This window comes from Rhinoraja longicauda, chromosome 20 (genome assembly GCF_053455715.1).
Source record: "Rhinoraja longicauda isolate Sanriku21f chromosome 20, sRhiLon1.1, whole genome shotgun sequence".
Classification (NCBI taxonomy): domain Eukaryota; kingdom Metazoa; phylum Chordata; class Chondrichthyes; order Rajiformes; family Arhynchobatidae; genus Rhinoraja; species Rhinoraja longicauda.
Window position 1 is genome coordinate 27192272 of NC_135972.1, and position 144179 is coordinate 27336450.

Sequence of the window (144179 nt, forward strand, 5' to 3'; positions counted from 1 at the left end):
TAGGACATTGAGGGAAGTTAGTGCAGAAATAGCAGGGGCTATGACGGAAATAATTCAAACGTCATTAGAAATGGGGATGGTGCCGGAAGATTGGCGCATTGCGCATGTTGTGCCTTTGTTTAAAAAAGGTTCTAAAAGTAAACCTAGCAATTATAGACCTATTAGTTTGACGTCTGTGGTGGGAAAATTAATGGAAAAGATACTTAGGGACAATATATATAATTATTTGGACAAACAAGGCCTGATTAGAAACAGTCAACATGGATTTGTGCCTGGAAGGTCATGTTTGACTAATCTTCTTGCATTTTTTGAAGAGGTTACCAGGGAAATTGATAAGGGCAAGGCTGTGGATGTTGTCTATATGGACTTCAGTAAGGCATTTGACAAGGTTCCACATGGAAGGTTGATTAAGAAGGTTAAATCGTTGGGTATTAATAGTGAGGTTGCAAGATGGATTCAACAATGGCTGAATGGGAGATACCAGAGGGTAATGGTTGACAATTGTATGTCAGGTTGGAGGCCAGTGTCTAGTGGAGTGCCCCAGGGATCTGTGTTGGGTCCACTGTTGTTTGTCATTTACATTAATGATCTGGATGATGGTGTGGCAAATTGGATTAGTAAATATGCAGATGATACTAAGATAGGTGGTGTAGTTAGTAATGAAGTAGAGTTTCAAAGTCTACAGAGAGACTTGGGCCTTTTGGAAGGGTGGGCTGAAAGATGGCAGATGGAGTTTAATGCTGATAAGTGTGAGGTGCTGCATTTTGGTAGGACAAATCAAAATAGGACGTACAGGGTAAATGGTAGGGAATTGAGGAATGCAGTGGAACAGAGGGATCTGGGAATAACTGTGCATTGTTCCCTGAAGGTGGAATCTCATGTGGATAGGGTGGTGAAGAAAGCATTTGGTATGCTTGCCTTTATAAATCAGAGCATCGAGTATAGAAGTTGGGATGTAATGTTAAAATTGTACAGGACATTGGTGAGGCCAAATCTGGAGTATGGTGTGCAGTTCTGGTCGCCAAATTCTAGGAAAGATGTCGACAAAATGGAGAGGATACAGAGGAGATTTACTAGAATGTTGCCTGGGTTTCAGCACTTAAGCTACAGAGAGAGGTTGAACAGGTTGGGTCTTTATTCTTTGGAGCGTAGAAGGTTGAGGGGGGACTTGATAGAGGTTTTTAAAATTTTGAGAGGGACGGACAGAGTTGACGTGGGTAGGCTTTTCCCTTTGAGAGTGGGGAAGATTCCAACAAGGGGACATAGCTTCAGAATTGAGGGACAAAAGTTTAGGGGTAACATGAGGGGTAACTTCTTTACTCAGAGGGTGGTGGCTGTATGGAATGGGCTTCCGGTGGAAGTGGTGGAGGCTGGCTCGATTTTATTATTTAAGAGTAAATTGGATAGGTATATGGATAAGAGGGGATTAGAGGGTTATGGTCTGAGTGCAGGTAGATGAGACTAGGTCAGGGAGAGTGGTCGGCGTGGACTGGAAGGGCCGAACGGGCCTGTTTCCGTGCTGTAGTTGTTATATGGTTATATGGTACCATTGTAGAGTGAATCTAAATTCTGTTTCACAGGGGAAGTGCAACTGGCTGTGAGGCATGTCATTAAATTGTTTTAACTTGGTTAAAGAGGCTCTGTGAATTCTGAAGATAGACACAAAAAGCTGGAGTAACTCAGCAGATCAAAAGATCATAGGTGATAGAAGCAGAATTAAGCCATTCGGCCCATCAAGACAGCTCTGCCATTCAATCATGGTTGATCGATCTCTCCCTCCTAATCCCATTCTCCTGCCTTCACCCTATAACCCCTGACACCCATGCTAATCAAGAATCTATCTCTGCCTTCAAAATATCCAGGTAAGGCAGCATCTCTGGAGAAAAGGAATAGGTGCTGTTTCGGGTCGAGACCCTTCTTCACCCCGTCAATGAATTCTGATATGGGTTCAAACTTGAGCTTGGTAATTTTCTTCCAACATTCCAGCCATGCAGTTTCTGGCAAATCTCATGTTTTTTGAATAGCTACTAAACTGACCACAAAAGGTTGTTCATTTCACATTTGGTTTAACGGAAACTTCATGTTATAGTTTTAGTTCCAGTGACTGGTGAAACAAACACTACGCAAAAATAATTCCAATCCGTGGCAAGTCTAATAGATGTAACAAAGAAACAGATGTAACAGTAGGAAGGTAGTGGTTCAGCAGCTCAACAGTAGGAAGGTAGTGGTTCAGCTCAACAGTAGGAATAGTGGTTCAGTACTGAGATGTGCAGTTTTCAAACTAACATTCCAAAGTTACGTTTTTGACAATGTTGATTTTAGACTGATTGGAACGGAAGTTGGTTATACAGTAAACCCTTGCATTATAGACCTCTTTATAATGGATTTTGGTTATAGCAGACGGAGTGTAATAGACTGTAACGGTCTGACATAGTAATCAGACACCACTGTCTCTTTAAGTGCACAGGCTGCTAGTTACACTGCGAAGGTCATCGAAATTGACAAGCAATTGCTTCGATCTACACTTAACTCTATTAAACAATGTCACAAACAGCCTTTAGTACTTTTTTAGCTTGCATTAACAAAAATACATTATTAGCTTTAAAAAAGAACTTTGTACACTCTCTGAGGTATTTATTCACAAAAAGCTGGAGTAAGTCAGCAGGTCAGGCAGCATCTCAGGAGAGAAGGAATGGGTGACGTTTCGGGTCGAGACCCTTCTTCCGACTGATGTCAGGGGGGCGGGACAAAGGATGGACGGATGGATGAAAGGCATGGACGGATCATATCCTTCCTTTGTCCCGCCCCCCTGACATCAGTCTGAAGAAGGGTCTCGACCCGAAACGCCACCCATTCCTTCTCTCCTGAGATGCTGCCTGACCCGCTGAGTTACTCCAGCATTTTGTGAATAAATACCTTCGATTTGTACCAGCATCTGAAGTTATTTTCCTACACTCCTTGTACACTGTCTGCATGTCTGAGTAGACATGGTGACAAAAATCTGCCTCTCCTTGCAACCAGGGAGAAAGTTAAGAACTGCTTTTCCTGTGAATAGGGTTAGGATTTCCATTGCGTATGACCCTTTCCTGGTTTGTATCGTGGACGGATTGGAGCACTGAATAGGATTATTAGTAGCACGTTGCTGCTTTTTGGAGATCGCTGGGAGTAAAGGTCACCTCTTTTGCCCTGGGCGGGCAAGCAGAACACTGGCATCCTCAAGATTGAGTTTCTCGCCGTCTCCAGACTACTAGAAACTACAGCCATCAGGCTATTAAACACTACAGCCTCCAAATAAGCTCGGAACTACATCGATTTAGGGTACACATATATATACACACACACATAAAAACAAACAATAATAGTCCAAAAAATATATATATGCACACTAGACTTTGAACTTCTTTTTCTCATTTATTATATTGTTTACAGAGTACTGTGTTTATATATATTCTGTTGCGCTGGTGCAAGTATCAATTTCATTGTTCTGTCTGGGACATATGACAATAAAGCACTCTTGCCTCTTGACAGATTCAGAAGCTCTTCCCTGCGAGAAAGGAAAGGATCCAGACACCGCGCGCAAGTTGTAGAGGCCCACAATGTCCCCCCAGGGCACAAAGGTGGATGGGTAAGGAGAGGACATCGATTGCTCTTGACCAAGGAAGGCGATGGCTGGAGGCCCTAATGCAGCCTGGTGCTCGCCTGGAACAGGCACTGCTCATGACCTCTGGTGCGTGGACGGGGACTTGGAAAATGGCGCCAAAACATGGGGCCTCGTGCACGCCGGCTCAGTAGACTATTTCTGTACAATTGCTAGTCGGGATGGTACAGCAATACTCTACTGGACTGTTTGTAAGAAAATAAATTCACTGTGTGTTTGCATTTGACACATGTGACAATAAAAGACCATTGAACCATTGGTCTTTAGCAAGTCCAGCCTACAGGCAGATCCACCAGTTCCATTCTGCAAGGCCATCAGCCTTCATTTGTCACATAAGCTCACTGGATGGTTCTAGAGAGGAGGCAACTGGGCCAATCTTTCACTTTGCCCTGCCTACAGACCACTCATGCTCAATAATTTATTTGCTGCCCGCAGATCCCACCTCGAAGCTGACCTCTTGAGTACGCAAGGTATCCGTTTCTGGGCTGGTGGCAGTGAGCGTCAGATTTCAGTGACTCACTGCAGGCTGACCCCCATCTCCAAGTTGACCTCTAGTGGAGGCAAAGTATCAGGTTGTGAGTGGTGACTGCGAATGTTAGATTGAGTGATGCAATCCTTTTGCAGTTCCTCTCTCCCCGCTCAATCATCGTCACCTGGACAACAGGGAGCTGCTCTTGGTTCTCTGAAAGGTAAACAACAGAAAGCTGGGATCATGTTGAGAAGCAAGGGCTGGTGAAGCCCACACGCAGCCCAAACCAGAGAAGATAGAGAGAATCACTGATGATTCGGGCGGCACGGTAGCGCAGCGGTAGAGTTGCTGCTTTACAGCGAATGCAGCGCCGGAGACTCAGGTTCGATCCTGACTACGGGTGCTGCACTGTAAGGAGTTTGTACATTCTCCCCGTGACCTGCGTGGGTTTTCTCCGAGATCTTCGGTTTCCTCCCACACTCCAAAGACGTACAGGTTTGTAGGTTAATTGGCTGGGTAAATGTAAAAATTGTCCCTAGTGGGTGTAGGATAGTGTTAATGTACGGGGATCGCTGGGCGGCACGGATTTGGAAGGCCGAAAAGGCCTGTTTCCGGCTGTATATATATGATATGATGAGTCATCCTTTGGCCCAACTTCCCCACACTGACCAACATGTCTCATCTACACTCGTCCCACCTGCCTGCGTTTGGCTGATATCCCTCTAAACCTGCCCTATCCATGTACCTATCTAAATGTTTCTTAAACATTGCGATAATCCCTGCCTCAACTACCTCCCCCGACAGCTCGTCCCATCACCCTTTTGTGTGAAATAGTTGCCCCTCAGGTTCCTATTAAATCTTTCCTCCCTCACCATAAACTTTAGAGCTGTGGGAATGATGAGAAGGTTGGGTCTGAGAAAGACGAGTAGGCAAGAGGGAATTGATGTAAGGTGAGAGGAGAAAGGTTTTAGAGGGACTTCAAGAGCAATTGTTTCACTCAGGGGGTAGTCCATATATGCAACAAGATGCCGGAGGGAGCCATTGAAGCAGATACAATTACAACTTTCACAGGGCATTTGAACCAATGTGTGGCAAGGAAGGATTCGGAGAGATATGGGCCAAATGCAGGCAAACTGGGACCATTGGGATTTTAAAAGAACATGAGGAGCAACCTTTTCACACAGCGAATGGTGGGTATATGGACCATGCTGCCAGAGGAAGCTGTAGACGTGGGTACAATTATGATGTTTAAGGCACATTTACACAGACACATGTACAGGAATATTTTAAAGGTATCAAAGACCTTGTTTCAAGGCAGTATAACTTTATAACTCTAAAGGCAGTCCCTCTGCAGCCCCACAACAAGCATATTGTTCTGGAGGAGACAGGCTGTAGGTAAGTGGGAGGGCGATCACACAATCAAAACATCCCATGGGTCCTGACCTCCATCTTATTAACTGAGGCAATAAAGATTGCAGTTACCACTGAGTAGTTCACACGTTCAGAAGTTGAAGGAGCAGAATTAGGCCATTTGGCCCATCAAGTTCATCTGCCATTCAATCATGGCTGATCTATCTTTCCCTCTCAACCCCATTCTCCTGCCTTCTCCCCATAACCCGTGACACCTGTACTAATCACAAATCTGTCAATTTCTGCCTAAAAAATATCCATTGGCCTCTATATCCATACTTGGCCTCTATAGCCTTCTGTGGCAATGAATTCCATAAATTCACCACCCACTGATTAAATAAATTCCTCCTCATCTCCTTTCTATAGGTACATCCTTTTATTCTAAGGCTATGGCTTTTGGTCCTAGACTTTCCCACTAGTGGAAGCATCATCTCCACATCCACTCTATCCAGGCCTTTCACTATTCGGAAGTTGCAATGAGGTCTCCCCTCATCCTTCTAAACTCTAGGCATTGAAATCATACTAACAGGTTGCACCTGCATGTACTTTTCCATATAAAGCAGTATTGCTATTATAACCAGTCACCATGTAGGATGCATTGTCATCTTCCATTATCTGCATGAATTCATTGCTTAAGCATGATGTGATTTTATACACTTATGGCGGGCAATCTCTTCTGCTTTATTGGTATCTAAATCTGTTGCTTATCCATATTAATTACATGTAAAAAAGTGAGTTATTTGAACATTGAAATACAGCCATTTCACTTCGAGCAGCACACTACTGATCCATGCTGTTCACAATTCAGCGATGATCAGAGATTGCCCAGATACAGACAGAGCGAGCAACATTTGAAACACTTTTCATTAGAATATGTTTATATAGTCGCTATTCCTTATGTACTGAAAAATATGATACCATCGAAATATCATAGAGTACTGCATGGTTATGACATATTGCAACAAAATTAGAAACCACTTTTAGCGTGCACTCAGCTGTTCTCAGGCCTGTTAAGGTGGCAGTGTGTTCAAATCTTTTTATAGCAGGGTACATCCAGCCAAATTCAGACGGTCTCCTCAGCTTTCAATTCATATTTACATCAAGTCAGTGTGACAATATTTTCCCTTGTTCTAACTTCTTTGCAGTCAACAACCAGCCTAGTAACAACCCACTCCCCACAGCCTTCTGAGCCCAGCACCTCTCCATTCCCCAGCAACCCATTGCAATAGAATCCAACAGGGGAAGAGAATTCCAGCTTTTTGTGTCTATCTTCGGTTTAAACCAGCATCTGCAGTTCCTTCCAGAACACTTTAATTAGTTTAGTTTAGGCGTACAGCGCGGAAACAGGCCCTTCGTCCCACTGAGTCTGCACCGACCAGCAATTCCCGTACACTAGCACTGTCCTACACATTAGGGACAATTTACAATTTTTTTTTTAACAAAGCTAATTTTCCTATAAATCTGTACATCTTTGGAGTGTGGGGAAAACCCACGCAGTCACGGGGAGAACGCACAAACTCCCTACAGACAGCACCCATGGTCAGCATTGAACCCGGGTCTCTGGCACTGGAAGGCAGCAACTATACCAGCAACTTGCCTTTGGCCACTGGAATGGAAGCGTCCGGCGCGGCCTGAAATAGGTGCAGGATTTTTCTCTGCTCGGCGGGGGCTTCAATGTCGGGAGCCACGACCGCCCCGACGTGCAGCAGCAGCGACAGCGGCAGGGTCTTCACCCGCCCCGGACTGCGGGGCTGGGGTCGGCCCGCTGCGGACTTTTCACCGTCCGGCGCGGCCTGGAACGTGGCAACGACAACAGCCTGACCGCGGGAGAAGATGGCAGGGGAAGAGAAAAGACATTCTGGCCTTCCATCACAGTGAGGAGGTGACTGGAGGAGACTCACTGTGATGGATGTTTCTTTTTTTGTGTGTTTTGTATTGGTTGGGGTTGTGTAATTTGCTTATTTTATTGCTCTTATTGTTGGACTGTGGGTGACGAAATCTCATCCAAAAGACTTGTTTTTTGGCCCTATTCCCAAACTATCTCTGTTACATTGATGACTGCATTGGTGCTACCTCCTGCACCCACGCAGAACTCATGGACTTCATCAACTTCACCACCAATTTTCATCCTGCACTCAAATTTACTTGGACCATCTCCAACACCTCCCTCCCCTTTCTTGACCTCACATTCTCCATCACAATAAATAGACTATTGACTGACGTCTATTACAAACCCACTGACTCCCACAACTATCTCGACTATACTTCTTCCCATCCTGCTTCCTGCAAAGACTCTATCCCCCTACTCCGAATTCCTCCGTCTTCGCCGGATCTGCGCCCAAGATGAAGTGTTCCATACTATAACATCCGAGGTGACCTCATTCTTTAGGGAACGGGGGTTCCCCTCTAGCATCATAGATGAGGCCCTCATGTCTCCTCAGTACCCCGCAGCTCTGCCCTTGCTCCCCCTCCCCCTAGGCGCAACAGAGACAGAGCCCCCTAGTCCTTACCCTCCACCCCATCAGCTGTCGCATACAACACATAATCCTCCGATATTTCCGCCACCTCCAATGGGATCCCACCACTAGCCACATTTTCCTATCTCCACCCCTTTCCACCTTCCATAGAGACCGTTCCCTCCACAACTCCCTGGTTAACTCATCCCTTCCCACCAAAACCACCCCCTCCCCAGCTACCTTCCCCCGCAACACCTGTCGCGATACCTCCTCCTTCGACTCTGTCCAGGGACCCTGTCAGTCCTTTCGGTGAGGCAGAGGTTCATGTGCACCTCCAACCTCATCCACTGTCCCGTTCTTCAAAGTGTGGACTCTTGTACATCGGCGAGACCAAACACGGACTGGGCGATCATTTCGCGGAACACCTTCGCTCAGCCTACGTGAACCACCCTGATCTCCCGGTTGCTGGACACTTTAATTATCCTTCCCATTCCTACACAGACCTTTCTGTCCTCGGTCTCCTCCATTGTCAGAGTGAGGCTAAACACATATTGGAGGGACAGCATCTCATATTTCATGGTATGAATATTAATTTCTCTCAATTCAGGTAGCCCCGGCATTCCCTCTCTCTCTCTCTCTCTCTATCCCTCCCCCACCCAAGTCACACTAGCTTCTCATTTTCACCCCACAAACAGCTTACAATGGCCTGTTTTCTTTATCATTGTTACTTTTTTAAATATCTTTCATTCATTGTTCTTTATCTCTCCACATCATCATCTATATCTCTCGTTTCCCTTATCCTTAACCATTCTGTAGAAGGTTCTCAACCCGAAACGTCACCCATTCCTTCTCTCCAGAGATGCTGCCTGTCCCGCATAGTTACTCCAGCTTTTTGTGTCTATCTTTGGTTTAAACCACTATCTGCAGTTCCTTCTTTCACATTATCTCCAACTATTTTGACCATCTCTACCTTTATTTTTCCCACCGAGCTCATATGCCAACTACCCCCTCCTCTACTACACCTCACTTGTTAGCTCTTACCCCACCCCTTCTCCTCACCTCTTTCTATCAGCTATCTCCCCTCTACATCAGCCTACATTAAAGGTCCCGGTCCAAAAGGTTTTCTGTCCATTTCCCTCCACAGATACTTCCTGACTCACTGAGTTCCCCCAGCAGTTAGTTTTTTAGTTTTTTTTTTAATATCCACCACCCCATGGACTTGATTAAACTCAATTGGTGCCTATGGGACACCAAAATACCACATGAGCATCGGCAAAATGCCAATGTATGTATTTGGACCATACCCAAACAGTCAATAACTTCAAGGAAGTTAATTGGTGAAATTAAAGGCAGCATCTGGAAAGAAATAACATTAATGGCTAAAAGACTTTATAAAATGTATTGGTGAGGTATAAAACAACCCTGTAAGATATTGAATATTAACCTGTAAACTGTGAAGTATATAAATCCATGATCATGACTTATACAAAAGATGTTTTTGAAGTGCTGGTATATCCTTGAGGATGTTTGCATTTGACTAACTCTTGTTTTAAGGCAATTTATTGCAGATGGGCTGCCTTAAAGTACAATTAATTACTTTTTACCTCACGAATGGATGCAACTGATCCTAAAGAAAAACAGAATTAGGTCTCTGAGAAGAAAAAATATTGAGACTAACAATGTTTTGCAACTCTGCTCTCTTTTCATTTCTTTCTGTAAATCTTTTAAAAATTTATCCAGAATTGGTAATTAGCTGAATTTAAGTGTAATTGTACTGATTTTCCTTGTAGATTTTGGAATACTCACCAAAACCCTGCTCCAATTAAACACGCTGAGGTCCTGTTTCCCCTTACCTCAATAAGTACTCTGGGATCCCATTTTCAATGATTGCTTTAAACATACCAGCATTTCAATTGCCACACTTTCTTTAAACTCACCGGGGCCATATATCCTCATCTGTCTTTCAACACATTTGAGCCCTGTTTCCCATGCTACATTCAATCTCACCTTTAGACCTTAGAGATACAGCATGGAAACAGGCCCTTCAGTGCACTGAGTCCGCGACAACCAGTGACCAGCCCATACACGCGTACTATCCTTCACACTAGGGACAATTTACAAATTTTTACCAAACCCAATTAACCTACAAATTAACTCCATACCCACAGCACCTGTAGTCAGGATCGAACCTGGGTCTCTGGCGTTGTAAGGCAGCAACTCTACCACTGTGCCTATGTGCCCACCTGGTGCATTGGAAAATTTATTTTACTACTGTCTAACATCCAAAAAGATTGAATTGAAAGTGTGTTGAAGAATTAATAGGAATAACATTCATCAGGAATTTTGCCAGTCTGGCACCACCAAAGGCCTGAGGGAGCTGGATTATCACAAACCAGCCTCCCCAGTCCCCATCAACTCCATCTCTACGCTTCCTCGGGAAGGCAACCAACGTAATCAAGAGCTGTTTGCACCTCGGTCATTCTATCTTCTCCCTTTCCAGCCATTGTTATGCAGCAGAGAAACAGCCCCTTCAGCCTAACTTGCCCATACTAACCAAGATGCCCCATCTATACTAGTTCTACCTGCCCGTGTTTGTCCCATATTCCCTGAAACCTTTCCTATCCATGTACTGTTGCTTCCCCGCTGTTATTTTTTTATGATGGAATGTTTAATTGATTCCATTATAAAGAAATATAATTAGTGTTTATGTCACCTTGTCATGTTGGTGTAACCCTAGTTTTTGGTGTTGAATTACTCCAGTCACTCAGGGCTGTGGGTAATAATCGGGCTATGGTTGGGTTCTGTACTTTAATCATGGGCAATCACAGTAGCTGGCAACTCAACATACCGTCTCCACATGTTCTCTAGGGGACTTCCTGTGCTACACAAAATAAGTCCCCAAAACAATTTCCGGGTTGAATAAAAGTTAATTTGGAGTGAGACTAACTCACAAAATTCCTATACAACAACAATAATACAATTAGTTATAATATAACCGTGACTATAGCAAGAATAATACTATTAATGAATAATACGACACAATAGACAACAAAAATGCAAAACAATAAACTAAGCTTACATTAGTTTAAGGACGACCATACAGAAAATCCTGGATTCAATTCTTTGCCAAACCATGAGCGAACTGAATGGTTAAGAAACCTTGGTCTGAGTGAGACAGACACAAAGTGCTGGAGTAACTTAGCAAGTCAGGTAGCATCTCTGGACAAAATGAATGGGTGACATTTTGGGTCGGACCCTTCTTCAGGCTGCCCTTAGTTAGCAACAAGCTTTCTTGTTCATGAATGGTGTTCAGTGATATTTTGCTCATTAGTATTCAAGTCAAGAGAGTTTTATTGTCATATGTCCCAGATAGAACAATGAAATTCTTACTTGCTGCAGCACAACAGAATAGGTAAATATCGTGTAAACAATATAATAAACGAGAGAAAAAAAGTTTAGTGTGTGTGTGTGTATATATATATATACACACAAATACATATACGTATATGTATACATATACATATGCGTATACGTATACATATACATATACACATACGCATACGCATACGCATACGCATACGCATATACATATATGCATATACATATACATATACATATGCATATACATATACATGTGCATGTACATATACATATACATATACATACACTAATACATATACATATGCATATGCATATACACCACACATACACATATGCACATGCATATGTATATACGCATACGTATGCATTATAGACATATACATATACATATACATATGCATATGCATATGCATATACCTATACATATACACATACATATACGTATACGTATACATATACATATACATATACATATACATATACATATACATATACATATACATATACATATACATATACATATACATATACATATACATACACACACAAAACAGACAACAAACAATATTCTTTGGGTATTAAACTGAAACAGATTAGGGACTAGCTGCAACAAGCAACTAAACCACTTCCTACAAGTATGGGCTGACAATTGGAGGATGTCAACTTGAACTAAGTGCTGGATCTGCCAATGCCGAGGAATGTGCCCTAAATTCAGCACATTGGAGAGATAACAGGGGAATCAAATCATAGACTAATTATTATGCAGCAGAATAAAAAACAAGGCTTCCTCTGCCTGCTGAGATGGATGTTCAAAATCACCTGGCACCAATTTGAATAAAAGGTTATCAAACATTATTAAGCTCAGTTGTCTCCTCCTTGCTGATTGTCAGGCCTTGCTTGCTCTTTTTAAATTGGCTGCTGGTTTTTTGTACATAACAATAATGATTTATTGACAATGAAGTATTTTGACTCGCCTTTGGATGTGAAATCACACAAGAACAGTGCTCCTACAATTATTAATCATCACAAATAATTCATCAAAACACAGCTATTTATTATTATTTGACACAGAAAATAACTATTTCGAATTTTGATCTTCCCAACATCGTGATTCCAATACATTATCTTCATATGACCACACATATAGGACTAATAAGTGATAGGAGCAGAATTAGGCCATTCAGCCCATCAAGTCTACTCCACCATTCAACCATGGCTGATCTATCTCTCCCTCTCTAACCCCATTCTCCTGCCATCTCCTCATAACCCTTGACACGCATACTAATCAAGAATCTATCTATCTCTGCTTTAAAAATATCCATTGGCTTGGCCTCCACAGCCTTCTGTGGCAAAGAATTCCACAAAGAATTCTTAAATACATTTAAGTCTTCCCTGATAGACACAAAAAGCTGGAGTAACTCAGTGGGACATGCAGAATCTCTGGAGAGAAGGAATGGGTGACGTTTCAGGTCGAGACCCTCTTCAGACTTCCCTGAGTCCATTCCTTTGATGCTTATGTGTTATTTGAATAAGGAATAACGTAACAAATGTTTATGTCATGTACTTGGAAGCATTTTCCACTCATTTATCCTTGTAAATAAATGCTGAGTGAGGGATTATGAAAGGAGCAAAAGAGCTATTGATCTCAGTCATTTTTAACACATTACAGCCTATTTTTGCCAGCTGCTATATTCTTGGTTTAAGTACAAGTTCCAAAGCTGTACACACGAGGAGATTAATGGATCGTGCAGATAATTACAGATCATACATTTGACATACTCCATTTTAATATCTTTTATTTGAAATGTGCACAATCTAACTTTTGAAGCTTTGGCTTTGTCATATGTGTGCTGAATTACGTTCAATACACCAATTCTGCCTGATGGTTGAATGGTGGATGTTGATAGCAAAAGCAGAAACTGCCGCAACAGTTTAACACCAGCAGTTGTGCCCACAATGAATCTTCCATAATATTTTAGGGCAGCTTGATGTTTCCCACAGGTTCACCACAGATTTTCCGGCCACCGAAGGTCCGACCTCCTTTAATCCAGACAAAGTTGTGAGTGTGCACTGTGGCCACAGATGACATTGCATGTGGTGCTCGTTCTACCAGCGCATGTGCCTCCGTCCTGAAAGAGTTCATTGTTTCTATTATTATTTAGGTTTCTAGCATTCCATGGTGCTTTAGAGACACGGGAGGGGTCTAATTAGAGGGTCAGAGGTGTATTGTTGAATTATTATTGCATGACCTCTGTTGATCCGGCAAAACGGATAATCAGGCAAGGCTCTGGTACCAAGGATGCCAGAAAATCAGTGGTGGATCTGTATATGGAACATGTATCAATGAATGATTCCAATTCTAGTTTTCCCTGGGAAAATGCCTTGCAATTTTCAGAAACCTATCCTAGTTTAGTTTAGTTTATTGTCAAGTATTGTCACGAGACTTTACTGACCAAATCCAAACCCGTACCTGTTCTCTTTCATCCATAAACGCTGGACCGATTAATCTACAATGGCAATAACTGTACTTTCAATTTCATATCATTGTTTTCAGATCTCTCCATGGTCTCTTCACTTCCGCCTCTGAACCCCCTACCCTGCAAGTCTCAAATTCCACCCTTGTGCAGATCACAGATTATCATTAATGCAGTGTTGGTGATTTTGTAATCAGGCTTTCACCTCTGTTTAAAACCAACATCATGTTAACCTGCATGAAGGTTTGCAGGGCAGCACGGAGGCAAAGAGGCAGAGTTGCTGCCTTACAGAGCTTGCAGCGCCAGAGGCCGGGTTCGATCCTGACCACGGGTGCTGTCTGTACAGAGTTTGTACATTCTCCCCATGACTGCGTGGGTTTTCTCTGCAATCTTTGGTTTCCTCCCACACTCCAAAGACCTACAGGTTTGTAGGTTAATTGGCTTAGTATAAGTGTAAATTTGTCCTTGGTGTGTGTAGGGTAGGGTAGTGTTAATATGCGGGGATCGCTGGCAGTGCGGACTTGGTGAGCAGAAGGGCCTGCTTCCGCTCTGTATCTCTCAACTAAACTAAACATTCCCGTATGTGGTTTAGCATCAAATCTTGCTTGACATCATTTCTGTAAAGCTCAAAAAAAATGTATTGTGCCATTAAAAGAATTATTTGCTATTCCATGTTGATCTTCTTTCAGTTTTAGCAGGTGTTTCTGTTAATGAAGAAAGTTTTATTTTTGTTTGGTGGTCAAATATAATTTGTGAAAAAGGGTTCTTAATTTTAAAAAATACAAACAAACATGCTGAAGAGCACAGTAAGTGAAGCAGTATGTGTGGAGAGTAAATCAGTGTCAACTCTTCAGAATTCCAAATCTGATCTAAGGTTGTCAGACTGTGATTAGGAATGCATGAAAATGCTATTACATATAAAAATAAATTGATGGATTATTTTAAATGCTCGAGTTTCCTCCCACACTCCAAAGGTTTGTAGGCTAATTGGCTTAGTAAAATTGTAAATCGACCCTAGTGTGTGTAGGATAGTGTTAATGTGCGGAGATTGCTGGTCAGTGCAGACTCAGTGGGCTGAAGGGTGTTTTTCCATACTGTATCTCTGAACCAAAGTAAACTAAACTGAATCAATATCCAAATAACTGGGAACATCGTAATGTGAGGTTTCAATGCTAGAGATTACCGATTGCAGCTTCTGGTTCATGGTTCTTGGTCCTCCAAAATATTCCAAATGGAATTTAAACTGGGCGCTTTTTGATTAATTGAGTAATCAATTTATGAAATTGTTACTTTAAGTCAGGAGACTGAAAAATTCCAGAACTGATAAGATAGTAGAGTCATGGAGCATGGAAGCAGGCTCTTTGGCTCCACCTATACAATCTGAACATAATGCCCCATATGAACCAGTCCCATATTCCTCTAAACCTTAAATAGAAACTTCTTCAAAGTCAGGGGAAAGGGGAACAAGAGATATAGACGGTGATATAGAGATATGGAACAAATGAATGAAAGATATGCAAAAAAGTAACAATGATAAAGGAAACAGGCCATTATTAGCTGTGGATAGAGATAAAAAGCTGGAGTAACTCAGCAGGGCAGGCAGCATCTCTCGAGAGAAGGAATGGGTGATGTTTCGGGTCCCGAATCGTTACCCATTCCTCCCCTCCAGAGACGCTGCCTGTCCCGCTGAGTTACTCCAGCTTTTTGTGTCTATCTTCGTTTTAAAGTAGCATCTGCAGTTCCTTCTTACGCATTGTTAGCTGTGTGCAAGGTGAGAATGAATACAGACAATGGGACTCAACAAGACGACTTTGAAGCTGGTACGACTTTGGTGTGGGAGGGATGGAGAGAGAGAGGGCATGCTAGAGAAATCAATATTTATACGTACTAGTGGGCTGTAAGCTGCCCGAGCAAAACATGAGATGCTGCTCCTGCAATTTGTGTTTGGCCTCACTCTGACAATGGAGGAGGCCTAGGACAGAAAGGTCAGTGTGGGAATGGGAGGGGGAATTAAAATGTTTGGCATTCGGGAGATCAGGTAGGTCCAGGCGGACTGAGTGAAGATTTGGAATTGGCAGATATAATCTCCTGCCCTTTGTCTACTACAATTTAGAAATTAAAATCAGCCCGTGGAGTTTATAGCATTGCAACAGCCCGTTGCTCAAATACTTTGCCTTTTTCAAGCAGAAAATTAGTTAATTTCCCAAGAAACTGGGGAGCAGAATGGGAGATTTAAAAAAAAAGCATCTATTAAGATAAGGGCTTGTTAGCTTCAGACGAATGTGGGATCAGTAGGGTGGCCATTTTGGAGCAGCCATTGTGAGAGTGAGTGTGTTTGGGTAATACGTAGAGCAGCGCCACAGACCCAGGTTCTATTCTGACTGCCAGCCAAGTCCTGACTCGAAACCTCACCCATACAAACTCTTTAGAGATATTGCCTGAACTGCTGGGATACTGCCTGTCCCGCTGAGTTACTCCAGCACTTTGTGTCCATCTTTGGAGTTACTCCTTCGTGCCCTTTTGTGTAAACCAACTTCTGCAGTTCCTTGTTCCTGCAAGATAATTGGCAAACCGTCTTAATACGAGAGATAGCGGCGATACCAAAACCCTGGTGGGTGTGTAGGACCACTACCTAGTTTAATAGCTAAGTGTGTTAGTAAATAACAAAGCCACGGGGTGTTGGGAGTAACTCAACGCGGGTCTGGAGAACATGGATAGACGGCGTTTCGGGTCGGGACTCTCCTTCAATGTAGGAAGGGACAGGCAGATAGATGCCTGTTTGTAGTGAAGATAGACACAAAATGCTGGAGTCAACTCCGGTCTGAAGATGATGGGTTCCGACCTATTCATTCTCTCCAGAGATGCTGCCTGCCCTGACCCGCTGAGTTACTCCAGCACTTTGTGCCTATCTTCTTACATTGAAACTACTGAAGCCTGTCTATCGGACCACAGCGCTATCATTTTTGACGCATCTCTGCCTTTATCTCCCGCAAAATCTCATCTCCCTGTTCGCTACTCCCGCGACATAAATTCATTGACTGCCAGTAAATTCTCCGAGACTCTCACAGCTGCCCCCAACATCTGCACTATTGAGGCCTCTCCCCCCCATCTCAGCACTGAGGATCTCGCCTCTTTATTTAATATCACTTGCTCTTCCATCCTGGATTCTATCGCTCCCCTTAAAATGAAAAAGCCTAAGCCCAAAGGTCGGCCGTGGCTCAATGACTCCACCAAAGCCCTAAGAAGGGAGTGCAGAAAATCAGAAAGGAGGTGGAAATGTGACAAGCTTCAAATTTCCTTCGAAATTCTGAGAAACAATCTTCTCAAATACCAGGAAGCAGTAAAGTCTGCTAGAGCACAATACTTCTCCAACCTTATTTCCAAAAACTCTCATAACTCCAAGGTCCTATTTAGAACAATTACCTGTCATATGTCCCGCCCCCAGTACCAGCTTAGTTGGGTCCCCTGCTAAGTGCGAAGAATTCGCTAAATTGTTCACCAACAAAGTTGAGAACATTAGAATGAACATTTCCCCTCCCACCCGTGACCTAGCTGTCTCACTAGTCTGTTCATCTAAATTGGACTGCTTCCAACCCGTCACTCTATCCTCCCTTGCAAAGCTTGTCTCCGCTATGAAACCTGCAACCTGCCCCCTTGATCCTGCCCCCACTGCCCTTCTGAAGGATGTCATTGCAATAGCCGGTCCCAGCATCCTCTCTATTATCAACAGTTCTCTGGCCACTGGCACTGTCCCAACCAGTTTCAAGCACGCGGTGGTCCAGCCCCTACTGAAAAAACCTAACATAGACCCCACCTTGCCTAGCAACTACAGACCCATTTCCAAACTGCCATTCCTGTCAAAAGTCCTTGAAAAGGCAATTCTAAACCAATTAGTGCCCTACCTTCACCAAAACACCATCCTGGAAAGTTTCCAGTCAGGTTTCAGAGCCCACCACAGCAGAGTCTGCCTTGTTGAAGGTACACAACGACCTGCTTCTCGCCATCGACACCGGCGACTGTGCAATCCTGCTCCTTCTCGACCTCAGCACAGCGTTCGATACAGTGGACCACACCATCCTTATTGACCGTCTCCGGTACGCGGTTGGCATTGATGGCACTGCCCTGAGCTGGTTCGCTTCGTACCTCAAAGATAGGAGTTTCGCCATCAACATAGGCAGTTATTCCTCTGCTCCAGCTAGCCTCTCCTGCGGAGTTCCACAAGGCTCCATCCTAGGCCCCATTCTCTTCTCTCTATACATGCTCCCCCTTGGCCAAATCATTCAAAGGCACGGCATTTCTTTCCACTGCTATGCCGATGACACTCAGCTTTACCTCCCCCTGAAACCCAACAACCAGTCAAATTTAAACAGCCTCTTACACTGCCTTGAGGACATAAAATGTTGGATGGCACAGAACTTCCTCCAATTAAATGAGAGCAAGTCTGAGGTCATCCTATTCGGCCCCCCGACTCCATCAAATTGATAACAGGCAGTCAGGAAGTCTATCCTGCCTAGTCAAACCGCATGTCAAAAACCTCGGCATGATATTTGACTCTGCATTAAAATTTGATAAGCAAGTCAACGCTGTGGTAAAAGCCAGCTTCTTCCAACTTCGAACCATAGCTAAAATCAAACCTTTCCTCCAATTCGACGACACAGAAAAAATCATTCACGCTTTCATTTCCTCCCGCCTAGACTACTGCAACTCCCTATACACTGGGATCAGCCAATCTTCCCTGTCCCGCCTGCAACTGGTCCAAAACGCCGCAGCGAGACTCCTGACGGGTACCCGTAAAAGGGACCACATCACCCCGATTCTGGCCTCTCTCCACTGGCTCCCTGTACGGTACGGAATCAACTTCAAGCTCCTCCTATTCACGTATGAAGCCCTAAATGGACACTCCCCCCCCCCCCCTACATCAAAAATCTTCTAACCCCCCTCTCTAACTCCAGGTCCCTCAGGTCGGCCGACTTGGGGCTACTCACTATCCCGCGGTCTAGGCTTAAGCTCAGGGGTGACCGCGCTTTTGCGGTTGCAGCTCCTAGACTGTGGAACAGCATCCCTCTCCCCATCAGAACTGCCCCCTCCATCGACTCCTTTAAGTCCAGGCTCAAAACCTATTTCTACTCCCTAGCGTTTGAGGCTCATTGAGGAGGCGCTGTGAACTGTTTGCGTGCTACTGTATGTTTCATTTTTTTCCCATTGGAACCTAATCAGATGTACAGCACTTTGGTCAACGTGGGTTGTTTTTAAATGTGCTATACAAATAAAATTGACTTGACTTGACTTGACTTCTTCTGACTGCATTCCCCGTGTCCACATTTCTGTGCGCTGTTATTTATTTCCAAAGCCATGAGTTGCATCTTCGAGCAGAGCCGGGTTTGATTTGCTGGGACTCGGGGCACTGTCCTCCTTTCGGAATCTTACACTAACTAGTTCAGACCGTATTGGAAGTGTGCCTGGGTCTCTGCGAAGGGTCGGTCTGCCTTGAAAGAGTTTGCCCACGATTGGTGGATCCTCGAGTGCAGGGCGTTTTCCGTCATTCATGAAACCTGAAACTGTTTGCATGCTGAGCTCACATGGTGGAAATTTCCACGATCTGCTGTTAAATGCCGAGGGTATCCCCAGGCTCTGAGATTACAGCTCTCTGTTGCTGTCTCTCTTTCTTACTTGGTTCACGTTGCATTTTCAAGGTGGGTTTGATTTTTTTTAAACTGCTTATTAATTTTTTTTAAACATCCATGTTGTCTTATTCTCCAATGTATTATAACGCAGTTGATATGGGTTCAAACTGAGTTGTGTTTACGCGGGAAGATGTTCGGACTTGTTTTTATTTCTGGGTCTATTGCTGCTCTAAGAAAATAAGCAGTTTGGGGTTTTTTTTAAAGAGTGCAAGTGGATGTTTGTAAACGATTGCAAAATTAGGAGACCTAGCCGGTTAAAGTCATGCTGAACTTATGAATGTGTGTGAGTTGGCAAAGGGGGAATCATTGAGTCAATATTACATTGGCGTTGTGTTTAAAAGCCGGTGATAATGGGGAAATCATCTTGGGACAATCGAGGAGCTTCATTTCACTTCCTACACGTCCTACTCCGTGTGGGATTGTGTTACCTTCTTCCCCGGCATCTCTTGCATTCATTTCTGCCAGAACAGTTTAATCAGTGCGGGATGTTTCGGCACTGTGACTGTTATCGTTATTATTGCACATGATGACTGGGCGTTGCTTTTTTATTTAAACTAATTGCCCGGTGTCTTCTACACAAACGAGAACTGCTCATTGTATCGTGAGCGGCTCTATTGTGGAGGGTTTGAGACAAAGTGCAAGGGCTGTCTGCTGAAGGCGTGGTGGGCTATTAATGTGGCACATCGCACCAGCGTTAATCCACTGTATCCGGCTGTAGAAACACTGCAGACTGATTTTAGCCCCCCACGATTAATATATGTCCATGCCGCCCAGCATCCTGGTAGCACAACTGGTCGCTGGACCTGGCGCCGAGTTACTATGGTCATTCTAACTCTGGGCAGGGGAGAGAGACTGACCCCTTGCAGGAAACCTCCACGGATGTCTCAGCCCGGTTAAGGGCTTCTGCCTCATTCAAAACAAAGGGACTGCCTGGCAAAGCCCAGATGGAAAGGATTAAGCGATCAACATTTGTTAACTGAACCCCACTCGCACCCGGATAAGCAACACTCAAAGTCCTCATACAGGATTTAAATCCCCTCCCCTTCGCCACCAACCCCACGCCCTTCTCCAGTCTTATCTCTGGCTTCTGTAGTTCTGTTGTCTCCATCCTCTCGTGTAACCCGCAGCATTCTTAGCAAGTGTCAGAGGCTTAATGCCCGTCTGTTCCCAGCGGTATGAATATTGACTTCTCTAAATTCGTAACCCTTGCTTTACCTCTCTCTCCATCCCTCCCCCTTCCCAGTTCTACGACCAGTCTGACTGTCCTCGATTACATTTTATCTCTGTTGGCTTTGTTGTTACCTTCTCCTAACTAACAATGATCTGTTCTACATTGATCTCTATCTCCTTTTTCTTGTTTTCACACCTTACACTTCATTATCTCCCTCTCCCCTGACTCAATCTAGAGCAGGGTCTCGACCCGAAACGTCATCCATTCCTTCCATTCAGAGATGCTGCCTGTCCTGCTGAGTTACTCCAGCCTTTTGTGTCTGACCTCTCCTCTGCAGGGCTCTCCATCTTGCTTTCTTCCTTATGAGATGTTCCTTAAAAACAACCCCTTTTGATCCGACTGAAGAAGGGTCCTTGTCCATTTCCTCCATAGATGCTGCCTGACCCGCTGCGTTCCTCCAGCACTTCGTGTTCTGCTCACAATTCCAACGTTTGCAGTTCCTCCTGTCTCCTTGATCATACTACTTTCACCTGCCCTAATATATTATCAAAGAGAAAAAAAAAATACAAAAGAAAATTGCAATCGCTGGTAATGAGAAATAAACACTGAAAATGGTGGGAATACTCAAAATAAGAGAAATAGAACTAATATTTCAAGCCCAGGTCAAAATACAGGTCTCGGACCTGAGCCATTAGCTCTGTTTCTCTCTCCGTAGATGCTGCCTGACCTGCTGAGTGTTTCCAACTTTTTTCTGCTAATGCTTCTCCACGTCGCCTTCAGTCTGAAGATGGGTATTCCAGGTAACATCCTGGTAAATCTCTTCTGCTCTCTTGCTAACGCCACCACATCCTTCCTCTATAGCATGGCGACCTGAACTGTGCCTAATTCTCCAAGTGTGGCCGAAGCAAAGAGCACCGAACAGTACACCCCAAGGACAATCCCTTGGGCCCACAATATCTGTGCCAAACATGATGCCAAGACCAACTCTTGGCCATAATCCATATCCCTCCATTTCCTGCATGTCCATGTGACAGTCCAAAAGGCCACTATTGTATCTGTATCCACTGCCACATCTGGCAGTGCGTTCCAGACATTTAAGAACCGAGGGGGACCTGGCGCAGGGGGGAATTTGTAACTCTGTCAATGCCCTTTATGGGTGACTATTTACATACTTTGGGTATTCAATTCAATTTTTTTTAAACTTGCCCCTCTCCTTTAAACTTTGCCCCTCTCACCTTAAAGCTATGCCCTCTGGTATTTGATATTTCCATTCTGGGAAAAAAAGGTCTTGACTGTCTACCTTATCTATACCACTCATAATTTTATATACTTCTATTAGGTCTCCTCTCCAGCTCTGCATTCTGGGGGAAATGATCCATCTGTCCAATCTCTCCCTATAGTTGATACCCACTAATCTGGGCATCGTTCTGTTAAACCTCCTCTGCACCCTTTCCAAAGCCTTGACATCCTTCCTGTAATGGGGCGACCAGAACTGTACCCGATACACCAAATAAGGCCGAACTAAAGTCTTATGCTGCATCATGACTTCCTGACACTTGTACTCAATGTTTTGTTTTGTATAGATGCACCATGACATCCCAGCCCTTAAACTCAATGTCTTGTTCTATGTAGTCAAATGCCTTCTTTTCTACCCAATCCACCTGGATGCTAATTTCCAGGGAACTATGAACTTGCACCCCAAGAATTCTCTGTACACCAACACTCCTAAGATCCTTGCCATTTACTATGTGTGGCCTGTCTGTAAACTGCATTATTTCGCATGTCTGGATTAAATTCCACCTGACTGCTCTGTTCAACTTACCAGCTACTCAATACCCTTGTTTATCCTTGGGTAACCTCCTTCAATATCCCTGACCCCACCAACTTTCATGTCCTTGGCAAGTTGACTAATCAGATCAGTTGCATCCATGTCATAAACATATCACAATCAATAACGTTTCATATATTCAAAGAGATTTTCTGCACAGGAGTCCACTGAGTCCATCGTAATCAAAACACAAATGTACTAAGGCTGGCACGGTGGCACATCGGTAGATTTGCTGCTTTATAGCATCAGAGACCCGAGTTTGATCCTGACCATGGTTGCTATCTGTACACAGTTTGTACATTTGCCCTGTGACTCCATGGGTTTTCTCCAGGTGCTCTGGTTCCATCCCAAAGACGTGCAGGTTTGTAGATTAATTGGCTTCTGCAAACTGTCCCTAGTGGGTACGATATATGTAGTGCATGGGTCAGACTGGACTCGGTGTGCCTAAGGGTCTGTTTCCACACTCTATCACTAAACTAAACTGATCCCACTTTCCAGCACATGGCCAATCAGTTGTAGGGCTTTTGCACTTCTGACTTTTTAAAAATATAGTGAAAGTTTCTTCCTCTATCATCCTTTCAAGCAGTGAGTAACAAACTCTCACCGACCTTTCCACAATTCTTCTTGTTTTGTTCCATCGATTTCTATCCATGCCGATCGTTCAGAAATAGGGCGGCACGGTAGCGCAGCGGTAGAGTTGCTGCTTTACAGCGAATGCAGCGCCGGAGACTCAGGTTCGATCCTGACTACGGGTGCTGCACTGTAAGGAGTTTGTACGTTCTCCCCGTGACCTGCGTGGGTTTTCTCCGAGATCTTCGGTTTCCTCCCACACTCCAAAGACGTACAGGTATGTAGGTTAATTGGCTGGGTAAATGTAAAAAATTGTCCCTAGTGGGTGTAGGATAGTGTTAATGTGCGGGGATCGCTGGGCGGCACGGACTTGGAGGGCCGAAAAGGCCTGTTTCCGGCTGTATATATATGATATGATATGATAACCCCAAACATCATCTATCTATTCCCTCCACAGATGCTGCCTGACCTGCTGAGTTCTTCCAGCATTTTATTTCAGTTTTTTTTGCACAAGATTCTAGCATCTGCACTTTCTTGTATCTTCAATCCATGTCCTTCAGTTATTGACAACTCTGCTATAAGTCTCTGCTATAAGGGGATAAGTCTTTCCTGGTCATTCTGATGAGGCATTCATAATTATATATAACCTCAATTTTTTTGTATTCTTTGATCCAAAAACAAACATTCCAGCCCAATAAGTGTCTCCTCATAATTTGCTAGGCCTGACAACACCTACGCTCAGTCCATCAGGGCCTACGATCTCCTGGTTGCCAAACATTTTAACTCCCCTTCCCACTCCCATATTGGCCTTTTTGTCTTGGGCCGCCTCCACTGTCAGAGTGAGGCCAGTTGGAGGAACAGCACCACATATTTCACTTGGGCAGCTTACAACCCAGTGGCATGAATATTGATTTCTCTAACATCAAGTAACCCTTGCATTCCCTCTCCCTCCATCCCTCCCCCACCCTAGTCTTGATAATTTCCCCATTTGTATCCTTTCGTCATCACCTCGTCCCTAGCCAACAATGGACCATTGTGGGCTCCACCTTTCTTGGGACATCAATGCAGGCTCTGCTTCGCTCTGTACCTTCCCATATCTCTAGTTTCCCCTCCATGACTCTCAGTCTGATGAAGAGTCTCAACCCAAAACGTTACCTATTCCTCTTCTCCAGAGATGTTGCCTGACCTGCTGAGTTACTCCAGCATTTTGTGTCTATCCTCTGTGTAAACTAGCATCTGCAGTTCCTTCTTAAACACTTTTATAAATCTCTGCATACACTCTAATGCCATCACATCCTCAATAATGTGCTGATCAGATCATGCACACCATAACTGTCATTTTTATTCATCTCATCAAAACTCTTCCCACTCTTCTTGTTGACTCCTTGGTTATCAGCTCTGGGTTGATATTCACTGGGTGTTTACCAGAGTAAATTCAAATCTGTTACCAACAGTACAGTGTTCCCCTTCCTTTCCCTAATATATCTTTTGTCCTTGCTAGCAGATTCTAAATTGATCTAGATTGGAGGCCAATTCTCTGGATGCTTTCAAGAGAGAGCTAGATAGAGTTAAAGATAGCGGAGTCGGAGGGTATGGGGAGATGGCAGGACCGGGGTACTGATTGTGAATGATCAGTCATGATCACATTGAATGGCACTGCTGGCTCGAAGGGCCGAATGGCCTACTCCTGCGTCTATTGTCTATTGTCTGTCATAGTTTATTTTAACTCGAGATGTGAGAAATATAAGTAGCAATTGGTTTCCACTTCTGCCAGTACATTTCCCCCTACACTGGGATCTGATCACATAACTAGCACATCACTTGGTGGGAAAGTGCTGTCTTGTTGCCGTGGCCCTCATTAAGACGAGACACATCACATTCTGTAGACAGACACAAAATGCTGGAGTAACTCAGCGGGTCAGGCAGCATCTCTGGAGGAAAGGAATTAGTGACATTTGGGTCGGAACCCTTCCTCAGACTGAAAGATGGGGAATGCCAGAACAAAACGGGGCCGGCAGCAGATGACCTCAGGAAGGGTGGAGGAAATTCCGTCTGACTCTATGGGTGGATATAAAATGTCCCACAGCACAATGCGTACAAGACCAGGAATTGTCTTGGTCTTTCCTGGCTAATATTTTTATCCCGTCAAAAACAAATTCAATTGGTTATATAATGCTGTGGTCATATCTGACTGTTAAAATTATTTGTCATATTTGCTCATAATAATGGGAAGTAGTTCCACTTTCAAAATAGTTTGAGACATCCTTAGAATTTTGAATAGTGCCCTTGTTTCCTCATTCTGATATTTTGTGCAGTGTTGACACTGCTTGTTAACAATCCAGCACTCAATGGCTGCTATACCTTGATTGCCGATTATACTCCACTCTTGATACTCATCAAAGCAAATGACTAACAGGGAGCAATGCCCTGGGTGGTAGTTATCATGGTGTGTTGCAGTTCTTCCTGAAGGATGCTGGATCAGTTATCCCCACAAATATCCACCTGTCAAATGCATCAATGCCACAATACTCCCAGTTGATTTCCAAATCCCTTCAGAGTAATGAGAATTTTATGGTTAAAGTGTTTGAAATGTTGTGTGGTTTCTTGAATAATACATTAGAATGTCGCTGAAACTGTAGTTCAATATGATTCTGTCAGGTTGCAGAGGAATGGTTAAGTAAGATAGTTTAAAAATAACAGTGAGTAAAAAGAAGACCTCAGGGGGAAAAACCTCATCTCTGATACTAGTGCTAAAAACATGCATAAATATTGACAACTGGTTATATTCATCCGACCACATTTGGTTCCAATGATTTCAGTTGACCAGTGGGAACAAAGTGTACGTAAACAATACAACTATTAACCAAGTTCTCTCCTGCTCTCTTATTTGCACCAGCTACCCTGGAAGATTCTGTGTACCATCAAAACTGTTTTAGTACAAATACAGGATTTAAATGGAACTCTATAGAATGTTATTGAATCTTTAAGTATCTTCAGTGCACAGCTCCATATCATTATCTGCTCTTTCCTGATTCTCCTGCCACAAGGAGTAATTTAAAAGCAGCCAATTATCCTATCACCCAACATTTAGTCAGAATTGCACTGTGGAAACAGGCCATTCAGCCCACCAAGTCTGTGCCTACCAATGATCACCTGTAGACTAGTGCTATTCTTCACACCAGGGACAATTTACAGAAGCCAATTAATCTACAAACCTGCACGTCTTTGGAGTGTGGGAGGAAACCGGAGCACCCGGAGAAAACCCACAGGGAGAATGTACAAACTTCGTACAGACAGCACCCGTAGTCAGGATCAAACTGGATCTCTGGCATTGTAAAGCAGCATTCTTCTGCGAAGGAGGGGGAAGCCATGCCGTAATAGGGAGATGATACAAATTTCACACACATAGCATCGGCGGTCAGGATCTCGAACCCGGGTCTTTGGAGCTGCAAGGTAGCAACACTAACAGTTTAGTTTGAGAAGCAGCGCGGAAACAGGCCATTTGGCCGACCGGGTCCACGCCAACCAGCGATCACCGCACATTAACACTATCCTACACCCACTAGGTGACAATTTACAATTTTCACAGAAGCTAATTAACCTATAAACCTGCACGTGTTTGGAATGTGGGAAAAAATCAGAGCACCCGGAGAAAACCTACGCGGTCATAAGTAGAACATGCAAACTCGGTAGAAACATGCACCCTCTAGTCAGGATCTTCCGTAGTGCCACTTTAAGGAGATCTCCTGGCCTTGAAGCATTGGATTAGCCAATATCAAATTGCTTTGATTCAGATGGGATAAAATTGAACAATGATTCCAACAATTAATTTGTGAACACATTTATCAATCGTATCGCTCTTTCTAATTTTATTAGGCTCATTATAGTTTAGCATCTAAACATTAGGAAAGTGGTAATGCTTTTCCAACCAGTCAAGGATTTCAGTAAATCTACCCATCTAGTTCGATTATCAAGTTTTACGAAACAGTCCCCATTTTAACTGTGGTAATTATTTTGCAAAATGTGCTGTAATTATTCACAAATTTTGGTTACAACATGTAGTTTAGGAAATGGTTTTAGAAGCAGACCCCTCGGGAAGCGTTATTATTGTAAAGCCTATTCAGATGCCTTCATGTTGCCACTCGGGAGTTACCTTTGTTGTCTTTGCTCTTCCTTTCCAAAGCAGTCTAGTATGAATTGTGACCTTTTATGTGGAAACGAATTTCCTACTTTGCTCCTCGGTGCAAATTGTAAAGAAAAATTACTGATTGTTTTCCTGTTTAAGAGATAAGTTTCCTTCTCTGACGTCAATACCTGCCACGGTGCTGCAACAGCTAATGAGGTGCTATTGAACTATTAAAGCATAGTTATCATTTTAATAGGAAACTGGCTGGCCCCTCTTCCTTTATTAACAACAGTATAATAACGCGCACTTCATCTGGAATGTTGATTGAGGGATAAATATTTGCCGGGTTTGAAGGAAATGTTTCAAATACAAAGCATTTCCAGCTTTGATATTTTTTGGATAAAATATGATGATCTCAAGCAAATCCTGCGCTTATTGTTGGAAAGTCATTCCAATAGTTTTGTTGTGGACGCAAGGAACTGCATATGCATGCGGTGTATTAAAAAAAAAAAGACACAAAGTGCTGGAGTAGCTCAGCAGGCCAGGCAGCATTCACTCTCACTCAGTCTGAAGAAGGGTCTCGACCCGAAAAGTCACCTATTTTCCCAGAGATGCTGCCTGTCTCGCTGAGTTACTCCAGCATTTTGTGTCGTTGGTCAGGCAGCATCTCCTGATTCCTACTGCTCTCCGGGTATGAAGAAGGGTTCCAACCTGAAACGTCGCCCATCCTTTTCCTCCAGGGATGCTGCCTGACCCGCTGAGTTACTCCAGCACTTTGTGGAGTGCTATCTCTGGAGAATATGGACGTTTCGGAGCAGGATCTTTCTGCAGATAGTTTTTTTTTTGTTGTGTAGATTTCAAGGATTTAATCCCATTGATGATGAAGGAACAGCAATATAAAGATTGGACAGAGGGTGACTTGGAAGGGAACTTGCAGGTCATGGTGTTCTGATAATAACAACAATGCCCTTTTTAAATGGTATGCACTGTGGCCACAACATGCTATGGGTGAGGATATATTTGTGTTTTGCCCTTTATCCATCGAACAGCATTACAATGATATTAATGGAGGCAGGAAACCTGGGAGAGGCTGGCTTGCATTATGTCAAATGCAACTTAATGAATAAATATGGGGATCAAATGTATTTGTGTACTGCACAAATGAATAGTCGGTTTACCAGCAGAATGTTTGAACACAAGTGGAAGGTAATTGGAATGAATGGAATTTGTGGCAAACTGGTAAAGTGGTTTATTGCTGATTGATGCTTTGTTTCCTTGACTGTCTGTTCAAAGGATTGAGCCAGTTTAAAGTAGTGGCATAGTTGTGTTGCATGAAACAAAAAGCTAAGCCGAAATAATACTATCTGAAGATTGTCATTGAGTTTAAAAGTGTCTGTTACGATTTAATCTTGTTGTCAGACAAGTGACGGTGTCAAGAAAACTTGTGGAAGTTTAGAATTAAGTAGTAATATGGGATGAGTAATAACAGCAGTAGCATTAACTGAATAGATGCACCAAGTAGCAATGTCCCTAAGTGTCATGGAACCCTTGTAGTAGGCATGAGTATATGGGACAACGAACCGGATGATGGTCGGGGACTAAAGTCAAAAGTAAACGAAGAAGTTGCCCAGACTTGAGGGCCTGAGCAATAGGGAGAGGTTAAGCAGGCTGGGACTCTATTCCTTGGAGCGCAGAAGGATGAGGGGTGATCTTATAGAGGTGTATAAAAGGGAGGAATAGATCGGGTAGGTGCACAGAGTCTCTTGCCCAGAGTAGGGGAATCGAGAACCAGAGGGCAGAAGTTTAAGGTGAAGGGGGAAAGATTTAATAGGAATCTGAGGGGTAACCTTTTCCACACAATGGGTGGTGGGTGCATGGAATGAGCTGCCAGATGAGGTAGTTGAGGCAGGGACTATTGCAGCGTTCAAGAAACGATTTGATAGGTACATGGATAGAACGTTTAGAGGGGTTTGGGCCAAACACAGGCAGGTGGGACTAATGTAGATGGGACATGCTGGAAGGTTCGGGCAAGTTGGGCTGAAGGGCCTGTTTCCACACTGTAAGACCCCATGACTCTAAATGACTACAGGCCCCACAATAATCAAGAAGCTTGGGACCTTCCATTACAAATCAGCCCATCCTCTGGCATAAACATTTATTCCCTTCATTACAAGCACATAATGCCTGCAATGAATACCATCTACAAACTGAAGGCATCTGAAGAAGGGTCCCGACCTGAAATGCCACCTATCCATGTTCCCCAGACATGCTGCCTGAACCACAGACTTACTCCAGCACTTTATCTTTCACTGATCATCTACATAAAGGTCTGCAGTTACTCGCCTGGGTGTTCCTCCAGCACCCCCCAATGAGACCAAGCATAGACCGGTCTCGTTTTGCAGAGCACCTGCACTCTGTCCACGATGGTCATTATGAGTTTCCATTTGCAGGTCACTTCAACTCCCCATTCCCACACCTACCTTTCTGTACTCAGTCTTATCCACTGCATGGTGAGGCCAAGTGCAAACTTGAAGACAAGCACCTCATTTTCCATTTGGGTGGCTCAATGGTATGAAGATTAAATTTTACAATTTCAAGTAACCCACTCCTCTGATTTTCCGTTCCTATAGTTATACAGCATGGATACGGGCCCTTTGGCTCAACTTGCCCATGCCGACCAAGATGCCTCATCTACACTAGTCCCACCTGCCCGCATTTGGCCTATAACCCTCTGAACCTTTCCAATCCATGTAGCTGTCCATGTACCTTTCCCACTCCCATCAGTCCGTCCAGGGTCTATCTCCCTTTGTTCACCTTTTATTCCCCTGCCCCTCTCATTTCCAAGGCTCATTACGTTCTTCCAACTGGCTGATCTGCCTATTCACTATCTCTACCTAGGTTTTTTCTCCCTTGGTTCACCTTTCCTATCCCTTCCTCACCTGGTTCCATCTGCCCATCAACGCTCCCTTATCTGGTTCTATCACCTACTAGTCTATGCCTTTCCTCTTCCTTCTCCTCCACCTGATTCCATCCGCCCATCATAGCCCTTTTCTTCCCCCCCCCCCCTCATCAGGTTCCATCTGTCACCTGCCAACCCTTGTCTCACCCCTTCCTCATGCTTCTATATACTGGCTATTTTCCCTCTACACCCACGATCACACATCATAAATTCAGGTTCCACAGATGACACACTTTGCCTTGGTAGACATTCTACTGGATATTGACTGATGTTTTCCAAATAGTAGATTAGTCCGTGCAGCACTTGCAATGGTAAGCAGTATGACACCAGTGCTTTTTGGGTCACAAATTGTTTTTTTAATGGTTTTCTTCAGCACTAAATTCATTTTCGCCAACATTGAATACCCCACCGATAGTGTCCTGATGTTGTGCAAAGAACAAAATGCTGGAAGAACTCTATGGGTCAGGCAGCATCTGTGGAGAGAAATGGACAGACCACATTTTGGGTTTGGACCCTTCTTCAGTCTGATGGAGGAGAGGGGAGGAAGCTGAGAAGAGAGGAAGCTGAGAAGAGAGGAAGGGGTGAGGCAAAGCCCCTCAAGTGATAGGTGGATACAGGTGAGGAAGGATGATTAGCAGATGGGTTGAGAAAAGCTAGAGGTGAAAAATGAGACAAAAGGATGTCCGAAGAGGAAGAGTGACATGTAAAGCCAGAGGGAGTGATATGGGTGGAATGGGGTGGGGAAGAAGTGGGTGTTAAAAGAGAAATGAGGGACTCGTAGTAGGTGGTAGTGAGAGATGAATAGAAGGATTAGGCAAAGGAAATGGGTGGTTGGTGTGACAGGAAGAAAGTGTGTTCGGAGAACCTGTGGAATGAGGTGCAGTCCAGATCTCAGAAGCATGTGGGAGGACGGAGATCTGTGCTGCCTTGTAGTCCATCAGCTCCCTGACAGGTCTAAGGTCCTGATCTTGAAGTATCCTTTTCCTTATTTGATTAAAGGGTGTGTTCATGTATTCAAAGACAAGATTAATTTCATTGTTGGTATCAGCCATCACAAAGAATTCACCCCTGATTCTTGGGTAGTGGTCCACATTTCCAAGATCTTGCTATAAAACGTAATTGTTGGAAGACAGTTTTGTAACAGCAGGAGTAATTTAGTAGAGGACCTTTGTTTAGCAGCTGTTGAGTTTATGACCCATCCTCTCATACGCCTCAGTGAATGTGTTCATACTGTCTTAGCACTCAATCTTCAAGCTTGCATAACTGGAGCATGCCACAGGTCTACTACTGACACGTAAATGACCTTGGTTCCAGAGTGAAGTCATCGTGGATTGATCAATTTACCGATCGTTGTGAAGATCAGCTCCATTCCCGCAAGAAGTTTGTTGAACATGACATGCTACATTGTAGTGAGAATAAATAAGAAAATTGTTGGGACAATGACACAACTTTGTTGAGCACCAGTCTTCACTGAGATAGGTTCTGTAATGGAGCCATTGGCATTGCATCCCATCGTGGTGCAAATGCGTGAAGGAGAAGAATGAGGAGGGTCGTATATAGTGCCAAGAAGGTCCTATGTAGCAGCTGCCTCTGCCCCCCGTAACTGTTCTTGCTATTGCCGTTCAGTGAAGGTCGAGCCATTGTGCCTCTAGGTTAACACAAGTCCACAGCCCTGGTTCTGGGAACAACTCTTTGGCCAGTAGGAGGAGATAGCTGAGGAGTACTTGACGATAATGTCCCTGTGGCAGAGATCAGGGAGAACCTCTACGTGTTTGCCATAGTTATATTTGACTCCTTTCTTGAAGCTGGTCGTAATAATAGCATCCATGTGGTCTCCTATTACCCTCCTTTCCTGAGACGTGTCCAGTACATCGAGTGCGCGGGCCGACCGCACTTTGAACTTTGAGTAATGGTACCAAAATGGTGGCGCCAGCATGTGTAATATATGCAAAAATAATTTCACTGTGCAGTTGCATATGCGAGAAATAAAGCACTATTAAGCTGTTGAAATTGTGGATTTGTGGCCATAGCCTTTCTCGCTATGTTCTGCTCCAGGCCCCTTGTTATTTTGAGGATGCAGCCTTTTCAACCTTGTGTTGTTTAGGAGTGGCAAGAAATTAAGAGTTTCGGAATATTCCCGTTCATTCTGCTGCCAAATATTGGAACTAGCATTAAATGAAAATCCTCCTATTTATATCCAACACTAATCCAAGAACATTCTTAACACTGAGTTGGCATGGCAAGCGATATGCATAACTATCAGATCTCATGTTGCCCTTAGCATATTAGTAAACACGTGAGAGTATAGACAGCTGCCCTGGATATCTCCTGGCAATATACAAATACCTTCAGAAGAGAGAACCAAGGCAGCAGTATTGGTTCATCACTACAGACGGAGAGAGAGAATTCTTCAAGGCTTGTGTAAAGTTTATCAGCAATGATCCTGGCATTTCTTGGAGAACTGAACATGTGAGATTGGATCTAATAGATGCACAGGTGAGTCCCTCATTTTGGAGATACAGATTTAGTTTTGGAGAAAGAGCCCCTTTGGCTCACTGACTCCGTGCCGACCAGCGATCCCTGCACACTAACACTATCCCACGCACCAGAGACAATTTACAATTTTACCAAGCCAATTAGCCTAGAAACCTGTACATCTTTGGCGTGTGGGAGGAAACCGGAGCACCCGGAGAAAACCCACGCGGTCACAGGAAGAACGTACACCACTGCGACACCGTGCCGCACATGAAGATCTTAGAAAAGACTGGTCAAATTTAGACTTGCTTCCTTTCATGTATAAGTTACCCCTTTATCCTTTGCAGCTTCTTTTAAGGGACTTAAAGGATCTTTGTAATAGGATATTTTATTGTTACCAGAAGATCGGGGCCTCCTGTTACTCTGCTCTTTCCTGCTATTTGTTGTCGGCTGCTTCTTGCCACCCAGCTAGTGGTTCTGTTTGATCTCTTTTAGTGGTGGTGGGGGGGAAGGAGAAGCAACAGGATCAAATTGCTGTGTGAGCACAAAGAGGTGAATGCCAAGGATTTTCATTTGTCTCAACACTCATTAACCAGTTAAGTTTTGAGACCCGAAAACTCATCTTTTCACTCTTTTTGTCAAAGTTCAGCTATGAACCAAACAGAGTAAAACAGAGAAACTAATCAGGCTGATCTGCCATTAAGACAATAGACAATAGACAATAGACAATAGACAATAGGTGCAGGAGTAGGCCATTCAGCCCTTCGAGCCAGCACCGCCATTCAATGCGATCATGGCTGATCACTCTCAATCAGTACCCCGTTCCTGCCTTCTCCCCATACCCCCTCACTCCGCTATCCTTAAGAGCTCTATCCAGCTCTCTCTTGAAAGCATCCAACGAACTGGCCTCCACTGCCTTCTGAGGCAGAGAATTCCACACATTCAATGCGATCATGGCTGATCACTCTCAATCAGTACCCCGTAAGTTTAGTAAGTTTACAGATGATACCAAGATTCTATTACTTTTGTCAACTATTACTACTGTTCAATGTCTTACTAACTTCAACAAGGTTTTTTTTGAGAAGAAGATGAAGGTGATCGTTGCGGGTAGGGCAATGGATGTCGTCTACATGGATTTTAGAAAAGCATTTGATAAAGTCGCCCATGGTAGGCAGATCCAGAAGATTAAAGATGCAAGGAATTAACAATGACTTGGTCATATGGATTCCAAACTGACTTACTGATAGAAGACAGAGGGTTGTGGTGGAAGGGTAATATTCAGGCTAGAGGTCTGTGACCAATGGAGTTCCATAGGAATCGGTGCTGGGACCTCTGCAGTTTGAAAGATGTGTGTGCTCGTGTGTGCGTATGTATAAATGTGGGAAAAAATATCTATGCGTATATATAAATATGAATATCTCGACCCCACACGTCACCCATTCCTTCTATCCAGAGATGCTGCCTGTCCCGTTGAGTTACTTCAGCATTTTGTGTCTCTCTTTAGACATAGATATGTTGGCTAGTAAGTTTACAGATGATACCAAGATTGTTGGGGTTGTGGACTGTGAAGAACGCTGCCAAACTACGCCGTAAGATATAGATCAACTACTGAAATTGGCAGAGAAATGGCACATGGATTATAATCTGAGCAAGTGTGAGGTGTTGAGCTTTGAGAGGTCAAAGGTAAGGGGAAGGTATACAATTAATGGCATGACCCCTAACAGTATTGATGCACAGAGGGATCTTGGGGTGCAAGTCCATGACTTCCTGATTGTGGCAAGTAGATAGAATGGTAAGAAGGTATATGGTCTATTTGCTTTCATAAATGAGGGCATTGAGTATAAGAGTCAGGAAGTCGTGATACAGCCTTGTAGGACTTTGATTAGGCCACATTTGGAGTATTGTGCGCAGTTCTGGTTGCCCCATTCCAGGAAGGATGTGGAGATTTTCAAAAGAGTGCAGTGGAGGTTTAGCAGAATAATACCTGGATTAGGGGGTGTAAACTACAGAAAGATATTGGACAGACTTGGATTGTTTTCTCTGGAATGCTGGAGGATACGGGGAAACCTGTTGGAAGTACATATAATTATGAGAGGCATAAATAGGGCAGCAACCAGAACCTTTCCCCCAGGAGAGACGAATCAAATACTAGAGGGTGTAGCTTTAAAATGAGAGGGATAAAGTTTAAAAGAGATATATGGGGCAAATCTTCAATGCAGAGGGAAGTGGATGCCTGGAACGCACTGCTAGAGTTATGGTGGAGGCCGATACAATAGTGGCATTTGAGAGACTTTTGGATAGGCATGTAGCTATTGCAAGAAATGGAGTGATATGAATTGTGTGCAGGTAGATAAGAGATGATCTTGGCATTATGTTGAAAGGCTGGAGCGATTGGGCTTGTATACACTGGAATTTAGAAGGATGAGGGGGATCTTATTGAAACATATAAGATAATTAGGGGATTGGACACATTAGAGGCAGATAACATGTTCCCAATGTTGGGGGAGTCCAGAACAAGGGGCCACAGTTTAAGAATAAGGGGTAGGCCATTTAGAACGGAGATGAGGAAGAACTTTTTCAGTCAGAGGGTGGTGAAGGTGTGGAATTCTCTGCCTCAGAAGGCAGTGGGGGCCAGTTCGTTGGATGCTTTCAAGAGAGAGCTGGATAGAGCTCTTAAGGATAACGGAGTGAGGGGGTATGGGGAGAAGGCAGGAACGGGGTACTGATTGAGAGTGATCAGCCATGATCGCATTGAATGGCGGTGCTGGCTCGAAGGGCTGAATGGCCTACTCCTGCACCTATTGTCTATTGTCTATTGTCTATGTTTGCAGGCACCATGTGGGCCAAAAGCTCTATTCTTGTGCAGCACTGTTCTATGTTCTGATACAGTGGTTCATTCAATGCACTATTATTGGTAGTAGCATTGATTCAGGAACATGCCTGACATTATAACTACGCAACAGTTTGATGTTCAGATTGTAAAAGTTTATGGCACTGAAAAGTTTATGGCACTGGAAATTCCCGGAATGGCGGGACTTTCATATGTTGAAAGACTGGAGCGATTAGGCTTGTATACACTGCAATTTAGAAGGATGAGAGGAGATCTTATCGAAACATATAAGATTATTAAGGGGTTGGACACGTTAGAGGCAGGAAACATGTTCCCAATGTTGGGGGAGTCCAGAACAAGGGGCCACATTTTAAGAATAAGGGGTAGGCCATTTAGAACTGAGATGAGGAAAAACTTTTTCAGTCAGAGAGTTGTGAATCTGTGGAACTCTCTGCCTCAGAAGGCAGTGGAGGCCAATTCTCTGAATGCATTCAAGAGAGAGCTGGATAGAGCTCTTAAGGATTGCGGAGTCACGGGGTATGGGGAGAAGGCAGGAACGGGATACTGATTAAGAATGATCAGCCATGATCACATTTTATAGATATGTCAAGAGAAAAAGATTGGTTAAGACAAATGTAGGTCCCTTGCAGTCGGAAACAGGTGAATTGATCATAGGGAACAAGGAGATGGCAGACCAATTGAACAAATACTTTGGTTCTGTCTTCACTAAGGAAGGCATAAACCGTCTGCCGGAAATAGCGGGGGACCGGGAGTCTAATGAGATGGAGGAACTGAGGGAAATGCAGGTTAGTCAGGAAGTGGTGTTAGGTAAATTAAATGGATTAAAGGCAGATAAATCCCCAGGGCCAGATAGGCTGCATCCCAGAGTGCTTAAGGAAGTAGCCTCAGAAATAGTGGATGCATTAGTGATAATTTTTCAAAACTCTTTAGATTCTGGAATAGTTCCTGAGGACTGGAGGGTAGCTAATGTAACCCCACTTTTTAAAAAGGGAGGGAGAGAGAAAACGGGGAATTATAGACCAGTTAGCCTAACATCGGTAGTGGGGAAAATGCTAGAGTCAGTTATTAAAGATGTGATAGCATCACATTTGGAAAGTGGTGAAATCATCGGACAAAGTCAGCATGGATTTACCAAAGGCAAATCATGTCTGACGAATCTTATAGAATTTTTCGAGGATGTAACTAGTAGAGTGGATAAGGGAGAACCAGTCGATGTGTTATATCTGGACTTTCAGAAGGCCTTCGACAAGGTCCCACATTGGAGATTGGTGTACAAACTTAAAGCACACGGTATTGAGAGTTCAGTGTTGATGTGGATAGAAAATTGGTTGGCGGACAGGAAGCAAAGAGTAGGAATAAACGGGTCCTTTTCGGAATGGCAGTGACTAGTGAGGTACCGCAAGGCTCAGTGCTGGGACCCCAGTTATTTACAGTGTATATTAATGATTTGGACGAGGGAATTGAATGCAACATCTCTAAGTTTGCGGATGACACGAAGCTGGGTGGCAGTGTTAGCTGCGAGGAGGATGCTAGGAAGCTGCAGAGTGCCTTGGATAGATTAGGCGAGTGGGCAAATGCATGGCAGATGCAATATAATGTGGATAAATGTGAGGTTATCCACTTTGGCGGCAAGAACAGGAAAGCAGAGTATTACCTGAATGGTGACCGATGCAATGTGACCTGGGTGTCATGGTGCACCAGTCATTGAAAGCAAGCATGCAGGTGCAGCAGGCAGTGAAGAAAGCGAATGGTATGTTGGCATTCATAGCAAGAGGATTTGAGTTTAGGAGCAGGGAGGTTCTGCTGCAGTTGTACAGGGCCTTGGTGAGACCGCACCTGGAGTATTGTGTGCAGTTTTGGTCTCCTAACCTGAGGAAAGACGTTCTTGCCTTAGAGGGAGTACAGAGAAGGTTCACCAGATTAATCCCTGGGATGGCGGGACTTGCATATGAGGAAAGACTGGATAGACTGGGCTTGTACTCGCTGGAATTTAGAAGACTGAGGGGGGATCTTATAGAAACATATAAAATTCTTAAGGGGTTGGAGAGGCTAGATGCGGGAAGATTGTTCCCGATGTTGGGGGAGTCCAGAACCAGGGGTCACAGCTTAAGGATAAGGGGGAAGTCTTTTAGGACCGAGATGAGAAAACATTTCTTCACACAGAGAGTGGTGAGTCTGTGGAATTCTCTGCCACAGAAGGTAGTTGAGGCCAGTTCATTGGCTATATTTAAGAGGGAGTTAGATGTGGCCCTTTTTGCTAAAGGGATCAGGGGGTATGGAGAGAAGGCAGGTACAGGCTACTGAGCTGGATGATCAGCCATGATCATATTGAATGGCGGTGCAGGCTTGAAGGGCCGAATGGCCTACTCCTGCACCTATTTTCTATGTTTCTATGAATGGCGGTGCTGGCTCGAAGGGCCGAATGGCCTCCTCCTGCACCTATTGTCTATGTTCATCAGAAACCAAAAGGTGGCAAATACGCTTTGCTGCTTGCTAATGGCAATCCAATAGTATAATATGAAGAAGGGTCGTGACCTGAAACGTCACCCATCGTTCTCTCCTGAGATGCTGCCTGTCCTGCTGAGTTACTCCAGCTACTATTCATTACACAGAACAGGGGAAATGAATGCATCTTAACATGGGGGGAGCTGCCTGTAATAAGATGACCAGAAGTGTTTAAATTCATTATGTGACCTTTCGAGGTTGAAACATGGAAAGAGGGTTAACATCTTTCCAATTTTTCTCTCTAATGGGCATTAACATATTTTAATTTTCTAGTCTAGGTCTACAAAGCCTTAGTAAGAATGATATTGCATTTTTAAACTATTGTATTATCTGTGGTTTGGCTGGCACCAGGGAATTCCCATATTGTAAGGGGACATATTTCTTTTTTGTTTGATAAATATTTTTATTAAACATAAATACATATTAATAAAATTTACTTATTACATACATTCGTGATATTATTAATATTAACAATTATGTCCTACATATTTCTATACTTTTTTTTTAGAGAGGGAAAGATAGAGAAAAATAAAATAAAAATAAGAGATCCAAATTGGAGAAATGAATGGAGTATTAAAAAAGTTATCTATCATTGGAGATATATCCATGATTTATTATTCATAATTCTTCCTCCATTCCATTATTCAGGCCACGGTCAGGTCCTCGCACCAAGCCATTTTGACCCTTTAAATATACAATAAATGGAGACCATATTCCTCTGAAAAGATTCAACCTGTCCATTAGTACAAGTCTCAATCTTTCCAGATGAAGTGTCTCCGACATTCCTGTAATCCACATTTTAATTGTGGGGGATGTAGGACCTTTCCAGAATTTCAGTATTAATTTTTTCCCAATTATTAAACTATAATCAATAAAAATTCTTTGATTCGTTGTTATTAATTGATCTGTTTCTAATATTCCCAGTATTATTAAGTTTGAGTCAGGGATCAGCTTCATATTAACAACATTCGAAATTATTTTAAATATTTCTGTCCAGAATTTAGTGATTTTTTCACAGTTTGTGAATATGTGCGTTAAGTTAGCTTCCAATTGCTGACATTTGTCACAAATGGCAGATATATTTGGAAAAATACTATGTAATTTAGCTTTTGAATAATGTAGTCTATGTAATATTTTAAATTGTATAAGAGAGTGTCTAGCATTTAGCGAACAGTGATGTATGTGTTGTAAACTTTCATCCCATATATCAGGTCTAATAATTTGACCTAATTCATTTTCCCATGATTGTCTATATATTTCTGTACTTGGAGCGTCGTTTTCCAGTAGAATATTATAAATATATGATATCAATTTTTCTGTATTTGGGTGTTTATTTAAACATTCATCTAAAATCTCTGTCTTTCTATTTCTAATTTCATGTGTATTTGCTTTTACATAATCTCTAATTTGTAAATATCTAAAGTAATCTTTTGAATGTAATCCATAAATTTGTTGTAATTCTTGAAATGAAAGGAAAAATTTTTCCCTATAGAGATCTCCCATCTTATTAATTCCACAGTTTTTCCATTGTAAAAAACCTTTATCTATCATTGAAGGTTTAAATGTGATGTTATTTACAATAGTAAGAGCTAGTGGTATACATTCCAATTTTAATGTTTTCTTTATTTGTTTCCAAATACGTATTCCACTATCTATTATAAGGTTTTCACTATAGGTTTTCTTACTTATTTTATTATTGGCGAATAAAATCGAACTAATTTCAAAGGGCGAACAATCTTCTTTTTCCATTTTTAACCAGGTTGGTTGTTTATCTGTCTCTACTAACCAAAAGTTAATATTTTTAATATTGACTGCCCAATAATAAAACGTAAAGTTTGGTAGAGCTAGACCTCCATTTATTTTTGGTTTACATAAGTGTTCTTTTTTTATTCTATGGCTCTTATAATCCCAGATAAAGTTAGTGACTATGGAATCAATCTTTTTAAAAAAAATTTTAGGAAGATATATCGGAATCATTTGGAAAAGATATAATAATTGTGGAAGAAAAATCATTTTTATTGCATTAATTCTACCTATCATTGAGATTGGTAATGTTTTCCAATATAAAATATTTTTATTTAATTTATTCAATAAGAGCGGAAAATTAGATTTAAATAAAGAATCAAATCTTTTTGTTACATAAATTCCAAGATATTTTATTTTTTCGTTTGCTATCTTAAAAGGAAATTGTTGTAATATATGTAGATTATTTACCCTTATCGGCATAAGTTCACTTTTGTTCCAATTAATACTATATCCTGAATATGATCCAAATTCAGTTATTAATTTTAGTAAATTTGGAATACTAATTTCCGGGTTTGTGATATAAAGTAATACAGGGGACATATTTCTAATTTAGTTTATTATTGTCCCGTGCACCGAAGTACAGTGAAAAGCTTTTGTTGCGTGCTATACGCTACTCAATGAAGGTGGTGCAGCAAGCTGCTGTGTTTTATATGGTGGGTGGGAGGGTATGTCACACAAGATTGAAACAGTTTTGCTGATTATGTTTTGGTGAGAAGCCCTGGATGTGGGCCACAGTAACCAGCTTGGGCATGCATCTAAATGCACAAAACAAAAGCTGAGGTTTTTAAAAAAATGTTTATCTATATTATCAATCATAGCTCTCTCACACATTCACCCCACCTTTCAAACTGATTTTTTTACTGGTTAAATGATGGCCTGTCATTTTCAAGCTTGCTTTTGCCTAAAATAGTGGTTCCCAGTTCATGTGCAAGATATTCTTTCTCTTTCTCTTTCCTCTCCCCCACGCCCCCAAAGCAATAAATGGCACTGGGAGTGCCAGGGGCTCTAAAGGCTGCAGAGGACACATGGGGTCTTTGTAATGTTGTGGTTCTTTAGCTAGTATGTTCCACACAAAGGTAATGATATTGACTCATCACACCGACTTTAGAGTTACTGGTGGTCTTTTGAAGAGTCCCAACTCATTAAAGGGGCTGGCGTCCGGCATCAGGAAGTGGATGTGAGGGGTGACATTTCACCAAGTGTGTGGGGGGAAAATAGGACTTTCATTCGGAAAATTTGGGATTCACCGACTTGCGGTATTTTTTTAAAAAACCCCACTTTTAAGAAAAATAAAAGTATCTCGGAATGAGAAATGGAGAACGCAGTCTGTGCAGATACTATCAGTCTGTCGGCTGGTTTTTGGTTTATTTGGTACTCTGCATGGCAGTTGTTCTGTTTATCACTGGACGTTAGTGTGTCAACACCACTAGTTGGAAATTAATTGACATTATTTTTCAAAAAAATTGCTTTCCTTATATAGTTTGCAAATATCAAATACAGCACCATCTTGCACTGCTGTTGCCAGTACTAGTAGCTGTACCGACTGTTTACTTCACAGCAGTATGGCACACATTTGCATACATTTCACAAGCATACAATCAGGAACTTTTATAGAGTTTCCAGCCTATTTTTTAATAGAAATAAATGTAATCAATTATTACAATAATATATACAATGCCAAACAAACCCACCACCATAATGCAAAATCACTCGATTATCTCAAGCAAGTATTCTTAAATGTGACACTCCGAAACAACTATATTACAATCTTTGTCAAGGATACATTCCACCCCCGTCGGTGCCCAGCTGCCCTGGAAATCTCCCAGGGTGCCCATGGACAGCGCGCAGTCCCTTTCTAGTACCACCTGGGTGCGGATGTAACCTCGAAGGGGCAGCAGCTGGCTCGGGCAGAGCCCTCCTTAGTGCCTGGCACCATGACTCACAGGTAGCCTGTTTGGCCAAAGGTTCCAGGTGCATGGTGGGAGGCTCATAAGCTATGGGTTTTCTCCATGATGCTTTTGTAGAGGCTGCACTAAGATTCAGTGGTCCTGTACTGCAGCACTCCAACAAACAGCAGATGATCACCAAGCCCTCGGCAACACGGAGGCTGCTTTTCACCAAGTTGTTAATCCTTGAGCTGCGTGCGGGTGTTTGCCTCTATTTGTGTCCCTGGAAATAGCACAGAAGATAGACACAAAGTGCTGGAGGAACTCAATGGGTCAGGCAGCATCTCTGGAGAAAAGGGATGGGTGACGTTTTGCATTGGGACCCTTCTTCAGACTCTGACCTGACCTGAAACCTTACCCATCCTCTTTCTCTTGAGATGCTGCTGCCTGATGCGCTGAGTTACTCCGGCACTTTGTGTCTATCTTCAGTATATACCAGCATCTGCGGTTTCTTTCTGCACAGAGTCATGTGTTGCACAGTTGTTCAGGAATCTCAATGACCAGTGTTTCTCTGTCCCGATCTTCATGGCAAACATGCATGCAGAAGGAGATGGGCAATGTTGCCTTCCCACCTTGGGGGACAATCTGCAGTAGTGTTGAGAGTCTAGTTATGTAGGAAAGATCTGACCAGAAGAACCTTCCTCAACATCAGTCGAGCAACATAGTACCTTGTGTTACTTTATGTTCAAATCAGTGATAAGATAATTGATCTACTTGCATGTTGTTATCTAGTTATGACTGATGAATGCTGCTGCTGGAGATGTTCATTGTTCATGGTTTTGATAGTAACTATCCAGAAAGAATGTATATTTTGATCTTGATTCGTGCCATCGTACCATTGTCACTGCCTTGTGGATAGCAAAATGCTGTACTCCTTATGCAATCTCAGCAAGGTTCTAGGTTGTGAGCTGTGTCTCTATTCCAAAGTCTGTTGATTCGATCTCCAGGATGTTTTCTACTCCATCCATTCCACCTGTCATCTGCCACTGAAACCTTTGTATTTGTCCATCTGAGATCCAATTAATTTAATATTCCTTTACTAAGCCTGCCATCCGCATTCAAAAACATTCAACTCGATTAAAACTTCATTGTCCTCAGCCAATCCATTGGCAACTCCCACTTGCCCTTTATTCAGCCCTTAATTGAATTGAAAGGCACAGCATGGAAACAGGCCCTTCAGCCCACCGAGTCCATGCTGACCATCGACCACCCATTCACATTTGTTCTTTATTATCCCACTTTCTCATCCACTCATACGAAGGGCAATTTACAGAGGCCAGTTAACCGACAAACCTGCACGTCTTTGAGATGTGGGAGGAAGCAGCAGCTCCTGGAGGAATCCCACACGGCCTCGGAGAGAACGTGCAAACTCCACACAGACCTCGCCCAAGGTCGGGATCTAACCCGTGTCTCTGGCTCTGTGGGACAGCAGTTCTACCATCTGCGCCACTGTGATACCCCTTTGCCAAGACAACATAGAAGCTGAGAAACCACCAACACCTGACATTTATGTTTAATGTTTTAAAACTGCTTTTGCTTAATTTATTTTCTATATTTAACATATTAATGACTATATGTTTCATTTTTGTAAATATTATTTTTTTTAAGTTGCTGGATGTCAGCGATATTCAGAATTCTTAAAACAACTGACAGCTGGCAAAGATGGACACAGAATGCTGCAGTAACAGCGGGTCAGGCAGCATCTCTGGGAAATGAACGTGTCGGGACTCTTCTTCAGACAGTTGGCAAAGCTGGGGGCAAGACCTTTCTGCTTGTCAAAGTTGTCTAGAATTATAGACCAGCTCTATTCCATAGCTTTGATCAAGGATCTGCAGCTGTTTAGACCCTTATTGCTAGGCCTGGGATGTTGGGCTTGGTGGTTCTCTTTACCCTGTCTTGGCTCAGTTTGGGTACCAGGCAGACAACAATTGTGGGTACAGGGTCTTTGGCTGCAAAATCCAGGCCAGAATAAAAACTGAAACATGATGGCACCATGATACTGCAATTATATTGCCAAATATATGGCAAATTTAACTTCAGTATGAAATTTGAGTGAACTGACTTCTGTTTCTTTAACGCAGGTCCAGCAACCAAAAATAAATGTCCATCCATTTGGTTATTTGATCTACTTCACTTGCACTCTGCATGTCACTGACTTCAGATGAATAATGAGGTGTCATATCATTTATCAACCAATAATTCATCACACAAGCTTGGTCAGTTTCCAGTTCTCCTGACATCTGCAATTCGCATCAGTCAAGGAATTGAAATGCCAAGATGTCTAAACAGGATGAAGTCCCGATTAGCCATAGGAAATATCTTAACACTTCAAACTCTCGTGTATTCACGACTACCATAAGTTGTTGAAAACAGTTGACCAAAGGGATCCACAGTGATGCAGCGGTAGAGTTGCTGCCTTACAGTGCCAGAGACCTGGGTTTGATCACGACCAGTGGTGTCTGCACAGTGTTTGTACGTTCTCCCTGTGTCCGTGTGGGTTTTCTCCAGGCGTTCTGGTTTCCACACACACTCCAAAGATGAGCAGGTTTGTAGGCTAATTGGCCTCTGTAAATTGTAGATTAACCCTAGTGTATTGGAGAGTGCTGGTGTACGGGGTGATCACTGATCGCCACGGACTTGGTGGTCCAAAGGGCCCTGTATCTGCAAAGTCCCACACATTCACCCACCCTTCTTTGACTTTCATTGCATCCTGGTTCACCAACAGCCTGATATTGAACATCCCATTTTTGTGTTCCAATCCAGCTAAAGCAGTGTTTGTAACTTCCCCGTGCCCTTCAAAGCTCTGATATGCATTTACATTTAGGTCACTTCCTTCACGCTATTATTGACAAACGTACCTATTCCAGATTGATTCTCGATGTTATAATTTCTTCCCTTCAGTCTCTCCAACTCTTCCTCATCCTTTATAAGGCTGCTCCTTCAATGACTTGCTCATTTTCTAATTGGATTATGCAACTTTTAAAATGCCTCGTCTCTCAGTATCTTTACTCTTACACTCCACAAAATGTCAGAGGACTGCCCAGCAAAGATACTAGAGGAACAAGATGGACCACTCTGTTGAAATCGCCTATATTGAAGTGTAGTACGCAAAGGAGCGTAACATCCGCCATTTTAGTAGGCAAAACCCGCCTCTCGCAGTGTAATCAGTGTTTTGCGGAACAGTATGTGTGATGATACCATTAAAATGCAAAATATATCTCAACTATCAATTCACAGATTTTTGTTATTTTTCTTTTAAAACGTTTCTGCCTACTAAAATGGTGCCATGACGTACTACGGTTTTAAGGGTCGAGTGGTCTATCTTGTTCCTCTAGTATCTTTGCTGCCCAGTAAATTGAATCTAACACATTACTTTGTTCAAAAACATTTTTATATTGATTTCTTTGCTGAAACTGGAGATACAAGAGACTGCAGACACTGGAATCTTGAACAAAAGAAACAAAGTGGTGGAGGAATTTGGGGGGTCAGGCAGCATCTGAATGGAAGAAGGGTCCAGACCCGAATCATCATTTGTCTCTCCCCTCTACAGATGCTGTCTGACCCACTGAGTTCCTCCAGCACTTTGGTTTTTGTTCTTTGCTGAACCTTGGAGCTTTGGAAAACCACTATATTGGAACATTTATAACAATATATATAGCAAGTGGTTGGTCACAAATTACAATCCTTAAAAGAATATACAGCAAATAACGCATAAGCCACATTTGGTTGATTTAGAATGTACCGATGAAATTAGAAATTTAGTTTAGTTTCGAGATACAGCGTAGAAATAAGCCCTTCGGCCAACCGAGTCATCATCGACTAGCGATCCCTGTCAGCTAACATTATCCAACACACTCGGGACGATTTACAATTTTACCAAGCCAATTAGCCTACAAACCTGTATGTCTTTGGAGAGGGAGGAAACCAGAGCTCCCAGAGAAACCCCACGTGGGTCACGGGGAGAACTTACAAGCTCCGTGCAGACAGCACCCATAGCCAAGATCGAACCCAGGTCTCTGGCACTGCAAGGCAGCAACCCTACCACCGTGCCACCCTTATTATGTAATATTAACATTAATGAGCTTAAGACTGAATATTGCTTATGAACCCAATTATTCCCGTTCAGAGAGAGGTTGAACAGGTTGGGTCTTTATTCTTTGGAGCGTAGAAGGTTGAGGAGGGACTTGATAGAGGTTTTTTAAATTTTGAGAGGGACGGACAGAGTTGACGTGGGTAGGCTTTTCCCTTTGAGAGTGGGGAAGATTCCAACAAGGGGACATAGCTTCAGAATTGAGGGACAAAAGTTTAGGGGTAACATGAGGGGTAACTTCTTTACTCAGAGGGTGGTGGCTGTATGGAATGGGCTTCCGGTGGAAGTGGTGGAGGCTGGCTCGATTTTATTATTTAAGAGTAAATTGGATAGGTATATGGATAAGAGGGGATTAGAGGGTTATGGTCTGAGTGCAGGTAGGAGACTAGGTCAGGGAGAGTGGTCGGCGTGGACTGGAAGGGCCGGATGGGCCTGTTTCCGTGCTGTAGCTGTTATATGGTTATATGGTTTATTCTTACGATACTGCATTGTAATAGTAATATTATGTTCAGATAAATTCATGTGAGAAGATTTTGTAAAAATCCTTCTTCATAATAAGTAGGTGTCCCAATAGTGCAGTACGTACATGCAGCACTAATAATGGAGTCATAACTTAAATCACCATTACAGTTAAAGTCCCATCCCCCTTTTGTAAACTGAGATTTGTCAGGTAGCCAGAACCAAAAAAAAAAGAAGGCTTTGGGGTGAACTTGGTGGATACAAAATCATGAGAAGCATTGACAAGGGTCAAAGACTATTTTACCCGGGGTTGGAGTGTCTAAAACTTGAGTGCATTGATTGGAGGTGAATGGGGAAAGAGTTAAAGTGGATCTGAGGGGCAACATTTTCACATAAAGGGTGGTGAATGTGTGGAACCAGTTGCCAGAGGACTTGGTGGAGGCAGGTACAATAACAATGTTTAAAACAAATTTGGACAAGTGCATGGATTTTAAAGGTTTAGAGAGATATGAGTAAATGCAGGCAAAAGGGTCTAGTGCTTATAAGCAACTTGGTGGGCATTGACAAATTGTTCCCAAGGGCCTGTTTCCTTCTCTATGACCCACGTTGCTGAGGCAGGTTGGTTGTGAGATGGTCTCTCCATCCAGAGAGAGGTGTTTGTGCAACTCTTTCTCTTTCCAACCAGTAGATGTGAGAAATTATCTTTTGTTAGGCATGCTGAATTTAATCAGATTATGTTTTTTTTTACCCCTTTGCTGCATTTCCTTTACATTATGCTGATGCATATCTATATACTAAAACTCTCTTCTCTCCCGAGATGCTGCCTGACCTGCTGAGTTACTCCAGCATTTTGTGAATAAATCAATTTGTACCAGCATCTGCAGTTATTTTCTTATACTAAAACTCTCATTTGTTTGTTTGTTCCTGAACTAGAGCCAAAACGGTACATGATAACGCCACAATTTTAGGCCCACTTTACTCACCGTCATCCCTTTGGTGCTAATGGAAGAAGTTTCATTGAAATCGGTGTTATATTTTTAAAGTTATTCACATTTTAAAGTTTAAATCTACCTCCTAGGGAGGGAGGGGTTGGAGGGAGGATGAGGGGGATGGAGGGGAGGGGAGAGGGGGAGGGGGAGGAGGGGGTGCTGCACTAATACAAGAGGTTTGGGCCCTAGGGGTCCACTTGGTCAAGTTATATAAAACACTGTCAATAAGCATGATGTCCCAAGTTGTTATGATTTTGATTTAAATGAAATATGCCAAAACATTGTGCTTCATTCACCCTGTTTGTTTCAACATGTGAGGGTGTTCTTGCATTGTTAATTTAATCTACTTTGAAATATGTATGTGCAAATAGTGGTTCTATTGATTGCATCAGCTGAAAAGTGTTGCCATTCTGCTTTAAATGTTGCATTTGCTTCAATTGAAGGGAAGTCTGTGGGAGGCGAGCTGTGAATTGTACTGAAAAGTAAGTTGGCATCTGTCAAGATAATATGGTGTTGCATTATGGCAAGATATAAATTGGGGAAAGTCATCAAAATATTGCTGGTGTAAACATCCCCATTTACAAAATGCCACATCTGTAAGGATTGCAATGGTTATTAATTAACCTGCAGATTAATATTAGCCCCTTATCTACACAACCGTTGTTAACCCGTTGCCAGAAATCTTAAAAGTAATGAGGCACAATGACACTGCCATTAACGATGGGATTGTATTGGGCCCAATCGGGCTGATTCAAAAGCAGCAATACTGGTACATTTGTCATAGTCATACAGCGTGGTAACAGGCCCTTCAGTGATAAAGTGAGCACACACAGGTAGGGGATCCCAAACCTAGAGGGCAAACGTGAGAGGTAAGAGGAATTTCAAAGCAACCTTTCACTTGGGGATAGTCCACATATGAAATGAGCTGCCAGGTGGATATAATTATTGTAGGTACAAAGAATTGCAGATTCTGGAATCTTGCGTAGAACACAATGTGCTGGAGTAACTCAATGGATCAGATAGCATCTCTGGACAAAATGGATGGGTGATGTTTTAAGTCTGGACCTTTCAGATTGTAGTGGGGGCGAGAAAGCTGGAAAGGTGGTGGAAGGAAGGACAAAACCTGGAAAGTGACAGTTGGATACTATTGATGGTGGGTGGGTTGATTGGCAGATAGTGGGATAAAGGCCAGAGATGAGGCCAAGGTGGTGCTGTGGGAGGGTTGCTGCCTTACAGTGGGTCTGGCAACATCTCTGGAGAGAAGGAATAGGTGACGTTTTGGGTTGAGACCCTTCTTCGGATTGATATTCAGGGAGAAGGAAACTAGGGGTACGAAAAGGTGCAGAACAAATCAGCACAGAGAGAGAGCAGTGACAGAGGGTTGGAGAGAGGAGGAGAACTTATTCAATGTTGGCAACTGCGCAAGATTCCAGCAATTGGAGGTGGCCGTCAGAAGTAAGGGAAGGTGCATTCATGCGCCAATGTTGAGGAGGCATCGGAGCGATCGAGTGCCAGAGTGGGCCGCTGGCAGCCCTAACGCAGCCTGGGGCTCAAGTAGATCGGATACCTCTCCTAGTGGCTGAGAACATATAATGGATGCAGCCCACAGTGGCATAGAGCGTCGGAGGTTATCAACACACCCACTGGCCAGGCTGTCACTTTCAGCTCCAACCCAGTGCCACTGCCAGGACAACAGGGCCTAATGGCCAAGCTAAGACTCAAACATTTTTTAAAAACTGAAGGGTACAAGATGGCATCCGAAACTTTGCTTCTCTTGTGTACTGGCTCAGTGTGGTGTTCCATCTTCCACTCTTGTACTTAGAATGATTGTGCCGAATGTGAGGCAGGATTGTCTCGGAACTGTATGAAAAATAATAATTTCACTGTACATGTGACAATGAAGTACCATTGAAAAGATCAAAAGTGCCATTTGGACTGTGATTTAATTTCTAACCCAGAGAGTTAAAGGAACTATGTTGATCACTGTAGCACCTTTTTATTTTTGTCAGACTACTTGTAAACAGATCTGGGTCTTCCTAACAACCCATCCTTTAATTTTGACAACATCAAAGATAAAATTGCCACTCACTGTATTAGTTCATCATAGTACTGTATAAAATGGCCTATTGTCAAATCCTCTGTCCATGTTTTGAAATTCTGAGCATCTACAAAAACTGTTTTATAACAGAATCTCAGCTCACCGAGCTGCCTCTTGACCAGACTGCGCCTTCAAAATGGTGTACAAAATGTTGTATTCTTTGTTACTGCTACACTGAAAATGTTCAATGTAATTTGGTTCCTTTGATACCCAATCCTGTCTCCATTACATTTAGGGTTGCCAACTGTCCCGTATTAGCCGGGACATCCCGTATATTGGGCTAAATTGGTTTGTCCTGTATGTACCGCCCTTGTCCCGTATTAGGCCTGGGGGGGGCGCTGTAGGCCCGGACAGTGTAGGGGCAGAGGCCTGGGCACAGCCTAACGGAGGTTGTGTAGCAACCCGCCTCCCGGCCCGGGCGACTGCCATTGGTGGAGCGGGAGCACGTGGCCACTGGCTGGGTGAGGTCTCGTGGGGCGCGGGGCGGTGATGTTACCTATTGTCCCTTATTTGGAAGTTAGAAAGTTGCTAACCCTAATTACATTCACTCTCTGTCCCTGTGACATTTTACAGTGTGTACCACCTACAAAATGAACAACATCCCATCAAGTCATCTTTTAACAACATCCATCAAACTTGTAACTTCTACCACTTAGAAAGACAAGGGCATGGAAACAATACCAACTGCAATTTGCTCTCTTGGTCATGCATCATTCTAACCTGGAAATACATTGTTGTTTCTTCAGCATGTATTATTTCTTCATCGCAACTGTCTACTTGAGGTTTAGGTATTATTGATGAATATACTGAGGTACAGTGAAAAGCTTTGCTTTGACACTATCCACACAAATCAGATAATACTATGCATAAATACAATCAAGCCAAACGGTACAATCGGTATAGCGAAGGGAAAGATACAGAGTGAGGAGTATACTTATCATATCAGCTTTGCAACACACGTTCCAGAGACGAAGTGCAATGTCTGCAATGAGGCAGAAGATGATCAGATTGTACCCTAGCTTATGGAAGAACTGTTCAGAAGCTTGATAATGGGGGAGAAGAAGCTGTTCATAAGTCTGGTGGTGCATACTTTCAAGCTTCTGTATCCTCTGACTGACAGAAGTGGGGAGTTGCTGCTTTACAGCGAATGCAGCGCCGGAGACTCAGGTTCGATCCTGACTACGGGTGCTGCACTGTAAGGAGTTTGTACGTTCTCCCCGTGACCTGCGTGGGTTTTCTCCGAGATCTTCGGTTTCCTCCCACACTCCAAAGACGTACAGGTATGTAGGTTAATTGGCTGGGTAAATGTAAAAATTGTCCCTAGTGGGTGTAGGATAGTGTTAATGTGCGGGGATCGCTGGGCGGCACGGACTTGGAGGGCCGAAAAGGCCTGTTTCCGGCTGTATATATATGATATGATATGATAAGAAGGTATGGCTTGAATAAGAAAGCTCTTTGATTATGTTTCCTGAGGCAGCGTGAAGTGTAGGTGGAGTCAATGGTGAGCTGTCTGCTGTGTGTGTGATAGACTGGGCTGCATCCACAACACACTGCAACTCCCTTTAGTATTTGACACATTATTTCTGGAGCACCCTACGCTACCACATTGTGTGAATAAGTTCACCAGAAATGCTCCTTACCCATCCACTTTGTGGGAGTATCACCAGCAGAAATACTCCCTATCTTTCCACACAGTGGAAGTATCTTCACCTGTTCAAGGACACAACTGGGCATCTTCTACTTGGGATGCTTTGAGCTAATACAGAAACAGGGAAGTTGTGAAATCATTCAATCAGTAGAGCTCAACTGAACATCTCCCTGAAGTACGCATCTTTTTAATTTACGAGGGCCATCTTTGAGCTGTGGTGGAATAGCAAGATGTGACATTGGTTTGTATTTTTTTTACCTTTTTGACAAGAGGTAGCCTTTATTCCTTGTTATTTTGATGGAAAGTGCTTACTGAGTATGCGTCTGAATCCTTAGATTTCTCTCACTATTTTGGATCCTTTCCCCACACCCCCTTCCCAACTTAGAGTCGTAGAGTCATGCAACATGGAAACAGGGCCTTCGGCCCACCCTGACCAAGGTGCCCCATTTATACTAATCCTACCTGCCTGTATTTGGTCCATATCCTTGTAAACCTTTCCTATCCATGTACCTGTCCAAATGTTATTTGAATGTTGTTATAGTACCTGCAACAAATATCTTCTCTGGGAGATAGACACAAAAAGCTGGAATAATTCAGCAGGTCAGGCAGCATTCCTGGAGAGAAGGAATGGGTGACGTTTCGGGTCGAGACCCTTCTTCAGAGCTTCTCTGGCAGCTCGTTCCATGTATCCACCATCCTCTGTGTGGCGAAAAAATTGCCCCTCAGATTCCTACTAAATCTTTCCCCTCCAAATGTATGTTTAAAACTTTGTCCTTGGATGCCCAATACCACTGATAACCTGTCTCATTTCCTACATCCGCTGGCCTTAACATCATTCCTGCTGGATTTTTTGCTCTTGGACACCGTATATATTGAAACAAGCTGGGGCTTGCTTCATTTCCATTCTCAGGGTTTAGAGTCATTGAGTGATACCGCGTGGAAACAGGCCCTTCGGACCAACTTGCCCACACCGGCCAACATGTCACAGCTACACTAGTCCCACCTGATATTTTAATATGACAAGCAAATTGATTATTGCCAAATAATCTAAATTATTTAAATTAATAATTTAAATTAATACTGACTAGCTAATTAAATTATTGCATCGTATAGGAGGCGCATTCCCAATCTCGTTGTACCCCTGTACAATGACAATAAAGATATATTGAATTGTATTGTATATTGATCAGAAAAATAATACAAAACGCAGGCACCTCTGCATCTTCCCAACAAAAACTGACAAACTATAACATGAGATGCAAAGTGATTTTCACTTTCTGTTGAAAGAGTTTTCATTCAGATTTGCAAATTTTACACTGATGGTTTGAGGGCATGAGATTTAGCTATGGAGGTCTTGTACCTGCGGTTAATGCCATATGAAGGTTACAATCTGACAGTTTGCAAAGATAATAAACATTGTGTTGAAGGACTCAGCGTTGGTAACAGGACAGCTTTCCGCTGACAGTATAGAGCCACGTTTGGCATGTGCCTGTGAAGCTTTGCTGTCCTTCACTAGAACATGTTGCGGTGCTTGCTAAGCAATCAGCTGACCTCCATATTGATTTCCAATCTATTCCCAGTTGTGAAAGTTTTTTCTACTCAAGAGCCAGCAGGTCCAAACTCAAACCTGTTATTATCAAAGATGTTTTCTTTGTCAGAGTACAAACAATGTACAGGAAGAGACACGTTTGTCAGTTCAGATTGCTCCATGCAAGTGTTTGGTTGATTTGAGAGATACAGAATGGCAACAGGCCCTTCAGCCCACAGAGTCTACACAGACCATCGATCACCCATTCACACTACTTCTGTTATCATCCCATTTTCTCATCTTCTCCCTGCCCCCCAAACGCCATTTACAGAGGTCAATTAAACTGCAAACCCACGTGTCTTTGGGATGTTGGAGGAAACCAGAGGACCAGGAGGAAACCCAAACCCTACCACATAGGGCCGATGTGCAAACTCCACACAGAAAGCACCCAAGATCATGATCGATCCCTGGTCTCTGGCAGTGTGAGGCAGCAGCTCTAACAGCTGTGCCTTAAATGTTGTCATTGGTAAGCTGGTTAAATCTTAACATTAATCAATTCATCAGACATTTTCGGAGGGAGATCGGTCTCAGATTTTAAACAAAAGGAAAATTTGGGGAAAATAAAAAATTTCCACCATCAATTCAACTTGCAGTTACACACGTTATCAAGGTTGCTCTCATCTCTTTCCTCCTTGTGCTTCTTGCATTGTGGATGTAAGGAGTGAAGAGCTATGTAAAGGAAAACTTAAAATCTAAAAATGCGATGTCTTGTGCAAAGCATCCTAAAGCTGAGCTACCTACCAGGCACTATTAAATCACCGGGGATGTGAAAAAACATGTAGAAGTTAGTGGAGAAAAATGTCTGGAACATGGAGCAGTACAATTTATCTGCTGAACTCGCGTGGCACGGTGGCACAGCAGCAAAGTTGCTGCCTTACAGCACCAAACACCCGGGTTCGATTCTGATTACAGGTGCTGTCTGTAAGGAGTTTGTACGCTCTCCCCGTGGCAGCGTGTGTTTTCCCTGGGTGCTCCGGTTTCTTCCCACACTTCAAAGACGTACAGATTTGTAGGTTAATTGGCTTTGGTAAAGATTGTAAATTGTCCCTAGTGTGTAGGATACTGCTATTATACGGGGAGCGCTGGTCGGCATGGACTCAGTGGCTGAAGGGCCTGATACTCTAAACTAAACTAAAATCGATGCCAAGGTAAAGTAATATCCTCTGCCTGTACATCGTCCTTATCTCTCCATTCTCTGCATAATCCAGGTGCCTATCTAAAAAACTCTTAAAAAGCAATATCATATCTGCCTCCACCATCATCCCTGGCAGCACATTCCAGGCACCCACCACTCTATGTAAAATACTTGACCCTCCCATCTCTGTTAAAATTTGCCCATCTCACCTTAAAACTATACCCCTAGCCATTGACATTTCCACCCTGGGGAAAAAGCTGCTGATTGTCTACCCTATCTATGCCTCTCATCTATATACTAAAACTCTCGTTTGTTATCTTGTTTGTGACTGAACTTCAGCCAAAATGGTACACGATAGCGTGACAATTTTAGGCCCACCTTACTCACCGTCATCACTTTAATGGTAAAAATGGTAGTTTTATTGAAATTGGTCTTATATTTTTTAAGTTATTCACATTTTAAAGTTTAAATCTATCCTAGGGAAGGAGGTGGGAGGAGGATAAGGGTGATGGTGTGGGGGGAGGGGAGGGGCAGAGGAAAGGGGGAGGGAGGGGGGGAGGGGGAGGGGGGGAGGGGGAGGGAGGGGGAGGGAGAGGGGGAGGGGGAGGGAGGGGGGGTGGAGGGAGGGGAGAGGGGAGGGAGGGGAGAGGGAGGGGTTGGGGGTATGGAGAAGGGGAAGTGGGGAGTTGGAGGGGAGGGAAGTGGGGTAGGAGTGGGTGCTGCACTAATGCAGGAGAGGTTTGGGCCCAACGGGTCCACTTGGTCTTAACATTATATATTTCCATCAGGACTCCCCTTAAACTCTGGCATTCCAAAGAAAACAATCCAAGTTTGTTTCACCTCTCCTTGCAGCTAATACGCTCTAAGCCAGGCAACATTCATCCAGGCAGCATGGGAATATGGGAAACTCTCTTTAGATATTGAGACCACACTGACCCTGATGAATATGAGAAATGATGTGGATTTTATAAATGACTCTTTGGCATTGATCTCCTCCTGTCCCATGACAATTCAATGATTCCATCAGATGATCTCTGGTCCATTCCTCATTTGAAGGAACTTGCTAAATCTGTATTCACTACTGGAACCAGCAGCCTGTTGTACAGGTCCACTATTTGGAGGAAAAAGATGATTTCCTAATAATTAACTTTGTTATAATAACGTAAGAAAATAAGAGTAGGAAATAAGTTAGTCCCTCCAGCCTCCCCTGCCACGACTGTAACAGATGCACCCCTCATCTCCTCTTTTGCCCCTCAATACCATGACCTTTACAAAATACATCTACTTCCTCATTAAAAGCCTCCAATGATTTAACTCTACAATCCTCCAGCGTAGAACATTCCAAAGATTCACCACCCCATGTGATAAAACATTCCTATGCCCCTTGGGTTTAAATGACTGCCTCTTAATCGCAGTGCTATGTCCCCCCTTTGAGATTCTGCCTTCTTTCGGAATGATCTCAGTATCTAACCCTTTCATGTCCCTTCAGAATCTCGTATATTTCAACATGATCGTTCCTCATTCTTCCAAACTCCAAAGGATGGAGTTCAAATTTCTTGAGAATGATGTGATTGATTGGACATTCTCTCATGCTAGGAATTGTATTGGTGAATCTTTCTTGTGCTGCCTCCAGTGGCCATATGATCTCTGCTAACTTTGTGGCTATTTCTTCTTTTCAACCTATTTAATCAGAGCAAATTAGCTGCACATCAAATTATCTTCTGAATATATTGGTCCATAGTTTCCTCAGAATTGCCAGGAATTTTGTGTTTAGCTGCAGCAATCCCAGGTAATTGTCAGACTGCTTAAACTTCCAAGTGAACATGACAATAGACAATAGACAATAGGTGCAGGAGTAGGCCATTCAGCCCTTCGAGCCAGCACCGCCATTCAATGCGATCATGGCTGATCACTCTCAATCAGTACCCCGTTCCTGCCTTCTCCCCATACCCCCTCACTCCGCTATCCTTAAGAGCTCTATCCAGCTCTCTCTTGAAAGCATCCAACGAACTGGCCTCCACTGCCTTCTGAGGCAGAGAATTCCACACCTTCACCACTCTCTGACTGAAAAAGTTCTTCCTCATCTCCGTTCTAAATGGCCTACCCCTTATTCTTAAACTGTGGCCCCTTGTTCTGGACTCCCCCAACATTGGGAACATGTTTCCTGCCTCTAATGTGTCCAATCCCCTAATTATCTTATATGTTTCAATAAGATCCCCCCTCATCCTTCTAAATTCCAGTGTATACAAGCCTAATTGCTCCAGCCTTTCAACATACGACAGTCCCGCCATTCCGGGAATCAACCTAGTGAACCTATGCTGCACGCCCTCAATAGCAAGAATATCCTTCTTCAAATTTGGAGACCAAAACTGCACACAGTATTCCAGGTGCGGTCTTACCAGGGCCCGGTACAACTGTAGAAGGACCTCTTTGCTCCTATACTCAACTCCTCTTGTTACGAAGGCCAACATTCCATTGGCTTTCTTCACTGCCTGCTGTACCTGCATGCTTCCTTTCAGTGACTGATGCACTATGACACCCAGATCTCGTTGAACATCCCCTCTTCCTAACTTGACACCATTCAGATAATAATCTGCCTTTCTATTCTTACTTCCAAAATGAATAACCTCACACTTATCTACATTAAACTGCATCTGCCATGTATCCGCCCACTCACACAACCTGTCCAAGTCACCCTGCAGCCTTATTGCATCTTCCTCACAATTCACACTACCCCCCAGCTCAGTATCATCTGCAAATTTGCTAATGGTACTTTTAATCCCTTCATCTAAGTCATTAATGTATATCGTAAATAGCTGGGGTCCCAGCACCGAACCTTGCGGTACCCCACTGGTCACTGCCTGCCATTCCGAAAGGGACCCATTTATCCCCACTCTTTGCTTTCTGTCTGTCAACCAATTTTCTATCCATGTCAGTACCCTACCCCCAATACCATGTGCTCTAATTTTGCCCACTAATCTCCTATGTGGGACCTTGTCGAAGGCTTTCTGAAAGTCGAGGTACACCACATCCACTGACTCTCCCCTGTCAATTTTCCTAGTTACATCCTCAAAAAAATCCAGTAGATTTGCCAAGCATGATTTCCCCTTCGTAAATCCATGCTGACTCGGAATGATCCTGTTACTGCTATCCAAATGCTCAGCAATTTCGTCTTTTATAATTGACTCCAGCATCTTCCCCACCACTGATGTCAGACTAACTGGTCTATAACTACCCGTTTTCTCTCTCCCTCCTTTCTTAAAAAGTGGGATAACATTTGCTATCCTCCAATCCATAGAACATTGAAAAATGATCTCCAATGCTTCCACTATTTCTAGAGCCACCTCCTTAAGTACCCTGGGATGAAGACCATCAGGCCCTGGGGATTTATCAGCCTTCAGTCCCATCAGTCTACCCAAAACCATTTCCTGCCTAATGTGGATTTCCTTCAGTTCCTCCATCACCCTAGGTTCTCCGGCCCCTAGAACATTTGGGAGATTATGTGTATCCTCCTCAGTAAACACAGATCCAAAGTAACGGTTTAACTCGTCTGCCATTTCTTTGTTCCCCATAATAAATTCCCCTGCTTCTGTCTTCAAGGGACCCACATTTGCCTTGACTATTTTTTTCCTCTTCACGTACCTAAAAAAACTTTTGCTATCCTCCTTTATATGGAATTCTAAACTTCCCGAGAGATTCTCGTGGGTAATCTGCCTATTGCATATTGGCTTCCTCGTGGAGTCTAATGGCAGAGAACTACCATCCTGTGGTTTTTCGGAAGTTACTTGGAATTTCTGCCCTTTGACTATGCTTTTTGCACATGCCCAGTGCAAGTTCAGTAAGTCCATGTATTTGAACCGTTTGGAATGTGTGCAAGGGAAAGAGGCAAATTAGATTTCAAGATCAATTTATTGTCACATGTACCAATTAAGGTACAGTGAAATTTGAGTTGTCATACAGCCATACTAAGTGAAAAGCAACATACACACGGTAAGGCAACTCGAGCAGAAAACGATCATTGAGTCACATAAGACTCGGAAATCAAAAGCTCGGTTAAAAAAATGGTGTTTTAGGAATCTCTTATTGAGCAGAAGGAAAGTGGAGAGATGCAAAGATGGTGGGAGGGTTTCAGAGCTTGGGGCCTTGGCAGCTGAAGGCATGGTTTACCTTTGGTGGAGTGACGAACTTTGGACTCCAGAATTGGAGAAGCACATATCTCGGACGCTATTAGGATTGGTGGCTTTGGGAGCGGAGAAAACATTAGAGTTTGCTTGTGACTATGGAATAATAATGGTAAGACTATATTACTGTGCAAAATAATTTTTTAATATGCGATCTCCACTAAACAATATGTCGGTTGTAGAATTCTGCTGATGGCAGCTTGATAAGATAAACAAAGACTGGCTTAATCCTGATTTTTGGATAAGATAGTGTTTGGTATAAATGACGTAAACAGTCCTTACATGGAGGTGTTGGGTTTGATGATTTGATGATTGGCTATCATATGGATACTCCCCTCTTCTTTGGTCATTTGTTCACCTGTCTGTGATGCAACCAGTTCAAGGACTTAAGCATAACAGAAACATAGTTACTTTTCAGTGTTAACCTCAAAGCAACAGGCTGAAAGGAATGTGTTAAGGTAGAGTTGGTTTATATAACTGAACAAATGTGCGTAATTAATATTTTATGTAATGAATGTATGTAATATATATTTTATTTCTTATTTTTAGTATCTTAGATGATCATAGACTATTCATACTTAATGTGCTTTCCAACTATTTAATTTGTAGTTATGGGATGTTTATATCAATATTGTAGTTGAAATGTCAGATAAATCCACTTCTTTAAATTGAAACTTTGAACGTTGGTTAATTTATTTGTGACAGGTCTTTTGGGAAACAGAGGCTAATTTTCAAAAGGAAAATTCTATTGAATAACTTATACCCTCAACAAGAATTTCAAGGAACTTTGGATTGGGTTTTTCTTCAGTTTATATTTTAAGTTGCTTTTACGAAGGAGTCCTTTCATCAAGCAACACTCACTCAGAATTGCACTGGATAATTTTCTTTCCTTTATTGTTTGTTGGAAGCACAGGAATGATGCAAATGGATAAAGTGGCAGAATGATGAAATGGATATTATAAATGAGTCTATGAAAAATAAATCTTTTAAACATTTTATATTTGAGAAATATAATCTGCTTTATTATTTTTTTTAAACAATAGCTTTGCAGGCAGAAATGTATATAAAGGCATTGTTGAAACTATCTTGCACAAGGACGTTAATTGGCTTGGTGTAAATGCAGAAATTGTCCCTAGTGTGTGTAGTACCGTGGTAATGTGCGGGGATCGCTGGTCGGCACGGACTCAGTGGGCCGAAGGGCCTGTTTTCCGCGCTGTATCTCTAAACTAAACTAAACTAAAGGAGGCAAGCACGTTCTTTATCTTAGAACATTTCTGATAGACCAATACCTGTAATCACTGCATAAGCAGCTGAATGTTGTTGCTTTAACCACCCAGATTTTAGACCTCCATTCTCAAAGTATTTGCTATGGCTTGTCCAAGCTTTGTGTTACCCAGTTGAGCTGGGCACTGAGATACTCAGTGCCTGTGGAACTGTGCCACTGAAAGAGCCAAAGAGAGAAGGCAGAAGAAGCAAAGAACTTTCATTTATGTGTCATCCTTATGAAAGCTGGGGAGTTAAAAACTTTCCACACAGCCAGTTCAATGCCTTTGAAATGAAATCACTATTGCAACATACGGAAACATGACGGTGAAAATATTATGCAATTTAAACATATTCTGTTTCCACAAAAGGCAATGGGAGAGATGGACAATTGAACCTTTTTTTCCCAGGATGGAAATGTTCCAAAGACTAGAGAGCATAACTTTACGGTGAGAAGGACAATGTTTAAAAAAGATGAGCGGGGCAATATTTTTTACACATGTGGATCTCTGGAACATGCTGCTACGGGTGGTAATGGAGGCAGATGTGATAGTAGCATTTAAGAGACTTTTTAAAAAATAAGGTTGATTCCCGGAATGGCGGGACTGTCATATGTTGAAAGACTGGAGCGACTAGGCTTGTATACACTGGAAATTAGAAGGATGAGAGGAGATCTTATCGAAACGTATAAGATTATTAAGGGGTTGGACATGTTAGAGGCAGGAAACATGTTCCCAATGTTGGGGGAACCAGGGGCCACAGTTTAAGAATAAAGGGTAGGCCATTTAGAACTGAGATGAGGAAAAACTTTTTCAGTCAGAGAGTTGTGAATCTGTGGAATTCTCTGCCTCAGAAGGCAGTGGAGGCCAATTCTCTGAATGCATTCAAGAGAGAGCTAGATAGAGCTCTTAAGGATAGCGGAGTCAGGGGGTATGGGGAGAAGGCAGGAACGGGGTACTGATTGAGAATGATCAGCCATGATCACATTGAATGGCGGTGCTGGCTCGAAGGGCCGAATGGCCTCCTCCTGCACCTATTGTCTATAAGCACATCGACATACAGAGAATGGAGGTGTAAGGATCACATGCAGGCAGAGGAGATTACTTTATCTTGACATCAAGTTTGCCACAGATGTTGTGTGCCATATACCTGTGCTGTACTATTCTATGTTTTGTGAACTGTGTCGGTGGTGTTGTATGAAGAATTAACAAGGCCTAAGACGCGGGAGATCTCCCATTCCCTTCTTCAAATTATTCAGTTGAGGCTCTAAAGTCTTGCTGCAATTCCCCATCAGGACTGTGCTGCAGTACTTTAAAGTGAATTTAGAGATGAGATAATTCAAGGCTGACACCTTAAGGAAAACCTATCAATCGTATTAAGAAAATCGTATCTAAATTGAATAATTCAGAAATTTGATTTAAGCAATTTTAATAAATGAGCACAGAATAGAAACATAGAAACATAGAAAATAGGTGCAGGAGTAGGCCATTCGGCCCTTCGAGCCTGCACCGCCATTCAATAGGATCATGGCTGATCATCCAACTCAGTATCCCGTACCTGCCTTCTCTCCATACCCCCTGATTCCTTTAGCCACAAGGGCCACATCTAACACTCTCTTAAATATAGCCAATGAACTGCAATAATTTGCAGAAATTCACTTGAAATAAACAGAAATTAATTGACTTTAAAAAGAAAAATGATTTCCTTTCAGCATTGATCTGTCTACAAACGAAATGTTTGTTAGCACCCATTGTTCATTGAATTCCAGCAAATTTAAATATAGTTCCAGTTTCCTCCCGTATTCCAAATGTGTGTGGGTCAGTAGTTTTTTTTAAACTGTTGTAAGTTGTTTTGTAGTGGGCAGATGAGTGATAGCATATGGGAGGAGTTGAAGGAAATGAAGGACAGGAGACACGGTGGTGATAGAGTCGCTGCCTTACAGCGCCAAAAACCCAGGTTCAATCCTGACCAAGGGTGCTGCCCATACGGAGTTTGTACATTCTCCCTGTGACCATGTGGGATTTCCTTGGGTGCTCCGGTTTCCTCCCACATTCCAAAGATGTCCAGGTCTGTAGGTTAATTGGCTTCGGTAAGGTTGTAAGTTGTCCCTCGTGTGTGTAGTAGGATAGTGCTCGTGTGCGGGAGTCGCTGGTCAGTGCTGACACAATGGGCCGAAGGGCCTGTTTCCGTGCTGTATCTCAAAATTAAACTAAAAAAAAAGTGGGAAAAATAAAATGGGATTAGTGTAGGATTAATGTGTGGGGTGTTTCTTGATTAATGTTCTCAGTGGGCTACCATTCCGTATAATTCTAATTAATGGTCTTCCTAAATCTAGTCTGGACGACACATTTTAAATTGTCACGTCTTTTAATTGATAATTTAAGTTGTCCGATCTGGATTATTTTCCCTTCCAACTGATTAACAAAACTCTCAGGCAAAATATATTTAGTCCAAAGTACAAAAAAATTATTTCCTTACTTGTTTTATTTTTGAGGAAGAATGATGTTAATGCCTCGGTCATAATTAAGCATGATTAGAGGACATGCAAGTTTAATAACACAAACTGGAATCTTGTTAAATCTAGCAAGAATCCTACCTGTATATAGACAATAGACAATAGGTGCAGGAGGAGGCCATTCGGCCCTTCGAGCCAGCACCGCCATTCAATGTGATCATGGCTGATCATTCTCAATCAGTACCCCGTTCCTGCCTTCTCCCCATACCCCCTGACTCCGCTATCTTTAAGAGCTCTATTTAGCTCTCTCTTGAATGCATTCAGAGAATTGGCCTCCACTGCCTTCTGAGGCAGAGAATTCCACAGATTCACAACTCTCTGACTGAAAAGGTTTTTCCTCATCTCAGTTCTAAATGGCCTACCCCTTATTCTTAAACTGTGGCCCCTTGTTCTGGACTCCCCCAACATTGGGAACATGTTTCCTGCCTCTAACGTGTCCAACCCCTTAATAATCTTATAGGTTTCGATAAGATCTCCTCTCATCCTTCTAAATTCCAGTGTATACAAGCCTGGATATGCAGTCCATCAAAGCAGGTATGCTTATGGCGCTCAAAATTTAATTCTCTTTCCACAGATGGACACCTCCTGAGTATTTCCAGTATATTTTATCTTTATTTTAACTGTAATTGGCCGGAGTAAGAGGTCAAATGTTGAGGGAATCTGAAGTAGAATATTTTCACCCAAAAGGTGATTGGAATCTGGAATGGACTTCCAGAGGGGCTGGTGGAAGCAGGGACACTGATTAAGAAGTATCTAGATGAATATTTGAATCTTAAAGCCAGGAAAGCAATGGACCAAGTGCTGGTAAATGGCTGATACTAGGGTGCATGTTAGTTGACATGGACATGCTGGGCCGAAGCACCAGTTGCTGTGCCGCTTGGGTTATTAAGTAACATGGGACATCATATGGGCGTAAAGTCACAAGGAAAATCCAAGTATATCTGCCTTTATTGTATGTTTTTTTTCCCCTAAGTACTATTTCCATTCCATGCAGTTCTTGTTGAAGCCAAGTCATTATTATAATGTGGGAAATGTAATGATGATGATGATGATACTTTTATTGTGACTTGTACTTAGACACAGTGAAATTCTTCATTTTGGCATGCAAGTACACAAATGAGTCACCACAAAGGCAACAACAAAGATACAGAGAGTACTCATCCGTTTCCCATTGCCCCCCCCCCCCCCCCCCCCCCCCCCCCGGCCTCCCTTCCCACGGGTTCTTAGACCTCTGGTGAGAAGGATTGGCTGACGTTTCGGTTCAAGATCTGAAATGTCTCCCATTCCTTCTCTCCAGAGATGCTGCCTGTCCCACTGAGTTGTCCATTTCAGCAAAGAAAACTCTTGCAAGCACCAATAAGATTGTGATTTAGTTGAGTCTGCTCTTGCTGGAGATGAAAGGGAATGAAAATTGATCTTTATTAAAGTATACAATGTTCTGAGATGGCTTGGCAGGGTCGATGTTGAGAAGGTTTTAGTGGAATTTATTGGAGCGATGGAGCAAGGTTTTCGAATAATGGGTCACCTATTTAAGACAAGAAGGAGCAATTTCTCTTCTGGAAGTTATAAATGCGTAGAATTAATGGATGGTTTTCAATCTGAAATATTAATTGTTTCCTTCAATAAATATTTCAGATTGAAAACCATTCATTAATTCTAAACATTTATAACCTCCAGAAGAGAAATTGCTCCTTCTTGTCTTAAATAGGTGACCCATTATTCGAAAACCTTGCTCCAAACCTTGCTCCAAAATAAAAACAGGAAATGCTAGATAGCATCAGGTGGCTACCTGATGCTATCCAGCATTTCCTATTTTTATTTTGAGGCCTAGAGCAAATTGGCCATAAAGTGACCTGATGGCAGTGTTAATCCTTGTGCCTTCCCACTGGCATGGTGGGTGCACAGAAAAGAGAGAGGGGGGAGGTAGGAAAGTATTAAAATTTAGAAAATTCATACAGTTGGGTTGTAAGTATAATCTCTTCTTGCTTTCTTAGCAGGATTGCCGAGCAGTGCATTTCACATTGAGGTATTTTAAGGCAGAGGACTTTGGAAAAGTTAAAATTCTATCCCCACCTCTTCCTCTTGATTGAATAATTTCTTGTACTGGAACAGACAGCGAGGAAGCATTGTCACCACAACAGCTGAATACATCAATGCTTCTGGTGGACAGACATTAGGCCTGGGATACAATCTCTCCTCACCCCCAACCTGGTGCAGATTCCTCTCAGAGAGTCAGGCGCAGAGAGATTGTATCAAAACCATCCTATTTACCTTGGTCAGTAGTGCAATGTGGATATCAGCAAGGTTTCTGCTAACCTCCCCCACCACCTCAGCTCTACATGCACTGTTGTTTATTTAAGCATCTGTTCCGGTTTTAACACATTGTAAATGTCTGAAGAAGGGTCTTGACCCTAAATGTCACCCATTCCTTCTGTCCAGAGATGCTGCCTGTCCCAATGAGCTACTCCAGCTTTTTGTGTCTATCTTCGGTTTAAACCAGCATCCTTCCTCACGTAAATGTTTTTACTGCAGGCTGGAATTGGTAAATATTTGTTGAGCTCTTATCTATTGCTTTGAGCAATGAGTTGTTCTGAGTACTTGTGTGCTGTGCCTTCTGAGAACCATAACAATGAGCCAGGATACAGATTAGAAATTAAAATATGCATGAAAGTTCAGATGTTCATTCAGTTCAGGTAGTTTATTTCAATGTTAAGAATACCAATCTCCATTCTCTATACTACATTTTTTTATGCTCCCATCTCTGAATCCTTCCCCAGCCACCCCCAGCGCATTGCTTCTATATCTGTGTTCCATGTTACTGTGGCGAGTCCAGAAGCGGGTGAGTGTTCAAGACGGAGTTTATTTGCATGGGCAAAAACCCCGTAACAAACGCAATACTCACAACTATAGACAGCCAACGAATACGTCCTCACCGGACGGAGTTCAACACTAGACGGCTTGTCTCTCCCGCGCTGGCCCACCTCGTGACATCGTTAGCCAATCCGAGGGTTCGAACTCTCAGCCAATCCCTATGTCCCTACACCCATAGACATTACACCCATGGAAACGGCTTGGCCCTATCTATCCTTATCACTTCACAATTTTCAGCTCTTCCTTTTTGTTTTATTTTTCCACACCAGGGAAAGTAATTCCAGTTGCTATAGTTTCTTTGCATAACTTTAACGGCACGTCCCTGATATGGGTCATTTGGGACCCGTACATTTCAGCTGGAGGTGACCTCTCCAAGATCTGGAACAGGCAGCAGTTCTGGAGAGAAGGAATGTGTGAAATTTCGGGTCGAGACCTTTCTTCGGGCCTGATTAATCCAGTATTTTGTGTCTATCTTCGGTGTAAACAAGCATCTGCAGTTCCTTCCCCCTACCTGTTCCTTTAGATCTATCCTTTTCTGAGAACTACTCAGTAATCTTTTAAAGTGTGCAGTGCAAGTCTCTTGCAAGTAACAGCCATTTGTACAGCCAAGTACCTAGTTAATGGCTCTTAACTAGCCATTAGAGACCATTCTTTCTTTATTTATATGTTAATTTATAGCTTTAATCTTGAAAATACACTATAATGGCTTGGATTTGGGGGGGGCAGGGGGGAGTGCTCCTACATAAATACCAGGGAGTTTAGTATTCCAGTGCAGATGCACATAAATGCTGAAGTCTCAAACTTACTGGTGACACCTTGCCTTTTCCCAATTGCACTGAATCATTGGACAACCTATAATCCAATTGTGAATTTTAACTGAATGATCAATCGCCTGAGATTTGCTTGAGAAGCCGTTAGAACTGTAAGAAACTGCAAACTCTGCCAAAGTCATGTCGAATTTAGTTCGGCCTTTCTAATTGTTTTTAAACGTATCCGAGTTTTTTTTTTTAAAACAATAGTTGTGCCACAGTGGTGGCGGTGGAGCGATAGAGTTGCTGCCTCACAGTGCCAGAGACCCAGGTTCGATCCTAACTACGGGTGCTCTCTGTACGGAGTTTGTGCATTCTCCCAATGACCATGTGGGTTTCCTCCAGGTGCCCCGGTTTCCTCCCACATTGCAAAGACCTGTGGGTTTGTAGGTTAATTGGCTTCTGGAATGTCCCAAGAGTGTATGGTGGAACTAATGAATGGGTGGTTGTTGGTCGGCTTGGGCTCGTGGGCCAAAGATACTTCCATGCTGTATCTTTAATCTAACCTAAAGTTTGTGAGGGTTTTTGAATAGTTCATCAACTGTTAGTTTTTCAGCCATACATTGGGCAGGCTTATGAATGATGACGTTTGCATGTGCAAGGGACATCCATACAGCCTGGCCAACGCACGTCAGGGTCCTAACGTTAAATTTAGACTTGACACACAAGTTAGTGATAAGCATGGGCAGCTCACCGCTGGTATGAAATTATTGATATTGTCACAACTTCACATTTGCTCCAACAATGTTACGTAGGGAAGTTATTGACGTCAATGGAAAGATCAAGTGTCCTGACAAATATATGGTTGACCCCCCTATTGATACTTTACAAAAGAGTAAATAAGTATGAGTACGTGTGCCAGCTATCACACAAAGCGTATTGACTCAATGCAATCTTTTTTGTTTCACCTGCCTTTTAACAGAACACGCTGTCCAAGAAATCAATACAGAAATTGACAGAACACATCAACTCCCCTAAAATATTTGTGCTGGTTTCTTTTTCTTATGGGCCTTGTTTTGACTGAAGATATGGATCGCATTGAGCTTAGTAAAGTCAGCAGTGAGGCTGATGATGAGACCAACAGCGATGACAGTATAGATGAAGGCTACACCGAATTACCAAACGCAGAGAAAGCTACAATCAGCAGGTAAGCATGCGATGAATTAAGCTAATGTTTTATGGAAATATTAATCTCAATGTCAGAAGATAATTTATTTAATAACATTTAAACTTAAGTTCCTTACTTTGGTGTTTCACCTGAAGTTTGACCTTTTGAATTTGGAGGGAATTTAAATTAATTTTAATTGCCCAAAGCAAAAGCTCATTTTCTATCTCAATGTTAATGGTGCAAAATGGCAGCGGTGGAATTCAACATTGAGTTGAACACAATGTGCAGCCAGGGGAACAATGGTACATATATTCTAACCAAGGCATGGCAGACTACAGGCCAAGTGCTGAAAGATTTGATTAGTACAGATGGGTGCCTACTGGTCAGCATGGACATGGTGGGCAGAATGGCCTGCTTTCATACAGTGCAACTCAATTTCTCTATATAATTAATTATAGAGAAATCAATGTACAATGTAAATAGACAATGGGTGCAGGAGGAGGCCATTCGGCCCTTCGAACCAGCACCGCCATTCAATGTGATCATGGCTGATCATTCTCAATCAGTACCCCATTCCTGCCTTCTCCCCCATACCCCCTGACACCGCTATCCTTAAGAGCTCTATCTAGCTCTCTCTTGAATGCATTCAGAGAATTGGCCTCCACTGCCTTCTGAGGCAGAGAATTCCACAGATTCACAACTCTCTGACTGAAAAATGTTTTCCTCATCTCCGTTCTAAATGGCCTACCCCTTATTCTTAAACTGTGGCCCCTTGTTCTGGACTCCCCCAACATTGAGAACATGTTTCCTGCCTCTAACGTGTCCAACCCCTTAATAATCTTAAACGTTTCGATAAGATCCCCTCTTATCCTTCTAAATTCCATGAAATAAATGTAAGGATAACATTATCCTATAGTCAATGTTCATAGTAAAAGATTACTAAATGGAACAGACAGGGTAAATGCAGGAATAAATAGGATGAATGCACAGTCTTTTACCAAGAGTAGGGGAATCAAGAACCAGAGGATATAGGTTTAAGGTGAGGAGGGAAAAAATTGAATAGGAACCTGAGGGGCAACTTTTTTACACAAAGGATGGTATGTATATGGAACGTGCTGCTGGAGGAAGTAGTTGAGGCAACGTTTAGAAAAAAAATTGGGCAAGAACATGGATAGGATATGAGTCAAACGCAGATAGGTGGGACTAGTGTAGTGTAAACGGGGCATGTTGGCCGGCGTGGGCAAGTTGGGCCGAAGGTCCTGTTTCTGAGCTATATGGCTCTGTGACTAAATAGACTCCATATCATCCACCTACTTGAACATTCACTCCACCAGTACTCCATGGCGGCAGTGCATGCCATCTATGTCAGTCTCTCTCCCAGGTGACTCCCAGACCAGTGACTTCTATCACCAAAAAGGACAAGGGCAGCAGCTTCCTCTCAGTCACACGCCATCATCACTTGGAAGTGTGTCACAGTTCCCTCGCCGTCACTGGTTCTAAATCTCGGAACTCTGCAAGCAGGATTATGCGAGTACTTTCACCAAGCTGGCAGCAGCAGTACATGTTGGCTCACCACTACCACCTCAAGGGCAATGAGAGGTTTGCAATGAAAGCGATCCTCACCAGCGACGCTCAAATCCCAGAAAATGAATTTTAAATATTCCAGATATTTTAATAAACTTTAAATTAATATTTAATGCATTTCGCAGGTTATTAAATCAAATAAAATGGCGAACCATACAATTAAAACAGTCAATTTAGAGAACATCATGCTGATGACTGAAGGTCTTCTGGTCCAACCCCAATGTTCATGCTTCCTCATCCAATGTTTCCTGCAACAAAAGTGGATATGACTTATGGCATTTGTGCCACTGGGTAAAAATACAGGGAAGAACTGGGATTATCCATAGAGTTAGAAGACTGAGGAGAAACAAAAATGCCGCCTTCTACAAGTGTCCAGTAGAAAGGTTTTTATCGGGATGCGTCACAGCAGGGTTTGGGAACAGCTCCATCCAAGACCGCAAGAAATTGCAGAGAGTTGTGGACACAGCCCAGACCATCGCACAAACCAACCTCCCTTCCATTGGCTCCATTTACACCACACGCTGCCTCTGCAAGACCAGCAGCATAATCAACGACGTATCGTATCCCAGCTACTCCGTCTTCTCCCCTCTCCCATCGGGCTAAAGACAAAGAAATGTGAAAACACATACCTCCTGATTCAGGGACAGTTTTTTATCAGGCAACTGAAGCATCTGACCGACAACTAGAGAGCAGTCCTGAGCTGCTATCTACCTCATTGGAAACTCTCGGGACTATCTTTGATCAGACTTTACTGGATTTTATCACATTATTCCCTTTATCACGTGCACTGTGGATGCTTGATTGTAAACATGTGTTGTCTTTCTGCTGACTGGTTAACATACAACAAAAGCTTTCCGCTGTACCTCGGTACTAACTAAACTAAACTCGACTCAACTCATGGATGAGAGTTGATTTCTACTGGACAGTACTTTAGACAGGAAATTAAACAAAACCATGGAATTTTCATACCATATCATATCATACAGCCGGAAACAGGTCTTTTCGGCCCACCAAGTCCGTGCCGCCCAGCGATCCTCGCACATTAACACTATCCTACACCCACTAGGGACAATTTTTACATTTACCCAGCCAATTAACCTACATACCTGTACGTCTTTGGAGTGTGGGAGGAAACCGAAGATCTCGGAGAAAACCCACGCAGGTCACGGGGAGAACGTACAAACTCCTTACAGTGCAGCACCCGTAGTCAGGATCGAACCTGAGTCTCCGGCGCTGCATTCGCTGTAAAGCAGCAACTCTACCGCTGCGCTACCGTGCCGCCCTTTTATGAGAGACTAGACCAAATGGACACGTTGGGCCCAAACCTCTCCTGCATTGGTGCAGCACCCTCAACTCCCCCCTCCCCTCCACCCCTGCCACCCTCCCCCCTCCCCCTCTCCGCTCCCTCCTCCATCCCCTCCCCTCCCCCCTTCCCCTTCCCCCACTCCATCCCCCTCAACCCCCCTTATCCTCCCTCCTTACCCCTCCCTCTCCCCCCCTGTAGATTATGAGCTCAAACAAGCAAAAACAGCAGTTCAGGCTGATGTTTGGAACCTTGTCTTTAGGTAAAGGTGATAAACAAGGAGGAAGGGCTTCTAGGTGGACTGATGAAGAAAATTGAGTTTGCTAAAATACAATGATGAGATGAATGTTGAGAAATCCATTCCCAGTCGCCAGGACTAAATATTCTTACCTTCTGCGCCTTCGAGGTCGGCTGTGGGAGCCATCCCCAGGGCACAAAAGTTGAAAAGGAAACAAAACTGCAGATGCTGGTTCAACTCGAAGGCAGACACAAAATGCTGGAGTAACTCAGCGGGTCAGGCAGCATCTCGGGAGAGAAGGAATGGGTGACGTTTCAGGTCGAGACCCTTCTTCAGACTGATGTCGGGAGGGGGCGGGACAAAGATAAGATGTAGTTGGAGACAGAAAGACTAGTGGGAGAACTGGGGAGGGGGGGAGGGATAGAGAGGGGAAGCTGGGGCTACCTGAAGTTAGAGAAGCACAAAAGTTGAAGATGGCCAGGTGAGGAGATGGACGATTTGCGGGACATCTAGATGGAGACGACAACTGTAGTTGGCCTTTATGGCTAGCTGCAGCTGGGACTTTGAAAATGGAACCAACACCTGGCGACTCTTGCATATAGACTCCGCGGGCTGCTTCTATGCATTCTGTACTTAACCCAGAATGGTATTTATGGCAATAATGGTACTGACATGCATACAAAAAAATAATTTCCTTGGTACACGTGATCAGAAAGAACCATTACATCTATATTACAATAGATGCACAATCTAGTCTGCATCTAAACTCTGGTTCCACAGAAGTCTATGGGAGTGAACTGGGACAGAGGAGCTACTATCTGGTGTAGATGGACCAGTGATAAATGTTTGGGCAAATGTTATTCTGATAGAATGACAAGGTGGGCCAAATTACTGTCCCCCTTTGGAGTTTTCTCGAGGGTTGAGGTTGGGACCATTTTGGGTTGATTTTACTTGCTGCATTTTGTCTGAAAGTCCAGCATGCCATTGCCTTACTTTGATTTGCTTCCTAACCCTAGTCAATTTGCTGAAGAAGACGACGCTGAAAGTCGGAGGTTTTTAACAAGTGAATATTTAAGGAAAACAAAATATGAAGAATTTCAGGAAGAATATGTGAGTAATTACACCTGTCACACTTCCAAGCACTTCTAGTTTAGTTTTAGTTTAGTTTAGATATACACCACAGAAACAGGCCCTTCAGTCCACTGGGTCAGCACCGACCAGTGATCCCCACGCACAAACACTATCCTACACACTGGGGACAATTTACCATTCCCAGCAAAACCAATTAACCTACAAACCTGTACATCTTTGGGGTGTGTGACGAATCCAGAGCAAACCCTTGCAGGTCACAGAGAGAATGTTACAAACAGCGATCCCCGCACACTAACACTATCCTACACACACTAGGTACAATTTACAATTTTACCAAGCCAATTAGCCTACAAACTTGTACGTCTTTGGAGTGTGGGAGGGAACCAGAGCTCCTGAAGAAAACTTATACAGGGAGAACATACAAACTCCATACAGACAGCACCCGTAGTCAGGGCCAAACCTGGGTCTCTACGGCTGTAAGCTAGTAACTCTACCGCCCTTTTTTTTAGCTGTTGATTGTCTCTTGTAATGTTGAAAAGCATGCTTGTTTTAAAATGGTAATATTGCAACGCATCGACTTATGCATTGTGTTCTTTGCAGCATCCTGGGATGATGTCATTTGGAATGTCAGCATTTAACCTCAGCAATGCCATCATGGGCAGTGGTATCCTTGGCCTGTCCTATGCTATGGCCAACACTGGCATCCTTCTGTTTGTGTGAGTATTGCCCTTAATTTTCTGACTGGGATTCAATGGGAATATTATTTCACTAACCAAACCTTGAAACAAAGCAGATGGAACTCATTAGGCAGGGACTATCGCAATGTTTAAGAAATAGACAGGTACATGGATAGGATAGGTTCAGAGGAATATGGGCCAAATGCAGGCAGGTAGGATGGGGCATATTCATGCGTTCTACGAGCAGAATTAGGTCCATCAAGTCTACTCTGCCATTCAATCATGGTTGTTCTATCTTTCCCTTTCAACCCCATTCTCTTGCCTTCTCCCTATAACCCCTGTCACCCTTACTAATTAAGAATCTGTCAATCTCCGCCATAAAAATATTCATTGATTTGGTCTCCACAGCCGTCTGCACCAATTAATTCCATAGATTCACCGCCCTGACTAGAGAAATTCCTCCTCAAATCCTTTCCAAAGGTATGTCCTTTTATTCTGAGGCTATTTCTCCACAATCACATTCAAGATTTCAAGATCAATGTATTGTCACATGTACCAATTAAGGTACAGGGAAATTTGAGTTACCAAACAGCCATACTAAGTGAAAAGCAACAAGACACACAGCCACATAAAATAAAATTTCACATAAACATCCACCACAGCGGATTCCACATTCCTCACTGTGATGGATGGTAATAAAGTTCAATCACTTCCTCTTTGTTCATGTTTGTCAGCATGGGCAAGTTGGGCCGAAGGACCTGTTTCCATGTTGTATGACTGAATGACTCTGTGACTCGTAAAACTGGATGTCCTAGAGAAGTAGAATCATGGAATATCTTGGACCTGTGCTAGTTTGTCCCTAGGATAAAGAGAAATATGTAGTAAATTTCATGATAGTTCAAATGCTCTGTCATCAATGAAATATGTCAGCCACGTGACCACGACATATTTCAGTGGTAGTAGGGTACTTGAAAATGTCAGAAGAATTTGTCAATGTAGGAAATAAGATCGATAATTCTGCGATATGATCTGCTTTGGTGATGGTGGTTGAGGAATAAATGTTGCCCAGAGCTCAGGGAATAACTTGTTTGCTTTTCTTTGAAATAAAGACCAAGATTTTTATTCCCAGAGCTCCTGGAGAAAACCCATGCAGGGAGAACGTACAATCTCCATACAAGCAGCATCTGTAGTCAAACCAGGGTCTCTAGCGCTGTGAGGCAGCAACTCGTGATGATCGTGGGCATTTATACTGCCTGTCAGAAGATCGAGCCTGTGGGATGTTTCTGAGATATTGGTGGGAGCGGGGAGGGGCTCAACCTTTTGGGCAGCACGGTGGCGCAGCAGTAGAGTTGCTGCCTCACAGCGCCAGAGACCCGGGTTTGATCCTGACTGCGGGTGCTGTCTATAAGGAGTTCGTACGTTCTCCCTGTAACCGTGTGGGTTTTCTCCGGGTGCTCCGATTTCCTCCCACATTCCAAAAATGTGCTGGTTTGTAGGTTCATTGGCTTCTGCAATTTGTAAATTGTCCCTTGTATGTAGGATAATGCTTGTGTGTGTGGTGACCACTGGTCGGCAGCGACTCGGTGTGCCGAAAGGTCTGTTTCCACACTGTATCTAAAAAAAAGGTACCCAGTCCTCCACAACGAGAGGATGTTAATCTAAGCAGGTAGGATCCGTGGGTAGAGTGAGAAGCACAAGACTTTAGATGCTGGTATCAGGAGGATCTCACTGAGGCAGGCAGCATCTGTGGAAGGGAATGGGCTGACAACAATATGGATCAGAAGCGATCTGACCCAAAGTCTCGTCTGTTTGTTTTCCTCTGGCTGACCCACTCATAACCTCCAACCATTTGTTGTTTGCTCTGTGGGTAGAGAGGGATCCTGGTCAGAAAATGTTTACCATTGGACAATGGGATCTGACAAATAAATCTCATCATATCTAAGGGTGGTGTGAACGATGGTGCTGGCAAGATTATACTTCTTGGTTAGAACTGCTTCAAGTATTATGAAGGTTATTCTCTTTCTGAAAAGTAGCGAGCAGATGCTGTGTGGGACAGGCGAGGAATGGAAATAAGAAATGGCACAGTCAGCAATCCTGCACAACATTAGATGGCACCTCTTGATCATCAGTGGCAGCTGATGGACGTTTCTATAAAGAGATCCGCGATTATATTACTGAATATCAGAGCACTCCAGGGTCAGTCCAAGCTAGTCTTTCTAAATATATATGAAAGCATTATGAATCGTTATATTTCCTATATCCGCAAAACGCTCGGAAATTTGTGTATATCGGCATACAGAATGATTAATTTAAGTATTAGAAGCAGATCAAAATATTATTGATTTGATATGCAATCGTTTAAATATAAGCTTAATAGATTTGTTGAAAAACAGAACATTCTCAAATCGGTTTTATAGTTTTGCAGTTGAGCAGATATTAGACAAAAACAAACAAATCCTAAACACCAACAACATGCAGGTACAGCAGGCAGTGTAGAAAGCTAATGGCAAGTTGGCCTTCATTGCGAGAGGATTTGAGTTCAGGAGCAAGGAGGTCCTACTGCAGTTGTACAGGGCCCTGGTGAGACCGCACCTGGAGTATTGTGTGCAATTTTGCTCTCCTATTTTGATTGCCATTATTGCTATTGAGGGAGTGTAGCGTAGGTTCACCAGGTTAATTCCCGGGATGGCGAGACTGACATATGATGAAAGAATGGGTCGACTGGGTTTATATTCACTGGAATTTAGGATGAGAGGGGATCTTATAAAAACATATAAAATTCTTAAGGGATTAGACAGGCCTGCTGCAGGAAGAATGTTCCTGATGTTGGGGGAGTCCAGAACCAGGGGTCACAGTTTAAGAATAAGGGGTAGGCCATTTAGGACTAAGATGAGGAAAAGCCTTTTCACCCAGAGAGTTTTGAATCTGTGGAATTATTTGGCACAGAAGGCAGTGGATATCAATTTACTGGATGTTTTCAAGAGAGAGTTAGATTTAGCTCTTACGGCTAAAGGAATCAAGGGTTATAGGGAAAAAGCAGGAACGGAGTACTGATTTTAGATGATCAGCCATGACCATATTGAATGGCAGTGCTGGCTCGAAGGGCCAAATGGCCTATTCCTGCACCTATATTTCTATGTTTTCTAACATGGTTTAAAAAAAATCCAACTCTCCAGAGTGATGGCACGGTGGCGCAGAGGTAGAGTTGCTGCCTTACAGAGACCCGGGTTCAATGCTGACTACAGGTGCTGCCTGTGCAAAGTTTGTACGTTCTCCCTGGTGACCGTGTGGGTATTCTCAGGGTGCTCTAGTTTCCTACCACATTCCAAAGACGTACAGGTTTATAGGTTAATTAGCATTGGTAAAATTGTGAATTGTCCCTAGTGTGTACGATAGAACTTGTGTACGGGATGATTGTTGGTCGGCACGGACTCAGTAGGCTGAAGGGCCTCTTCTGCGCTGTATCTAAACTGGACTGAAACTTGACTTTATATTTTAAAGTGTTAAGTTTTAGTTTAGTTAAGAGATACAGCATGGAAACAGCCCTTTGCCCATCGTCCATGCCGACCATCGATCACCCATGCACAAGTTCAATGTTATCATAAGCTTATAAGTGATAGGAGCTGAATTAATCCATTCGGCCCATCAAGCCTACTCCGCCATTCAATCATGGCTGATCTATCTCTCCCTCCTAACCACATTTTCTGCCTTCTCCCCATAATCCCTGACACCTGCATTCTCATCCAACACACTAGGGGCAAAATACAGAAGTCAATTAAACTACAATCCTGCGAGTCTTTGGAATGTGGGAGAAAATAGGAGCACCCAGAGAAAACCCACGCAGTCGCAGGGAGAACATAGAAACTTTGTGCAGCTAGCACCCATTGTCAGGATCAAACCCTGATCCTTGGATGATCAGCCATGATCATATTGAATGGCGATGCAGGCTCGAAGGGCCGAATGGCCTACTCCTGCACCTATTCTCTATGTTTCTATCTCTGGCACTGTGAGATAGCAGCTCTACCACTGAGCCACCCTCAGCGGTGGCACCATTGTGTCGGGTTTTGTTGGGGTTTTGAATAATCCTCCGCAAATATAATTTAGTCTTTGATTATATTTGTCAGATTTCAAGTAATTCTTTGGTGTTAATAAACAGACTGGAAAATCAACAGCTTTCATGACTTATGAACAAATATTGTAATATTTTGAGATTTATTGATTCAGTCAACCACGGTGGGATGGCACAGTGGCGCAGCGGTAGAGTTGCTGCCTTACAGCGCCAGAGACCCGGGTTTGATCCTGACTATGGGTGCTCTCTGTACGGGGTTTGTTTGACCTTCCTGTTACCAGTTCTCCCTGTTTTCTCCGGGTGCTCTGGTTTCCTCCCACACTCCAAAGATGTGCAGGTTTGTAGGTCAACCGGCTTGTAAATTGTTCCCAGTATGTAGGTTGTGAAAGTGGGCTAACATGGAAATAGTGTATGGGTGTACGATGGTTGGCATGGAATCAGTGGGCCGAAGGGCCTGTTTCCACGCTGTATCTCTAAATTAAACTAAACTAAACTCCATCCATTTAAAATAAAGGTAAATGCAAGAACACAAGTAAAATAATGATCTGATGCAGCCCCACCTTGTAACACCAGATATAGCCATAAACAGTCAAGACAAACTGGAGTATTTGGAATGTGTCATTAAAATTGAATTATTTTTATGGATCAATGAAATAAAATAGAGAAACAGTAAGTAAAAATACAGTTGGCAAATCCAATTGGTGTCAAAAATATTGATCTGGGAGTAATTTAAGAATCCTCGACACTTAAATTAGCAAAGGGAATGTCTGGGATCTTCGTAAACATTACATCAGTTCGACCAAATGGCCAATATTGAACAGCGTCATTTATGACCTAGTTTGGAGAAATAATTTACACTCATGAAAGCTTGTGATGCCTAAGCTGCTGCTGGTATTGACTAGTTTTCTATAATGTAACCAGCAGTCCTGAAGGACAGAAAGATAAGAAAACTTGCAGTTAGTTACTGCTCCTTCAGTTTGGCACAGATCCTGACTGTGACATTTTCTGACTCCTTTCCTGTTACTTAGACAAGCAATGCTGATGCTTATCTCTTTGGAAGGCCTAGCTAGTGTGGATGGAGAGGAAGTTTCCAGTAGCGGGAGAATCTAGGACCAGAGGGCACAGCCTCGGAATAAAAGAATACACGTTTAAAATAGGGACAAGGAGGATTTTCTCTAGCCAGAGGTGGTGAATCTGTGGAATTCATTGCTCCAAATGGCAGTGGAGTCCAAGTCATTGGGTATCTTTAAAGCTGAGATTAATAGGTTCTTGATTAGTAAGTGTGTCAAAAGCTGTGGGGAGAAGGCAGGAGAATGAGGTTGAGAGGGAAAAATAGATCGGCCATCATCGAAGGGCAGAGCAGACTCGATGGGCCGAATGGTTTAATTCTGCTTCTATGCGTATGAACATGATGATATTGTTAATGATTATATAAACGGACATTTTGTATTCAATGAACACATTTAGGAAATAAAAATCAGTACTCTGTAAATTGTTTACTAGCTTTACAGAAAATAATATTTGATATAAGCCATATTTATAGAGACATAGTAATATTGAACATTTTTTTGTAAATCTTCTTTTGCTTTTACAGGATCCTATTACTTGGAGTGGCAATTTTATCCCTGTATTCTGTTCACCTCTTACTAAAGACTGCAAAGGAAGGAGGTATGTGAGTGCCTTACTGAATGTTACAGAAGGCATTTAATAACAGAGTTATGAATGTGGCATTTCACCACAGCTGTCTGTACTAAATGGCATATTGAAATGGTCCCACAATGAGTAACGTAGATTAATTTCAGAAGTAATAGTAGAAAGAATATTAGCCAAAGATCTTAGTTGTGTAGGAAAATAATGCAGATGCTGCTACAAATCGAAGGTATCACAAAATGCTGGAGTAACTCAGCGGGTCAGGCAGCATCTCTGGAGAGAAGGAATGGATGACGTTTCGGGTCGAGACCCTTCTTCAGACTGATGTCTAAAGAAGGGTCTCGACCCGAAACGTCACCCATTCCTTCTCTCCAGAGATGCTGCCTGACCCGCTGAGTTACTCCAGCATTTTGTGATAAGCCAAAGATCATAGGTGAGAGATTGATTTGGTGTCGCTCATTTTAAACTACCGCCCAAGTCACATCCCAACTCAATAAAAGCCATACAATTATGATTATCACTTTGTTTAACTTTAATGTTTTTTTGTTTTAAAATAGGCTCTTTGATTTACGTGAAATTAGGAGAGCGAGCATTTGGGTGGCCTGGGAAAATTACAGCTTTCGGCTGTATCACATTGCAAAATATTGGAGGTATTGACTCTTGGAAAAAATAAATTTCAATATGATATGTATTTTTAATGATTATCCAAACGCCTTATTGTTTATTCTCTTATTTTTAACCGAGGACTAACCACTACATTTCTGGATATCTGTTAATTTTCTAGATTAAAATGCTATATAGGTTTTTTTAAAACATATGTTGTCAATATTGTAAACTGTCGCAGATTATGTTTATACTCTGATTTAATGATTATAAGTTTCTGTGATGTCCTACATTTTCTGGAAAAGGTCTGAACGTTAACTGTAAAGAACGCAGGAATGATAGTTCAGATGTTTCTATTTAGATATCACTTTTGATTTCTAAACACTATTGGAATGAGTAATTCCAATTGACAGATTTTCCTTGTCTCCAACATTTTTGGATCAAAGTGTCTGATTTTCTGCACATAATTGATGGAAAATTCTGCACATTTCCTTTGCAGTGTGTGTTCTGTTCTGCCCAATTCATATTTGTCACAAGCCAGAAAAATATAATTCCTGTGGGCCTCAGTCTAAAAAAATAAAACGTCTGTTCCATTGTTTCAGTGTGCTTGACATTCCATTGCATCTTCCCCCTGGGTATTTTATGCAATTACTTGCAAATACAATCCTGCCCCAGGAGTTCTGAATCAGGTGGGAATTACCAGGTTGAAGTGTGATTATCTTATGCATTAAATATGACTATGTCTTTCAGAGATCCCCCAGTATATATTTATTTTCTTGCTTTGGGCTATTTTAGAACTCTTTTTCTTCTCCCTGAAGGTGTTCTCCCATTAATAGCGGTAAGATGCTGCTCTGCCTCAGATGACTATGTCCCAGTCCTCCCTGTTAAGAAAATAATAATGCTACGCATTGAATTTTCCACAAAGTAGCAGAATGCAGTAGAAATATACTATGAAAATACTACCCTTTGCCCCTACAAAGTAGAGCAGAATTATCCTGCAATTCTCAAACTGCTTGGCACTCTTTTTTATTTTTGCTGAAATTGAATTGAATGTATTGTACACTGATGAAACCATTCCTATTACAGCCATGTCAAGTTATTTATTCATTGTGAAATATGAACTACCAGAAGTTATCCGTGCATTTATGGGAATTGAAGAGGTCAGTGGGTATGTATCTTGGCTTAAAAATGAGAAAGATTTTGTTATAAGTGATTTTCAAATGCAGTACCATACATGGAATAGTGCAGCATCCTACACATGAGAGGCAATTTACGAAATCCAATTAACCTACGATACTGCACGTTTTTGGAATGTGGGCGTAAACCAGTTGAAACCCACACGGTCCTGGGGAGAACGTACAAACTCCACACAGAGAGCACCTGTAGTCAGGATCGAACACGGGTTTCTGGCGCTGTGAGTCAGCAGTCTGCCACAGGATAGGAGAGGCAGCATAGGAGAGGCAGCACATCCTTCTGGATTCCTGCTTCACCCTGCAGGGAATAGTGTTATTCTTGTCAATATGCTGTCCACTGCTTCATTCTTGTGTGGTTTCACCCCTTGGCTGGCTTCCTGTACAAATCCCAACCAAACAAGCTCGAAAAATCTCAGCTCTCCCACTAGATTATCTGCAAAGATTGAGGCTCCCACATTCCTGACCACAGTGTCTCCTTCTGTCGGAAGGAACCTGTAGGTGCTGGTTTAAACCGAAGATAGCTGGAGTAACTCCGCTGGTCAGACAGCATCTCTGGCGAAAAGGAATAGGTGACCTTTCGGATCTGAAGAAGGGTCTGGACCTGAAACGTCACCTATACCTTTTCTTCACTGTGTGTCTGTTTGGCTGCTTCACTCTCCCTTGTCCCTGGCCACTAACCTAAGCAGATGGCCCATTCCACTAAATATACGGTCATTTCCTGCACGTTTATCGTCTGAGCATCCAGGGAGCCTGAAGTTGGTCATGGATCTGACATTTTTTTTGTAGGAAAAATGTAAATAAGGATTTGATAGGTGAAAATGTTTAATTTATATGCAGGAAGTTTATAATGATATAATAATGTCTCTTTCAGGCAGTGGTATACAAATGGCAATTACCTTGTTGTAATTGTATCACTGTGCCTCATCCTGCCTCTGACTTTTTTGAAAAATCTGGGTAAGCCATTTTTCTGATACTCCAACTAATCTAGTGGTAATGCAGCAAGGTTTTATTCTGCAGGATGTGTTGGCTGTATTGCAACAAATGTTAAATTGATCTGTCAGCATCTTGTGAAATAGAGTACGATGTTTCTTCGTGTTTTCAAAAACCAATTTGTGTTTGTCTGCTGTGTGACATTAAAATATTATCTTCACATTATCACAAGTATTGTCTTTCCCTTGTACGGCAATCAAAAATTACCACTTCCTAAATGATATCATGTCGACATTTGATGATTCAGATCTTAATGATAATAACCCCTCAACAAACTAGCAGTAGCAGAGTTCAGAGATTAAATCATTACTGCATTTTGTTCCACCTCAAAATGGGTACCAAAATCCATATTTTTTATAACCAATTTTCTTAGAATTAAAATAATTATTGTATGTTACAGGATGATTTAAAAGAGAAGGATAATCGGTGATCAATGAAAGATCTTGCCAGAGAGGAAAAGAAAGAGACGGAGCAAGTGTGTTTCTGTCTGTGAAACTGAGCATAGTTGTAAGTCTTTAGTTTCAGATAATTTAGACTTGAGGGATACAGGGTGGAAACAGGCCCTTCAGCCCACTGAGTCCATGCTGACCAGCAATCACCCCATACACTAACACTATCGTACACGCTAGGGACAATTTACAATTTACAATTTTACCAAAGCCAATTAAGTTGTAAAACCTCTGCATCTTTGGAATGTGAAACCCAAGCACCCGGAGAAAACCCACGTGGTCACAGAGAGAACGTGCAAACTCCGTGCAGGCAGCGCTCATAGTCAGGATTGAACCCAGGTCTCCGGCACTGTAAGGCAGCAACTCTACCGCTGTGCCAATGTGCCACCCAATTGTTAAGAAGTAAAATAGAGAATCCAGTAGGAAGTTATATATCCACGCAGTGATTGAATGCAATGATGTGAATGAATTTCAGGGGAGGTTAGGTAAGTTTAGGAAGGAAAAGGGAATGTAAGATCATGCCGATGAGAATCACATGGAAGTCCACATGGGGAATTGATGCCTGGTTGGGCCAGAAGCGTTTTCTGCCTGTTACAAATTCAATATAATTTCACGTAATGTGACTTATCCAGAGCACAGGGAAACAATATATATATATTTTTTACTGGTCATAAATGCGAGAAAAATGTCGATTATGCGATGTTGATTCAAAATATGGTTATCCATGCTATCAAACCAAAACACATTGTTTAATTAACTAATAGTTTCCATCTTCTGAACAGGGTACCTTGGATACACAAGTGGATTTTCTCTTTTGTGTATGGTCTTCTTCGTTGGCGTTGTGAGTATGGGCAGGTTATATAAGGCTGTTGGAACAGCACCAAGCTTTGTATTAATCAATCAATCTGCACATTTATCTAATTTACCTTTTACCGTTTACATGCTTTAATCCCCTGTCTATATGTATTGTATTGTATTGCACTGTCTAATTGTATTGCACTGTATCGTATTGTACTGCACTGTCATCCCCTGTCTATATGTTTTGCATTTGTATTGCACTATGGCCCCCGGAGGCACTCTGTTTCGTCCCATTCGTTGCATGATCTGTAAGGAGTGGAATGACAAATAAACTAAACTAAACTAAGCAATGATCTTTTTCCCAGAAAATACCATTTATCTATAAGATGGAATATGAGGTAGGGATAACCCAAACTCATCCTCGTATCTGAGTATCTCAGGCAGAGGAATGTAACGTTCTGATAAGTCATGACCATAAGTGGCTGTTTACGACGTTTTGTTACGGCACGGGTTCAGTTTTAACTGCTGCTAATGTCCATTCAGCCCCACATTTGTACTAGGCTGAGCAGAAAACTGTTCAAGTCAAGTCAAATTTATTTGTCACATACACATACACGATGTGCAGTGAAATGAAAGTGGCAATGCCTGCGGGTTGTGCACAAAAAAGAATTACAGTTACAGCATATAAATAAAGTTAATAAGTTACTATTAGTGTCGACAAAAATGTAGTCTCTGGGGTTATAAAAGTTGACAGTCCTGATGGTCTGTGGGAAGAAGCTCCGTCTCATCCTCTCCGTTTTCGCAGCGTGACAGCGGAGACGTTTGCCTGATCGTAGCATCTGGAACAGTCCGTTACTGGGGTGACAGGGGTCCCTCATGATCTTGCTTGCTCTGGATCTGCACCTCCTGATGTATAGGTCCTGCAGGGGGACGAGTGTAGTTCCCATGGTGCGTTCTGCCGAACGCACTACTCTCTGCAGGGCCATCCTATCCTGGGCAGAGCTGTTCCCAAACCAGACTGTAATGTTGCCGGACAGGATGCTCTCTACAGCCCCAGAGTAGAAGCAATGAAGGATCCTCAGAGACACTCTGAATTTCCTCAATTGTCTAAGGTGGTAAAGGCGCTACTTAGCCTTACCCACCAGTGCGGCAATGTGCGTTGCCCACGTCAGATCCTCTGTGATGCGGACTCCCAAGTATTTAAAACTGCTCACCCTATCCACAGTAGATCCATTTATCTCCAATGGCGTGTACGTCCTTGGATGTTTAGCCCTTCTGAAGTCCACAATCAGCTCCTTTGTTTTAGTGACATTCAAGAGGAGGCTATTGTCCTGACACCAGAGTGCCAGTTATCACTGGGTATTGATAGGCTCTTGTTAGTAAGGGTGCCAAAAGGTTACAGGGAGAGGGCAGGACAATGGGGTTCAGAGGGAGATATAGGTCAGTCATGATCGAATGGTGGAGCATTAATTAATTAATTTAAATAATTAAAAACATGTATTTGCATTGAAATATAAATCTTGCTGCATCTTATCTTTTAAATGAAAGCTAGATTCTTTGAAATGAATGCGTAGCAAGGCACATGTTGCTCGTGCCAAGCTGAGGGACCACTTGCAAACTATGACCAACCCCCTCAGCTCATCAACTTAAAAGAACACCCCTGCTCTCAGTTCAGAGGTGTAGAGAGAGAGGTCGGGTGCATTCATATCTGACCTCTAGTACATCCGACCTCCAGCACATTCTGGGCATCCATTTTGCAGTGCACAGACCCAAAATCCTACAACCCACTGCCATGCGCATTGCATCCACCTGGACGGTCTCTGTGGCCTTGCCAGCTAGCCATGAGCATGCTCCGACATGTCCAGACTGTTCGAGTGAGTCGTTTCCCTCTGTCTTGCAGTATTGAAGAATTGTTCTGCAGATTAGTTATGTCTGTACTGCACTTTTTGCACAAAGTGTTAACTTTCTACAATGAAGCTATTAATCCATTCTTCCAGGTAATATACAAGAAGTCTGAGATCCCCTGCCCATTGCCTGGGTACTATTCAGGAAATCTGACCTCGCTGGAAAACACTACGGGGCATGCTGGAGCAATGCATCCGATGGCACTCAACAAATCCACTAACGGAAACGTAGACTTCAAGATGTCCTTAATCAATGGACACACCGAAGTTGATTCTCACACCTACACTAATGGCTTCAGTCATGATGCTCATGATGTTGATGACATGTGCAAACCAAAATACTTTGTATTCAACTCACAGGTATGCCAAAGGTTAATAGTATTTAAGGGAAAAATGCTTTTAAGATATTTAAGAAGGGATTTGGTGCCAGGGCGACTATTTGATGAGATTTTCTTTCTTAATTTTTAGACTGCCTACACCATTCCCATCTTGGCCTTTGCGTTTGTGTGTCACCCTGAAGTGCTGCCAATCTACAGTGAGCTTAAAGAGTAAGGACGTCATTGCAGATGCTTTTAGGATTGTGACTTGACATAATTGTAAAGGTGCCCAGTAAAACTGCACAAAAATATTAAAGGATGGTTAATGTGCATTAGTTGTTTTTGCTTTTGTTTTAATAAATTTACAGGAATCTATTCAGATCATTGTGTTCCTGCGTCAATGTTTCGTTTAGTGTTCTGAGGTAGAGTGGAAAGCTTTTTTGGTGCCTGCTATCGTAAAGACTGTACATGATCACAATCAAGCTGTCCACAGTGAACAGATGCAGGAGAAAGGAATGTTGTTTAGTGCCAGATAAAGTCTAATAAAATCTGATAAAAGATAGTCGGGGTGTCTAATAAGGTGGATGGGAGGTCAGGACCACTCTCTGACGTGGGCGGCACGGTGGCGCAGCGGTAGAGTTGCTGCCTTACAGCGAATGCAGCGCCGGAGACTCAGGTTCGATCCTGACTAAGGGTGCTGTCTGTGCGGGGTTTGTACGTTCTCCCCGTGACCTGCGTGGGTTTTCTCCGAGATCTTCGGTTTCCTCCCACACTCCAAAGACGTACAGGGTTGTAGGTTAATTGGCTTGGTAAATGTAAAAAAGAATTGTCCCTAGTGGGTGTAGGATAGTGTTAATGTGCGGGGATCGCTGGTCGGCGCAGACCCGGTGGGCCGAAGGGCCTGTTTCTGCGCTGTATCTCTAAATCTAAAAACAAATCTAAAATCTAGTTGGTAATAGGATGGTCCAATTGCCTGATGTCTGGGAAGAAAATAGACTTCAGAACTAATTCCATCTCTCACCAGTTGCTCTGTGACCCTGTAGGCTTTCCCCCTTTAAGTGTTCATCCAAGTTGGCTGGTGGAGAGGTGCAGCCAGTAGAGTGGAGCTTCACAGTGCCAGTGACCTGGGTTCAGCCCTGACCCAACTTCTGTCTGTGGCACGCTCTGCATGTTCTTTCTCTGACCACATGGGGTTCCTCTATACTCTGGTTTCTGCCCACATCCCAGAAAACGGGTGGGTTGGTAGGCCAATAGGCCGCTGCAACTTGCCCTGCTATGTGGCTGACAGATAGAACCCAGGTGAAGTTGTTGACAATGTTAAGAGAATAGGTAATGGGGCAAATTAGTGGAGGAATATGATTGCTCTGTGGGCCAGCTTAGACTCAACGGGCCAAAATGGCCGCTTTCTGCGGGGATGCAAGAGGCCACAGATGCTGGGATCTTATGCAAAATGCAAAGTGCTAGAGGATCTCAGCAGGTCACGCAGCATCTGTGGAGGGAATGGACAGAACATTTTGGGTCAGGAACCCTCTCCCTAAAGACGGGTCCAGACCTAAAGAGTTGTTTGTCCATTTCCCTCCACAGATGCCATCTGTCCTGCAGAGTTCACCCTTGGCTACTTACAATGCCACATGGCAAAATATGTTCATTTTACATAATTGTGAGTTTCTGCTTCTACAGTATACAGGTTCTGCTTCTTGTTGAGTAACTTTTTTTTTTCTTAGCTCTTCTTTCATCCGTCTGCCAATAACTTTCAATTTGCACCCCTTAGTTATGGACCCTTCTGCCAAACAGATTGGCCTATCTAAACCTCTTGCTGTTATGATGTAATATGATATCTAATATGATCGTTCCTCTGTTCCAAAGGAAGCAACCACAGCCTAGCCAGTCTTTCCTCGTAACTATAATTTTCCAGCCACTGTAACTTCCTCACTAGTTTCCTCTACACCCCTCTCGAGGATGTTAATTCGTCTTATTGCCAATTTACTGCGGAGCTGATATTATTTCCCTTAATTTGCATTTGGAGTTCCTCCAACATCTGTTCAGTGAATAACCGCATCCCAAAAACGTGCGGGTTTGTAGGTTAATTGACCTCTTAGAATCCCTCTAATGTGTAGGGAGTGGGTGAGAAACTGGGATAACATAGAACTAGTGTACAGGTGATTGATGGTCGGCATGGACTCGGTGGGCCAAAGGGCCTGTTTCGGCTCTGTATCTCTAAACTAAACTAATCTGTTCAGGGAATAGCTAGTTGTAAGTCCCTGGAACAGGAATCTTTTATTTTGTATCAGGGTACACGTTGAAAAAACAAAAAATCTGTTCTGTTTTCCAGTCGATCGCAAAAGAAAATGCAACATGTCTCCAACGTGTCGATTACTGCAATGCTCATCATGTATCTACTGGCCGCTTTATTTGGCTACCTGACCTTTCTTGGTGAGTCAGGTTGCAAGCAGTGCTGAAGTGAAGTCTGCTGTGTTACATTTGATCATCTTGGATTATCTTTACATGCAGCGACGTTGATGATGTTTAGTTTTAGTAATTTCAATCAATTTAACGCCAGCACCACAGCAGCCCAGTGTGCAGCTGGTGGAGCCGCTGACTCACTGCACAAGAATACTGCATTAGATCCTGACCTCGGGCGCCGCCCGTGTGCGGAGTTTCATTGGGTGACCGCGTGGGTTTCCTCCGGGTGCTCTGGTTTCCTCCCATATCCCAAAGATGTGCGGGTTTGTAGGTTAATTGGCCTCTGCAAATCGCCCTTAGTGTGTGGGGATGATCAATGGTTGGCATGGAGGTGGTGGACCGAAGTGCGTGTTTCCCAGAGGTGCAGGGCTGCCGAGGCTCATGGGAGTGCCGCTCCAACACCTCTGTAAAAAAAAAGCCAAAATAAACAGCGGGGAATTTAACAGCGGCCGCTCTGGCACCAGTAACAGCTCCGGCACCTAAAAAAATGTTGCACTACAACACTGGTGTTCCCATGCCGTATCCTAAGCTAAAGTAAATGTTGAACATGCCAGTTGTAAATTAACACAATTGAATGTTTATTGCCCTCCAGATACAGACCAAATGAATTGTGCTGGTGTTTTATTTCTCTGCACAGGACAAGTTGAGACTGAATTGCTGCATACCTACACGAGAGTCTACCAATTTGATATCCTGATTTTGTGTGTTCGCGTGGCTGTGTTGGTAGCTGTCACACTGACGGTCCCCATTGTGCTATTCCCGGTAAGTCACAACATGGCTCTTGGGAACTGAACTCTCAAACATAGATGTGCGCTTTTTTTTTTTTTAATTACCTTTTAAAGACGTTCCTGGGTTGACATTCATAGAAAATTTCACAATCCTTTTACCGTTGATTGCACTACAAGATACCACAGCTACGTCATATCTAGGCTGGCAAGAATGCAATTTTCTTCGAGCACTGATGACCAGGGACGTTGGAGCCGACAGATTTGTCTAAAGCATTCATATATGTAGTGTCTATGCTTCAAAGAATGTGAACTTGGTCCATCACTATTATCTTATCATTAGTGAGACCCTAGCTTGTATCTAAATGCAGGGTATCTGTGTGTGTCAGGTGTAAAGATCAAGAAAATAATTTGGGAAATGGCAACTCGTTTCCCAGTCGGGTGTGAGGGTGGATGGATGTCTGGGGTGGGAAAGGAAATGTACATTAGCACCCTTTAGACTTTAGAGATACAACGCAGAAACAGACCCTTTGGCCCTTACATGTCGACCAGCGATAACCCCGTAAACGCGCACCATCCTACACACTTGAGACAATTTACAATTTACAGCAGCCAATTAATCTACAAACCAGTATGTCTTTGTGGGAGGAAACCGGAGCACCCGGGGAAAATCCACCCGGTCACACGGAGAATGTACATACTCTGTCCAGACTGTGGCGATCATGACGTTTCAGACTGATGTAACAATGCATTCAATTTTTTAATGTCCCTGAAGGAAGGAAATCATTGTGCTTATCCATTCTGGCCTATGTGATTTCAGGCCAGCGCCAAAGTGGATGACTCTTAGTCCTCTGGAATGTTTGAGGAAGCCACTAGTTCAGAGCCAATTTGACAATGGGCATTAATGCTGACTATATCCTTCGAACAATAACAAACTAACTCCTTCATCCAACACAAACCACCTCCAAACACAAAGCTCTTCTCTGATAGCAATAACTAAGTTGGGTACACTGGTATAAACTATGGTTTGCTGTGCTGGGAAAAAAAAATGTGCTCAGTAAGCTGTCTTCTGTAAACAACACTCATGGAAGAAAGGCCATCTGAAACCTTTCATTGCCAACTGTCCGTTTTAAACCCATGAAGTAACATAAACAGTCTGATGTAAGCTATGGAACAAGTTTCCGTAAGTGGCAGTAAGGCTGAGCAGGCTTTTGGTGATGGAAATAAACCAATATTCGAAGTTGAAGGAGAGGTTAGAGGTGGAGTTCCTATTAATACTGTAAGGGGTTTTCTGCGCCGAGCTTTCGCCCGACCTAAGGTCCCTGTGCCTTGCTCTGGTCCCTCGACCAGGCCGCGCACACTGGTTCCCCGTGAGTGGTTCGACCCACTCACCCCCTACGGTTCTAGACACTGGACTTAGATGCAGGAGCGTTGATAGTGCAGAAAAATTCAACCAGACCAGATTTGAAGACCAGGGTTTAAACGGAAAAGGCTTTTATTGTGCACTTGGGACTATTGTACATGAATGCTTTTACACAGTTCTATAAGACATATACTGAATTACATGAATACTTTGACTCTGAATTATAAACGCACAGTTCTATAAGACACATACTGAATTACATGAATACTTTGACTCTGAATTATAAACGCACAGTTCTATAAGACATATACTCGACTGTAAGATGGGGAACGTACGACACATCGCAAAATTGGCGAACACATATTTACTTATACACCCACATTAATTAAGCCACACTCCCCTCTACACTAAAACTATGTCCAGGATGTGCAGGATCGGGGTACATGCTCACCATGGGGCTATTACTGGGGTTACTGGCTGTTCGTGCTGCTTCTCCGCTGTTTTCCGTGAGGGTCGTGCTTGTTCCGTGAGTTTCTTCCTTCCGTTCTTCTCGGTGAGTCTCCGTTCTCCATTCTTTTCTCGGTGAGTCTCCGTTCTCCGTGCCGTTTGTTGCGTCCTCTGACTTCTGCCTTGCATGAGTTTAAAACCCAAAAGTCGTGGCCAGTTATACTAATCCTGACCCGTCCTATCTCCCGCCAGATCTCGGGATCTCTTTGTTTCAAAGATAGGTTTCGAAATTTCTCTTTGATCTGCGTTATGTCCGGGGGTACCGGTGATGGCTAGACGGTCTGTTAATCTGTTTCTCGTTGAGAGGTGATGGGTTTAACTGGTTTCCCATCACCTGCCAGGTAGGTTTCTATGGGCTATTATGCCCCCTTAACGGGATTAACTGTGTAGGTCGGCTTGGGGCATTGTGAGTATGCTGATGTCAGCGCCCCAGTGTCTGGACTTCGACCTGGTTTTGCGGGTTTCTGCACGGCCAATATCCATCCATTGTTCTGGCCGTGGCTTTGCAGAAACCTAGAGACTGGGCTGTGGGGTTTTTGCTTTTGTGGCTGGTCACGAGGTCCCGCGGCCATCTTGGGACCCACGGATTGTGACATCCCTTGGTAAACTGACCGCAGCCTTTCTCCGCTATCAGCCCCAGTCTCCCGTGTAAAATGTCCAAACTGCAGCTCTTTGGTTTGGTGTTGATTGCAGAATGAGGGAAAACTTCTCAAATCTTACAGTCCCTCCTGTTGATTTGCATAACCCCAGCTTATCGAATCAATTAAATAATGTGGTTGAGCAATGTTTTCCCGATTCTCCACATCCAGACCCCTGAGGTTTTAACTAACTAATGCTCCATTGGGAACATACAGTCCCCATCTTTTTGGCTGACCTATACTGTCCGTGTCCCGGGCAAAACTATATTACAAATATTTACATTTCATGTCTACCTATACACTCACACCTTGTCCCAGGCCGATGCCTCCGCCATCTTCCTACTGGTGTCAGCTTTAATGTAGGACATGAAAACAGCAAAACGATACATTTTGTACATTCCTTCAACACAATCACTCTTTATACAATTTTGAAAACGGACAATGCAAAACACAGTTCACTCGGAGGGGGCCCGTCCTCCTAGCAGCTTGCGGCTGGGTCCTGCTCGCCCACCCGCACGTAACGGTCTCTCCATTCTCCTTTATATACCCGGTTATTGAGGCGCTGCCCTCCTTTACATTTCACACATAGTAAATATAGTCAGTAGCACCTGGTACAGTCTTTCAGTTTTCCTGGGGCACCATTCCGGCAACCGCACCTCGGTGAGGTTTAAGATCACCGAGGCTACCGCGTAGTGCACCCCCTGGTACAATGCCTGGTCAGTCAGTATCAGTACCAGGCCATTCCCGGGCCCCTTAGTGGTTTTTGGGCACTCACCCTCCTGTGCTACTGCCAGTGGAACTGTGGGAGGTGTGCGTGGTCGTGTGATGAGTTCAGTGGCGTTTACCGGGATCGGGGAAAAGGGGACCCCACAAGCCCGTGAGCTAACATCCCACCTCATCCCCTTACCGTCATCCTGCCACTGTCTGTGGAAAAATATGCTGTTGCCCGTGGGGCAGCGATACCTCGAACCCCACATACACATATTAGATCCCCTCATCCGGTTCCCACCATTTGTCCCAACACACACTCAACAGTTCTTTAGTCCCAGAAATAGTCCTGTGAGTGTTGTTGTCAAGTCTCTCCCACTCAACAGTGGAGTTGGCCATTGTCCTGCTTGTTTTCCTCAGCCACCACCGCCTGCTCGCGGGGACCTTCCCCGTGCATACCAGGCAGATCCTTTTGCCAACGGTGGCGCTTATCCTTTGGGCGATGATCTTGACTCTCGGGCACAATAACGAAGTGTCCCGATAAGCAAAGCCTGAGGTGCTGGAATAGTCTGAAGAGTTCGATCCCAGCCACCCCAGCCACCGGCCTTCATGAAAGTAAACTGCGGTCTCCTCCGCTTCTCTCCTTCCAGTCCCATCGGTCGCGATGGGAGCCGTGTCCCCGGAGCAGCCGTAGACGATGATGTCCTTGGTGCGGCCCTGATAGGCCCACCCACATCCGATCGCCGTGGCGACGATCCACCATACGAGTGCCTCCTTCCGCTCCAGAAAACAGATAAAATATGGTATAGCCAGCCTCTTGGGGAGCGCTTGGCTTTGTTAACGCCCCTGCGGGCGGGTCTCTTGACCCCCAGCCTGCACCCCACACCCACACATCCTGGACGCATCAACTTTATCTAAAACTACCCCCACAAAACTTATCTACATTACTTATCCTTATCTATCTTACTTTATCCTTATCCTTATCTAATCTAAAATATAATACAGCGCCGCCTTCCCAGGGCGGCTCAGCTAATCCCTGTCAGGGCTGCAGCGGGTCGTCTCCTGCGGCTGCACCACACTGTCTCCCACCTTTGATCCTCCGCAGCCTGTCGCTGCCTGTCGGGGGCTAAACCTCCTCTGAAACGTTAGCTCCTTCCTGCTCACTTGGCTCCCGTACCTCGGGGCGTGATTGACCTCTGGCCAAAACTTTCTAGGTTGGGGTTCCTTACTAGACCTACGGAGAGTCACCTTAGACACTGCCCCCTGGACAGCCTGGCTGAGGACCGGTTCCTGCCGTGCCACAGCTCGGGTACCCCCCGCAGCTGCCGACCCTGGCCCCTCCTCATCCAGCTCTGCCCCCTTGGTGCTGGGTATACCCGCGGCATCCGGCCTCACCCTGCCTGTATCTACAGGTGGTGAGCCTCCGCCCGCTACCCCCGCCTTCCTGGTGCTTGAGTCGAGAACGTTACTGTCGTTCCCCTCCAACTCCTCCTCCTCCGTAATGGGATCCAGCCCCTGGTCGAGCTGATCAGGCCCTTCCTCATCTGAATCCCACCCAAAACGCGAGACTCTCCATTCCTGGAGAATGTCCTCCCCCCTCACGCAGGCAACCTTGCCTGTCTGCGTGACCTGCCTCATCCTTGGCTGTGAGTCCCCACTCACAGGGCTGGCCCCTGTGGTTGACCCCTGTGCTCCAGGCTTATAACTACCTACCCTACCACAATCATGTTTGTGGGTCGCAAACGCGTTCAGGTTGTTCCCCACACACTCTTGCAGTTCGGCCGGGACCTCCGCCACCATGCGCTCGAGGTCGTAACCCTCGGGCGGCTTCATGGTGCACAGAGTCCCTTTTCCCCTAATCCCCTTCCCACCCCCTGCTGTCCATTTCATCAGGATACACTCCCATGTGGTGCGGAGTGCCCCCAAATGAACGGACAGCGGGATGGAACGCGCGCCAGCCTGTTCCTTCCCCGTGAACCCCGCCAGTGCGAAAGGGACCCCCGTGGACAGGGGAGAGTCAAAGGGTTCCTCTGTGTGGACCACGGTGCATGAAGCCCCCGTGTCCAACAGATAATTGCCCCTTTGCCTCTCCACTACCATCTCCACAAGCGGCCTCTTCCACGCATCGTAGCGGAGAGGACACAGATAGGCGGGCTGCGCGGGCTGATGTCATTGGGGAATGTCCAGTGCCCCCCCCCCCGCACCCGGGGAGCCGGTAGCGACTGCCACCTTCCCCTGTGCGGCCATGAGGGACCGCATCACCTCGATCATCGTTTCGATGATCTCGGGCTTAACTGGGACATCGGCGCGCTGGGTGGTGCCAACCCTATCTCCCTTAATGTGGACCCTGCAATGCTTCTGCCAGTGCCCCACCTTACCGCACCTAAAACACTTGGACTGTGCGGTAGGGTTACCCTCCTGTCGCCACCCCTTTTGGGCCGGTGCAGTAGCCTCCGCTACGTGCACCTTCCCGTTTACGAGTCGGGTAGACGTACTCCGGGTGTTTCTATACCCTACCGTGAGACGGTCCAAAACCGCCTCCTCCATACTATTTGTGGGATCAAACCAGACTTTCGCCTGCTCCCTGACGGCCGCCAGGCTGTTTGATACCAAACATCGGAGCTTCTGGGCTCTCCCATTCCCCACCAGGTCATCCCGCGCGGGGACGTGCGGGCAACTGCTCTGGTACACTGACCACAGTCGCGCCGCAAAAACCTTTGGGGGTTCTCCCTCCATCTGGAGGGTCTTCCCCAATCGGGCAAATGGACCCTCATCGCCCATCCCCAAAACTTCCAGGACCTCGTCCCGTAGGAGATCGTAGGTCCTGGTCCCTCTTTTACTCTCATCTGAGAGGCATTGGAGGATCGAGCTGTCCAGGGAGAACAGCAACAATTTTGCCCGTTCTCCCTCGTCGCAACCGTTGATTGCGGCGGTTTGCTCTATCTCCCTAAAATGCAGCGAAGGGTCCCCTGATTCGGACAATTTAATTACATGTCCGATCATGGCTCTTAACTGCTGGGAGTTGTGGGGCACCACGATCTCGCTCTGAATGGGTCCGGCGTCCCCATTCAGCGCGGTGGGTCCCCGTCTGGTTTCCAGGACCGGGCACATGGGCGCCAGTGCCGAGTCCTCGACCGGGAGCTCCTCTCTCTCCCTCTCCCCTACACTACCCCTTTCCCAGGATGCCTCGTAGCTAGGGGAATTGTGGAGTCTGGGGGCCGAAGCCACCACGGTCTTTCTGGGGACCGGAACCGGGACCTTCGCAACCGCCAGCGACTGGCCCGCGGGGGGGTTCATCAAACAGACCAGCCCGCTTGCTTTATTTAAAGCACTCCTCAGACCCTCTATCTCCTGCAGGCAGGCCCCGTGGTCAGCCCCTTCCGACCTGTCCTCTAAAACCATTTTGTAGGCTGCCCTAACCCCCTTGAGGTTCTCTTCCTGGGTCTCCAGCTGGTGGCTCAGGGAAGCGCACTGCTCCCGGAGCCTGCCCTCACTGAGCATAGCCTCAGTGATCTGACACTCCATCAGCTCTACCCTGGATTCGTGGCGGTTGGTCACGACCCGGCGCTCCTTGTTTAAAGAGTCCAGAGCCTCAATCAATTGGTGCCCACCCACAGCCTTCTCCTCTACCTCCTCAAGAAGGTCCCTGATCTGGGCTGCCTGTGCCACAACCACGTGGTCCAAGAGCTGGACCTGCTTTTTGTAGCAGGTCAGCCAGACCGCCTTTTCCACAGATTTCTTGTGGGCTTTGCTGGCCGTCCACCGGATCGCTGCATCCAGTGGGCGCTTGTCCTCTAATAAAACACACATCCATTGTTTGGTGATATTCACCTTGCTAAAGACATAGTCCGCAATGCGCTCGTCCATTACGTCCCTAGTTTTCAAATCCTTTTCTGGCACACTATCGTCCTGCTGCCAGTGTCCCTTCGTGGTCGCCATTATCTGTAAGGGGTTTTCTGCGCCGAGCTTTCGCCCGACCTAAGGTCCCTGTGTCTTGCTCTCGTCCCTCTACCAGGCCGCGCACACTGGTTCCCCGTGATTGGTTCGACCCACTCACCCCCTACGGTTCTAGACACTGGACTTAGATGCAGGAGCATTGATAGTGCAGAAAAATTCAACCAGACCACATTTGAAGACCAGGGTTTAAACGGAAAAGGCTTTTATTGTGCACTTGGGACTATTGTACATGAATGCTTTTACACAGTTCTATAAGACATATACTGAATTACATGAATACTTTGACTCTGAATTATAAACGCACAGTTCTATAAGACACATACTGAATTACATGATTACTTTGACTCTGAATTATAAACGCACAGTTCTATAAGACACATACTGAATTACATGAATACTTTGACTCTGAATTATAAACGCACAGTTCTATAAGACATATACTGAATTACATGAATACTTTGACTCTGAATTATAAACGCACAGTTCTATAAGACATATACTCGACTGTAAGATGGGGAACGTACGGCACATCGCAAAATTGGCCAACACATATTTACTTATACACCCACATTAATTAAGCCACCCTCCCCTCTACACTAAAACTATGTCCAGGATGTGCAGGATCGGGGTACATGCTCACCATGGGGCTATTACTGGGGTTACTGGCTGTTCGTGCTGCTTCTCCGCTGTTTTCCGTGAGGGTCATGCTTGTTCCGTGAGTTCCTTCCGTGAGTCTCGGTTCTCCGTTCTTTTCTCGGTGAGTCTCCATTCTCCGTGCCGTTTGTTGCGTCCTCTGACTTCTGCCTTGCATGAGTTTAAAACCCAAAAGTCGTGGCCAGTTATACTAATCCTGACCCGTCCTATCTCCCGCCAGATCTCGGGATCTCTGTTTCAAAGATAGGTTTCGAGATTTCTCTTTGATCTGCATTATGTCCGGGGGTACCGGTGATGGCTAGACGGTCTGTTAATCTGTTTCTCGTTGAGAGGTGATGGGTTTAACTGGTTTCCCATCACCTGCCAGGTAGGTTTCTATGGGCTATTGTGCCCCCTTAACGGGATTAACTGTGTAGGTCGGCTTGGGGCATTGTGAGTATGCTGATGTCAGCGCCCCAGTGTCTGGACTTCGACCTGGTTTCGCGGGTTTCTGCATGGCCAATATCCATCCATTGTTCTGGCCGTGGCTTTGCAGAAACCTAGAGACTGGGCTGTGGGGTTTTTGCTTTTGTGGCTGGTCACGAGGTCCCGCGGCCATCTTGGGACCCACGGATTGTGACATCCCTTGGTAAACTGACCGCAGCCTTTCTCCGCTATCAGCCCCAGTCTCGTCTCCCGTGTAAAATGTCCAAACTGCAGCTCTTTGGTTTGGTGTTGATTGCAGAATGAGGGAAAACTTCTCAAATGTTACAATACATTCTTAGAAATTTGTAGAAGTACACCTTGACATTATCGTTCAGGTGAGTTTACTGCTTGGTTTCATGTAGCCCGCAGTGATTTTTAGAGGAACAGTGTGTTCTCCAAAATGGATGCATTCAATAAATTCCATCCTGAGGTGATCATAAGCTGATCAGCCTTTGAACTGGCTTATCTCACCAGCAGCAGGATGTACTAGAGTTGGGTAGCTCTGTTCATTCACATCATGCAGTGTTGAAGACATCATTGTCATTAATTTTCCCCTCTTCAACAATTTTTCCCCTCTTCAATAATCCCTCTGCAGTGGCTGAAATTTACAGGAGTTGCGGAAACATCAATCCTTTTCTGCACAGGCTAAGCCCACAGTGTCGTAGTTTCTGTACAGTAAACTCTGGTTTACATTTTTATTTCATTGGATCCAACCCTCAAAAATGGAGTATAATGTACACATTGTTAATACATCACACATTCAGCATACTCAAGAGGTTGAATGGACAGACTCTTTATCATTGTGAGTCCACTGTAGTATGAAAGGAGAGTGGCTGAACGAGAAGCAAGGCAGGTGCCAGTGAAGCCATTGCCCATTGTAATACTGTGTACAGTTATGGGCGTCACCAGGGTTAAATACTGAGTATCTAATATAACAGGGAGGGAGACAAGATTCATTTCCCTTCATTTTCACCCTCTTCCCTCAAGTTTCCTGCACCTTGTGCTTCTAAAATGTCGAGCACATTTCCTACCCTTTGTTAAACCGTGAATGATGAAATACATTGATCTCTGTTTCCCTTGACCTTAAACCTGGTGTAATTGTATCATTCATTTTCCACTAGCATCGAACTAGTGTTACCTTGTTTATTTGTACGTTGAAGACTTCAAGGAAAAATAAACTGATGTTTGATTTTATCGTGGGATGAATCTGACTGTGGGCCTGCCCCAATTGGTGCTTATTGTGAGTGTTCACTTTGGTTTGATTCAACAGGTGTGAAGGGCATTGACTCTTCAGATCTCTTTCTTGGACTTCTTGCCAGTTTGCCCACTGACGTGGCTCGTGTTTTACACACTGGCGGCCTCTGCTGGTTCACTTCCGCTTGGGAATTTCCTATCAGCCAAGTCCATGTGCTGATGACATGATTATTTTTGTGTTTACTTCAGCTTTAATTTTAACAATGTGTGTATTCATAGTTGATTCAATATACCTGTCAATGTATATGTTAGTGCTGTCACCTGTTCCTTCTTTCCAGAGATGCTGCCTGTCCCGCTGACTAACTCCAGAATGTTGTGACTATCTTCTGCTAAACTATCACTTCCTCTTGATACAATTTTTGGTGAGGTTGTCCATGATTGACTTTAGCACTCTAACTTCTGGCTATATTTTTAGCATACTAATAGATTCTGTCAATCGTGGTCTTTTAGGGTAAGTTTTATCATAAGGATATAAGGGGGGGGGGAGGGGTAGTAGTAGAGTTTCTGCCACACAGCGCCAGAGACTGGTTTGATCCTGACTACAGGTGTTGTCTGGACCGACTTTGAATGTTCTCTCTGTGACTGCATGGGATTTCTCCGGTTCTCCAGTTTCCTTCCACATTCCAAAGATGTGTATGTTTGTAGAGTCAGAGAGTGATACAGTGTGGAAACAGACCCTTTGGCCCAACTTGCCCACACCAGCCAACATGTCCCAGCTACACTAGTCCTACCTTCCTGCGTTCGGTCCATGTAGGTTAATTAGCATCTGGAAATGAGGATGTAACTATGAAAATTGACAGGGGAGAGCCGGTGGATGTGGTGTACCTTGACTTTCAGAAAGCCTTTGACAAGGTTCCACATAGGAGATTAGTGGGCAAAATTAGAGCACATGGTATTGGAGGTAGGGTACTGACATGGATAGAAAATTGGTTGACAGACAGAAAGCAAAGAGTGGGGATAAATGGGTCCCTTTCAGAATGGCAGGCAGTAACTAGTGGGGTACCGCAAGGCTCGGTGCTGGGACCGCAGCTACTTATGATATACATTAATGACTTGGATGAAGGGATTAAAAGTACCATTAGCACATTTGCAGATGATACAAAGCTGGGTGGTAGTGTGAACTGTGAGGAAGATGCTATGAGGTTGCGGGGTGACTTGGACAGGTTATGTGAGTGGGCGGATGCATGGCAGATGCAGTTTAATGTGGATAAGTGTGAGGTTATCCACTTTGGTGGTAAGAATAGGAAGGCAGAGTATTATCTGAATGGTGTCAAGTTAGGAAAAGGGGACGTACAACGAGATCTGGGTGTCCTAGTGCATCAGCCACTGAAAGGAAGCATGCAGGTACAGGAGGCAGTGAAGAAAGCCAATGGAATATTGGCCTTCATAACAAGAAGAGTTGAGTATAGGAGCAAAGAGGTCCTTCTGCAGTTGTACAGGGCCCTAGTGAGACCGCACCTGGAGTACTGTGTGCAGTTTTGATCTCCAAATTTGAGGAAGGATATTCTTGCTATTGAGGGCGTGCAGCATAGGTTTACTAGGTTAATTCCCGGAATGGCGGGACTGTCATATGTTGAAAGACTGGAGCGACTAGGCATGTATACACTGGAATTTAGAAGGATGAGAGGAGATCTTATCGAAACATATAAGATTATTAAGGGGTTGGACACGTTAGAGGCAGGAAACATGTTTCTAATGTTGGGGGAGTCCAGAACAAGGAGCCACAGTTTAAGAATAAGGGGCAGGCCATTTAGAACTGAGATGAGGAAAAACTTTTTCAGTCAGAGAGTTGTGAATCTGTGGAATTCTCTGCCTCAGAAGGCAGTGGAGGCCAATTCTCTGAATACATTCAAGAGAGAGCTAGATAGAGCTCTTAAGGTTGACGGAGTCAGGTGTTATGGGGAGAAGGCAGGAACGGGGTACTGATTGAGAATGATCAGCCATGATCACATTGAATGGCGGTGCTGGCTCGAAGGGCCGAATGGCCTCCTCCTGCACCTATTGTCTATTGTCTCCAGTGTGTAGAATAGAACTCGTGTACGAGTGATTCCTGGACAGCAGCGACTCGGTGAGCCAAACGGCCCGTTTCCATGCTGTATCTCTAAGCTAATCTGAACCTTAATGGGCAAGACAAACTGAAGAACCATCTCATCTTGGTTCTTGAATGACCTTTGCTGAAACAAATGGAAGTAGATTGACGTCTTTAATTATTGATGTTGCATGAACAAAATTAAACTGCTTTGAGTTAATTTCAAGTACGGAAAGGCCATTTTCGGGATTGTGTCTTTTTACAGGCGTAGATAAAGATTTTCCAAAATGCCTGCTTTACCAACTGAATAATAAGGTGCAGCGTTTGACTTTGCTAGGCTGGAATAGAGTGGTTTTATTGCTTAATTATTGCACCGTTTAATTGCTCCAAGAAAGTGCCTTTGTTCTCGACTGTCACGTTATTTGCAAAGACATTGCTGTAACTCTTTTACCTTAAGGACCTGGTCATTTATTAGTGATTGGTTGTTCCTTCCCAATCAAAGCAATTGACAAAATGTGGGGTGCGTTTAATGTATCTCAGAACTTCTGTGGTCCTATCAAAGTGAAGTTCTCTTTCATTAGAAATAAGATGAAACCAAATGTCCTAATCTATTAATCAGAACACTTGAGTGCAATTTTAGCTATGGTTTCAGTAACTTATTTTGTCTGGTAATTTCTTGTCTCATTTCAATTAGAGTATCTTACCATCATTTTGCTAAATATACCGACAGGCATTTGCTCCTTAATGAATGATTTCTGCAACTGTTTTTATTACCCCTTCAGCGATCCCTGTTACTTTATCTGCAATACTGCAATGTAATGCTTGTGGAGTTTGTCCACTATTTATGGCTTGTTTAAAGCACCAGGACTGGATGAAGTATCAGAGATCTACCAAAGAATAAAACTATCCAAATGGCACCCAACAATGGATAATCCAAACCCAGCCCAAGCCTGAGAGGTGTTGCTTTGTGTTTCCTGGTACCTGATCCTACCTGATTCTGTTTGGGTCAGATATGGTAGAAAGGAACTGCAGGTGCTAGTTTATACTGCAAGATAGATACAAAATGCTGGAGTAATTCAGCAGGACAAGCAGCATCTGTGGAGCAAAAGGAATAGGAGACCCAGTCTGAAGAAGGGTCTCAACCCGAAATATCACCTATTCCTTTTCTCCAGAGATGCTGCCTGGCATGCTGAGTTCCTCCAGCATTTTGTGTAGGAAAATAACTGCAGATGCTGGTACAAATCGAAAGTATCACAAAATGCTGGAATAACTCAGCGGGTCAGGCAGCATCTGAGGAGAGAAGGAATGGGTGGCATTTTGTGTCTCCAGCATGTGTCTCTCTTGGGTCACATCACAGTGGGCTCGGGTAAGATATTGGACACTTACTTGCTCAACAGTCTGTTGCGTGCTAATTAATGCAGTCTGGGTTAGTACGGAATTTGGATGCAGGCACTCCCCGACTTACATAATAGGTAGTTTACGCAAACTCTCACTCATGTAAGCAGTTCTTTAAGCTCATTGCTTTATTTCCGTATTGCCCGTCTCGGTAGTAGTGCGTTACTGCCGTCGCATGCGGCCGTTTCCGTAAGCCAGTCAGTTGTTCTCGTGCTCCCAAGCAATCCCTGCATGGGAGCTCCCATGTGGTCTTCCGAGTTGCATAACAGCTGACTTACACAAGGGTATGAGGGACGTAACCCTCACATAAGTCGGGGATTGTCTGAATTCCCAAAAGTAAAACTAGCAAAGTTTGCAAATCTGAAATGAAAACAGAAAATGTTGAAAGTGCCCGGTAGGCAAGGCAGTAGCCATCTCAGTAGCTTTATATCTGATAAAAAATGGTTGACTGAAAATTTAGTTAAGTTTAGTGATGCAGCATGGAAACAGGCCCTACGGCCCACCGAGTCCACAGCGACCAGCGATCCCAGCGACCAGCGATCCCAGCGACACTAGCATTATCCTACACACACTTGGGAAAATTTGTAATTTTACCAAACCGATGAGCCTTTAAACTTGTAAGTCGTGTGGGTGTGGGAGGAAACCAGAGCACCCGAAGAAAACCCATGCAGGTCCTTTTTAGACGGCACCCGTAATCAGGATTATAGACAATAAACAATAGACAATAGGTGCAGGAGTAGGCCATTCGGCCCTTCGAGCCAGCACCACCATTCAATGTGATCATGGCTGATCATTCTCAATCATTACCACATTCCTGCCTTCCCCGCATACCCCCCTGACTCCGCTATCCTTAAGAGCTCCATCTAGCTCTCTCTTGAATGCATTCAGAGAATTGGCCTCCACTGCCTCCTGAGGCAGAGAATTCCACAGATTTACAGATTCCCAGATTGATCCTGGGTTTCCGGCACTGTAAGCCAGCAACTCTACCACTGCGCCACCATTGCGCCCTACAAAATATTTGATCTGTTTCTTTCTTCACTGATGCTGCTGCTTCTGCTAAGTATTTCCTGCTTAGATTTTTCCACCTTCTCTTTCGATAGATTTCTGTTTTTGATTTATTCCACAAATTCCACTTTTGACTCTGTGTAATGTTTCCTAAAGCATTGTGCAGATTTGATAAACTACTGAGGTCTGAATTTTGCCTTGAAACAGTCAAGAATCACCATCAATATGCAGCGAAACTCTGAACAACTTCAACTTTTCTGTTCAGTTTAATGCTGAAATCTGAGTTGCCGTCAGTAATCCACACTGCCTTGCAGCATTCTCTCGGTGATCGAGGGGTTAAAATAATGTTCTAGACACTTTATGTAGGAGTTGGATAAACTGTTCCTATTTACTAAGTAGCTTGCTAAAAGTTGACATATTGAGAGTGCCTAAATCACTGCAGTAATGCAACACATTTTATTACTTATTGCTTGCCAGGGAAAAGCGATTTGGAAGCTTTTCTTAATATCCTGAGTATTGTGTTCCTGAAGTATATCATGTTAATCATCAATAATCGATTCCAAACACAGCATCCACTCATATTTGATTAAGAACACTGTGCAAGCTTCATGAGGCAAGGAATGCTCAAGTAAAATATATACTTCAGCAACTAATTTATGCACATAGCAAAGCAATTGCCTGAAACAACAAAAAGTGAGTTAAGTAGAGACAAGGAACTGCAGATGCTGGTTTATACCAAACATAGACAAAAAGTGCTGGAGTAACTCAAGATGGACGATGTTTGGGTCGGGACCAAAGAAGACAGTTTTGGTTCAGATCGAGCCTGAAGAAGGGTCCCGACCCGAAACGTCACCCATCCTTTATCTCCAGAGATGCTGCGTGACCCGTTGAGTTACTCAAGTATTTTGTGTCTCTCTATAATGAGTGAGTTAAGCGAGTTGAGTAAAGACATTGTGGATAAACATGGTTGAATGTGGCTCTGTTCTTAAATATTTCAGTCTCCTCTAACCAGCGTCTTTCATTCTACTCAGCATAAACTTGAGGCCACATTAATCTTACCATTCCATGTGCTAATTAGCAGTCTAATTCATCCCTACACTTGCCAGGCTACACAGCTTTGCATATGAGCAATGGCTCAGTTACAAACTTCCATCCTGAGTTCTCAATCCTCCTTGGCTTTACCCACCTTACCTCCAGCCCTTGGAGGTTTCTATATTCTTCCTATTCAGACCTTTTGAGTACTTTAACCCTAATCATTGCAGCATCATCAGCCAAGTGTTCAACTACCAGGGTCCAAATCTTTCTGTAGAAACTAGGACCTGCAGATGCTGATTTACGAAAAAGCACATGAGGTGCCGGAGTAACTCAGCGTGGAAACAGGCACTTCGGCCCAACGAGTCTGTACTGACCAGCGATTTCCCGTACACTAGCACTATCCTATACACTAGGTGACATGTTATAATCTTTACACAAGCCAATGAACCTACAAACCTTTATGTCTGGAGAGTGGGAGGAAACTGGAGCATCTGGGGAAAACCCATGGGGTCACGGGGAGAACGTACAAACTCCATACAGACAGCACCCGTAATCAGAATCGAACCTGGGACCCTGGTGCTGTAAGGCAGCGACTCTACCATTGTGCCACTATGCCATCGTCTCTGGAGATCATCGATGGGTGACGTTTTGGTTGAGGACCCTGCTTTGGAAACTATTAGGAACTTTGGGACTTTTCTGTCTCTCTTCCTTGCTTATTTCCATTAGTATGCATATTTCCCTATTGATTTAATATCTAGAGCCCAGCATCAAATCTTATTTGATGGCGTTTCTGTGAAACAACTTGATACCTTGATTAATCTGTTAAATATCCCATCAAGGTACAAATTGGTATTTGCATTTATGGAGTTGGGGGAAATGGATCTTTATTGTTGAGATTTAAAAAGAGAAACTGAAAACTTAAAGTCATTAAATATATAACATTATTGGAAGGTACAAGTAATATCCAGGGCTAGAATAGGTCTTGGAGTGATATCATGAAGAATATTCTGAAAGTTACTCCCATAATTTTAAAATGTATATAATATCTTCTAACCTAGTTCCATTTACCAAATCCACTTTGGTTCATCGCTGTATGCAAGTTGGTTAAAGTTATAATAAGGGTGCATTAGCAAATCACTGTTTAATGCATTTGGATGAAATTCCATTGTTTTGCAGAGGGGAAAAATCAAACAATGGTTGCAAGCCTTCACCTTAATAGACAATAGACAATAGACAATAGGTGCAGGAGTAGGCCATTCAGTCCTTCGAGCCAGCACCGCCATTCAATGCGATCATGGCTGAAGCATTAATAGCTGGTCAAAGGAAAAAACTGCACTTTCTGGAAATGTAGAATAAAATCATAAAATGCTGAAATAGTCGTGGATGGGCGGTATAAATGAAAAGAGAAACAGTTAACGTTTCAGGTCGAGGCCATCCATTCATTGCATTAGTTATTAGGATTGAAGCATTTTTTTAATAAAGCACTCTTCTTGTACAATGCATAACTTTGAACCATTTTTTCTAAGATGGCAGGTTTACACAGAGAAAGCTCTTCAGCTGTTGAATCTTCATTGCCAAAATGGAAGATGGTTTAATTAATCAAAGGCAGGTTCAAATGACAACATTGTTTTGTCAGTTCGCTTTAAAATATTTTTTCCTTTATGTCTCATTTATTGTGATTAGGCCTTTGCGCATTGTCTCCTCATGTAGTCATTTTAACTATTCCACTCTTCATTTCTTCACCTTGGTACTCCTAATATATTGTAGGAAAATATTGCTGCATGATTTACGTACTGCGCTCAATGTGCAGCTTTTATTTGAAACAATTTTAAATGTAGAAATGAAAAGATATATCACATTCAAGCTTTACTGTGTTTTTATAAAGTTACAGGTGTGCATTCAGTTGCACTTCTTGGTTTCCTGTTCTAATTCATTAAAACCATTGGAACAATGGAAGTAGCTTCCCGTCTTCAATGTAAATCATTTCCTTCAAATGTAGGCACTGAAATGTGAATGAATGATACTTTATTATTGCATGCGACCTGTCATGGTGAAATTCATTGTTTTGCATACCATACATAAAGTATGCAGAGAGTCGCCACCTACAGGGCGCCGACAAAGCTACAAAGTGTTCAATGTGGTCCCAATTGTCCCATTTTGTTCTCGGCGGTCCCCCCTGCTCCATGTCCCTCTTTGCTCTCTTGGAGGCACGTCCTCGACCGTCCTCTAGCGCCAACCGCGGGTCCATCCGATCTCCAGCATTATCTCTAGCATTTTCCTGAACAGGCTCCAGCGAGAGCCTCATTAACATTTCTGAGATCAGAAATGCCCAGAGATAAATAGTATTTTCAAATGTTTACTATAAATGGAAGGGGTAGAAAGTCATCCTTAGCCAGCAACTTCACCTGAGCGACATGGTCGAGGCCACTTACTGTACTCCAGTATTGAAGTTTTGCCATGATTGCTTGATACAGGTGCTCCTCAACTTATGATGGGGTTACGTTCCAAGAAACCCATCGTAAACCAAAAATATCGTGCGTCAAAATGCATTTAATACACCTGATCTCATGGCCGGAAGCGAACTACAGCTTGCTGAGATGTCACTGTCGTTTGCACCATCACAAAGTCGAAATATATCGCAAGTCGAAGTATCGTTAGTCAGGGAGCACCTGTAATAAATCTGTCACAAGTGATCAAGGCTTGCCCAAATTCTGCTCCTGGAAAATATTTGAAGGAAAGGTTTTTAAATCGTTTGCGAATAAATTGCTCTATATTATTTTATTAATATTATAGATTGTGTCTACTACAATACAAGCACTACGTTCAGTACGCCGTGACCTATGCAATCTCCTGGTTGCCAAACACTTAAACTCCCCATTCCCATTCTCCAGAGATGCTGCCTGTCCCGCTGAGTTACTACAGCATTTTATGTCTACCCTCATACTGACATTTCTGTCCTGGGCCTCCTCCACTGTCAGAGTGAGGCCACATGCAAATTGGAGGAACAGCACCTCATATTTCACTTGGGCAGCTTACAACCCAGCAGTATGAATATTGATTTCTCTAATTTCAAGTAACCCTTGCATTCCCTCTCTCTCTCTGTCCCTCCCCAACCCTAATCACCCTGCTAGTTATACTGTTCATATCCCCTCATTATCCCTTCCTCCACAGCCAAAAATGGACCATTGTGGGCTTTGATTTGCTCTGTGCCTTTTCAAACCTCTGGTTTCCCGTTCCCATGACGATATCTGAAGAAGGGTCTCAACCCGAACCGTCACCTTCCCAATGGAAGCCTATTTATTTTCCTCTGAAATGCTTACCAGCGTCTGACACTAAAAAGAGTATAAGGACTCTTTCGTAACCTCGAGATTTACCGAAGCATTTTCCAGATAGTTGGGTGTATCAGAGGAATTAGGAGAATGATTGCAAACACAAGGTCTACTTTTAACCAGTGGCCCAGATAGCACAGCGTGAGGCTCGATGTCACTGGAAAATCCACCCTATGCAACAAATATTGTCCCCAGAACTTTAAATGCAATCAGCAGGAAACATCTCATTATCAAGAGTTAGTACATCTGTCAAATATCTTGGGAACTGGGGTAATTTTGAATGATTAGAATGCGCAATGTTGATTGTGGCAGAGGACCCGAAACGTCACCTATTCCTTTACTCCAGAGATGCTGCCTGCCCGCTGAGTTACTCCAGCATTTTGTGTCTAATTTCAGTGTAAGCCAGCATCTGCAGTTCCTTCCTGCACAAATATTTTTCTTTGCTCTTTCACTGATATGATCCTTGTGTGAGAGTGTTCAACTGTGATTTTCGTTTGCAATTGGCAAGCATTATCAAACTTTAACAGTCTGCATCAGGTGGAAAACTCTGGCAGGTTAGCTTTCCACCATTTCAGAAACATCTCACCTTTTCACAATGTAAAGAATAATTAAGATCAGGAAATTGCTTGACATCGGGATTTGACATGTGAATCATGAAACGATTATGATTAGATATTGTGGAAAATATTAAATTTTGTTCCAAAATTTTAGAGACAATTTCTAATAAAGGCTTCATTCACCTCTACAGATCCGAGCATCAATCCAGGAATTGATGTTTCCAAGGAGGTCGTTCAACTGGATACGGCATGTTGGAATTGCAGGGATCCTGCTGGTTTTAAACAACCTTCTGGTGATATTCGTTCCAAACATTAGAGATATTTTCGGCTTCATTGGTAAGCTCATGGGCACAACTGATGTTATGCATTTTAAGACCAGACAGGTGGGCTTCCATATAATGTTTGCTTTGCATTGTGTTCACATTGCAGGGGCATCTGCAGCAACAATGCTGATCTTCATTCTTCCCTCGGCGTGTTATATCAGACTTGTAAAGAAAGAATCAATGAGGTCCATGCAGAAGATTGGAGTAAGTAAATAAATGATGTTGTGGCAACATTTCAGTTTAGTTTGAGTTTGTTATTGTCACGTGTGCTGAGGTACAATGAAAAGCTTTTTGTTGTGTTCTATCCAGTCAGCGAAAAGACTATACATGATTACAATCAAGCTGTCCACAGTATACAAAATACAGGATACAGGGCATAACGTTTAGTGCAAGATAAAGTCTGATTAAAGATAGTTCAGTGGTTTCCAACGAGTTAGAGAGGAGGTCACTCTCTAGCTGTTGAGAGGGCGGTTCAGTTACCTGATAACAGTTGGTAACGGATGGTAAAACAACCAGCCATGAATTAACAAATTAAGGGCATTGGATTATAGAATGTACAAGACTACAGCATGGGAACACACACCTTTAGACCACAATGTCCATGAGGCCAAGTTAAGATAACCACCTCTGCCTTCAGGTGATTGATATCACTCAATTCCCTACATATCCAAGTGCCTATCTAAAAGCTTCTTAAATGCTATTGTATGTTTCAGGTACCCACTGCTCTGTGAAAAAATAAAAAAAATATCTTCCCCGGCACATCTCCTTTAAACTTTGCCCTTCTCACCGTAAAGTTATGTCCTCTGGTCCGTTCTTGACACTTCCATCCTGGACATTGATTTATTTTACTGGCTGACCGCCTACCTGGTTGGCCTGTGTCACACTAGTACTGGAGATCATTCCAACACCTGCAATAGTTTGTTATTGCAGAGATATCACAAATTCTGCCTCACAGTGACTTTAGCCACAACGGCTACATTGGCAGGATCAAGGAGGGCAAACAACAGGATGAGTTGAGACAGAGTGAGGACACATGTCCTCCCTCCCTCTGAATTGCCCTTCTCTCCATAGCAACCATTTGTCCAGCTCCTGCCGTTGCCTTAGAGATGGCTCCTTAAGGCTCTAACCCACCTCCCCAGCGTCACATTGGCAAAGGCATAGTAACTTGAGGCAGTGTCCATTTTAATGCACCAAAATACAGGAACCCTTACAAATTATTTTCTAACTCATTTTCACCAATTTTTAGCATGTCTCCCAAATGCATATTAGGACAAAATGCACAACATATTCAGAGCACCACAAAATGAATGAATGACATCAATTTTCTAACCATTGGGTAAATAGAACTGTTTTATAACTTTAGTCCTGAAAGGCCTGGCTCTATTTTTTTAAATTCATATCCAACCCTAATCAATAAGGTTGGATATGAACCAAGATGTGAATTTTGTTAGTTGGCAATAATTTTCTGAAATGATAAATAATCCCATGTTCATTGGTATAGAACACTAGAAGTAATTTATATCTACATCATCTTGGAACATTTCCCCTAAGGCCAAAGGAGCCTAATCAGCTGGATTTATAAAACACTCGAGCAGAATTAGGCCATTTGGCTCATTGAGTTTGCTCTGCCATTTGATTATGGCAGATCTATTTTTCCCTCTCAACTTCATTGTCCTGCCTTCTCCCCGTAACCTTTGATGCCCTTCCCAGTTAAGAACCTATCAATCTCTACTTTAAAAATACCTAATGACTTGGCCTCCACAGCAGTCTGTGGTGAGGAATTCCAGATTCATCAACCTCTAGATAAAAAAATTCCTACTCATCACCATTCTAAAGGGATGTAATTTTATTCTGCCCTCTGGTCCTAGACTCTCCCACTACTGGAAATATCCTCTTCACATCCACTCTATCTGGGTATTTCATTATTCAACGGTGGATTCCCGATGATGCATTTTGCCTGCCTTTTACGTCTGCAAGGGTTGTGGTTGAGGGAAGTTGGGAAGAGAAGAGGTTAAGTCCCTACATAACTGGTTGTTAGTTCAGATTCCAACAATTTTACTAACCTGGGGTGGAGCAGCAGTAGAGCTGTTGCCTTACAATGCTAGAGACCTGGGTTTGATCATAACAGGTGCTGCCTGAAGGAGTTTGTACGTTCTTCCTGGGACCACGTGGGTCTTCTCTGGGTGCTCCGGTTCCCTCCCACATTCCAAAAACTTGTAGGTTTGTAGGTTAATTGGCTTCTGTAAATTGCCACTAGTATATTGGATGCAAAGTTTGGATAACATAGAACAAGCATACAGGTCGGTGCAAGCACAGTGGGCTGAAGAGCCTGTTTCCACCCTCTATCTCTAAAACTAAACTAAAGTCTAGCATTATCTGAAATCAGCACAGTCCTTTGACTCCTGCAAAATAATAGCACCATTACTACCACAGAAGGTCTTAATTCCTTACCATAATTCCAGGACCTGGTCCAATAATTTGATTACTTATGTGTTCTATAATATTTTAAATTCCGTAGTAAAATGTACGATTTCCTCCTTTGCGGTTTTCGGGAAGAAAACAGTTTTTCGGATAAGTGAAGAATGCTAATCTATTTACATCTTGTGTTCTAGGCGACAATTTTTCTCGTGATTGGCATCATTTTTATGATTGGAAGCTTGACCCTTATTGTCAGTGATTGGATTCACAACTCGCCAGGTTCTGGTGGCCATTAACCTTCTCCTTGATGTTCTGCTAAATGGAGCCATCAACTGTGCATCCTGTGAATAACCGTGGACACAGAGACTGTGCAAGTGGATGCTATTCCTCATTTTACTTCAAAAGGCAAGATTCCAGGACTTGAGCATACCTCATGTGAAGGCTCGCGCCAACTGTAGATAAAAGAAGGCTTGTCCTTACAAGGAATTGTATCAGTTCTTCTTAAGTTAACTTTAGATTTCAGAGGGAAACCGATTAGGGATGGGTAACACTTGCAGTGAATGGATACAGGGCAGCACCATAAACACGGGTGGCATAGTGGCACAACTGTTAGAGCTGCTGCCTCACAGCGCCAGAGACCCGGGTTCGATCCTGACCTCGGGTACTCTCTGTGTAAAGTTTGTTCTCCCTGTTGGTTTCCTCTTGAGTGCTCCAGTTTCCTACCACATCCCAAAGACGTGCAGGTTTGTGGGTTAATTGGCCTCTGTAAATTTCCCCCAAGTGGATGTGAAAGTGGGATAATATAGAACAAGTGTAAACGAGTGATTGGTGGTCAGAGTAGATTTGGTAGGCTGCAAAAAGACCTGTTTCCATGCAGTATCTTTCAATCGATTCAAAATTGAATCACAAGTATATTGCTTTTTGTAATTAACATGTAATATGTGTCTGCTGCTAGATTACAGAAAACTGTTTCTTTGATGTTATGATAGCTTGCGTAGGATTTTTAAATAGTAATGCAACCTGGATTTTCAAACGTAAAGGTAGGTCAAGGGAGTTGGCTGCTGAATTTGCCTCTGTCTTTTAAAGTAAAGGGCGACACAGTGGTAGAGCTGCTGCCTCACAGCACCATAGACCCAGGTTCAATCCTGGGGTGTTGTCTGTGTGGAGTTTGCATGTTCAGGTTTGTAGGTTAATTGGTCTCTGTAAATTGCCCGTAGTGTATAGTGGGATAAATAGTGTGAATGGGTGATCAGTGTTCGACGTGGACTCTATGTGCCAACAGGCTTGTTTCTATGCTGTATCTCTAAACTAAACTACAAGAAGTGTCCTTAGCTTGTCTGATCTACTGATCGAATGAGAAGACTGCCACAACCCAAATCTCACCTACTCCTTTTAGAGCTCCTTTGCTTTTCAGTTAAAAGATTACCTTTGGAAATAATGCATCATCAGAAATGTTTTGTGCACCAGTGAACAATGACCAGATCCTGTATCTCATCACTGCTAACACAGCCAACCTTGGTTGTCCAGCCAATTCTATGCTGTGGTTCTGGCCAAGTTTATTAGTTCCTCGTATCCCTGACAAAGGAGCACAAACGGTGATGCAATTATGCTACTTGTGTTGCCTAGGTAACAGAGTGACCTTATTTCAATCTGAATTTTAACCTGTTAAGGTATACAGAGACTGGAAACACATCCTTAATGTAACAAGAAGATTGGTATGATTACAACTATTTATTACTTTCCGAAGTCAAAGATCACGTTTTATCTAAATCACACAATCCAACTCGGCAGTTAAACTTCAGCTTCCTCTGTAGCAATGGTGCGTTTGTGTATATATATCATTTTATTACTAAATAAATTCTCTCTTCCGAATGGTGTTTTGCAAGTACTCTGTTCAATGCCACTGAACAGATGTGGGTTTTATAATAGCATTGTCTTCTAAATACATGGGAAGGGAGATATATTCTTGTAATAACCTACATTGAGTTAAGCCAGCACTAGATGTCAAAAATATTCTGCTGCAGCCAACTATAATTTCATCATTGTATATAAATACTAGTATTTTTAACAAGTTGATATATTTGGATATATACTTTTGTGTTTAGTTATTTTTTTAAGATTCCAGAAAGATGAATTATTCCAATTTATTTTTAAACTAGCCTTTGCTCAGTTCTCCAACAAAGTTGTTCTATGGGTTGAGTTCTCGCCCATCTTAAGTATGACTAACATTTCAATCCAAATCTTCAGTTGGTTGTACACAATGCAATAGGTGTTTGGACGGCTACTCTGGCGCGTTGTGTTTATTGATCTGATGTTGAAAATAAAATGTTTAATGTATTAAAATAAACTCATACTTTGCTAGTTTGATAATATTCTGGAAGATCTCTATGATGACACAAAAGTGCTGGAGTAACTCAACCAGTCAATGGAGAGCATAGATAGCTGATGTTTCTAATCTTCGAAGAAGGATCCCGACCTGAAACGTCACAAATCCACGATCTCCAGGGATGCTACAAAACCCGCTGAGTTATTCCAGCACCTTGTGTCATTTTGTGTAAACCAGCATCTGCAGTTCCTTATTTCTCTGTCTCTATGATTTATTTGATACACTGAGCTTCAAAGCTACTTTTATTTTCCTCTATTTCCATTTGCTATTTTTCTGCAGTACTTTTACAAGTAATTTTGTAACATGATGTCAGGGTCTACAGCATTACAGCGGAGAAGAAATGGCAAGTGGAGTTAATATTATTTAACTAGTCAAAGTGGATTTTATTTATAATTATTTTGTGGATCCAAGTGTGTTTGATAAGCAGTTTATCCATGTGTACATGCTTTGAATGGTCTTGGGGTGAATTTACTTGAGAACTTTATCTGTTGTAAATAGGAATGTCCAGCGTGAGTTTGCATAAGTCTTCAATGCTGAAACCCTGCAATTAATCACTCTTGTGAGGGATTGCTATCGCAAAAACCTTACAATTGGATTTGGATGAGTTCATTGTGGCCTTGATAGGTATCAAGGATGAAAATTCCTTGGGCAGAGGAACTTGAGAGGGGCAAAAGGCAATATTGTTATTAAGGCAAAGAAGTCCCTACGGACAAAGTCAACTTAGATAGATGTGGATTGGTCTTTTGGATTGTCTTGTTTTCAAAAGTAAAGTTTATTGGTAATAAAAAATGCACAAAACAAAACTGTGCAAAACTCTTTTTACCACATTGTGAGCGTCTGTCTATACATTCAATATCACTAGTCTTATACCCAAACGTGTTAGCATCTTTCTTGTTCCTTACACATAGCACCATGGGGTGATACCCCACCCCTTGCTTGAGGGGTGTCACCACTGGACTTGGCCCATCAATGTCCAATAGCAATGGACTATCGATGATGGTCCTTCCCCACAGAGCCTCGGTGTTGACTGCATCGAGCTTCAGTGCATCTCTCAGCGCGTACTCCTGCAGTCTGGAATGGGCCAGTTGGCTACATTCCCTGACGGACATCTCGATGTGCTGCAAGACCACCGTTTTTCTCTCTGATAGGTAAGCTTTTAACTCACATGGATCCTTTCATCTTTTCTGTGAGGTATTGGACTCCCGAGGGCACTATTTAAGTTGTGGTGGCTCCATGTGATGTACTGACAGTGAATGTCCACACAGCCACATGAATTGGCTTTGTTTTGGCCTTGGTGGAATTAGGCACACTACCAACATAAAACTTGGGCAGTAACTGCTAACGTAGTGGAATACCCCAGGGGTATTTTGAGAAACCTTTTTAGACGCCTAATGAGCAGTTTTCTCTGAAGTTCTTTTCAGTATTCTCTTTGCTTCTGATTAGTAACTTACACAGCCAATGACAAGTTGCCTTTTTTATTCTGAGCAATGTTTTTGCGAGTGTATTTTAAAATTTAATTCAACATCTGTCCTTCTCGATAAAACTGCAGCTAAGTAGTTGTGACCTCAAAAGTCTTATCAGTGTACCTTCAAAGCAGTTTGTTTTGCAACATGAATTATTCACTGTATCTGTGAATGGTTTGTGTTTACGTAGAGCTGGCTAAAGCTGCTATACTGAGCTTCAGATTGTATTTTGTGTTCTAGTTTACCAACAAAGATGGTAAAATCTTTTTCTGATGTAGCCATGTTCGGAATTTTGGGCTCTTTTGTACCAGAAGCTGTTACGAGAAAATGTATAATGCTGAATAAAGTTGTACAGTATTAAACAAAGGTGCATTTGCTCTTCTTGTTGTCAGCCATCAGTGGATAACAAATTGGAAATTAATTTGAACAGCCATTGACAAAATATCACTTGCCTTGACTTTAAGTGAAACAAATGTAAATAGGGTGGGAAGAGATCTAACATCTTTAACAAGGTGGGTTTTAAGTCCATTGAATGTGCTCATGGATCAGAAACTCCATCCACTGTCCACAACTCCTCACGAAGACTGACCTTTCAGTATGCTATGACAGACGTCACCAAGAGCTCACGAGGGATGTTAATACACTTGCAGGCCTGCACGGTGGCGCAGCGGTACAGTTGCTGCCTTACAGTGTCAGAGACCCGGGGTCAATCCTGACCACGGGTGCTGTCTATACGGAACGTACATTCAGGATTGTAGGTTAATTGGCGTCCGTAAATTGTCCCTAGTGAGTAGGATAGAATTAGTGTCCGGGGATTGCTGGTCAGCGTGGACTCGGATCGAAGGGCCTGCTTCTGCGCTGTGTTCAGAACTAAACTAAACACAGCACACTGTGTTCCTAGTAGCCTTTGAACTCGCCATGGTGAGCCAGAGAAGGGCATAATGGCCCTGATGGAAGCTGAAGAATTGATCAAATGCAAGCTGCAAGCGCCGTGAGGCAGCAGCTCTGTAAGGCAGCCACCTTACAGAGCTGCCTGTTGATCACTAAGCTCGCAGACACCGACCGGGAAGTAGTCATACTGGGAAAGGCTTTCTGCAAAAAGGTGTGGAAGATATATCTGCAGAGTCTGATTTCACATTTTTAACACGAATGAATCAATGAATGAATGAATAAGTTTATTGGCCAAGTATGCGCATATACAAGGAATGTGCCTTGGTGCTCTGCTCACAAATGACAACACAAACATACAGTTAACAATTAAGAATAAAGCATAAACACATCAAAACAATAAGGAGACACCATTATGGTCCAAACATGTGGGTGAAAATAAACCAGAGCAAAAAAGGGACTACAGACTTTGGTTATTGAGTAGAAGTATCACTTGTGGGGGAAAAAAAGCTGTTTTTATGTCTGGCTGTGGCTGCTTTGACTGTCCGGAGTAGCCTTCCAGAGGGAAGTGCTTCAAAGAGTTTGTTGCCAGGGTGTGAGGGGTCAGAGACGCTTGCTTCCTGGCCCTTGCAGTGTACAATTCGTCAATGGGGGAAGGTTGCAGCCAACAACCTTCTCAGCTGTGCGAACGATCCGTTGCAGCCTCTGGATGTTGTGCTCGGTGGCTGAGCCAAAACCAGACCATGATGGAGAAGGTGAGGACGGACTCAATGATAGCAGTATAGAATTGGACCATCATTGCCTATGGCAGACTGTGTTTCCTCAGTTGCCGCAGGAAGTACATCCTCTGTTGGGCCTTTTTGACTGTGGAGTCGATGGTGGCCCCCCATTTAAGGTCCCTGGAGATGATGGTTCCAAGGAACTTAAATGACTCCACAGATGTGACTATGGTTCATTTGTGACTATGGTAACATGTGACTATGGTAACATGGTTCATTTTCCAAACTTTGGGGGTCCCATCTTGAATTGGGTGGCACAGTGGCGCGGCAGTAGAGTTGTTGCCTTAGAGCGGCAGAAACCTAGGTTCAATCCTGACCTCAGGTGCTCTCTGTGCTGAGTTTGTACATTCTTCCTGTGTCCGTGTGGGTTTTCTCCGGGTGCTCTGGTTTCCTCCCACATTCCAAAAACGTGCAGGTTTGTTGGTTAATTTGCTTTTGTAAATTACTCCCAGTGGATAGAATGGGAAACTGGGATAACATAGAACTAGTGTATGGGTGATTGTTGTTCAGCGCGGTCTCTGTAGGCTGACGGGCCTGTTTCCACTAAATCTGAATCTGAGCCTGAATCTCTAAAACTGATCCTGGTGCACTTTGCTGCTGCACTCTCTGACCACATCCAATGTGGTGGCACGGCAAAGGCCACAGCATGGCAGGAAGCTGCCTCCTCGGACAGCGGAAAGGTGGTGCAGCAGTTGGCACAGCAGCCTTTCAGCTTCGGCCTTCGGCAGGCTCATGGTGGGCGGCTGCCAGGTGTTCCAGCTTCCTGTCATATCCCAGACATGCGTTGCTAGGTTAATATCCAAGGTAAATTGCCCCTTGGTGCAGTTAAGTGGTTTTACAAAGAAGAATCAAAGAGGAGTTCGTGAGCACGTATAAAAGAGTAAGTTACAGGGATATACGAAGACGGTGGCGCAGCGGTAGAGTTGCTGCCTTACAGCGAATGCAGCGCCGGAGACTCAGGTTCGATCCTGACTACGGGTGCTGTCTGTATGGGGTTTGTACGTTCTCCCCGTGACCTGCGTGGGTTTTCTCCGAGATCTTTGGTTTCCTTCCACACTCCAAAGACGTACAGGTTTGTAGATTAATTGACTGGGTAAATGTTTTTTAAAAATTGTCCCTAGTGGGTGTAGGATAGTGTTAATGTGCGGGGATCGCTGGGCGGCGCGGACTCGGTGGGCCGAAGGGCCTGTTTCCGCGCTGTATCTCTAAAGATGGGGAATGAGACTGACAGGATCGCTGTATTTGTGCCAATGTGGCCTTGATGAGCTGGATGGCCTCTTGTGAAATGGTAAGGTGGTCAGCTCACAGAACTGATAGGATATAGGCAAAGGCTACATCAAAGGCACATCAAAGCCTTGATTATGCTTGAACACAAATGCCTAAGTCAGTGTATTGTGGCAAGGGCTAAGGTGTGCAAACTCTTGCATGGTCCAGCAGCGCTTGTGAAGTTGACTGTTGTCCCCAAAGTTTCTGCCCTGGGATCTGGGCCTTGCCGTCCATCACTCTGAAACGTATCAGGCGGGTGCTGTGTTTCACGGACAACGATGACCTTAGCTTTGTCAGACGTGAGGCCACTGAGAGCAATGTTGAGTTTGTGCTTCCATACTGCTAACTCACCATAGCTCCAACGTGCCTCTGCTTGCTTTCTATTTAGTTTAAGTTTAGAGATACAGCTTGAAACAGGCCCTTCGGCCCATTGAGTCTGCGCCAACCAGCGATCCCCGCAGATTAACACTATCCTACACCCACTCGGGGCAATTTACACTTATACCTGGCCAATTAACCTACAAATCTGTACCTCTTTGGAGTGTGGGAGGAAACAGAAAATCTCTGAGAAAACCCATGCGGTCACGGGGAGAACGTACAAACTCCGTACAGGCAGCGCCCATAGTTGGGATCGAACTTGGGTCTCAAGCGCTGTGAGGCAGCAACTCTGTAAGGCAGCCACCTGTTGGTCATTAAGAGGTGTCATTGAAACAGAACTTCTCTGTGCAGGTGCCCTGTAATCCATGGGCTCAAAGAGCTCACACAACTCCAAAGAAAGGTACCCACCATTTGAAAGTGGCGTTACCCCCAAACCTCTGCAATTTTCTGCGTAGCTCTGGATGCCTTTGCACACGGAGTCACAGGATCACAGGGTGATGCAGCACAGACAACGACCCTTTGGCCCATTGTATCCATGCGGACCAAGAGCCTGTGTACACCTGTCCCGTTTTTTATTTTCCCCATCTACTTGTCAAATCCTTCCAGACCCGACCGCTCACCCACACTGCGGTCAATTTACAGTGATGACTCAACCCATCAACCTTTGACGTATGGAACCCCCTCACCGAGGTTATTTTTGCCCATGTTTGACGAGATGCCGTTAGACATCTTGGAGTCCAGAGTCAAAGTTATGAATATTGTGGTTATTCAATTACTCTGGCAATAAAGGAATGTGTCACACAGTTGCCCTTGAGTAAATGTGGTTTCCCCCCTGCAGTCATAGATGGACCACTTACTTGCGTCTCTGCTGTGTCCCATAGTTCCCTTCTTCCGAGATAGAACAAGGATGGAGTTCCCTGGTCCTTGTCTTTCAGCCCACCAGCCTTCACATCCAACACATCGTTCTCCGTTTCTGCCACCTTCAACGTGATCCCACCACCAGTCACATCTTCCCATCCCCATCCCAATCCCAATCCGCAGACACGGACACCGATCCCTCCACAACTCCTTGGTTCACTCATCCCTTCCCATCCATACCACCCCCGCCCCAGGTAGCTTTGGACCGATGGTTTGTTTGCCATTCCCGTTATTACTTACAGACCTGTTATTATTTACTGGAGTACGATCGAACCAAGGCCAGTCACAGAAACAATGGTAAATTATAAGAGATTTAATTCACAGCAAATCTCAGGCAGAGCAATTAAGCAAAACAAGAATAATATTAAAAAGGTACAAGGCCTCCAGCGTGCAACCTAAGGCCAAATGTCGATACTTTGCTTTTGGAGAGTGAATCTAAAAAAAATATGTTTAAAGTCTTTCATTATTTTTCAAGAGTCAAGAGTGTTTTAATCTCATACTAGACCAAGTGGACCCGTTGGGCCCAAACCTCTCCTGCATTGGTGCAGCACCCTCTCCTCCCCCCTCCCCCTCCTCTCTCCCTCTCTCCCCCTCTTTCCTCCTCCTCCCCCCTCCCTCCCCTTACTCCCTCCACCCCCCTCCCTCCATCTCTCCTTCCCCCTTCCCTCCCTGGGAGATAGATTTCAACTTTAAAATGTGAATAACTTTAAAAACATAACACCGATTTCAATGAAACTTCTTCCATTAGCACCAAAGGGGCGATGGTGAATAAGGTGGGCCGTTTTGACTGTAGTTCAGCAACAAACAAACAAACAAACGAGAGTTTTAGTATATAGATGTACCGATACGGAATAATTACATTCTTAGTTGCAGCAACACAACAGGTTCGTCAACCAGTTGAACTTTTCATCTTAATGGAGTGAAGCTAATGGACAAAAGACGGTGATTTTGCAGTGAGTGCGTACTGACTGACGCCAGGCCCCTTCCACCGCTCCAGCCTAGAAGCGTTAAGTTAAAGAGATGTGTTTCATTTCAGCACATGCGCTACTTTAGGCTTCCGATTAGTCCACTTAGAAGGCAGGTCACACACACACCCAGCCGTTTCTTTAATTTGACCCTGGCCACACTAGAATAATTCTGCTGACCCACTCAGTGCCAGGTCGTCAGAGTTCAGGAAAGGCACATTGCTCATGCAGCAGCTTTCAAGGAATGGACAACACCCATTCATCCTGGGTGGGACAATACAAAGCCTTCGTGGCTGAGTTATTTGGAAGCACTCCCACCTCTTAATCGTAAGGTCAGCAATTCAAAGGGGCAACACTGGAGAAGGAAGGGTGGCGATCAGCTCAGTGAACGCTGCACAGTTGGTGATGCCATCTCTCCCACTTGCTTGATTCCCCGCACGGATGGCAAAGATCCCATGCCCGCACTTAGAGGAATAGCCGGGGATTCACCAGATTGGTGCTCATATCATATTACTGTAGAGATTACCTGATCGTGAAGACGTTGCAATCTGCGGGGAGATGTGATGTGCCATATTTCCTAAGGTACAATACTTAGAGACTAAAAACCATTTGGCTCTAACAGTGTCTGTGCCAGCCTTAAAGAAGCCATCATGTTGCTGTTGGTCTCCTGCTAGTTTAATTTAATTTAGTTTAGTTTAGTGTAGTTTAGTTGAGCGATACAGCGTGGAAACAGGCCCTTTGGCTCACTGAGTGTGGGAGACCAGGGCACCCGGAGAAAACCCGTGCAGTGACATAGAGAACATACAAACTCCGTACAGACACCACCCACAGTCATGATCAAACCCAAGTCTCTGGCACTGTAAGGCAATAACTCTACTGCTGTGTCACTGTGGCCCCCTGTTGTACAATATGCTTGCAAGATACGATTCACATGCACTTCCAAACGTTTCCTAATCACGATAAGAATTTCAGCCTCGACAAATTTCAACCTGAAGTAAACCTCCTCAATTTGGAATCTTTCTACAAGTTACCTGAAACCTTTGTCCACCCCACAGCACACCCTGGGCTGGACCTTCACAGTGAATGTGGGGATGTGTTGTCGAGCAGAGAGATCCATCAGTTCCCTTTCATTGAAATGAATGAAGGCACTGAATCTGCAGCAGATTAAACCAGAAAACAGGTTCCACAGTGTAAATGCAAGGGAATTACAGCGAGCTCCAGAACTAGCCACACAGCCAGATAGATAATTAAACCATTCTCCTTGCCAGTGTCCGAGGGCACTTGAAAACTAATTTCACTGCACAGTCCTGAGAACAATATTTCTGATGTATACAAAACACATTCCGCAGGTTTTATCATTTTTCAACTTCTCCTCCATTGCCCCCAATCATGGACACTCCCATTAGTTATCCCCTCCAACCCCAGCCATCCAACCTTTCTTTAAATCTTCATGGTCAATGGTTCTTTATTATCACATGCACAGAGGCACAGTGCAATTATCTTTTGCTTACAGTTCAGTAAAGTATTGCCATACCCAAGCACAATCCCAGATTAGTACAAAGTGCATAGAAATAGTCCACCGCACGCCAGCTTTTGGCGCCCACTTCAAAGTGCACTCTGGCCCGTGTGTTAGGTGTCCTGGAGCGGAGGCCGATCCAGGCGAGCCCCAGGCTGCTGCAGGGCCTCCAGCTGTCGGCTCTGTCCAGATCATCCAGTGAACTACTGTTCCTCTCCTCGCCTGGCCACCTCATTCCATCCAGCCGCACAGTCACCTCGTTTCTTTCCCCAGCCCAGTCGAATTAAAGCTTACTAGCCTCAAACATCAACTGTTTTATATTTCCTGTGGCTAGAGACCATTCGGGCCATCAAGTATTTGCTAGCTCCCAAGGCACACCCAACTGTCCATTTGTCCAACTCACAACCTTTCCTTTCTTACATAACCATCAACTCCCTATTCTTATTCCGGCTACCCCGACACATTAAGTTATAGTAGGTAATTAAGCCATCTGCATGGAGGTTGGAGCACCCAGAGTAAACCCGCTTAGATGTGGAGAGATGGTGCAAACTCCACTTAAAAGTACCTGCGGCCAGGGTTGAACCCCTGTGTTGTTTGAGCTGAGACAGCAGCACCACCTGCAGCACCACTGGACCAGCCACTCCACAGACGCTGAGCTTCCTTGGTTTTGCCTTTGCTTTGCTTGGGGCGGCTCAGTGGCACAGTGGTAGAGTTGCTGCCTTGCAGGGCCAGTGACCCAGGTTCGATCCTGTCTACGGGTGATATCTGTACAGAGTTTACACATTCTCCCTGTGACCATGTGCGTTTTCCCCGGGTGCTCCTGTTGACTCCCGCACCCCAAAGACGTACAGCTTTTGTAGGTTATTTGGCTTTGGTAAAATTGTAAAATTGTCCATAGTGTGGAGATTGGTGGTGGTATACAGGGATCGATGATCAGTGCAGACTTGGTGGGCTGAAGGGCCTGTCTCTACGCTGTATCTTTAAAGTCTAAAGTCTTTCACATTTCGTTTTTGTTCACATGGAGTAAAGCAGAATAAGGTTAAGACGGGACGTTTGGACCAAGGTCACTGATCTAAGTGATGGCAGAATGGGGCAGGGTCCTTAAAGTCCTTTTCCCAGAGGGCTGAGTTCAAATCCCCAATGTCCTTATGATCTGAAACATTGATGATCACAAAACATCCGTTCAGTCAAATCAGCCTGATTCAATCCATTCGGACTTCAGTGTTCAGTGCAATGCAGTGAGCTTGGACATTGTCTTTTACTTTGTCAAAAAACAACCTGATCTTCTCCATACAAGATCTTCAAGTTCTTCAGGAGGTGCCCCCCGAGACACAAAAGGCGGTGAGGCGAGGAGTGGGCTGTCGGGCCCCGGACGTGCAGCAGCCTGGGGCTGACCAGGATTGGGGGCGCTCCAGTTCTTCCAGAATATGGACCGGACCTTTGGAGGCTTTTACTTTGTAAACGGCGCCAAAATATGGCAAAGACAAACACAAAATGTTGCAGAAACTCAACGGGTCAGGCAGCATCTCTGGAGAAAAGGAATAGACAATAGACAATAGGTGCAGGAGTAGGCCATTCGGCCCTTCCAGCCAGCACCGCCATTCAATGTGATCATGGCTGATCATTCTCAATCAGTACCCCGTTCCTGCCTTCTCCCCATACCCCCTGACTCCCCTATCCTTAAGAGCTCAATCTAGCTCTCTCTTGAATGCATTCAGAGAATTGGCCTCCACTGCCTTCTGAGGCAGAGAATTCCACAGGTTCATAACTCTCTGACTGAAAAAGTTTTTCCTCATCTCCGTTCTAAATGGCCTACCCCTTATTCTTAAACTGTGGCCCCAAATAGATGACGAGACCCTCATTCGGACTGCAAAATATGGCACCTGTGTATTTGTGGGTTGTGCAAAAGGATTTCACTGCTCTGTGCATACGTGACAGTAAAGAAGCATTGGAATGGTGTACAAGCAAGCATTACCTGATCAAGACCTCTATGCTCATCCTAGTAAATCCAAAGATTTGTACCGTTTACTTCAGTATCTTCACTGTTGCCTGATGCCCTGGTTAATTTAATAGGCCACTAGTTTACTTGCGGTCAGTATTAATTCTTACAAATCTGTCTATTTTGCAACTTCAGGGAATGTGCTAAAACTGCAGTCATCAGCACACAGGAGTTTGCACATCAGCTCCTCTACCAGACTCAACGGACTCGATGGACTTGCAGAGTTTGCTCAGAGTCTGCCAGCAGATGAAAGCTGATGCGTATATTTTTATTTTTGTTCTCAGTCGTCATAGTTGCAAATGAGAATTCCAAGCGGTTCAATGTGAGGCTAACTAGAAATATTACGGTGCGGTTCTGTTTTAAAGGAAGTAAACTCTTTTTTTAAAATCTTGATAGCCTATGTAGAAATTGTTTCACTTTACTGAATAAAATCACCATGCCAACAATAAATGCCGACCATGCAGAATTTGTTTTTTCATTAATTTTACTTTGAAATTTACATAAATTTCAAAACGTTATGAAGACTTTGAACTGGTCCCATTTGTTTCAGGGTTGCACTGGGTTGCACTGGCCACTGGCATGATGGTTTGTTAGGGGAGTGAGCACACATTGGACAGAGACCAGTAGAGAGGAACAGTAATTAGTCTGGGATCTAATTAAGAGGCTTGCGCCTTTCTAGATACAGCACAGAAACAGGCCCTTGGGCGCACCAAGCACGAAACGACCAGCGATCACCCCACACGCTAGCACTATCCTACACATTAGGGACAATTTACAATTTTACCGAAGCCAATTACAATCCTGTGCGTCTTTGGAGAGTGGGAGGAAACCGAAGCACCCAGAGAAAAGCCCATGCTGTCACAGGGAGAACGTACAAACTCCATACGGAGAGCATCCGTAGTCAGGATCGAACCCATGTCTCTCGCGCTGTAAGGCAGCAGCTCAACTGCTGTGCTGCCCTGTCACCAATGTGCTCTGCTAATTATTAGTATGTCTGGTGCCCCAATCTCTATCTGGTTGTCTGGTGTCCTCCTAAAGCTTCAATATAGCTGGTGTCAATAATCAGTCAGGCCCCAAGCACATAAAGGTTTACTTTTACTGGATATAGATCGGCAGAGCTTTGTTCTTAAAAGGCAGATCCATAAAGTCAATTGAGACTGCAATTTACATGGAAGAGTAATGAGTCAGCTGAGACTGGTGTTCATCTTCTGTTAACAAACACCCAGCTTCATCAGCTCACTAATTGAAGAAGTAGGAGATGGAGAGCAGAGAAAAATAGCCAACAAAATACAAAAAGCCCGATGTCCTCGGGATTCCAATGCACATTTACCGACAGACTCATCCCCAGTTAACAGAGCAGCATGTACCATGAAGTCACTTCAATGCATGATCCCCAGCCCTTGGAAATCCAAGCCTTAATCCAACACTCACCAATCTGAGAAGCAGAGTGCACTGCACTAGCACTGACATCTGATGAAGGGCCTCGACCCAAAACATCATTCATTCCTTCTCTCCAGAGATGCTGCCTGTCCTGCTAAGTTGCTCCAGCATTTTGTGTCTATCTTCGGTTTAAACCAGCATTTGCAGTTCCTTCCTACACATTTATTGTTGCAAGATAGACACAAAAAAAGCTGATGCAACCCAGTGGGTTGGGCAGCATTTCTGGAGAAAACGAATAGGTGACATTTCCGGTCAGAACCCTTCCTCAGCCTCTATCTTTCAGGCTGAAGACAGGTTCTGACGCGAAATATCACCTATTCCATCTCTCCAGAGATGCTGCCTGACCTGCTGAGTTACTCCAGCATTTTGTGTCTATCTTCGGTATAAACCAGCATCTGCAGTTCCTCACTAACCATTGATTGTTGCAAACTGGGATGAAGGCAATTGTCACTAGTGTCAGAAAAACACCAGGACATTTTAGCACAGCAAGATCCCGCAACCTACAATGGTCATTGTTTTTTTGTTTTTGTGATATTGGTTGTGAGAGAAAGTTGACCTGCACACGAAGGAGACGTCCTTGCTCCACGTCAGCAAGCATTGATTGAGAGGGTGGGCATTACTTGAGGGGATAGACATTGCTTGAGAGATTAGGCAGGGCCTCAGGTTAAAATAATGGTTCTTGTTGAAGATCAATTACCCCAGTCCCAGGGCGTCAGCTCCAGAGTTATTCAAGGTATATCCTAGGCCATTGCGCAGTTGCTAAACTTGAGGGCATAGGTTCCAGTGAGAGGGGAAAGATTTAATAGAAGTCTTAGGGGCAACATTTTCCACACATGGGCCATTCTTGAACACGTGTGTGACTATGTGAGGTCACACACGTGACCAGTCATATTTGACCTCTGACCCCAAACAAACATTGTCAGCATAACATATAAAAATGTAACTTGATAAACTTCGACATACATGTCATATATACAGTACAAAACAATATACCTGTAATGCTTTCAGAATTAGAAGAGATGTATTCCACAATTTTATCACATTTTTGGTCACACACGTGACTAAGAATGGCCCACTATGGCAGATGGAACGAGTTGCCAGATGAATTTGTAGAGGAGAGCACAATGACAATGATTCAAATACATTTAGATAGATACGTTCAATAGGAAAGTTTCAGAGGGATATGGGCCATGTGAGACTAGTTCAGGAAGACAACTGGGTCAGCATGGATGAATTGGGCCTATGGGCATGTTTCCACGCTGTTTAGTTCAGAGGTACAGCATGGAAACAGGCCCTTCGGCTCACCAGCTCCACGCCAACCAACAATCAGCTCACCAGCTCCACGCCAACCAACAATCATCCATACACCCGTTCTATCCTGCACACTGGGAACAATTTACAGGGGCTAATTAACCTACAAATCTGCACGTCTTTGGAAAGTTTGAAGAAACAGGAACACCCGGAGAAAACCCACGTGGTCACAGGGGGAACATACAAAATCCACACAGGCAGCACCTGTAGTCGGTGTCAAACCCGGGTCTCAAGCGTTGTGTGGCCGCAACTCTACCGCTGTGCCACTGTGCCGAGTCTATCATACCTCATAAACACAGCAAGTAATCTGTATTTCATTTTCTTTCTCTCTTGAAATGCTGTTTACAATCTGATTAAACTTGTGTTTCCCTGCGATCTAAATCGTGTTCATTCAGCCCACTGTCCAAAATTGTCACCTGTCGATCCATCCACTTGATCTTACCTGGAGTCGCTGCAGAAGAGTAAAGGAATTGATTCTTAAATCCTGCCTGGAGGCATCAGATCAGATGCAGCAAGGTCTGCTGTCAGATTTCCAGAGACATTTAACAACTATTAGTGTTGCTGTAAGTCATTTTAAAACTAAAAAGTAATAATAATGTTCAATGGTTCAATGGGTTTAGTTGGTGTCACGTGTACAGCGATACACCAAAATGCTTGCTAGCCATGCCTTGTTGTCCACACTATCCATCAGATCAGACCATACATGAATACAATCGATCCTCTTCCAGAACAGCACGCAGAGAATCATCACGTTTCGGGGCCATCGTTCAACCTCCAAGTTTCCAAAAAATCTAATGGAATGCTTTAAAAATTAATAAAATTAATTACAAAACCACGTAAAAATTCTAGCAAATAATTAAATGCTTCCAATAAACTAAATAAAACCTAAGTAATTTAACAAACCTTTTTTCTCCTTATCAACTTAAGAATCTGAGTTGCAATTAATAGGGACTTAAATCCCATGCATGGAGAGAGAGAGAGTGAGAGAGAAGGGGAGAGGGAGAGGGAGAGGGAGAGGGAGAGAGGGAGGGGGAGAGGGGGAAGGGGAGAGGGAGAGGGAGAGGGGGAGAGGGAGAGGGGGAGAGGGGGAGGGGGAGGGGGAGGGGGAGGGGGAGAGGGAGAGGGAGAGGGAGAGGGAGAGGGAGAGGGAGAGGGAGAGGGAGAGGGAGAGGGAGAGGGAGAGGGAGAGGGAGAGGGAGAGGGAGAGGGAGAGGGAGAGGGAGAGGGAGAGAAGGAGGGAAGAAGGAGGGAGAGAAGGAGGGAGAGGGAGAGAGAGGGAGGGAGAGGCAGTGGGAGGGAGAGAGGGAGGGAGAGGGGGAGAGGGAGAGGGAAGGAGAGGGAGAGAGGGGGAGGGAGGAAGAGGGAGAGAGGGAGGGAGGGAGGGAGGGAGGGAGGGAGGGAGGGAGGGAGGGAGGGAGGGAGGGAGGGAGGGAGGGAGGGAGGGAGGGAGGGAGGGAGGGAGGGAGGGAGGGAGGGAGGGAGGGAGGGAGGGAGGGAGGGAGGGAGGGAGGGAGGGAGGGAGGGGGAGAGGGAGAGGGAGAGGGAGAGGGAGAGGGAGAGGGAGAGGGAGAGGGAGAGGGAGAGGGAGTGATATATATATATATACATATGTGTGTGTAGGAAAATAACTGCAGATGCTGGTACAAATCGAAGGTATCACAAAATGCTGGAGTAACAGCAGGTCAGGCAGCATCTAGGAGAGTGGGAATGAGTGACATTTCGGATCGAGACCCTTCTTCAGTGTGCCTGACCTGCTGAGTTACTCCAGCATTTTGTGATACCTTCTCACTCTATATATATATATATTCCCTGGATTAATATTGAGGAATCCCAGCACAATGGAATTCTTCCATCTAACTTCACGTGGAGATGAATGGCAGATGCATCACCATCTGTTGTGCAGCAGATCTATCTGCAGGAGTCTGGGACGTAGGTCCCTGAAAGATGGCAGGTCCCCTTGGAACCAAGGTGCAGCCAGCTGAATCTGGTCCATGATTTGGTACGGAGCCTGCAGACCCAGAAATGAGTTGTTTGTGATTCTGAATGAGAATAATTTTCAGTAGTAAGGAGATAAGACACATGTTAAAATCAGACTGCTTCCAGTGGGCGGCACAGTGACACAGCCATAGAGTTGCTGACCTACAGCGCCGGTGACCCGGGTTCGATCCTGACCACGGATGCTGTCTGTACGGAGTTTGTATGTTCTCCCAGTGACCGCGCGGGATTTCTCCGGCTGAGCTGATTTCCTCCCACATTCCAAAGACGTGCAGGTTTGTAGGTTATTTGGCTTCTGTAAATTGCTCCTGATGTGCAGGATACGAAACTGGGATAACATAGAACTAGTGTGCGGGCGATTATTGGTCAGCGCGAACACATTGGGCCGAAGGGCCTGTTTGCATGCTGCATCTCTAAACTAAACTAAACTAAAGTCTAGCACTATCTGTCTTTTGACAGTGCAGGTTTGTAGATTAATTGACTTCTGTACATTGCCCCTAGTGTGTCAGACATAGAACTAGTCCTTTTTTTAAATAATTTTATATTTCTATAAGATCCCCTCTCATCCTTCTAAATTCCAGTGAATGCAAGCCTAGTCTTTTCAATCTTTCCTCATATGACAGTCCTGCCATCCCAGGGATCAATCTTGTGAACCTACGCTGCACTGCCTCAATCACAAGGATGTCCCTCCTCAAATTAGGAGACCAAAACTGTACACAATACTGCAGATGTGGTCTTACCAGGGCCCCATATAACTGCAGAAGAACCTCTTTACTCTTATACTGAAATCCTCTCGTTATGAAGGCCAACATGCCATTAGCTTTCTTCACTGCCTGCTGTACCTGCATGCCAACCTTTTGTGACTGGTGTACAAGGACACCCAGGTCTCGCTGCACTTCCCCCTTACCTAACCTGACACCATTGAGATAATAATCTGCCTCCTTGTTTTTGCCGCCAAAGTGGATAACCTCACATTTATCTACATTAGACTGCATCTGCCACGCATCTGCCCACTCACTCAACCTGTCCAGGTCACCCTGCAACCTCCTAACATCCTCTTTGCATTTCACACTGCCACCCAGCTTTGTGTCATCTGCAAACTTGCTAGTGTTACTTCTAATTCCTTCATCCAAATCATTAATATATATGGTAAACAGTTGCGACCCCAACACCGAGCCTTGTGGCACTCCAGATCAATGGTCAGCATTGCGGTGGGCCAAAGGGCCTGTTTCCATGCTGTATCTCTAAGCTGAGCTAAGCTAATGAAGTGATCAAAAATGAGAGGTGGATTACATGAAATTAAAGGCAAAAAACAGCAGAGAGACAGGGAGAGATATTTCCACACAAAATTTGATGCACTGGTCTTCGCCATAAGGGGGAAATTGTAGACACATTCAAGATTAGAGCTGATAGCTGGACGAAGAGAAAGGAATTAGTGCTGTAGAATTATCATAAATATATGACAGGGAAAGAAGCTATTCAGTCCATCATGTTTCTATTAGTTGAAAAATATCAACCCATCCATCACTAGGTCCATTACTTGCAGTTCTCCATCCATAGAAACATAGAAAATAGGTGCAGGAGGAGGCCATTCGGCCCTTCGAGCCAGCACCGCCATTCTTGGTGATCATGGCGGTGCTGATCATGTGAGCTAAATTACTCCAGCATTTTGTGCGCTGAGTTACTCCAGCATTTTGTGCGCTGAGTTACTCCAGCATTTTGTGACCCATTCCTTCTCTCCTGAGATGCTGCCTGACCCGCTGAGTTACTCCAGCATTTTGTGAATAAATACCTTTGATTTGTACCAGCATCTGCAGTTATTTACTTACACTATCCGTACATAGAGAGTCAGAGAGAGAGACATAGAGAGTCATATAGCGTGGATAAAGGCCCTTCGGCCTAGCTTGCCCACGCCCACCACCCTGCCTCATCTGCCACCTGCCTGCATTTGGTCCAAATGCTTCTAAACCTTTCCTATCCATGCACCTGTCCAAATGTTTCTTAAACGTTGCGATAGTACCTGCCTCAACTACTTCCTCTGGCAGGTCATTCCATACACCAACCACCCTTTGTGTAAAAAGGTTGTCCCTCAGGTTCCAATTATATCTTCTCCCCCTCACCTTAAACCTATGTGGGATAATATAGTTTAGTTTAGTTCAGAGATACAGAATAGAAACAGGCCCTTCGGCCCACTGAGTCCACGCCGACTGGCGATCCCCCACACACTAGTTCTATTCTACACACGAGGGGCAATTTAGAGAAGTCACTTCACCTACAAACCTGTACATCTTTGGAATGTCGGGGAAAACCGGAACACCCGGAGAAAACACACGTGGTCACAGGGAGAACGTGCAAACTCCACACAGACAGCACCTGTCAGGATGGAACCCGGGTCTTTGGTGCTGTGAGGCACCAACTTCACTGCTGTGTCACTGTGCCGCCCTCAGTATGGGTATAGCATGGGTTTGTCAGCAAACTATTTTAAACTGCAGAGCATGAAGAATCATCGTAATTTCTAGGAACCGCATTGCCCCATTATTTTGGTGCAGCTTTGTGAATACTTGATCCTGGTGCCAGTCCCGAGAGTGCACTGTGGTCTGGTTAAGCGATGCAATCCTACCATCTGCTGGCGAAAATTGGTATTGCATGCACAACAACACGCTCCAATTAGCCGACGGGCTGTCTGCATCAAATATCAAATTTTAACTTCTTATATGTTTCATGGTGCTACAAAGCATATTTCCAGAATCTTACTTTTCTCGGTAAATCTTTACCTTGAATGATGATTGAATTGTTCAAGTGATGGAAAATGTGCCAATACTCCACAGAAAACTGTCTTTTCCAGTATCTTTTCGATTTTCAGAAGCAGGGTCTTGGAGCAGAATTTCAGTTAAAAATTTTCCAATATTTTAAGATTAAATTAAATAATATAGATATGATCATGACTTGATTTTAGATGGTAAAAACTGTCTGATAGTATCTGTAATGCAAAATATGAGATTAAATATTCTTTGTGGTTCTTGTGTTTCTACTGCAATAGTGGCTGCTATTTAATCGAATGTAAAAAAATTGTAATCCTAACAGATTTTTTAGATTTAGAGATACAGCGCGGAAACAGGCCCTTCGGCCCACCGAGTCCGCGCCGCCCAGCGATCCCCGCACATTAACACTATCCTACACACACTAGGGACAATTTTTACATTTTACCCAGTCAATTAACCTACATACCTGCACGTCTTTGGAGGCCAAGTCAATGACTATTTTTAAAGCGGAGATTGGTGGATTCTTGTGTAATAACGGGGGTCAATAGTTACAAAGAGAAGACAGGAAAATGTGGTTGAGAGAGAAAAATATTCTGATGATCCAACACCAGGGGGCTGTTCATGGTCCACGATTAATATAGGAATTGCATTGGTACGTCAAGGGTGGTACAATTGACCCGATAGTACAGCAGCTGTCTCGCAACTCCAGCGACTCAGGTTCAATCCTGACCTCTGGTACTGAATGTGTTGAGTTTGCATATTCTCCCTGAGACTATGTGGGTTTCCGAAGACGAGATGAGATGGAATTCCTTTAGCCAGCGGGTGGTGAATCTGTGAAATTCATTGCCACAGACGACAAGTCAATGAGTATTTTGAAAGCGGAGATTGGTGGGTTCTCGTGTAGTAAGGGTGTCAATGATTACAAAGAGAAGGCAGGAAAATGGGGTTGAGAGAGAAAAATAGATCCGCCATGATCAAATGGCAGAGCAAACTCAATGAGCCAAATGGCCTAATTCTGCTCCTATGTCTCATGTAAATCCTGCTGATTAGGCTCCTTTGACTTTAGGGGAAATGTTCCAAGATGATGTAGATATACTTCTAGTGTTATATACCCATGAACATGGGATTATCTATCACTTTCAGAAAATTATTGAAAATAGATTAGCTATGATCGAATGGCAATCATAGACTCCGTGGACTGAATGGGCTAATACAGCTCCTCTGTCTTATGATCTAAAAGTGTGAGTAAGGTAATTGGTCATTGGAAATTGCCTTTAGTGCTGAAGCAAATGGCGAAATGTGTGGAGAATTGTTGGGAATGTGGGGACAACAACTTAAATCAATGTATGTGGGTACTTGATGGTCAGTGCAGAGCTGGTGGGGCTGGAGGACCTGTTTCTCATGCTGTATCTCTCTCCTGACAGCAGCAACTAGCCGTCTGGAACGTGGACGGTGTAAGAGCCATGATTTTGTCGGCTGTATAATTCAAATTCAACAAAATAATCATTTGGAAATGTCTCAATTATTTACTGCAAGTTCAACATGGTCTTGATTTTCCTAATGGATCCTCAGTGCATTTGCCAAACTAAATGTGGCGGCACAGTGGTGCAGCGGTAGAGTTGCTGCCTTACAGCGACAGAGGCCTGGGTTTGATCCTGACTGCGGGTGCTGTCTGCACGGAGTTTGCACGTTCTCCCCGTGACCTGCGTGGGTTTTCTCTGGGTGCTCCGGTTTCCTCCCACATTCCAAAGACATGCGGGTTAATTGGCTTCTGTGAAATTGTCCCTGGTGTTTAGGATAGAACGATTACGAATGGGTGATTCACTATTTTCTAGACTCGGTGGGCCGATGCGCCTGTTTCCACGCCATATCTCAAAACTAAACTAAACTAAATTAAACTAAACTAAACAGGGCCCTAGTGAGACCGCACCCGGAGTACTGTGTGCAGTTTTGGTCTCCAAATTTGAGGAAGGATATTCTTGCTATTGAGGGTATGCAGCGTAGGTTTACTAGGTTAATTCCCGGAATGGCGGGACTGTCGTATGGTGAAAGACTGGATCGACTAGGCTTGTATACACTGGAATTTAGAAGGATGAGAGGAGATCTTATCGAAACATATAAGATTATTAAGGGGTTGGACACGTTAGAGGCAGGAAACAGTGGGGGAGTCCAGAACCAGGGTCACAGTTTAAGAATAAGGGGTAGGCCATTTAGAACTGAGATGAGGTAAAACTTTTTCAGTCAGAAAGTTGTAAATCTGTGGAATTCTCTGCCTCAGAAGGCAGTGGAGGCCAATTCTCTGAATGCATTCAAGAGAGAGCTAGATAGAGCGGAGTCAGGGGGTATGGGGAGAAGGCAGGAACGGGGTACTGATTGAGAATGATCAGCCATGATCACACTGAATGGCGGTGCTGGCTCGAAGGGCCAAATGGCCTCCTCCTGCACCTATTGTCTTTTGTCTATTGTCTAAACGAATGCACAGAGAAATCTGGATGCATGCTGTAGCATCCAATGACACGTGTCACTCAGAAATGTTCATGGTGTACCAGTGGCTGGATTGGACACAAGACAGACACAAAATGCCGGAGTAACTCAGCGGGTCAGACAGTATCTCTGGAGAGAAGGAATGGGTGATGTTTCGGGTCGAGACCCTTCTTCAGATTGCATCAGGAAGCAAGACAACAATGCTCATGAGCCTCACTTGCAGGACTGCGGGCTCCACGATGTTAAAGTCCACAGGCCCGTGGTTGGAGCTCTCCGCAGTCGATCCCCGGCAAAGGGACCACAAGCTCCATGATGGTAAGTCCACGCCGCGCCCACGGTTGAATCCCTGGGTCGGTCTCCAGGAAAGGCCGCGCTACTCCACGATGTTAGGCCGCAGTGGGGACGGAGATACGATATGGAAAAAATCCCATCTCCTTCGAGGTAAGAGATTGAAAAAAGTTTCCCCCAGCACCCCTCCCCCCCCCCCCCCCCTCACCACATAAAACAAACCAAGGAACACTGTAAAACATACTCTTTAACACGTACCTAAAATAACAAAAACAGAGAAAGGACAGACAGACTGTTGGCGAGGCAGCCACTTGCTGGCGCCACCCGGTGGTCAGTGTTCTGGACTATGGTTTCCACTGTGCAGGTAACAAACGTCCTTGTGATTCGTGCGTTGGGAACCAAAGTCAGGTGATATCCTTTCAAAATGTCAGAACACCTCCAACAACCATGTATTCCCATGCAAACCTGCCTGTCCTTGCCAGCTTACCCAACCACGCCAAGGGATCTCCTGGGTTGTACCATAGAGTGGTATTCTACAGCGTGGAAACAGGCCCTTCAGCTCAACTTTTCCAAACTACACTAGTTCCACCTGACTGTGTTTAGCCAATATCCCACTAAACCTATCCTATCCATGTACCTGCATAAATGTTTCTTAAACGTTGAGATAGTACCTGCCTCAACTACCTACTCCGACAGCTCGTTCTTTACACCCACCCGCCCCTTGCGTAAAATAGTTACCCCTCAGGTGCCTATTAAACCTTTTCCCCCTCACTCTAAACTCCTGCCTGGTTCTTGATTACTCTGGGCAAGAGTCTCTGCGTTTACCTGATCTATTTCTCTCATGATTTTGTACACCTCTATAAGATCACCCCCACCAATGGCACCTGTCAAGGGGTGGGACATATTAGGCAGCAAGTGAAGTCAGTTCTTGAAGTTGATGTGTTGGATGCAGGAGAAATGGGCAGGAGTAAAGACCTGAGCGACTTTGACAAGGGCTAAATTGTTACGGCCAGACGACTGGGTCAGAGCATCTCTGAAACGGCAAGGCTTGTGGGGTGCTCCCGGTCAGCAGTGGTGAGTACCCACCAACAGTGGTCTGAGGAGGGCAAACCACAAACCGGCAAAAGGATGTTGGGCGCCCAACGCTCATCGATGCGCAAGGGCAGTGATGGCACCAGGATGCACTGTGGGAAGACGACAAGCTGGTGGAGGATGTGTGATGTTCTGGGCAATGTCCTGCTGGGAAACCCTGGGTCCAGCCATTCATATGGACGTCAATTTGACACGTGTCACCTACCTAAATATCGTTACAGACCAGGTACATCCCTTCATGGCAATGGTATTCCCTGCTGGCAGTGGCCTCTTGCACCCTGCCACACTGCACAGATTGTTCGGGAATGGTTTGAGGAACATGACGAAGTGTTCACGGTGTTGCCCTGGCCTCTAAATTCTCCAGATCTCAATCCGATTGAGCATCTGTGGGATGTGCTGGATCGATATGTGCGATCCACGGCGGCTCCACCTCGCAACCCTCAGGACTTGAAGGATCTGCTGTTCTTGTTTTGTTGCCAGATTGCCCCTCGTGTGTAGGGAACAGATGCGATAGGGGGACAACATTAAGCCAGTGTGAACTGCTGATCGACGGTCAACATGGACTTGGTGGGCTGAAGGGTTTGTTTCAATGCTGTATCTCTGAACTAAAAGGAATACCTAAAACTGAGCTGTGCCTTGTATTTCTGCAGAGAAGGAAAACTTGGAAAGGTATTGGGAATCATGCACGAGGAACAAATAAGTCTTTTGTGTGCCTGAAGAAACTCGCCACCTCAAAAGCTACACCCACCCATCGATACCCTTCCTTCCCTTGTCAGCCTCCTCCTGCCCCACCTGTGGAAGAGTCCGCAGTACCCTCACTGGCCTCCTCGGCCACCTTGGATCCCACCATTCAGGGTGGATAAAGATCTCCTTAATCCTAAGGGACTGTTGAAGAAACAGTATCATTGACACCAACGTTTCCCTCCTTTTGCTCTTCATTCCGTTAACTGTGAAGACCAAATTACAATCTCCTAATAAGAACAGGAAGAATGGCATCAAAAGACTCGGGTAGATTAAAAGAAGCAAATAGACCCTCAAGAAGAATTCACTGCTTGCTGGAGAGAGAATTTGCACCTTCACTGTTTAAATGGTAGACGTCCATTAGCTTTGAATCTCATTAGTATCACATTTTGGGCAACTTTCGACATCACTCTAAGTGGCTGCAGCAGGAATAGTTTGTAATAATATCAATTTCACAAACATGATGAAGTCTAATGGAAAATCCTGAACTTACATTGATCTCTAGGCTGCATGGTGGGTGCAGCGGTAGAGTCGCTGCCTTGCAGCGCCAGAGACCCAGGTTCGATCCTGCCTATGGGTGCTGTCTGTAAGGAGTTTGTACGTACTCCCTGTGACCTGTGTGGGTTTTCTCCGGGTGCACCAGTTTCCTCCCGCACTCCAAAGGTGTCCAGGTTTGCAGGCCGGTTGACTTGGTAAAAAAAAATTGTAGATTGTTCCTAGTGTGCAGGATAGTGTTAGTGTACGGGGATCGTTGGCCGGCGCAGACTCGGTGGGCCGAAGGGCCTCTTTCCGCCCTTTATCTCTAAACTCAACTAAATCTCAAAGTGGAGTTGTGCCTGTAATCCTGCAATTTTCAGAAATTGCAACTCTTGGTACATCTCTCTTTCTCTGCAATTTCTTGGAAATACTTCCACAAATAAATAGTGCGAGCAATATTATTGTGTAATGCTAATCTGCTGACAATTAGTAGTCCACAGATCACAACACAAGCTGCTTACATGATGTATTGCCAGCTGCAAATCTGAATCATAGTTTTTTTCTACCAAACCATTAGGTTCTAGATGTTATCTTAATGTGAGCATGATCTGAAACTAGGCGTCCATTGACAGGATAAAAGTGATGGGAGAATGACTGTTTCACGAGAGAATTTATATCAGAGGGTATAGTCTCAGAATAATGAGGGGGGCACTCCATTCAGATCTAGATGAGAAAGAATGTTTTCTCTTTTAGAGTAAACCAGCACACATACTCAAAGATAGGCACAAAATGCTACAGTAACTCAGCAGGACAGGTGCCATCTCTGGATGGAAGGAATGGATGGAAGGGTCAAGACCCTTCTTCAGTCTCGACCCGAAACGTCACCCATTCCTTCTATCCAGAGGTGCTGCCTGTCCCGCTGAGTTACTCCAGCATTTTGTGTCTATCTTTGGTGTAAACCAGCAGATGCAGTTCCTGCCTCAAAACACAATCAAAGACTTGTCCCATCCCGGCCATTCCTTTTTCTCTCACTTACATCAGAAGATACAGAAGCTTGAAAGCACACACCACCAGACTCAGGAACAGATTCTTCCCCTCTGTCATCGGGCTTCTGAATGGTCCTTCAATAAACTAGGATGCTGCCCAAACCACCGCTACACCATTGTGGACATTTGACTTTGTCTACCAAACTGGTGCACTACAATGCTGAGAACTATATTCTGCATTCTTCACTTTTGCTCTACCTATTGTACTTGAGTGCGGCTTGACTATTTATGCATAGTATTATCTGATTTGATTGGATAGAATTCAAAACAAAGTTTTGCACTGTACCTCGGTACCCATGGGAATAATTAATCTAAACTTAAACCCTTCCCGGACAGCTGCTGTGGGCAAATCCTTGAATGTATTCAAAAATTAGATACACAGATTTTTAATCCATAACAAGGGTTGTGTGAATAGGACAGGAACATGATCTTATTGAGCCAAGCAGCTTAATGAAGGTGAATAACCTATTCTTGTTTCTTATGATCTTATTGTATATACTGCCCCAAAAGATTTTACTATTCTTAGATTCTTCCCTTTCCTGTATTCATGGAGTCATTGAGTGATATTGTGTGGAAACAGGTTCTACGGCCCAACTTGCCCATGCCAACTATGCCCCACCTACACTAGTCCCAACTGCTCATGCTTGACCCATATCCCTCTAAACCTATCCTATCAATGTACTTGTGCAAATATCTCTTAAACATTGTGATAGTCTCTGCCTCAACTACTTCGTCCAGCAGCTCGTTCCATATACCCACCACCCTTTGTGTAAAACATACCTCAGGAACCTATTAAACCTATTAAATCTTTTCCCCCTCACCTTAGACCTGGTTCTCAGACCCCCTACTCTGGGCAAAAGACACTGTGCATTTACCCTATCTATTCCTCTCATGATCATGTACACCTCGAAAAGATCAGCCCTCATCCGTCAATGTAAACCTTCAGTAAGGGGCTTAAGCAGATGGTCGTGACACCTCTCATCATCTAGGAACATCTTTGAGAAGGAAATTCACCCTGGATAGGTCGATGTGCGGCTGAGGATACCGAAGCATTTTGTACTTTACGGTTATAAAAGAAATTGAGCAAGTGTTTTAGAATGATAAACACATTCAGTAAACTAGAGCGAATTTCTGTGGCGAAGAAACGATAATCTCAATTTTCAGTCAAGCTTTTTTAGTATTGAAATCAGGGAGCTTATCGCCGTGTCGTGAAAATTTGAAATTCGTATTTCCAAAAAAACATTGAGATTCAGTGACAGATCTGCAATGCTAAATGCAAAATTAGGGGCCTATGCAGAGCACGTTGGTTCCAAAATTCAGTTTGTGAATGCTGTGAATAAAATTGTTAAGACTGGGACAAGTAATGATAATTGGGCAAAACATAGTGCAGAGTTTGATGTAATATGAGTTCATGGGATTCAAGTAGAAAATCTAATTCAGTGGTTAGTTTAGTTTTTTCGTTAGAGAAACAGCCTGGAAACAGGCCCTTTGGCCTACTGAGTCCGCACTGACCAGTGATCACCTGTACACTAGTTGTATCCTACATACTAGGGCCAATTTACAGAAGCCAATTGACCTACAAACCTGCAGGTCTTTGGAATGGACAATACCATCTTTAGCTCTACCAGCTAGACCTTGATCATGTCTTTTATGTAATTCTGTGCAATGGTTTTGCTAAGCCCTGTATAAGTGAATTAGTTTAACTGTCCACTCAAGGAAGGCTACATCATTGCATGTTTGACTCTTAACACCCCAACGTGTTTGACTGGGAAAATTCCTGGGTTTATTAACATTTTTTTTAAATGATGAATGGGTTTCAATCCAACAACAATTTTAGCATTAATATTCCCAAAAGTCGGTACTAGACTTGGTGGTACCAAGATGGACACAAAATGCTGGAGTAACTCAGCGGGGCAGGCAGCATCTCTGGATAGAAGTAATGGGTGACGTTTCAGGTTGAGACCCTTCTTCAGACTGAGAGTTAGGGGAAGAGGGAAACTCTACGTATGAAAAGGTAAGGAACAGAGAGTTTTGTTTAATTAAATACAAAAGCTGACACCCAAAAATCCTTACAATGATTCTGGTGTCGTCCAACGACAGTTTGTACATAAAAGGACACAAAGTGCTTTGTGCAAAGTGCAAAGTACATGGGCAGGATAGGTTTAGAGGAATATGGGCCAAACACAGGCAGGTAGGACTAGTGTGGTGGTCGGTGTGGGCAAGTTGGTCCGAAGGGCCTGGTGCCATCTTGTATCACTCTATGACTCCATGACTCTCTATGCTGGAGTAACTCAGCAGGTCAAGCAGCATCTCATTCTGAAGAAGGGTCCCGAGCTGAAACGTCACCCATCCATGTTTTCAAGAGGTGCTGCCTGACCTGCTGAGTTACTCCAAAAACTTGTTGTCCTTTTGTGCAAATTAGCATCTTCAGTTCCTTGTTTCTACACAGTTTGTATAGGTACATAATTTCTATCCTTTTGTAATACAGTCCCTGATTCCATGAGACTTTTTAAAAATTATTTCTGGACATCCCATGCCTGTTAAATGATCTCCAAACTCCTTTTCTGATCTCTAATGTTTCTAACTTATCACCATTTAGGAACTCTTCTGGAACTCTTAGGAATTCTTTTTATGACCGAAGTAGACAACTTCACACTTGTCCACATTAGTATTTATCTGCCACAGTTTGATTCTATTATTTTATGATTCTATATACACTGCCACTTGATGTTGTATCGTTAATCAATTTGGATTTCAATTCACCATGAAAATTGTTTATACGCTTGATAGAGATTTGCAGCTCCAACATAAATCTTTGTGAGGTTGCACCATTCACATGAGGCCAGTTTGAATGCCTGCCCATTGTCCACACTATATATATGCTCCTTGTAACTCACCCATTTCCCCAGTCATGGCAATAATTTACCTTCAGTTCCATAATTTACCTTCAGTTTTGTTTCTGTTTTTGGCTGTGTATGTGTGGTGGGGGTGTGGGGTGTGGGGGGGTGGGGTGGGGCGGGGGGAAACCTTTCTTTTTATTAGGTCTCTTCCCCGGGGCGCAGCTCGCCCGCGGGGCCTTCCATCGCCCGGCGCGGCTCGGCTGCGGGACTTAACATCGCCGGCGCGGCTCGGCCGCGGGACGTTTCAGTGCCCGGTGCGGCTCGGCCGCTGGACTTAACATCGCCCGGTGCGGCCGCGGGACGTTTCGGTTCCCGGGGCGGCTCGGCCGCGAGGCCTTCCATCCTCTTGCGGGGGCTGTGCGTGTCGGTTGCCTCGGTAGGGGTCGAGCTGCCTGTCCGTGGGTGCGGGGGGAAGAGAGGGGAAGTTTTGTTGCCTCCATCACAGTGAGGGGGTGTTTGGAGTCACTGTTATGGATGTTTGTGTTGGGGTCGGGTGTCCTGTGTTCTTTTCTTTTTTTGCTGTGTCTTGTGACTGCTGAAATTTTGTTCGGTGTTGTGCCGAATGACAATAAAGTGTTGTTATGTTATGTTTTGTTATAAGGGTCATCTTTAGTTGACCACCTTTTTTAATGGAATTAAGTAAATGGCTCGTTCGACTTGTCACATTTGCCATCATATACTTGTGCGCTAATTTAAACCAAACTCATCAGGCATGATAAACCCATTATGAATCTAACCTGTGATCCATTGAAAAGTATTCGAGCTGTCCGGTCACTAAGTCTTGTGTAATAGACTCCAACGATAGTTTATAGCTTAACTGATATGTGATTTCCTGATCTGGTTCTCTCGCGTTTTGTACAAAGAAGTATGACAGATATAGTATTACAATCGTAAACAAATAGGCGGCACAGTGGCGCAGCGGTAGAGTTGCTGCCTTACAGCGCTTGCAGCGCCGGAGACCCGGGTTCAATCTCGACCACAGGTGCTGTCTGTATAGAGTTTGTACGTTCTACTCGTGACCTCGTGGGTTTTCCCTGAGATCTTCAGTTTCCTCCCATACTCCAAAGACGTACAGTTTTGTATGTTAATTGGCTTGGTGTATGTGTAAAACAAAAATGTCCCCAGTGTGTGTAGGATAGTGTTAACGTGTGCGAGGATCGCTGGTCGGCGCGGACTCGGTGGGCCGAAGAGCCTGTTTCCGCGCTGTATGTAGCTCTTTAAAAAATAGTACTCTGATTGAGGAAACGGTATAACAAGGACATGTGCAGGTAATTTTCTTTTTAAACATAGAGAGTGGTGGGTGCCAGGAACATGCTGCAAGGATTGATGGTGTGGGCATATACATTAGTGGCACTCAGGAGGCTTTTAGATAAGCACATGGATAAACAGAGAATGGAGGGATCTGGATCACATACAGGCAGATGAGATTAGTTTATATTGGCATCATGTTTGGCACAGACATTGTGTGCTGAAGGACCTGCTCCTGTGCTGCACTGTTCTATGTTTTTTGTTCATGTTCTAACCAAGGACGCTCCCATCTTCTCAATTACTTTAAAGCTCTGTGATAGAAGCCAAAAAGTAACTGAGACTTTCCACACACAGTACTCATTATTTTATTCATTATTATTTTCCTTAACTTGATTTGGTATTTTTTGTATCTGATACAACGTTGACTGCTTCAAGATATTCTCGATCTGTCCCTATTTCTCTATTGGCATAAATTAATTATTTAACATGATCGTCATTTGCTTATATTCTTTTCAAATATCAATGTCATTCATATGTATGGGACCCAATTTTTTCTTGACCTCTTTCTCTGGTTTTCTTTGATACAATATTTTATTTGCCTAATATTCAATGCGCTAGTGTCACTTAAAACATAAAAGAATCAGCCATTGCTGAGATAGAAAATAGAACATAGAACAGTGTGGCACAGGAATGGGCCCTTCGGCCCTCAATGTATGTGTTGACCATGATTCCAAGTTAAACTGATCTCATCTGCCTGCATATGATCCATATCTCTCTATTACGATCTAAAAGCCTCTTAAATGCCACTATCGTATCTGCCTCCACCACCACCCATGGCAATGCGTCCAACCCCCCACTTCTCTCTGTATAAAAACTTGCCCGCACATCTCCATTAAACTTATCCCCCCTCACTTTGCTTATAACCTGAGAAAAGGTTCTGACTGTCTACCCTATCTATGCCTCTCATAATTTTATTTCCGTCTATCAAGTCTCCCCTCAACCTCCAAAATTCCAGAAAAACAATCCAAGTTTATCCAACCTTTCCTTGTAGCTGAAACCTTCTAATCCAGGCAGCATTCTGGTATTGAGGGCGTGGAGCGTAGGTTTACTAGGTTAATTCCCGGAATGGCGGGACTATCATATGTTGAAAGACTGGAGCGACTAGGCTTGTATACACTGGAATTTAGAAGGATGAGAGGAGATCTTATCGAAACGTATAAGATTATTAAGGGGTTGGACACGTTAGAGGCAGGAAACATGTTCCCAATGTTGGGAGAATCCAGAACAAGGGGCCACAGTTTAAGAATAAGGGGTAGGCCATTTAGAACTGAGATGAGGAAAAACTTTTTCGGTCAGAGAGTTGTGAATCTGTGGAATTCTCTGCCTCAGAAGGCAGTGGAGGCCAATTCTCTGAATGCATTCAAGAGAGAGCTAGATAGAGCTCTTAAGGATAGCGGAGTCAGGGTAGTATGGGGAGAAGGCAGGAACGGGGTACTGATTGAGAATGATCAGCCACAAAAGGAAATTACTCATATTTGTAGGAAACATATCACTGTAAACTAACCCAAAGCATTTACACCCAATGAGTTCTTTAGAACAGTCTCATTATTTCATTCAGGAAAATCAGCAAGCTTTCTGGACAATGTGCCTCAGTGATCTTGGCTGTATTTGCGGTATTGGCCAGGATACAAGGAAGAACTTACTTTTCTAACTTGCAGCAATCCCATGGCTTTTTTTAGATCGTCTCACAGGGCAAAGACTTACTTTAATGACTTATCGAACTAAAAAGCATGCGAAAGTGCGAAAACAGAACAGGTGTGAACGGGTGATCGATGGTCGGTGTGGGCCTGTGGGCTGGAGGGCCTGCTTCCTCTAACAGGCCATGTTGTACCTCTAAACTAAACTAAATTCAGTCTGAAAAAGGGTCTCGACCCAAAACGTCACCCATTCCTTCTCTCCCGAGATGCTGCCTGACCAGCTGAGTTACTCCAGCATTTTGTGTCTACATTAAATTCATCTGGCCTCACCTCATCTATATACTAAAACTCTCGTTTGTTTGTTTCTTTGTTTGTTCCTGAACTACAGCCAAAACGGTACACGATAGCGCAACAATTTTAGGCCCGCCTTACTCACCGTCGTCCTTTTGGTGCTAATGGAAGAAGTTTCATTGAAATCGGTGTTATATTTTTAAAGTTATTCACATTTAAAAGTTTAAATCTATCTCCTAGGGAGGGAGGGGGAGGGTGGTGGAGGAAGGATAAGGGGGGTTGAGGGGGATGGAGTGTGGGGGGCGGGGAAGGAGGGGGAGGGGGAGGGGAGGGGAGGGGGAGTGAAGGGGAGGGGGAGTGAAGGGGAGGGGAGGGAGGGGGAGAGGAGGAGGGGGGGGAGAGGGGAGTGGGGGAGGAGAGGGTGCTGCACCAATGCAGGAGTGGTTTGGGCCCAATGGGTCCACTTGGTCTAGTCTCTTGCAAAAACTCTTAAAGATGTCCTGGTTATCTCCCACCTGGAAACTCCAATGTTTTCCGGGGGGTTTTACATTCCTGCTGCTCTCTCTCTGAACAAGGCTCTCTCCTCTTTATGCTCTAACTCACATCAAATCCAAGTCCAACATTTCTGTCCTAAAATATCTGCCTAGATAAGCCTTGGTTCAATTTTAGGATTCTAAACTCTGGTTCCAAATCCTTTGTAACCTTGTCCCTTCCCATTTCAGCAATCTTTTCCAGGCACAACCCTCTGATTTATCGATGTTTCTGAGCCTTCTGACACCTTCAGCCCATCAAGTCTGCACCAACCAGCGATCCCTGCACTCTAACACTATCCTGCACTCGAGGGACAATTTACCATTTTTTACCAAAGCCAATTAACCTACAAACCTGGGAGGAAACTGGAGTACCCAGAGAAAACCCATGCTGGTCATGGGAGAACGTACAAAATGTGTTCAGACAGCACCCACAGTCATGATCGAACCCGGGTCTCTGGCGCTGTGACATAGCAACTCTACTGCTGCACCACCATTATTTTCTATGGTGTATCTATAGAAGTTGATAATTCTCCACGCTGAACGTTCTTAGTCTTCCAAGTAAGTAAAGGCATTGAAGTGTTTTTTTGGCCACAGCTTCAGTATGATTGGTGCAGGACAAATTTGTGGCTCTTAACCATAGATACTGACCTGGTGTGTACACTACCCCAGTCCAGAAGTCAACAACAAGCTCCTTCATCTTGCTGACCTTGAGGGTGAGGTTCTTGTCTTGACACCATGTTACCAAACTCTCTATCTCAATCCTGTACTCTGTCACATCATTGGTCGAGATCTGGCCTAGTACAGTGGTGTCATCAGCAAACTTGCAAATGGGGTTAAAGCAGAATTTAGCCACACGGTCATGAATGTATAAGGCCGAAGGCTCGTTGGTCGGCGGGGCCAGTAACCGGACCAAAGGCTTGTCGGACGCACAACCGGGAGGGAGCTGGAGACATCGGGCACAAGGAGCAAGGGCCGGTAGTGAACCGGGATAATGCCTCCAGCTCGGCTGCAGGAGGCGCCCCCAGGACACAAAGATGGCCGTGCGAGGAGAGGAGAGGGACTTCGGTTCACGGGAACTGCTCCAGGACATTGTGGGCGGAGCCGACCGGTCTTTAAACTTTGAATAATGGCGCCAAAAATTGTGGTGTCCGCATGTGTAATATATGCAAAAAGAATTTACTGTGCAGTTGCCTATGTGACAAATAAAAAACCATTGGGATTATAGTCAGGGCCTTGTGGGGCACTGGCATTGAGAATTATCAAGCTTTCAAGGACTCTCCACACTGATTGTGGTCTTTGGTTTTAGTCGAGGTATCTCACACTGTGAATAGAGTTTTACTCAAATTGAAAGAATGGGATATTAATTGCTCATTTTAGTTGTAAAGTTGCCAATTCATGCAAATGACATGGCTTCCAAAAGGCCATCTAAATGTTTGAGAGATAAAAGCCAATGCAGGTATAATGCGAATCTTGCTTGCAGCAAGGTCACGGATACTTAGACTCAGTGTTGTCTAGACTCAGTGATACATAGACTCAGACAGCACACAAACCATAAGTTATACATAGATTATGCCAATTCAGACTGCAAAAATAAGACATTAGTGCAAAACAGGGCAAGAGGGTCTGTGGTGTGACAAATCAGGTTTTGAGATTTTCTGTCATGTATCTATCTGCAAGCCTGGAGATTTTGCTGATGGCAAAGCTCTTTCAGTGGGAAAAGATGAAGGCCATTGTTGTTTAAAAATAATGGTCAGAGTAATATTCTGAAGAAGGGTCTGACCAAAACATGACCTATCTAAGTTTTCCAGATATGCTGCAGGACCCACTGAGTCACTCCAGCACTTTGTGCCTTTTCTTGTTAAACTAGCATTTGTAGTTCATGTGACTTCTGTTGGTTGTTTTAAGTAAATTAATATTTCTTACCAGGAAGTTATTGGGAATTAGGAAACTACCCCATGGCATCATTGAGTTGATTTCCTGGATATGATAACACGTTTCAGATTTCTTTACATTTTTCTGATTCCTTTCAGTTTGACTTAAGCACAAAAGGTAACTTGCATTGGATTTGGCCGGCAAAATAAAAGATAGAAGCCTTACGGCATAGAATCTAGTTGGCATTAAAATACCATGAAAATAGACAATAGACAATAGGTGCAGGAGTCGGCCATTTGGCCCTTCGAGCCAGCACCGTCATTCAATGTGATCATGGTTGATCATTCTCAATCAGTACCCTGTTCCTGCCCTCTCCCCATACCTTTAAGAGCTCTATCTAACTCTCTCTTGATAGCATCCAGAGATTTGGCTTCCACTGCCTTCTGAGGCAGAGAATTCCACATATTTACAACTCTGAGTGAAAACGTTTTTCCTCATCTCCGTTCTAAATGGCCTACCCCTTATTCTTAAACTGTGGCCCCTGGTTCTGGACTCCCCCAACATTGGGAACATGTTTCCTGCCTCTAGCGTGTCCAATCCCTTAATAATCTTATATGTTTCAATAAGATCCCCTCTCATCCTTCAAAATTCCAGTGTATACAAACCTAGTCGCTCCAGTCTCTCAACATAAGACAGCCCCGCCATTCCGGGGATTAACCTAGTAAACCTACGCTGCATGCCCTGCAGCTTGTCAGGTTCACACAGGCTCTTAATTAGGTGCAAATCACAGAGTTAGAATATTAGATACCCAAATTGCCTCACAGTGACTGAGACCCAGTTTTGATCCTGACCTGAGGAGCTGTCTGCATGGAGCTTGCACATAATCCCTGCGACCACGTGGGTTTCTTCTGGGTGTTCCATCTCCTCCCACATCCTAAAGACGTGAAGACGTAACGATCTAAAGGTTGGTAGATTAATTGACCTTTGCAAATTACCCCTACAGTAAAGGGAATGGATGCGAAAATGCGAAAACAGAACAGGTGTGAACGGGTGATCGATGGTTGGCGTGGGCCCGTGGGCTGCAGGGCCTGCTTCCTCTAACAGGCCGTGTTGTACCTCTAAACTAAACTAAATTCAGTCTGAAAAAAGGTCTCGACCCAAAACATCACCCATTCCTTCTCTCCCGAGATGCTGCCTGACCGGCTGAGTTACTCCAGCATTTTGTGTCT

General features: G+C 43.9%; 1 protein-coding gene across 4 annotated transcripts; it reads left to right on the top strand.

Annotated features, from left to right (window-relative positions):
- Positions 1-19415: 19415 nt before the first annotated feature.
- slc38a4 (solute carrier family 38 member 4) lies at positions 19416-112431 on the top strand. 4 transcript variants are annotated; one of them, XM_078417291.1, is made up of 16 exons: positions 19416-19541; positions 66442-66562; positions 70665-70758; positions 71341-71456; positions 77081-77154; positions 77694-77786; positions 78826-78907; positions 79804-79886; positions 81154-81212; positions 83167-83433; positions 83542-83621; positions 85723-85823; positions 86491-86615; positions 105666-105810; positions 105904-106001; positions 108410-112431. In XM_078417291.1, the coding sequence occupies exons 2-16, from the start codon at positions 66444-66446 to the stop codon at positions 108509-108511; spliced, it is 1638 nt and encodes a 545-aa protein (XP_078273417.1). In that variant the 5' UTR covers positions 19416-19541; positions 66442-66443; the 3' UTR covers positions 108512-112431. The 4 variants fall into 4 exon arrangements, with proteins under 4 accessions (XP_078273417.1, XP_078273416.1, XP_078273415.1 ...); XM_078417290.1 differs by having other exon boundaries at positions 19436-19541; positions 66338-66562; XM_078417289.1 differs by lacking the exon at positions 19416-19541 and adding an exon at positions 58329-58415 and having other exon boundaries at positions 66338-66562.
- Positions 112432-144179: the final 31748 nt, after the last annotated feature.

Coding starts and splice junctions, on each gene's coding strand:
- slc38a4 (XM_078417290.1), top strand. CDS start 66,420: ATGGGCCTTGTTTTGACTGAAGATATGGATCGCATTGAGCTTAGTAAA. Junction 71,457..77,080: donor ACTGGCATCCTTCTGTTTGT/GTGAGTATTGCC, acceptor TTGCTTTTACAG/GATCCTATTACTTGGAGTGG. Junction 79,887..81,153: donor GACTTTTTTGAAAAATCTGG/GTAAGCCATTTT, acceptor TCTTCTGAACAG/GGTACCTTGGATACACAAGT.